The sequence below is a fragment of the Bufo gargarizans genome, unplaced genomic scaffold (genome assembly GCF_014858855.1).
Source record: "Bufo gargarizans isolate SCDJY-AF-19 unplaced genomic scaffold, ASM1485885v1 original_scaffold_823_pilon, whole genome shotgun sequence".
Classification (NCBI taxonomy): domain Eukaryota; kingdom Metazoa; phylum Chordata; class Amphibia; order Anura; family Bufonidae; genus Bufo; species Bufo gargarizans.
The window spans coordinates 1-144179 of NW_025334712.1; the positions used below are offsets into that span (position 1 = coordinate 1).

General features: G+C 46.5%; 2 protein-coding genes and 1 long non-coding RNA gene across 6 annotated transcripts; 1 reads left to right on the forward strand and 2 right to left on the reverse strand.

Annotated features, from left to right (window-relative positions):
• Positions 1-13196: 13196 nt before the first annotated feature.
• On the reverse strand, positions 13197-33316 carry USF2 (upstream transcription factor 2, c-fos interacting). 3 transcript variants are annotated; one of them, XM_044275054.1, is made up of 10 exons: positions 32848-33316; positions 24066-24112; positions 22649-22764; positions 22356-22475; positions 20864-21017; positions 20487-20574; positions 17604-17662; positions 17014-17108; positions 16114-16260; positions 13197-15354 (listed from the first exon to the last, which is right to left on the reverse strand). In XM_044275054.1, the coding sequence occupies exons 1-10, from the start codon at positions 32889-32891 to the stop codon at positions 15265-15267; spliced, it is 960 nt and encodes a 319-aa protein (XP_044130989.1). In that variant the 5' UTR covers positions 32892-33316; the 3' UTR covers positions 13197-15264. The 3 variants fall into 3 exon arrangements, with proteins under 3 accessions (XP_044130989.1, XP_044130990.1, XP_044130988.1); XM_044275055.1 differs by having other exon boundaries at positions 16114-16245; positions 32848-33314; XM_044275053.1 differs by having other exon boundaries at positions 16114-16245; positions 16999-17108; positions 32848-33308.
• A 12232-nt stretch (positions 33317-45548) lies between these two features.
• LOC122924124 lies at positions 45549-46387 on the forward strand. The gene is made up of 3 exons (XR_006387371.1): positions 45549-45992; positions 46133-46219; positions 46353-46387. It is a non-coding gene; the product is annotated as an uncharacterized LOC122924124 (long non-coding RNA).
• Positions 46388-48967: 2580 nt separating this feature from the next.
• LOC122924125 (free fatty acid receptor 2-like) lies at positions 48968-96236 on the reverse strand. Of its 2 annotated transcripts, none has more exons than XM_044275057.1 (2): positions 96189-96236; positions 48968-50418 (listed from the first exon to the last, which is right to left on the reverse strand). In XM_044275057.1, the coding sequence occupies exon 2, from the start codon at positions 50400-50402 to the stop codon at positions 49431-49433; it is 972 nt and encodes a 323-aa protein (XP_044130992.1). In that variant the 5' UTR covers positions 50403-50418; positions 96189-96236; the 3' UTR covers positions 48968-49430. The 2 variants fall into 2 exon arrangements, with proteins under 2 accessions (XP_044130992.1, XP_044130991.1); XM_044275056.1 differs by lacking the exon at positions 96189-96236 and adding an exon at positions 57539-57588.
• Between the last annotated feature and the right edge of the window lie 47943 nt (positions 96237-144179).

Consider the following 144179-nt stretch of genomic DNA (forward strand, 5'->3'; position numbering starts at 1 on the left):
GCTCCCCATTCCTAGTGTAGAGGTGACATCCATGTGCTGTCACAGCCTGCTCCCCATTCCTAGTGTAGAGGTGACATCCATGTGCTGTCACAGCCTGCTCCCCATTCCTAGTGTAGAGGTGACCATCCATGTGCTGTCACAGCCTGCTCCCCATTCCTAGTGTAGAGGTGACATCCATGTGCTGTCACAGCCTGCTCCCCATTCCTAGTGTAGAGGTGACATCCATGTGCTGTCACAGCCTGCTCCCCATTCCTAGTGTAGAGGTGACATCCATGTGCTGTCACAGCCTGCTCCCCATTCCTAGTTTAGAGGTGACATCCATGTGCTGTCACAGCCTGCTCCCCATTCCTAGTGTAGAGGTGACATCCATGTTCGGTCACAGCCTGCTCCCCATTCCTAGTGTAGAGGTGACATCCATGTGCTGTCACAGCCTGCTCCCCATTCCTAGTGTAGAGGTGGCATCCATGTGCTGTCACAGCCTGCTCCCCATTCCTAGTGTAGAGGTGACATCCATGTGCTGTCACAGCCTGCTCCCCATTCCTAGTGTACAGGGTGACATCCATGTGCTGTCACAGCCTGCTCCCCATTCCTAGTGTACAGGTGACATCCATGTGCTGTCACAGCCTGCTCCCCATTCCTAGTGTAGAGGTGACATCCATGTGCTGTCACAGCCTGCTCCCTATTCCTAGTGGTAGAGGTGACATCCATGTGCTGTCACAGCCTGCTCCCCATTCCTAGTGTAGAGGTGACATTCATGTGCTGTCACAGCCTGCTCCCCATTCCTAGTGTACAGGTGACATCCATGTGCTGTCACAGCCTGCTCCCCATTCCTAGTGTAGAGGTGACATCCATGTGCTGTCACAGCCTGCTCCCCATTCCTAGTATAGAGGTGACATCCATGTGCTGTCACAGCCTGCTCCCCATTCCTAGTATAGAGGTGACATCCATGTGCTGTCACAGCCTGCTCCCCATTCCTAGTGTAGAGGTGAACATCCATGTGCTGTCACAGCCTGCTCCCCAATTCCTAGTATAGAGTTGACATCCATGTGCTGTCACAGCCTGCTCCCCATTCCTAGTGTAGAGGTGACCATCCATGTGCTGTCACAGCCTGCTCCCCATTCCTAGTATAGAGGTGCCATCCATGTGCTGTCACAGCCTGCTCCCCATTCCTAGTGTACAGGTGACATCCATGTGCTGTCACAGCCTGCTCCCATTCCTAGTGTAGAAGTGACATCCATGTGCTGTCACAGCCTGCTCCCCATTCCTAGTGTAGAGGTGACATCCATGTGCTGTCACAGCCTGCTCCCCATTCCTAGTGTACAGGTGACCAATCCATGTGCTGTCACAGGCCTGCTCCCCATTCCTAGTGTAGAGGTGACATCCATGTGCTGTCACAGCCTGCTCCCCATTCCTAGTATAGAGGTGACATCCATGTGCTGTCAGAGCCTGCTCCCTATTCCTAGTGTAGAGGTGACATCCATGTGCTGTCACAGCCGCTCCCCATTCCTAGTGTAGAGTGACATCCATGTGCTGTCACAGCCTGCTCCCTATTCCTAGTGTAGAGGTGACATCCATGTGCTGTCAGCAGCCTGCTCCCCATTCCTAGTGTAGAGGTGACATCCATGTGCTGTCACAGCCTGCTCCCTATTCCTAGTGTAGAGGTGACATCCATGTGCTGTCACAGCCTGCTCCCCATTCCTAGTGTAGAGGTGACATCCATGTGCTGTCACAGCCTGCTCCCCATTCCTAGTATAGAGGTGACATCCATGTGCTGTCACAGCCTGCTCCCCATTCCTAGTGTAGAGGTGACATCCATGTGCTGTCACAGCCTGCTCCCCATTCCTAGTGTAGAGGTGACATCCATGTGCTGTCACAGCCTGCTCCCCATTCCTAGTGTAGAGGTGACATCCATGTGCTGTCACAGCCTGCTCCCCATTCCTAGTGTAGAGGTGACATCCATGTGCCTTCACAGCCTGCTCCCCATTCCTAGCATGTTCTGCCCTCGCCCCCACATGTTTAGCACATTAGGTCCAATGCTGATAGCACCAGGCAATAAGATGATCACTATACCCTGAGTATCAGGACCTGCTGAGGGTTGTAGTTTCACAACATCTGGAGACCCCTGGTTTGAGATAACTGGCGCGGGCACCGCGGTTGTGTCACATATTGAGGCCAGAAAGGTAAAGTTCACACATTGCAAATAGGATATCGGCGCCGAAGACGAGCAGGGCGTCAGCCAGGCGGGCGGCTGCAGACTGTTAACCATTTCTGCTCCTCACGAGTAACCGTCCTGTGTGCATCGCTAGGAACACGTGACATCCCGCCAGTGGGACATGAGCAGAAAAATTCCTCTAATCTGGCATTAAACGCGTCAGAGCCTCCCAGCTGCTGGTGGTAGAAACATAAAAAACTATGCTCTATCGCATTGTGCCAGGAAATCCACGGTCCGTACTGCTGGCTCTGTGCACCACTATTTGCACATGCTCTGCTTCCTGTCAGCAAACAGAAACCTACTTTACATGCAACAAATTTGTGATTTAGTCTCTAGGAAGGAGACAGGCACTAGAATCTAGGCGCAAAATATTGGTGCTAATGAAGCCAGCCAAGAAGCGATGCGCCAAATTTAATCAGCTAATGTGCGCCATAGGCATCCACTTATTTATGTGTCAATGTGTTGAGTTTGTACATTTGTTTAGTGACACGAGGAGGGGGTATGGAATCCAGCAATGGGATGAGGTGGTGGCGCGGCGGCCCTGACCCTGGGGCCACTGCCTCGCCACTTGTGTTATGAGCTGGTCAGTAATTTACATGGAGAAGTGCTCCCCCTGGTGGACACGGTGTGATCCTGCAGAGACTCTTCTCTACGTCCCACCAGAAGACAATGATCCTCATCGACATTTTGTCGCACAACAATTTTCATAATGATAGTCTATGGTTCGAGATGGATTTTTCTGCGATACCATAAACTATCATTATAAAAATTGTCACGCGACAAAATGTCGTTGTGTAGACCTAGCCTTAGGCTACTACTTTCACACTAGCGTTTTCATTTCCGCTTTGAGATCCATCAATGGGGACAAAACTGAACGAAACGACGTGTACCAGAATGTATTCCGTGCCGTTTGGTTGCGCCACGATCGCGGCCAGAATAATGCTGCAAGCAGGGTTTTTCTGTCCGAGATGCGGTGCGGAGCAAGACGGATCCGTCCTGACACACAACGTAAGTCAATGGGTACGGAACGCTTTTCTCTGACTCTATAGAAAACGGATCCGTCCCCCAATTGACTTTCAGTGGTTTTAGAGACGGATCCGTCATGGCTATAGAAGACATAATACAACCGGATCCGTTCATGATGGATGCAGGCGGTTGTATTATGGTAACGCAAGCGTTTTTGCAGATCCATGATGGTGCGAAAGTAGCCTAATCTGATTGTTCCTAGACCTCATCGTAAAATGTGCCAACATTTTTGGGAGGGCATCTAGTTTTAGACTAATCTTCTGTATTTCGCTCACCAAGGGGCGGGGCCTAAGATGCGCCATTTTTCAACAAAATTCAAATAGCAAATTTTTATTTTGAAGGAGGAATCCACGCCATTGTTAATACGTTGCACATTTCTCCGCACAGATTTTGTACAACCACATCAAGCAAAGCAAAACAATAATAAATGACGCGCTGCTTCCTGGAACAGTCCGTCCAGGAAGCATACCCAAGTACTTTTTTTTTTTTTTAAGTCCTATAGAAAAACCACTTTATTTATTGCAATATTTATTTATAATGTGGGGAGAGGAACTTTTGTGTTTTGTTTTGAGCATTTTTTTTTTAATTTTTTTCAAAAACATCAAGCTCAAGGCTTTTTTATTTTATTTTTTCAGACAGACATTTTCTGCAGATTTCACCCTACGGGTCAGGCTACTTTCACACCTGCGTTAGGTGCGGATCCGTCTGCATTATTCTTAAAAAAAAAAAGTCTAAGTCAAAACGGATCCGTCCTGACTTACATTGAAAGTCAATGGGGGACGGATCCGTTTTTTCAATTGCACCATATTGTGTCAGTGAAAAAGGATCCGTCCCCATTGACTTACATTGTGTGTCAGGACGGATCCGTTTGGCTTCGCATCGCCAGGGCCGCATCCAGAGCGGAACGGAGGCAAACTGATGCATTCTGAGCGGATCCTTATCCATTCAGATTGCAGTGGGGCTGAACCGATCCGTTTTGAACCATTTGCGAGAGCCCTGAAACGGATCCCACAAACGGAATTCAAAACGCCCGTGTGAAAGTAGCCTTAACATGCGGCTATCCTGCGTTTTGACAAAACACCGCGTAGCACAGCAACGTGCGTGAGAACGGACAACCCTCATGCAGACTTGACCCGTCGTGCGACTTTTAAATCTGCAGCCCGTCAGTTACCATATGTTTGCAGTTTTTACCCCAAGGACGAGATCTGCGGCAAAACCGCAATTACAAATTGCATTTTTTTTTCCTGGTGCCGTTTGGGTGCAGAAAGGCACAGAAAACCGTGCCGCTCTTTTACGTGTTCAACCACGTACGCATACCCAAGTACTTTGCAGACTACATACGTGTTTCACCGTGGATTTTTGTGCGCAAAAAACTGCCGTGTGACACAGTACCCGCCCGCTACTATATTGCAATGGTCGCGGTCCTGCACACAATACGCGCGGTGGACACGTGACCCAAGCAATGCAAAGGCGAAACCCCTTGGTTAGAGTCTGGTCCATTTTGAAGCTACTATAATAGGCGTCAGGTCTTCCACCCACAAATCCAGATGGAAAACCTGCAGCGGATGTGTGCACATATCTTTAAAGGGGTATTCCGGGAGGTAAAACTTATCCCCTATCCACAGGGCTGGGCAACCTGGGGCACTACAGCTGTTGTGAAACTACAACTCCCAGCATGCATACCTGCTCTGCTCTTCGAACTCTCATAGAAGTAAATAGAGCATGCTGGGTAGTGTAGTTTCACAACAGATGCAGTGCCGCAGGTTCGATCAGATCAATGAGGGTCCTATCACAAGAACCCTGTAACACCCCCCCCTGAAATAACCGGAGCGGCCAGTCGCAGATGCGCGCAGCCAATCTATTCAGAGAGATAGCAGAATTCAGTGCTAGGACGGGGACTCCCATAGAAATGGAGAGTGGCCGCTCTGGTCATTTCAGGGGGGGTACCCCTTTAAGGATCCTTTCACACATTTTTTAGGTTTCCTTCAATAGGGTGCACCCTTCTGGAGCGCTGCACATGCATTTATCCCCATGGACGACACCAGAAAACATCTCTTACACACGTCAGGCTGTATTGTGGCTCTCAGATTCACACAGTTGAAATTTCTAAAAAAAATAAAATAAAAATCTTAACAATCCGTGCGGACACGAGAGCCGTCTGCCCATAGAACACGATGACGTCACGCCGAGCAGAGCTAGCGCCTGACGTCTCCAAGAGCCCAATCTAACTAGAAATCCTCTTTTCTCCCAAGTCACCATAACGTAGCCCTATGGCCTCTTTCACACGAGCGTGTCCGGATAAGTTGCGGCAAACCCACGCAAGTAGGTACGCAATTGTAGTCAGTTTTGACTGCGATTGCGTTCAGTTGTTCAGTTTTTATCGCGCGGGTGCAATGTGTTTTGCACGTGCGTGATAAAAAACTGAATGTGGTACCCAGACCCGAACTTCTTCACAGAAGTTCAGGTTTGGGTTCAAGGTTGTGTAGATTGTATTAATTTTCCCTTATAACATGGTTCTAAGGGAAAACAATAGCATTCTGAATACAGAATGCAAAGTACAATAGCGCTGGAGGGGTTAAAAAAATAAATAAAAAATAATTGAACTCACCTTAATCCACTTGTTCGCGCAGCCGGCATCTCTTCTGTCTTGTTTCTTCAGGAACTGGGTAAAGGACCTGTGGTGACGTCACTGCGCGCATCACATGGTCCATCACCATGGTGATGGATCATGTGACGGACCATGTGATGAGCGTAGTGACATCATCAAAGGTCCTATTTCTCAAAGAAGAAGACAGAAGAGATGCCGGCTGCGCGAACAAGTGGATTAACCCCTTAGTGACCACCCATACGCCTTTTTACGGCGGTCACTAAAGAGCCTTAGGCTGGGCCTCCGAGTTTTTACGGCGGTCCAGTCTCCCACAGGAGTGCCGATCCGGGCCGTTTAACCCTTTACATGCCAGGGGCAAAGGCGCCCACTGCATGTAAAGTGGTGACCCCGAAAATCAGCAACCCGAAAATGCGATCGTGGGGTGCTGATGTGTTGGGAAGCTTACCTTGCTTCCGATCAGGGCACCGAGCCTGTCTGCAGTTATCTCCAGCAGGCTGTGCCTCTCTGGCGCAGGCTGCTGGTCAATGTTTGAATAGCATTGCTATTGAAATGTAATGCATTACATTTTAAAAGCAACCAAAATACTGTATATTATAGTCCCCTTGTGGGACTATTAAGTAGTTAAAAAAAAAAAAAAAAAACATTAAAAAAAATTCCATAAAATAAAAAAAGGGTTTTTTCCATTTAAAATAAGATTAAAATTGCAAAAAGAAAATATCCCCCATAGGTTTGGAATTGCCGCGTCCGTAACGACCCGGACTACATAAATATTACATAAATTATCCCCTATGAATGCCGTAAAAAAAATAAAAAATAAAAAAAATACAGAATTTCTAATTTATTCTTAGTTTCCACAGAAAAAAAACGTAATAACAAGCGATCAAAACCAAATTACATACCGGTAATTCCCTTTTCATGAATCCTCCATGACGGCATACCATGAGAGATGACCCGCCTCCAACCAGGTAGGGACAGGAAGTATAAGTTTGACTCTCCTCCGGCTCCTCCTCAGTGTCTTTCTGGATCGACAGCCTAGAGAGTGTTCTTTCGAATCTTTTTTTTTTTTTGCACACCATCACACACACCATCACCTATGTGTAGGCCTATCATAATCTTATGAACGTCTATATTTACATATATCCCTTTTTTTTTTTTTTTTTTTTTTTAGGGTGGGAAACCCCTATGCCGTCATGGAGGATTCATGAAAAGGGAATTACCGGTACGTAATTTGGTTTTTCCCTTTCATCCTCCATGACGGCATACCATGAGATATAACATATTAACAATTTTAGGGGGGGATTATAGCTTGAAGGACTTTCCTCCCAAAGGCTAGATCCTGACCTGCCTTAACATTGATTCTATAATGTTTAATAAAAGTATTAGGGCTAGACCAGGTGGCTGCCCTACAAATTTGCTCTAATGAAGCGTTTGCCCTCTCTGCCCAAGAGGCCGAAACCGATCTCGTAGAATGAGCTGTAAAGGCTTCAGGAGGTGATTTCCCTAGCGCTTTATACGAATCTGAGATCGCCGTCTTAATCCATCTTGAAATGGTATTTTTTGTCGCTCTCTGCCCTTTGTTTAAGCCAAGAAACTGAACAAACAAGGAATCCGTCTTTCTGAAAACCTTCGTGGCCTCTAAATATATAAGCACTGCTCTCCGCACGTCCAATTTATGAAACTTCTCCTCCCCTTCTGTTTTCGGGTCGTCGCAAAACGAGGGAACCAATATCTCTTCTTGCCTGTGAAAATTAGACACAACTTTGGGAAGGAAGGAGTTGTCTAACTTAAACGTAATTCTATCTGCAGAGATAACACAGAAAGGTTCATTAATTTTCAGGGCCTGGATTTCACTAACCCTGCGGGCTGATGTAATTGCTAGTAAGAACAGGGTTTTAAGTGTTATATATTTTATAGAGACAGATGATAAAGGTTCAAAGGGGCTTTCTGTTAAACCTGATAGAACTAAATTAAGATCCCATGGTGGAGTCATAGCTTTCAATGAAGGTCTCAGTCTATCTGCCCCTTTAAGGAATCTGACAACCCAAGAATGATTTGCAATTTTTTCATCAAAAACTGCACTAAGGGCTGATACGTGAACCCTCAAAGTATTGGGACGAAGACCTTTCTCCAGCCCAGACTGTAAGAAACCTAGAATTGAAAGGACCGAAAATTTTTCAGGGGATACTTTTCTTTTACACACCATGTATTAAAGGTTCTCCAAACCTTATTATAGATCTTAGAGGTTGTCTCCTTTCTACTGGCCGACATAGTATTGATGACGGGATCTGTCAAGCCTTTAGCTTTTAAGATCAACCTTTCAGGTTCCAAGCTGCCAAATGTAGCTTTTCCACCTCGGGATGGAGAAGGGGACCCTGCGACAACAAATCCTGATCCCAAGGAAGGATCCATGGACTTTGGATTGACATGACCTTCAAAAGAGGAAACCATGATTTTTTGGGCCATAAGGGAGCTATCAAAATAACATGGGCTTTGTCTTGCCTTATCTTCTTTATCACCCGAGACACTAGTTGTAGGGGGGGGAAGGCATAAGCTAGATGGAACCTCCATTTTATTGAAAAGGCATCTATGCCTTCGCTTTTGTCTCTTGGATTGAGGGAGAAGAAACGGTCTACTTTTGCGTTTGTGGCTGAAGCAAAGAGGTCTATTTGGGGAACTCCCCACTTTTGGGTTATTTGGAGAAAAACTTCTTCCTTCAGACTCCATTCTGTTTGATATATCTTGACCCTGCTTAGGAAGTCTGCTTTCACATTTAAGCTTCCTTTTAAATGGACCGCTGAAAGGGATCTTATATTTCCTTCTGCCCAGGAAAAAATCTTTTCTGTTATTTGACTCAGACATAGGCTTCTTGTTCCGCCTTGATGGTTTAAATACGCTACCACTGTGGTGTTGTCTGATCTTATTTGGACATCCTTTCCCTCTATGTCTTGACTCGCCACTTTTATGGCCTCCCAAACTGCCATCAATTCTTTTTGGTTTGAGGACCAAGTTTTCTGGTGGTTTACCCAGGCCCCCTGGAAATAGTGATGAGAGTAATGCGCTCCCCACCCCCAAGGACTTGCATCTGTAGTGATGAAAACCTGCTCCTCCGTATTCCACGGAATTCCCTGGCGTAGGTGGCTTACTTGCTTCCACCACTGAAGACTCTGATTCACCGAAACAGGAACCAGAACTGTCTGTTCCAGAGAGCTCTGGCTTCTGTCCCAGCAGGCCAGCGTCCACTGCTGTAGAATTCGAGAGTGGAACTGAGCCCACTTTACTGCAGGGATGCAAGAAGTCAGGGTCCCTTGTAGTCTCATGGCTTCTCGTATCGAACAGGATGGATGACTCTGAAACCGTGAGACCTTTTCTACCACTCCAGAGACTTTTTGTTCTGTAAGAGACGTTTTTTGACGAGTGGTGTCCAGGGAGAGACCCAGGAAAACTATTTCCTGGGACGGGATTGGCTTTGATTTTTCCCAATTTATTAGCCATCCCGCCAGATACAGCGTCTGGCAGGTCACAAAGAGATTGTTCTCTAGTGACTGTTTTGACTCGCCTACTATCAGTAGGTCGTCTAAATACGGAATAATCAAGATATTCCTCCTTCTCAGGTGGGCCACTAGTTCCAGCATCACCTTTGTGAAGACCCTGGGGGCCGATGTTATCCCAAAAGGTAATACCTGGAATTGAAAATGGAACAGAACTTTCCCCAAATAAACCGCTATCCGCAGGAACTTTTGGGACTGTTTGCATACCGGAATGTGGTAGTATGCGTCTCTTAAGTCTAGGGAGGCTAAAAAGTCCCCCTTTTTCAGCAGATTCACGGTTGATCTTATTGTCTCCATTTTGAATTTGTTGTACTGTATGAATCTGTTTAAGTTTTTTAGGTTTATTATTAACCGAAATTTCCCGTCTGGTTTTTTTACTAGAAAAACGGTTGAATAATATCCCTGACCTTTTTGAGAATAGGGAACCGGAATTATGGCCCTTTGAGCCAGAAGCTTCCGAATCCCTTCCTCCAGATTTGTTTGGAGAACAGTTGTCTTTTGAATAGGAGTTACCCTGAAAATATTTGAGGGAGGAGGAAGACGGAAAACTATTTTGTAGCCTTCCGAGATCGTATTTAAGACCCAAGGGTTTGTTGTAATTTTTTCCCAATAGTTTAAAAAACAACTTAGTCTCCCTCCTACCTGAGCACTGGCGTCATTGCTTTGACGGTTCCGTATTCTTTGAAGAAAACAGGTACCCTCTACTCTTCTGGTTTCTTCCCCTTGACCAGCCTGAGTCCCTGTTAGTTTTCTTTGCTTGAAAGGGGGTCCCTTTTTTAACTCTCCGAAAGGGAAATTTCCTCTTCCCGGAATCTCTGGGAAAAGTCTTTTTAGAATCGGAAGCCTTTTCTAGGATGGACTCTAAATCCTCCCCAAACAATAGATTACCATGAAAAGGTAAGGTACATAATTTTAACTTTGAACTGACCTCACCTGACCAGGATTTTAACCAGAGGGACCTTCTTGCCACGACCGCTAACCCAGATGCCTTAGCAGCTATCCTGACAGATTCCGCAGTGGCATCAGATAGGAAATCCACCGCTTTGATTAGGAGCGGAAAGGAATCTTTAAGATCACCGTATGTACTACCGCCTTTCAATAGGGATTCTAACTGTGTGAGCCATTTTTTTAATGATCTGGATACTGAGGTTGCCGCTAGGTTTGGTTTGAACAGGGCAGCACAAGCTTCCCATGTTTTTTTAAGAGTCTGATCTGTCTTTTTATCCATGGGGTCCCTTAATGACCCCATGTCTTCAAATGGTAAGGCGTTAGGACCCTTCACTAATTTAGACAGAGAAACATCTATCTTAGGGCAGGTAGTTAACAAGGCTTCGTCTTCGCTAGAAAAGGGGAGACGTCGCCTTATTGTCCTAGGAATGAATAGTTTCCTATCCGGGGACCTCCATTCTCTTTTAATCAGATCGTGCATGTTTTTATGCACCGGAAAACCTCGGTTAGATCTCTGTTCAAAACCACTGAACATCTCGTCATGGACTGATCTACAGATTTTTTTCATCAGAAAGATCCATAGTGGCTCTAACTGCCTTAATTAATTCTCTGGTATCTTCTGATGAAAAAAGATAGTTTTTAAATTCGGAATCTGAACCAGAATCTTCAGACCCGAGTTCACCTGACTCTGAGTCCTCCTCCAATTCTGAATCAGATGCTTTTGTCGCTGGTCCCTGCGCTTGCTTGGAGCAGGAAGGAATTAATGAGGTATCTGACATAGCAGCCCTGATTTCTTCCCTAATTGTGTTTTTAAGTTCTTCTTTTAGGGACGGAACTAAATCCTTAGAAATGTTGTCAGTGCATTTTTTACACACTTTCCTATCAGAAGAATCAGAAAGTTTAATAGAACAGAGACTGCACTTTTTTGCCCTCTGACTAGATTTTGCTTTCTGAGCACTCTCTTTCTCGCTCTGCACACATACAGAAAGAAAGAAAATACATAAGGGTTAATCTAACAGAATATACTGCCTTTTACCCTTGTCCTGGTAAATTACTCACTAGTACGGATCCCTGAGTGTTCTCCATAATTTCACCTGGGTCCAGCATCTTTTTTAGGGAATCAAAGGTCACTGTTCCCCCTCTTTAAATAGTTTTTACCTCCAGACCTCAGATCAGAGGACGACTTCCGCCATAATCCTGTGCGTTTTTTTGAATTTTTCCGCCGCCGCCGGCATGCGCTCCACCGCCCGGAAGTGCTCTCAGGCCCCAGTCCGGAAGTGAGCTGTGGAACGCATGACGCGTGTCCACTTCCGGTGACGACACTGTGAGCGCCGGCCATGCCGGATCGCAGTGTGGAGTATCGCACCGACCGGAGGGACTCCCTGAGTGTCCGGCCCCACATGGACCTGTCTGCCCGCACCAGCAGCAGGTAAGAGACAGGTCTTCCAGAGCCCGGCTTCCCCAATGGGGACCGGACCCTGCTGCCTCCTCACATGGCATCTTTCCTTCTTCTACTTCTTTCTTCATGGTCGGCGACCATAAGAGAAAACCCATCTCCTACCTGGAGGGACAGGAAGACACTGAGGAGGAGCCGGAGGAGAGTCAAACTTATACTTCCTGTCCCTACCTGGTTGGAGGCGGGTCATCTCTCATGGTATGCCGTCATGGAGGATGAAAGGGAAAAAGCGGCATTTACTCCAAAATGATACCAATAAAAAATACAAGTCGTCCCTCAAATATCAAGCCCTCACACAACTCCATAGGGGAAAAAAAAAAAAAAAAAGTTATGGGTCTTGTGAAGTGGCAATCCAAAATCATTTTTTGGGTTAATAAAAGTGGTTTTATTGCAAAAAAAAGTAGTAAAACGTCAAAAGAATTATAAGAATTTAGTATCACTGTAATCATACTGATCCAGAGAATAAAGATATTATGTTATTTGTACCAAAAAATGAACGCGTAAAATTTATAATGTAAAAACGCAGTGGCAGTATTGCTATTTTCCCCCATCTCCCTCCCAGAAACAGTTAATAAGAGTTAAATCAGAAAGTTATGTGTACCCCAAAATGGCGCCATTAAAAACTATAACAAAACAAGCCCTCATAAAGCTATATAGACGAAAAAAAATAAAAAAGTTATAGCTCTTGGAAAGACCATGAAAAAAGGAAGAAAAACGCTTGGTCATAAAGGGGTTAAGGCTAGTTAAATTATTATTTTTTTAACCCCTCCAGCGCTATTGTACTATGCACTCTGTATTCAGAATGCTATTATTTTCCCTGATAACCATGTTCTAAGGGAAAATAATAAAGATCGGGTCTCCATCCTGATCGTCTAATAGCAAGCGTGCGTGAAAATCGCTCCGCATCCGTACTTGCTTGCGATTTTCACGCAGCCCTCTTCACTTCTATGGGGCCTGCGTTGCGTGAAAAACGCACAAAATAGGACATGCTGCGATTTTCACGCAACGCACAAGTGATGCATGAAAATCACGGCTCGTATGCACAGCCCCATAGAAATGAATGGGTCAGTATTCAGTGCGGGTGCAATGCGCTTACCTCACACATTGCACCCGCACGGAAAACTCACCCGTCTGAAAGGGGCCTATCAGTTCCTGGAAAAGCTTGGTAGCTACTAGCTGCCATTATATCTTCCCCCAGGGAACCTGTGAAAGCAGCTGTTACCAACCCGCCGAGCGTCACCCAGCTTTCCCACAAGCCAGAACGGCCTCTTCGCACCCTAATGAGGTGTCACATCAGGTCAATCACCCCAACCCCCCCTTGGGAGCCATGATGGTGTCAATATTTGTTTCCACCCCGCTTTCCCAGAAACAGATAAACAGCGGAGGACGACTTGAGGATTTTACGTTTACGGATGATTTCTTTTATTAATATTTTAGAGGAGAGTTCATTTTAAGGAAGTCAAAAACATTAAGAGTTTAAAAAATAAAACAGCAAAAAGGTAAAAGTAACAATAACAGAAGGATTCTTATTTTTTTTTAAAGACATGGCGTTATCTGAGCGTCGAGGGTCACATGACTAAACGATAAAACAAAGGCGGTGAATGTGAACAGGTCCAGACGCCGGGAGCGATGCAGCAAGCAGATCTCTCCGTGAACCCAGGGGCGGACGAGACGCCACGAATCATGCTGGCCACGAAGAGGTAAAGTGCATAGGGTCAGCGCACACGTCATCTATTGCTTCAGAGTAAGTGGAAGTGACAGGCCGCACCGCGCCCACATCCAGAGCCCACAGCGGCCCCTGCCGAATCCGTCTGCTGGGCCGCACTGAAGGGGGTATAGGAGAGACGCCAAAGGGATATAAAGTTACTTTAGGATCACGGGGGACCGATCTCTGGGACAAAGGCGCAGCATCGTCCGTTTAGCACTGGACCTCCTTGCTGGTCGTTCCTAGCCCCCCAAACTGCAGCATGGCCCCTTTCTAGTGAATGGAGATGTACTGCAAGTCCCAACACTAAATTACAACTGCTACACCTTCATTCAGGAGTTACATACCATCACTTTATACAATGGGAGCACCCCTCTAAACATCTCCATCAATGAACTGTTAAAGGGGTACAAGTGATGGCACCTCGCCCCCCCCCCCCCCCCCCATCATTTTAGCAGGGCTGTAGTAGCGAGCTCCTGTGTAGCTGGTGCCATGTAGCTTCAGCGCCAACTCCTGTAGACAAAGCTACACAGACCAGCTGCCTATAGGCCATCACTTAAAGGGGTCGTCTAGGATTAGAAGAAAAAAAAAGAAAAAACGTACAAGGGTTGTGGCTGGTATTACAGCTCAGGCCGAGCTGCAATACCACACACAACCTGTGGTCAGGTGTGGTGCTGTTTGTGGAAGATAACAGCTATGTTTATCCAAGACTGGACAACCCCTTTAAACCATGGACAACCCTTATAAGTTTTCCCCATGGTCTTCCGCAGCTGTTCAATTGCCCACATCACCCCCCCCCCCCATATATCAGAGGGCCTCTTATCCTAAGGGACATGCATGGGCAGTATGTGTCAGCACAGAGCCGATTTCAAAGGCAGCTTTGGATGTGACTGGAGTACGAGACAAAATGTAACACAGCGCCCCCCCCCCCCAAGTATCATACTGATAGTGGAGTCATGCTTTACAGTACCGGCAAGACCTGCTTGTTACATAGCTCCCTGTCGCCATCTAGTGGCCGTCCCCTTCTAGCTGCAGCACTCAGTTCATGAAGGGCGTAAAGAAAGTAAAAACAGCAAAGTGTATTATGAAGCAAATCTTGTAACATCATAGACAAAGAATGGATGGACTGTACCCTGGGCACGAGGCGCCATTCTCCTGGAAGCCGTAGTATCTGGGGTGATGCTCCGCATACTCACACGCTGCAGGGGATTACCACAGGTGCGTAATAATAAAAAAAAAATAATAATAATATATTTAATGGTGGTTTGGGGGGGGGGGGACGAGGGGGTCATTTCTTCTAACGTCATTGCTAAAAGTCTAAGGTTCATATTTATATATTTATCATAAAAAAAAAACAAAAAAAAAAAAAAACGAGAGCAATGCAAACGTATTAAACCCTCTGCCGCGCGGGCAGCCCTTCCGTCAACCCCATGCAAGTCCCTGGCAGTGAAGAGGCCGGAGAAGTTTTCCAAGGTCGGCATGTTCCTGGTTGAAGGGGGGGGGCAAAGGGTTCTCCTGTCTGCAAGGAAGACCCGGGCCACCTCCCCTCCCCCGTGCTGTGAGACAATGTTCTTCACCAGGATGGAGAAAGATCTTTGACACGGTCACTGGAAAGGTAGTGGGAGGCCGGGCAGATGCGGGGGTTGGGTGGTAGGTGATCAGGGCATAAGGTATAGAGGGTAAAACGGGGGGGTGCTGATATACAAGTTCGTTTTTTTTTTCTTTTTCCGTGGCATCTCTTTGCCCAGCGCGGTACTGGATCTACTGCCTCGGAGCCTCTTCCACGATCTCGATGCCATGCTGCTGCAGCTGCGCCCGCAGGAGGGTGTTCTCGTTCTTCTGCTCTTCAACCTGGTAAAGGAACAGGAGACGACAAGGTCACACACGGCATCAGCTACGCTCAAGTTGAGGAGGAGAATATTCATCATCTAGGATAGGCCATCGTGGCACCCCCGCCATCAGCATCTTCCTACAGCGGTGAGGCCACGTGGCCTAGGTGCAGCTGAATAGACCTGAGCTGCAATACCAAGTCCAGCCACTGGATAATGTAGGGCGCTGTGCTTGATAAGCTGTGAGGAGGCCGCTCCACTCACCAGAGTTTAGTGGTCTCTTCAGACAGCTGACCGGTGGGGGAGGATCCCGAGGATGGGCCATCAATATCAAAACACGGGACAACCACTTTAATTGTTAAGGCAGTAAAATATTTTTGCAACGTTTTTCAGGACACACTGGGATTTTCTTCCCCCTCTACCGATACGTCTGTTTCAGCAACTACTTGCATTCCCCATGAAATAACTATTCTGGCGCCTATATAGTGCCATTCCCTCTATTATTCCCGCTAGAAGTTTACGAACAAATTATCAGCAGTTTGCTAATAAGCTTGTGTTGTTAATGGGAGGGGATGGTCGCTGCTAGACAGAAATCTCCAGCTAACACAACAGCATGAGGTCCTGAAATTCTACTAGACCAGTCCTTTCCTCCAGCATCATCTGTCAGAGCAGAGTCGGGAGACCCCCATATGCTGGAACTGCTGAAAATGGAGGGCTCTGCCGATTATCACACGTGAATGCACCCCCGTTAATATGGCGACATAACAGATATTGCACAGACCTGCTGACGCAGAATGTCGTTGTCCAGCTGCAGCCGCTCGGCTTCCTTGAAGGTCTCCTGCATGCGCTGATTGGTCTGGCGCAGCTCGCGGATGTAGTCGCAGGCCTTGGACAGGATTCCGCCTTTGCTCTGCTGTATATCGGAAACCAAAAGGGATTTCTTAAAACCCAGTAGCAAAACCAGATTCTCACATTTAGCCATTGATATCACAACATGTGTCTTCTGTCTCTTTCCTGCTTTCTGAATGTGCGTCTTAGTGAACACGACAGCGGCTCCGAAGTCCAAATACTTTCACTCAGAAGCTGGTATTATATTAGAGAAGGGATGCCCAACCTGCGGCCCTCCAGCTGTAGCAAAACTGCAACTACCAGCATGCCCTAATAGCTGTAGGCTGTCCAGGCATGCTGGGAGTTGTAGTTTTGCAACAGCTGGAGGGCCGCAGGTTGGGCATCCGTGTTTAGAGCAGCGGTTAAATACAAAGGGGACTCAGAATATGAGAAATTTATTGGAGGCCATATAGCACCAGAAAAGGTAGCATTTGCCATAGGTTCCTGTCCAAAAGAGATCACCTTGCAGTGGTGGATGGGCACAAATAATCTTGTACAAAATGTACTTGTCAAGAATCTCACATCTATATAATGCGCGTAGCATTAGCTCTAATATATATATATATTCTAAAGCGAGTATGGCAGTATTATTTTGGTTATATATTTAGGTTTTTGTGTTTGCATTGTGTTTGTTTTTGACGTGTTCCCCATATCTACACTAGCTCTACACTAGAAGGACCCCCAGGCAGCTCCTCATATCTCAGCCCCCCCCCGAGCCCCTGTGGGTGTAACACATGCATTTTCATATTGTGTGTAGATGACGAAGTATGAACAGGACCATGCTCAGCCTTACTGCTCCGGTCTTGCTGCTATCTGTATTACAGTCTGGAATGATTTTTGACAGCTGGACGATCCAATTGTTAATCTTGTCTCTTCTTCTCCTCTCCACTGCAGGAAGAAGGAGAAAAAAGAAAAAAAGAGAAAAAGAAAAATCAGACGTGCGATAGGGCAGAGCGGTTAATCAGATAAATTTGACCATTTCTGACTTTTAGAGCGCAGCGCTGTTATTTTTATTAAATCTAGTCGCATCAATTGCTTTTTCACGGTTTTCACTGGCTGCTGACTGAGCACCGGTCACATGGGACGTGTACTGAAGTACAGATGTCATTGCTCTCCTTCTCTGTAGGTGGCGCTAGACTTTGGAGAGCGCATCCTGCAGGGGGGACAAAAATGGGGTCTCCAGGAACTGATGTGTTAAGTGGGTGACCGCACCCTCATAAGGTTAGTGTATAGTTTGGTAAAGAAAGAAAAACACATTAATTGAGAAGATAATGGTCCTCAAATGGAAAATAATTGAGATTTTTTGTTGGCAGCATCGCCCAGCCCCAACGTGCAAATATAATAACTAATGGTAACAGCGAGTCCGCAGAGACGTCCCCTTACCTTCATTGTGTTGTGCCCGACGCCGCTCATCCCGCGGGGTTCTGTTTCCATCCATTTTGCTAGAAAGAGAAGCACAAGCTCCAATGAAAAACTAAAAAGGCTCATGGACTTGCATACATAGGGTTAAAGTGGACCCGTCCTCTTTCCTGGACTGTCTATTTTAGTAAATTATGGAGCGTTTATTTTTTTTATTAGAACGCTTGTTGTGCCGTCCCTCTGTTAGTACTCCTAGAAATTTCCTCAAAGGTGTTACCACTTGGGAAGGTATCCCTTCACCCCAATCAGTGCTGCTACTGCAGGGACACCCCCTGCCCCCGGAGTAACACCCTGTTGGCATTTTATTCTTATAGACTATGAGGGTCGGTGTTTAGACACCGGTCTTAACCCCTATATCTGGCGGTGGATCCGCCGAAGTTATGAAGAGGCGCCCGCCATACATAGCTTCTGCATATCCAACGCCAGCTGTCCTACATTTAGACCATTTTCTACTCCTAAAACGGGCGCAGAAAATGATGAATGAGACGCTCCGTTTAGGAGCTCTCAGGAGATCAGAGACAAGCGTCAGCTCAGCTGCCTGACAGGACACAGTGTAAACACAGAGGCTGGCACTAGAGAATCTCAAGGCTGTACAGAGAAAGGGTCTCAGCATTTTAACCCCTTAAGGAGCCCTATTTCACCTTAAGGACCAGGCCATATTTTTTCAAATCTGACCAGTGTCATTTTAAGTGCTGATAACTTTAAAACGCTTTGACTTATCCAGGACATTCTGAGATAGTTTTTTGTCACATATTGTACTTCATGACACTGGTAAAATAAAAAGTTTTAAAAAAAAATTGTAAAAAACAGTAAATTTTCAAATTTCAATTTCTCTACTTCTACAATACATAGTAATACCTCCAAAAAGTATTATTACTTTACATTCCCCATATGTCTACTTCATGTTTGGATCATTTTGGGAATGATATTTTATTTTTTGGGGAGGTTACAAGGCTTAGAAGTTTAGAAGCAAATCTTGAAATTTTTCAGAAATTTTCAAAAACCCAATTTTTAGGGACCAGTTCAGGTCTGAAGTCACTTTGCGAGGCTTACATAATAGAAACCACCCAAAGATGACCCCATTCTAGAAACTACACCCCTCAAGGTGTTCAAAAACTGATTTTACAGACGCCGTTAACCCTTTAGGTGTTCCACAAGAATTAATGGAAAATAGATACAATTTCAAAATTTCACTTTTTTGGAAGATTTTCCATTTTAATAATTTTATTCCAGTTACAAAACAAGGGTTAACAGCCAACAAACCAAACTCAATATTTATGGCCCCGATTCTGTAGTTTACAGAAACACCCCATATGTGGTCGTAAACTGCACACAACAGGGTGCAGAAGGAAAGGAATGCCATACGTTTTTTGGAAGACAGATTTTGCTGGACACCATGTCCCATTTGAAGCCCCCCTGGTGCACCCCTAGAGTAGAAACTCCATAAAAGTGACCCCATTTTAGAAACTACGGGATAGGGTGGCAGTATTGTTGGTACTAGCTTAGGGTACATATGATTTTTGGTTGCTCTATATTACACTTTTTGTGAGGCAAGATAACAAGAAATAGCTGTTTTGGCACAGTTTTTATTTTTTGTTATTTACAACATTCATCTGACAAGTTAGATCATGTGATATTTTTATAGACCAGGTTGTCACGGATGCGGCGATACCCAAAATGTATACTTTTATTTATGTAAGTTTTACACGATAATATAATTTTTGAAACAAAAAAATAAATAAATAAAAAAAAATCATGTTTTAGTGTTTCCATATTCTGAGCCATCGTTTTTTTATTTTTTTTTGGGCGATTGTCTCAGGTAGGGGCTAATTTTTTGCGGGATGAGGTGACGGTTAGATTGGTACTATTTTGGTGGGCAAACGCCTTTTTCATTGCTTGCTGTTGTACTTTTTGTAATGTAAGGTGACAAAAAATTGTTTATTTAGCAATTTTTTACGGTGTTCATCTGAGGGGTTAGGTCATGTGATATGTTTATAGAGCCGGTCGATACGGACGTGGCAATACCTAATATGTATACTTTTTTTTTTCCTCTCTATTTTCTACCATTTTGTTTTTACTTTATTTGGGGAAAATGAAGTTTTTGTTTATTTTTACTTGAAAGTTTTAAATATTTTTTGGGGAAAACTATTTTTTCACTTAATTTTTTGTCTCATTTTGGGACTTGAACTTTTGGGGGTATATTCCTTTACAATGCATTCCAATACTTCTGTACTGGAATGCATTGGCTGTATGAGTAATACTGTGTGTATTACTCATACAGCTTCCAGGGCCTGTGAGATCCAGGGGGGGAATGACGACTCCCCCGCGCATTTAGCAGAGGTGCCTGCTCAATGATTTGAGCAGGCACCTTGCTCCAATCACCGCCCGCCGGCGGTGATCGGAACAACACATGACGTACCGGTACGTCATGTTTCCATAAGGGGTTAATAAAGATAAAAAAAATAAATAGAAATTAGCTCAAAATGAGTACAATGCAATAATAAAGAAAAATGCCCACAAAGGTGTCCATACCCTTCGATTTTTAAGGAAGAATAACTGAGGAACTGTGAATTCATGGGGTATGCAGGTATTTAGTAAGACTCTGTTCACATCTGTGTTGTGGGTTTTAATTTATAACTGAAATCACAATGCAAAGTCTGGTCTGTCACACGACAAGTAGCCAAGGACCACAGTGACTTATAATGGCGGGGGCCCGCTGGGTTCTCCTGTACCGCCTGATGGAAATAAATGTGGCAAAATCTGCAACGCAGCCGCCAACACAAATGTGAACAGAACCTAAAACTGAATAATGGCTACAAACAAAATAAGCACAGCGCAGATACGTACGGAGAGTAGGGGTGAGTGCGCGGAGCAATCGTCCTCTGCGACCCGGCTGGAAGCACATCTTGAGGGGTCATCATGACATAGAACTGCCCTGTGGACGGGAAAGGAATACACAACGGTTAAAAAATTATGACAAGCCCCATGACACGCCGCAGGAGCTTTACCCTTACGTAACACAAATTCAAATCCTGCCCGTTTTTCGAGATCTGTGCTGGTTGCCACTGAACAGGAACCTGTGTGTTCAGGTCATGTGATGCTCACATGGTTAAGGGCTTGAAGATCCCCATGTGTACGCATCACATGACCCCGGAAGACGTTGGAAGAGTGCCATAGTGTACTCTCCGCATACATGCAGTGATGACTTGATGGGTGGCACTCACCTCCTGCTTGAGCCAGCCCGGGGTCAGTGGTCTGAACGGACACAGCTGTTGTTTCGCCCACAGTTGAAGCGGGGAAGTAGGCAAAGCGAGCCTCACCACTGACCGCATCTGTAGAAGGGCTTCCGCCATTACTGAAGGGGTTCTGGATAACGGCCTGCAACAAAACAACCAGTCAGAAAACTGCAAGATATAGCAAGTAACGCCGCCATGTGCTGAGCTGCCCCGCTATCACAGAGGACAGGCCCATCCATGAAGCCTTAACCTAAAAATACCAAGACGTGCCAAGGGTTTACAGCCCAACAGCGGCACCTCTGCCACCGATCCTCACTGAGGGACGAGCCATGAAGACACTTCGTTCACATCTTGCTTTTTGCACACATTTACCATCACAACATACTCTACTTCACAATCCCATGTAGAAGGCACAATATAAAAGCTCTACAGCACGGTACGGGAGCCGAGGAGCCGAGGAAATCCAGTGGCAGACATGGCTGGAGGCATCTGTCAGAGGCTGGGCAATACCGGGTGCACCCCTCATATGTAACCTCCGATCTGCATCCTCTAGTGACATTACTTCACTTTCAAGTGTCAGAGAAACATATCTTTATGTAAAAGCTTCCGCTACACAGCACCAGCAGAAACCCCGGCTGTTTACATCCTAAAACAGCCGAACATGACCAGCTGACTGTTTCCACTTCCTCTTTGCAGCCATATTCCGTCTGTTTCTAAATGCACAATGTGAGACATCCTGTATTATACTCCAGAGCTGCACTCACTATTCTGCTGGTGGAGTCACTGTGAACATACATTACTTATCCTGTACTGATCCTGAGTTACAGCCTGTATTATACTCCAGAGCTGCACTCACTATTCTGCTGGTGGAGTCACTGTGTACATACATTACTTATCCTGTACTGATCCTGAGTTACATCCTGTATTATACTCCAGAGCTGTACTCACTATTCTGCTGGTGCAGTCACTGTGTACATACATTACTTATCCTGTACTGATCCTGAGTTACATCCTGTATTATACTCCAGAGCTGCACTCACTATTCTGCTGGTGGAGTCACTGTGTACATACATTGCTTATCCTGTACTGATCCTGAGTTACATCCTGTATTATACTCCAGAGCTGCACTCACTATTCTGCTGGTGGAGTCACTGTGTACATACATTACTTATCCTGTACTGATCCTGAGTTACATCCTGTATTATACTCCAGAGCTGCACTCACTATTCTGCTGGTGCAGTCACTGTGTACATACATTACTTATCCTGTACTGATCCTGAGTTACATCCTGTATTATACTCCAGAGCTGCACTCACTATTCTGCTGGTGCAGTCACTGTGTACATACATTACTTATCCTGTACTGATCCTGAGTTACATCCTGTATTATACTCCAGAGCTGCACTCACTATTCTGCTGGAGGAGTTCTTTTTACTCTTGTTAAATTCCAGACAGATCACCTTTACGTCGCCATCTCTCACCTGTGCCACAGCTTGTTGGGCGCCAGCAAAGGCTGCCGTCGACACAACACTCACTGCTCCGGTTCCGTCCCCCTGTCCGTCCAGCTGACCGTCTGTCACCTGGACAACCCTGTACGTCACCTGAAAACAGATAGAAGACATGATGTATGAGGAGACTTGAAGGGTCAGGATTTACCTCTGACACCACCTCAGGGAGGGCTGCGCAGCGTGCGTCACCCATCACTCAGACGGCGCCGTCTACCTGAAGTGACACAAGGGTTCCCAATAGGACTCCGGGGAAACAGGCGACGTACCTGTCCTCCATTGTTCTCTGTGCGGAACTGGTACTGAATGTTGTGCTCTGAAAAGGCTGCTTGCTGGACGGCAGCAATGGCCACCGCGGTATGCTCGTCGGTGTTAGTCTCATCTCCTGGTAAGAGAAGAGGAAAACTGATGAGGTCTCTGCACACAGCAAAGGGCTGGAGGACTGCTGACCCGGTCCAGCTCACACAGCGCTCCACTCCTGGGGCTTCTTCACTTTCCTTGATATTTAGAGGGGATTTCCAGAACTTCTATATCGATGTCCTCAGGACAGGCCATCAACATCTGATCGGTGGAGGTCTGACTCACCGCCCCACCATGACCAGGCCCTCGCAGTGTAGCAGGCGCAGTGCCGCACATCGTATAGTGGCTGTGCTGGGTATTGCAGCCCAGACGCCTTCACATGAATGGGACAGCTGCACGTGGACCATGTGACTGATTAAAGTGACATCACCGGCCACTTCAAACAGCTGGGGGCGGGTGTTGGACCCCCACTCATCACTTATTGATGACACACACTGTCACACTTTTGGTGCGGATTTGCTGCGATCTCTGGATGGATCATTACAGCACTACCTACACGGTCACACTGTAACAAATCCTCAGCTGTGTGAGCAGGATCAGTGCAAGAAGGGTTTACAGCCTACTAAAGATTTCCAAACACAATTACTTACAAACTACTGGACAACCCCTTTAATGGGTATCCTGGTTGTAATATCCCCTTTAAGATTGGTGGTGGTCCCACGATCACAAGAACAGGGGCCCTGTACCCCCTGCAGACTCCCTAAAGTGATCGGTCTCCATTCATTTCTATAGGAGATCTGTGATGGGTGGGGGTCCCAGCAGTAGGACCCCCACTGGACTCCCCCTCTAAGGTCTGAGCCAATTCCAGCCATTATTAAACGTTATCCCCGTCCATCTGCTTGGTGTGGGTTTGACCATCAGGACTCCCAACGGTCCGGAAATCCGTGGCGACACCACCCCCTCTTAATAGAGCGAGCACACCCGACCCAATGCTAGGGACCCCCTGCTCTCTTCTTGGTGGTCTAGGTTCCACGTTAGGGCCTCGCTATGTTGCAGGACGAGCTGCAGAAATACAAGTCAAGGTTTCATTTCTATGGATTTTTTGAATGGCAGAATCCTCAGAAAATACATCCCTGCCGACATTGGGCAAAATAACTGTTCTATATCAGTCCGGTCAGCCCCAACGATCGCCCTGCTGGCGGCGAGATGACACGTGGCGCGTCCCGATGCAACCTGCACTGGTCAGAAATACAGGACAGGTCGATGGTCTGGGAGCAGACTGCTTTCTGATAGCGCTGGAGGCCGGGCGTACCCCATTGTGACCACGTGGGCACAGCTTCTGTACCCCGGGGGGGTAACTATCAGCGGGCACTAACAATGACTCACCGTCGTGAAGCTCGACCACTTCATCCGCTTCCTGTCCTTTGTTGTGGCTGCAAAAAAAGAGAGAGAGTGTAAGAAAGCAGATACAGTATCACCCGGGCCATCGTCAGCTGCGATCCAACCAATCCACACGGCCGGATCACATACCATAACTGTGGTACTAGATGTTTATACTGCCCCCTGTCTGACGGGATGAGCTGCTCCTCTGGATGCCCTGTGGTATTTTCCGGGTGAACTTTGAGCTATACAGGACCCTGGAGACCCCACATTTCTTCTCTCATATGTAAGGAGCTGCTTTACCCGTCTAGTTATCTGCTGACTTTTCTTAAAGTTGTTCTGCAGGAATGTAAACCCCCCCCCCCCCCCCGAGCCGGACCAGTAAAAGAAAGATGAACCGGCTTCCCGACTTCTCCTCCTCCCGGCGATGCTCCGCTGGGCACCACCGATGCCAACATCCATTTTGACATCACCGCAGCCGATCACTGGAGACAGGATCCGCTTGCGCCATGTGACCTTTTGTCCAGTGATTGCAGTGATTGGCTGCGGCGATATCAAACCAGATATTGACATCAATGTAGCTCGGAGAAGCACCACAGGAGGATCGGGGAACCAGCGCTGGGAAGGCAGGTCATCTTTCCTTTAACGATCACGCCCGTCTTGCGGCCCTCAGATAGCTTCAACGGGCCCGCAATCCGATACAGAGTGCTTCCATGGGATTTCGGTCTGGGTCTCCGAACATGTTTTTATTTTGGTATTGCAGCAAAGTCTCTTTACTTTAATAGGGCTCTTGCACACAAATGTATTTTCATTCTGCGCCCGGTCCGTTTTTTTTTGCGGACCGTATACGGAACCATTCAGTTTCCGTAGAAAAATAGAATATGTCCTATTATTACCCGCAGTACAGATAAGGATAGGACTGTTCCGTTACGGGCCAGCTGTTCTGTTCCGCAAAATACAGAATGCACACGGTCACCAGCCATATTTTTTCGGATCTTTTTTTTTTTTTTTGCTGCAACCCATAAAAAACAAAAACACACACACACAACCCAAAAAACTGTATATGAAGCCTCCCTAGGTGCTGATCACGGGCCCATGTGTACAGTGGTGGAGGGCGCCTTTAATGGGGGCACGTTTACCCTCCCCAGCAGTACTGGGCGCTGGCTGCCCGGCTGGGAAGGTTCTGAGGGGCTAGCCTTGTGACTTGTACATTGCCCCCGGCTCCTGCCCCATCTTACTGTGCGGAGGGCGTTGCTCAGAGATGTCTTCGCTCTATCTTGTTGTGAAACGTCTCATGACTCAGCTCCGGGGAGAGACCGCACATCTCTCTGCTAACCTAGCCGTAGAATAATACCGCCATACGCCCCGCGGCAGAGAGGGGTTTTCTGCAAAATAAAGTTTTATGCTGCGCAGCAAAAGGTCCTGCAAATACCTAAGACTTGCTGGCTTGACTCATCTCCATTTGTAAGATCTTTTCTTGCAGTCAGTAAATGAGAACAGTTTATATTCAGAGGCAGGAGACATATATGGCAGCCAGTTCTGCTCTTAGCTGAGGGTTTGCTACAATTGCATCCCCTGACATGTAAACGTCCAGACTCCGGACTGATACAATGAGAGATTTCCACAGAGCGTTGTCTAGACTGGATCCAGCTATGAACAGGCCGACACACTGACAGCGATCAGCAATCTTCGGCACTCCAGCTGCTGTGAAACTACAACTCCCAGCATGCAAACACGCTCAGCTGTTCGTCTAACTCCCACAGTAGTGAGTGAAGCATTCTGGGAGTTGTAGTTCCTGAACAGCTGACGTGCCGGAGGCTGCTGATCCCTGGCCTAGACTGACCCACTGTAACGAGCTGACCAGCTGTGTGAGTAGGAGGTGGCAAGACTTTCAGCCTCTGTATAAAGAATGTTCTCATTCAATGACTGTAAGCAGAGATATTAAAATGAGAAGGAATTGATCAGAAAGCTGTACAAAGAGTGAATAACGAGACCTTATCTGATGAGGATTATAGGGAATCCCTCCATTCACATGCAAGCTCAGCCGAGGATGCGTGTGTTCTCAAAATGGATAGTGGTGTACGTTTTCGTGGTCCGGCCCCTCTGGTGGGGGCTAACCTCCCAAGAAGAAAAGGATCGGACGTGTTCAAATCCAACTGCCTGATCCTCACCTGCCCCCCCCATACACATCACCCTCACACCTGCATGTGTACGACCAGCTTACAATCGGCTCCCGCCTCACACGCTACAGAACCCGTGACACGTATGACATAACCGTTATAATCATCTTAGCTGCAGAGGCTGTGCCCGCACGGCTCCTGCGGGTCCTGTATTACAGTGCAGTGCCCAGTGCTCCGGAGAGTGGCCATGACGCCACGCTGGTTTCTGTAATTGCCAAGCAATTCCCTCACGGGGCAGTAGGGAAATTCCTGATGGCACTGGCCCATTGTGTGCAGGACGACGTCAATGGCATACACCCACACGTGGTATACCATCTGACTGCCATCCCAAAACATGCAGGGCCGCCCCTGAACTACCAGCGACTACTCCCCGGGCTGGTGACTATAAGGGCCATTTCTCAGCAGCATCCAGTCATACGTTGTGCTGGAGTGACAGCCTGTAGTCTGCAGACATGGCACCGTCACCAGCTGTACCCTCAGCACTGTGCAGACATGGCACCGTCACCAGCTGTACCCCCGCAGCACTGTGCAGACATGGCACCGTCCCCAGCTGTACCCCCGCAGCACTGTGCAGACTGGCACCATCCCACGCTGTACCCCCTCAGCGCTGTGCAGACTGGCACCGTCCCACGCTGTACCCCCTCAGCACTGTGCAGACTGGCACCGTCCCACGCTGTACCCCCGCAGCACTGTGCAGACTGGCACCATCCCAAGCTGTACCCCCTCAGCACTGTGCAGACTGGCACCGTCCCCAGCTGTACCACTCAGCGATGTGCAGACATGGCACCATCACCAGCTGTACCCCCTCAGCGATGTGCAGACATGGCACCGTCACCAGCTGTACCCCCTCAGCGCTGTGCAGACATGGCACCGTCACCAGCTGTACCCCCTCAGCGCTGTGCAGACATGGCACCGTCACCAGCTGTACCCCCTCAGCGCTGTGCAGACATGGCACCGTCACCAGCTGTACCCCCTCAGCGCTGTGCAGACATGGCACCGTCACCAGCTGTACCCCCTCAGCGCTGTGCAGACATGGCACCGTCACCAGCTGTACCCCCTCAGCGCTGTGCAGACATGGCACCGTCACCAGCTGTACCCCCTCAGCGCTGTGCAGACATGAGGTACAGCTGGTGATGGTGCCAGTCTGCACCGTGCTGAGGGGGTACAGCTGGTGATGGTGCCCGCAGCACTATGCAGACATGGCACTCGGCCTGGTGACCGGAGGACGTCACAGCGAGAAGCGCAGGTGACGACATTCCCAAGGAGCCTTTGAAGTCATCTCACTTCTCAGCTTCGGCTTCTGACGGCTTCTTATTAATGAGCGGCGCCCTCCTTGCATTTTAATCGGATTGCTGGAGTAGATTAACACTTTCACGGCCGGTGAGAATTAGTGTAGCAGATATCCTTGAAGTCTGAACTGCGAGACTAAGAGGTCGGTTCCAGGGTGGAGCACCGCACTACATCAATGTAGCTGTGCCCAGTAAGCTCTGCTAAACCACTGGATAAGATAAGCACCTAGAACCCGTCCTATGCCAGAAATCCCAATGAGATCCGTACGGGGTGGGGAATGGGAGCGTTTGGGTAAGGGGGGGGGGGGGGGGGGTTACGGGGCAAAGCCATTCGATGGTAAAGAAAAAACATAAATGGCAGTTCCCCAACATTATCCCAATCCCTCCGCCACATGAGTCACTTCACGTTCTCCCAGCAGTTAAGGGTTAATGTTAAAGTCAGTACTGACCCAACAGCTCCAGCACCACGGCTCTGGTTCTTCTGCCACCATGTACCTGGCTGCAGCGGTGACAATCAATAGCCTCACCGGTGCACTGAAGAGATCAGGGATTGGCTGCAGTGGTCTCGTTGTCCATGTGATGTCACCGTTGAGGCGGCAGCGCTGGACCTGTCAGGTACTGCCTCAGGATAAACCCTTTACATACTGGATGTGGACACATCACGGCCCAGGTCCATCAGGTAACGCCAGCGTCCTTAGGCTAGGTTCAGACGAGCCTGTCCACGCCTTGTGCGGCAGTTATTTCCCGGCCTGAGCGGTGACAGGACCTAATGGCATTATAATGCTGTGTGTCCCTGCCAGACGTTGCACCGACAGGGACACACGGCATTACCACTGCTTCACTCAGACCCCCGTCCGATGACCACATGTGCAATCGCCGGGGCCCCGATGTGTACCCTGTGGATAGGACATAAGTGATTCCCCATAGGATAAACCCATTCAAGGGAAAGGACAGACGGCCAAGCTACGCCTGGCGGTGGGGGTGACCACTTACCTGAGGACAGTATACAGAGGAGGAGGAATTGGGGAGCTGGAGATAATGGGGACCTCCCGCACTGCAACTCCCAGCATGCACACTGGACAGTTTCTGGGGCAGTTGGCGGACCGTTACCTTGTGTGTATATGGCTAGAGCCTCGTGCACACCGCCGTACCCACGTCGTATAATTGGCAGGGCGGCCACGTGGCTGACATCCATGTGCCGAGTGCATTTTTGTTTTTTGCAGACCCACAGAAATTAAAGGGTCCATGTGCGATCTGTAAAAAAAAACGTGTATCGGACAGGGACTAAGGCCTCATGCACGTGGCTGCAGGCGCCCACGTCGTAGTCCAGCACTGCATGGTCGCAGAATACGCGGTCGCACCCGGATCGGTCACGCCATTACAAGACGCCATATGGCTACATCGGTGAGTACGGGATCAACCTTTCCGACCGTCCAGCAGCGGCGACGTCGCATACACTGGTCACGTGACCGGCGGTATAATTTAATGACTGGTCCGTTACTGTTGCAGGCTTCCTGTCTATGAGAGGGTTAAGTGACTTATGATGCGGCTCAGTGCCAGACAGCTTGCAGTGATGTCACCGCAGGCGAACATGTGATCCTGTCACATGACTTCTCCGCACATGTCCAGGGTTCTGCATGTCAACACGTTCACAACCCAAGCTGCGGCCGCGACATAAATAGAGACCATTGGTCGGCACCCAGCTTTGCCAGAAACAGATGAAACCAGAAATGCCAAGACTCCAAATCACCCGCCCGTACAGTCACCCAGCTTTCCAAGAAACAGAAAGACACAGCGTAAGGGGGACCGAGGACCTGCAGTTACTGGTGCTCATTACCCGCGTGTCCCCTAAAGCTTTACGGCTCTCTGCCCACCTATGAGTAACCCCGCTGTCACCCAGCTTTCCCAGAAGCAGACAAGCCCTTCCTGTCACGGCCATGTCCCTCATGAATTACTCCTGGCGCCGTTCAGCAGCTTGTACGTACAGGAGCTGAAATCCCGGCCGTCACCGCTTATCAGTCCGCCAGCACAAGTCATGGTGCGTGTAAACAGGCAGCGGCGAGCGCCACACTGAAACAAACCCTCTGACGTGCACAGGCTGCAGAGTCCATGGCTATGAGACTGGGCTGGATGAAACATAAGGGGGGGGGGGGACTACTAGTTCCAGCCATCCCACAGCAGCAAGCACGAGTGACTGATTATTGCCTATGCTGGTACGTTTCCATTAGGGAATAGTCGCTGTTGGGACGTGGCGTTCCATCAGTAAGGCAATGCCTTCTTGCTGACGGTCTCCAGAAAGACACAGCATGGGGGTGTTCAGCAGTCTTTATGCCGCGGCCACTATAAGGGAAATGTGACATCGGCTGTGGAGGACACGACCACGCAGAGCGCTGTGGCTTATAGAGGGGGGGGGTCATGGCCGCACAATAGATTTTTAAAGAGGAAAATCACTAAAACTTGAAACTGAACTCGGCTTCGGTTCTAAGGTGGTGGTCGGAGCAGAGCTACACATCAGTTACACAAAGTCACGCGTGACGTCAGCTCCTCGGAGCCCATACATTCTAATGCTGCACGGAGACGGATCTCCGGACAGTGTTATTACGAAGTTTAGAACGAAGCGACCGAAGCTCGAACTCTAACGAGGAGCTGCACCGTTGTGTGTCCACCATCCAAACACAGGTGGACGCTTCATTACACCCCCAGGTCTCTGGACCATTTGCAGGTGCTTAGCAGAAGGAAGCGTGACGTCACGGCGCCCAATACCAGTGCGGCTATCCTTGCTTTTGTAGTGGTGCCGTGAACAATAAACCTGGACTGAAGCCGGATCGTCTTTAGGTATGGGTCCAGGTTGTGTTTGTGATGGTCGGGCCCCGGAATGGAGGAGCGCTGGTGAGAACTTCAAGCCTGCCTCTGCTGTGACACTGCACCGACTCCTGGCGATGATCGGGGGAGCCATCGCCTCAGACAGGGGGATACGAGGACAGCCCAGCCATACATGCAGGACGTCCTGCCGCCACGTGTGCTCCTCTCACGGCAGGGCGTCCAGCTGGCGTTGTTCTGCAGGATATCGCTCCCCACACACACAGCCAGGGTCTCCCAGGAACGTCTTCAAATTATATTTCCTTGGCATTTATGGGTCCAGCCGAGACACCAGCTTCACCAACCTACGAGTGCGCAGGATCTACAGGCCCAGCTGTGGGCAAATGTGCCGCAGGATACCAGGACCTGTATGCCTCCATGTCCGGCCGCATCCCACCCAGCATCCAGGCCCAAGTGGGGGGGGGCCGCATCCCACCCAGCATCCAGGCCGGGGGGCCGCATCCCACCCAACCCAGCATCCAGGCCGGGGGGGGGGGGGGGGGCCGCATCCCACCCAGCATCCAGGCCGGGGGGGGGGGGGGGGCCGCATCCCACCCAGCATCCAGGCCGGGGGGGGGCCGCATCCCACCCAGCATCCAGGCCGGGGGGGGGGGGGGGGGGCGCATCCCACCCAGCATCCAGGCCGGGGGGGGGGGGGGCGCATCCCACCCAGCATCCAGGCCGGGGGGGGGGGGGGGCGCATCCCACCCAGCATCCAGGCCGGGGGGGGGGGGGGCGCATCCCACCCAGCATCCAGGCCAGGGGGGGGGCCGCATCCAGGCCAGGGGGGGCCGCATCCCACCCAGCATCCAGGGCAGGGGGGGGGGGGGGGGGGGCCGCATCCCACCCAGCATCCAGGCCAGGGGGGGGGGGGCCGCATCCCACCCAGCATCCAGGCCAGGGGGGGGGGGGCCGCATCCCACCCAGCATCCAGGCCAGGGGGGGGGGCCGCATCCCACCCAGCATCCAGGCCAGGGGGGGGGGGGCCGCATCCCACCCAGCATCCAGGCCAGGGGGGGGGGGGGGGGCCGCATCCCACCCAGCATCCAGGCCAGGGGGGGGGCCGCATCCCACCCAGCATCCAGGCCAGGGGGGGGGGCCGCATCCCACCCAGCATCCAGGCCAGGGGGGGGGGGGGCGCATCCCACCCAGCATCCAGGCCGAGGGGGGGGGGGGCCGCATCCCACCCAGCATCCAGGCCAGGGGGGGGGGGGGCCGCATCCCACCCAGCATCCAGGCCGGGGGCGCATCCCACCCAGCATCCAGGCCAGGGGGGGCCGCATCCCACCCAGCATCCAGGCCAGGGGGGGCCGCATCCCACCCAGCATCCAGGCCAGGGGGGGCCGCATCCCACCCAGCATCCAGGCCGAGGGCCACCTATCAGGGTCCCAGAGCCTCCTATGAATGGTCGTTCCCCCCGCTCCAGTCACACCGCATCCTCGGAGCAGGATATAATAAGTTGCAGGTAAGTCGCGTCGCTCCATGGTGATGAGGTGTAATATCGCACATCGCTCTGCGCGCAGCGCTATCACCGCACGTACCATGACAGGGGTCAGCAGTATATACTCTGAGGATGCGGAGTACCCACCGCCCTGGCTATATATTAGGGCTCATTCCCTTGGACCGTAGACGTTTTTGCGGTCCACAAACAGCAGATCGCAGAACATGGATACCGGCCGTGTGCGTTCTGCTGGTGGGAACGTCCGGCTGTCTACAGAAGGGTCCGAGCCTGGTCTGTAATACGGACATCAATGGGACGTGGTCTGTATTTCTAAAGAGGCCACAGAACGGACGCGGACAGTACACGGTGCGCTGTACGAATGTTCCGCAGTGAATGCATCCAACCCGCAAAAAAACGTGGATCGGACCAAAAACACGTTTGCGTGTGTGAGCCCTTCATATCACACTGGTATACGCCCAGTGCATGTATGTAACACCAGTGAGAGGCTTATATTATAGTACAGCCCTGATATACAGACAGCCCAGGTCATATAACACACACAGGGGGTATATAAACACCTTATAATAATACACCAAGGACATATTACAATATAACAGCGGGATACACTCTATAACACACCAGCGACATACAGACGACACCATCACATTGAGGGCAGGCTGTATGTTATATACCAGTGATAGATTATCCCCCCGGAGGCTGGCACTATCTGTGGGGCAGCTGTGATATATAGGATATATTATATAACACACCAGTGACACACATCGGGGGCAGGCTGTATATTATACACCAGTGATACATTATATAATGTATTATACACCAGTGATATCTGATACATTATATAACACTGCAGTGATACATTATATATTATACACCAGTGACCCATTATATAGCACCCGACACCCCGGAGCCTGGCCCTATACGCGGGGCCCGCAGGTGTCAGGCCCAGGCCTCCCTCAGCCTCCACGGTGCAGGCCGCAGCCTGGGGCTCGAGTTCTCACCTGGCGGCGGCGGAGGAGTCGAGGCTCTGATCCAGCATGTCCATGTGTCGGGGCTCGGGCAGGGAGAGGGCCCCCCCCGGGTCAGGCTGTGCGGGGCCGGGGCCCGGGGCTGCCCGGGGAGGAGGAGGAGGAGGCGGGAGGCCCGACGGATCTGATCACGGGGACAAACACACGGGTCATGTGAGAAGATCCCTTCCCTGCCTCTCCTGCACCGCCGCCGGGACACGTGAGGAGAAGGGAGGCGGGGAGAAGCCGCGAAGCACCTCACACCGGGCAGGCACCGAGCAGCGGCGGGCAGCAGCGTCAGACGGCGGGAGCGGGCGGGTCTGTCAGCAGCTGCAGCCGCACACACGAGAGCGGGAGGGCAGAAAGACGAGCGGGCGGGCCCCACACACAGGGAGCAGCGCTTAAACCACGAGCGGGCGGGCCCGACAAACACAAAGCGCACGCACTTCTGGTTAGTTCAGCGCTGCGGGAAATCTCGGGGCGGGCGGGGGCGACACACACACAGCAGCCGCAGAGTGCTAGGGAGTTTAGCGCGGTCTGTGGCGCATAGACAGAGGCGGGCGGGCGAGCCTTCGGTTCACGTTAATTTTATGTCATTTTCAGGAGTGGTCGGGCTTGTTTATTTAGATATTTTTTATATAATTTTTTTGGGGGGGGCGGGGGGGGGTTTGTTTTTACAGTTATTCTTTTTATTTTTCGTGTTTTTTCTACACGCGGACGGACGCCATTTCCTGGACTGCCAGTGACAGACGCAGAGCTGTTTATTGATAGACTGGGGCGGTCGGTTGCTAAACTAACATCATACGTAAGACGCGAGCTTATCCTTCACTCACATCATAAAAAAAAAAATAAACGCGTGAAAAAGCGCCAAAAAGACGCGGGATCGCGCATGAGTTTGAACAAAGACAGGTTGGCTCCGCCCACACAAGCTTAGGAGAGGGGCGGGGTTGTGAGCTCTGCGTCATGTGACATGCCATTACCACGTGATGGGTGAAGCGCTGTCGGGCTTGGGAGGAGGAGGCGCTGCTCTGTCCATGGTCCTAGTGCTAGTCGGCTATGTATATCTCCCCAATTATTTTAGCTTCCCATAGACTCCAACCAGAGTGCTGAGCTGTTCAGGAGTCTAGGAAAGCTGGGTGACAACTCACCTGACACCGTGGCCATTGAGGCTACAGCAATTTTTAAAATTATTATAATATTTTTTGTGGTTTGTTTTTGCGCCGTTACCATTATTTTGCAGGTCACCAATCCCGGTGATACCACGTTTACAGTTTGTGTTTTTTCACTTTTGCACAATAAAATTATTATGATTTTGTTTAAATCACTTGCCGCCAAAGATCTTTTTTCAGGGTTCGATTTTGCGGCCGAGTCATTTTGCTTTTGTTTGTTTTTTACGAGAAGCGGCGCCCTTGTCTTTATTTCAGTTTTGTTTTTACAGCGTTTACCCCGCGGGACAATTAACGCTTCACTTTTATAATCCAGGTCGTTACGGATGCGGCAATACCAGATGTTCGTACATTTTATTTCTTATTTAATAAAGTGTTCTATAAACAAATGTTTTTCCTTCATTGCTTAAAAACAAAACATTTTTTACAGTTTATTTTTTACTATTATCTTATTGTAATTTTATTTATTTTTTAACGCTGACATAATGCTCTGAAATATGTTTTAGGCGCCATCTGTAGGAGTGCTAAGATGGCCGGCCTGGGGGGGACGACGACCGCTGAGCACCTCGTCATTGCATCAGGAGGATCCGCGGGAGCTTCCTCCTCTCTGACCAGTGGGATGTCACGGGGCCTTTGAGCGCGGCATTTGATGGGTTAATATGACTTGAAATCCACCCACGTATACACATGGATGGTAAATGAACTTGAATGGTGGGGTGGTAACGAGGAGTTAATGAAGGATGGTATGTGATAACAAGGGGTTAATGATGGAACGGGGGGGTTTGATAATGAGGGATCAGGGTGGTAGCGAGGGGTTAATGAGGGATCAGGGTGGTAGCGAGGGGTTAATGAGGGATCAGAGGTGATAATGAGGGGTTAATAAGGGATCAAAGGTGATAACGAGGGGTTAATGATGGAATGGGGGTGTTAATGAGAGATCAGGGGTGGTAATGAGGGGTTAATGAAGGATCAGCACAGATAACGAGGGGTTAATGAGGGATCGGGGTATAAGCCTCTGGCCGTCAGTTGTTTTATGTCTCCACCCCTGACGTTGTGGCGCAGTAACGGTTACCGCCAGTCTTGGCCCCGCCCCTCCCTCATACTCACAGATGTCCAGGCTCCTGATTGGTCGAGCCACCAACATGGAGGGGGCCGGGCGCTCTATAGCATCTGAACCATCGGTTAGACGGCCCCCCAAAATACCAATTAGGGGGCCAGAAGAAAGGAACTCCGCCTCTTGACTCCATGGGAAACAGAAGACTCCTGTCAGCAGAGCCCATGGGGCGTCCGGACGTGGACTCAAGTGCCAGTTGGCTAGAAAGTAAGCCCTGCCCCCTTGTCTCCTCGGTAACAGGAAGAGTTTAGGTCATGTGACTTCCTAATATGCTGCTAATTGGCCAAGTAGATCCTTCAGGTTTGTGTGGAGTCAGGGGGCGGGACTTGACCCATACAGTGTCTCCTCATTAATATTCATATATTCAAGTCAAACTACCACTTAGGAGCCCTGTAGAAATTGACTCCATAGAAACAAGAAGACTCCTGTCAGGAGAGTCACCATGAACTGGGAAATAAGCCCTGCCCCTTGTCTCCTCGGTAACGGTCATGTGACCCCTTACTACGCTGTTAATTGGATACGTAGATCCCTCCGATTTCTGAGGCATCAATGGTGGCACTTGGTTAATAGGGTGCGGCTTCATTAATATTCATATATTTAAGCCAAACCAAAAGTGAGGAGCCCAGAAGAAATTAACTCCGCCCCCGACACCATGGAAGCTAGAAGAATCCTGTCAGGACAGCTGATGACATGCGGCAGACAATAAGCCCTGCCCCTTGTCTCCTTGGTAACGACAAGGGTTGTCAGTCAGCAGGGAAATGCGTCATGTGACCTCATACGCTTCTGAGACATCAGGAGGGGTCTGTCCCATTTCATAGGGCGCCACCTCTTTAATAATCATATATTCAACCATGGACCCACCTTTTGGCCACTCCCACGTGTAAAGGAGGATCCATTAATTGAAGTTCTGGGGCCAAATGTGATTGGCCCCATGTTGAATGTTATATGTCTCGATGTATTTACACCACTGATCAATCTGCTTCGCATCTCACAGTATATTATAAATCTGTCTGCCTGGAGCCACCACTAGGAGGAGCTCAGTGCATAGGAAGGTATACAGTTACCATTGAGTGCAATGGAAGCTGTAATAATAAATCTGTCTGTTTAGACTCCAGAGCCACCACTAGAGGGAGCTCAGTGCATAGGAAGGTATACAGTTACCATTAATTGAAATAGAAGCTGTAAACATCTCTTTGTACTTAGCTCCCCCTAGTGGTGGCTCTAGAGTGTAAACAGACAGATTTTTGCGGCTTCTTGAATCCAAAAATCCCGACCGTATCAAACACTGCTGCAAAAACAACCGCTATGTGTGAATATACAAAAGGGTAACCGTGTTTAGAGCTTCTGACTTTCAGGCTCCACATCTCACCGTCCACTACAGCTTCACCCGTGAGACTCCCATCATCTCGTACACATACTCTGGACAACTCATGAGCATATGATTAGTTCTGCAGATTCTTCTCATGCATCGTTACTGTCATTTTTCTTATTTTGTTAATACTTTGTGAATCCAGCTTCGGCTTTCAGCACGGCCTGAACCTTCTGGACATGCCCTCCATCAGATTCAAGAATGTCTTGACCGAAATCTGTTCCCAGGTCTCTTCTACACATTCCCAATGTTGGTCATATTGGTATATTCGCTTGGGTACGAAGATAGCTTTTTCTTCAACTCTACCCACAAGAGTTCGATGGAGTTGAGTTCTGGGGGCCGATCCAGCACCTCTACTTCATTGCCATTGAAGCATTTCTTTACCAATCTCTCTCCAGTTATGCTTCAGGTCGTTGTCCTGCTCGAACGCTATGTCGTCCTTTTCATACCCATAGTATTCGAGTGTAGGAAGTAACTCATCTTGTAGGATACTCACATATAGCTTAGCATTGAGTCCACCATCGATCTTGGTCAAGTATCCAACACCTTTGGCTCTGATACAACCTCATATCTTCAGGCTTCCTCCACCTATAAATTCCCCGATGTGTTGGCCCCCTTCTCCCTTGTTTCTTCCAGACCCATCAGAGCCCGGTCTATTGACTTTTGTCTCATCTCTCCATATCACCCGTTTCCAATCTTCTACTGTCCGTTCTTTTTTGCAAACTTCAGCTGTTGCTTTTTATGACGATAATAAAGTTGAGGCTTCTTCACCCTTTCTTGGGCCACCATTCCATGCGCGTCGCACGTTGCTTGCATGGATGTCTGTGATCTTACTACTATGAAGCATACGAGCCGCCTCCACTGCCTGGTTTGTCACCCCAAAACTGGTAGACCTTGTGATGAGCCAACTTGTTGACTCTGATATTTTTCCTGGACGTCCATCTCTTGGCTTTGGAATGGATGGACTTAATTTCGTATTCTTCCAGCTGTCATGGCACTTACATGATGCAGTTTAGCAGTTTTCTTAGCCGAGATACCATCATCGATGATGAACTGGATAAGGCTGTTTCTCCTTTCTCTGAAAACCTTCATGGCTGCTCCTGGATTCAAACTAGTGACCTTTCGCTTGGGAATCAACCTAATAACACACTGAGCTATTAGGGAATGTGAGGACAGGTTGTAATTTGTAGTCTACAAGAAGAAGAAGATTGTTCCACCACCAGGAGCAAAACAGTATGAATGCAGTTACATGAGAAGAATCTGCAAAACGAATCACATGCTAAATAGCTGCACGTCCAATGTATGTACAGTGCCTTGCAAAAGTATTCACCCCCTTGACTTTTTTCGTATTTTGTTACATTACAGCCTTAAGTTCAATGTTTTATTAATCTGAATTTTATGTAATGGATCAGAACACAATAGTCTAAGTCGGTGAAGTGAAATCAGAAAAATATATAAATAAAACTATTGTTTAGAAATAGAAAACAGAAAATTGACATGTGCGTATGTATTCACCCCCTTTGTTAGGAAACCCATAAAAAGCTCTGGTGCAACCAATTACCTTCAGAAGTCACATAATTAGTGAAACTATGTCACCTGTGAGCAATCTAAGTGTCACATGATCTGTCATTACATATGCACACCTTTCTTGAAAGGCCCGAGAGGCTGCAACACCTAAGCAAGAGGCGTCACTGACCAAACACTGCCGTGAAGACCGAGGAACTCTCCAAACAAGTAAGGGACAATGTTGTTGAGACGTACAAGTCAGGGTTAGGTTATAAAAAAAATATCCAAATCTTTGATGATCCCCAGGAGCACCATCAAATCTATCATGACCAAATGGAAAAAACATGGCACAACAGAAAACCTGCCAATAGATGGCCGCCCACCAAAACTCACGGACCGGGCAAGGAGGGCATTAATCAGAGAAGCAGCACAGAGACCTAAGGTAACCCTGGAGGAGCTGCAAAGTTCCACAGCAGAGACTGGAGTATCTGTACATAGGACGACAATAAGCCGTACGCTCCATAGGGTTGGGCTTTATGGCAGAGAGGCCAGAAGAAAGCCATTACTTTCAGCAAACAACAATAAGGCACGTTGTGAGTTTGCGAAAAGGCATGTGGGAGACTCCCAAAATGTATGGAGGAAGGTGCTCTGGTCTGAGGAGACTAAAATTGAACTTTTCGGCCATCAAAGAAAACACTATGTCTGGCGCAAACCCAACACATCACATCACCCGAAGAAGACCATCCCCAAATTGAGACATGTTGGTGGCAGCATCATGCTGGGGGGACTGGGAAACTGGTCAGAGTTGAGGGAAAGATGGATGGTGCTAAATACAGGGATATGCTTCAGCAGAACCTGCACCACTCTGTGCGTGATCTGAGGCTAGGACGGAGGTTCACCTCCCAGCAGGACAATGACCCCAAACACACGGCTAAAGCAACACTTGACTGGTTTAAGGGGAAACATGTAAATGTGTTGGAATGGCCGAGTCACAGCCCAGATCTCAATCCAATAGAAAATCTGTGGTCAGACTTAAAGATTGCTGTTCACAACCTGAAGGAGCTGGAGCAGTTCTGCAAGGAGGAATTGGCAAAAATCCCAGTGGTGAGATGTGGCAAGCTCATAGAGAGTCATCCAAAGAGACTTGGAGCTGCGATTGCCGCAAAAGGTGGCTCTACAACGTATTGACTTTAGGGGGGTGAATAGTTATGCACATTGACCTTTTCTGTTATTTTGTCTTATTTGTTGTCGGCATATTTTGTAAATTACTTGATGCAAATCCTCAAACAATCGATGTTAATTCGAGGTTGTGAGGCACCAAAACACGGAAAAAGTCAAGGGGGTGAATACATTTGCAAGACACTGTATGAGATAGCCAAGATGAATGTCTATAAAATGATGAGAGTCTCACGTTCCAAGCTGTAGTGGATGGTGAGATATAGAGCCTAAAAGTCAACAGTTCTAAACATTGTTACTCTTTTGCTCGTCAGTGTACCCTTGGTGTGCATTCACATGTCGCAGATCCTCTGCAGATTTGCAGGCAGAATGTCCACAGCACATTACAGATATCTATTAGTGTGATTAAAAGGTGCAGGCAACCACCTGCAAGATTAACAGTTGGCTGCTGCAGATTGGTTGAGGGGAGGAGCCTCAATAAAGGGGCAGGGTTAACATTTAAAGGGTTCGTCCAGGATTTTTTTTTATGCCTTTTTTTTTTTACAGAAACGATATCACCCCTACTTATGGTTTGCGCCTGATACTGAAAGTCAGCTCCATTGAAGTGAATGTAGCTGAACTGCAATATTGCACACAACCTGTGGACAGGGGTGGCACAGTTTTTTGGGTCTTGTTAGTAATTCCTGGACAACCCCTTTAAGCAATTCTCTACACAGACTGCAAAAATGCACAAGGCGTCAGTAATGGTTGTGTAAGAGCATGACATAAATCTTCAGCTCGCCTGCAAACTCCTGCGGTGTCCTGGAAATTGGGTCTTGGTCTGATGATGGCAGTGTCAGCAGAATTAAGGTTCATGTTGCTAACCACAGTAGAAGTCTTCAGCGATGGTAGCCCACCCCATTTCCAGCTCCCCCTCCCCTCAAGACGGGGGCTAAAATATGTCTGGTTGCTGGAGAAGTCAGAGAACATAGTGTACGACTTTGCATCATGGATCAGACGCCGGTCCTCATCAGGGTCCTGTTCTTGATACAGTTGCTTCCATCAGGTAAGTGGTGCAGGCTCTGGGTGGGGTTGAGGTAAGTGAATACAATTTAATATGAAGCGTTAAATTCCGACAATCTGGAATGCTCGGGTTTAAGGGCTGGCTGGATTATCAGAAATTCGAGATTATGGGAATGGTATGCTCTTAAACCGGTTGTTCTTCAATTTGAAGTGACCGGGTCTCAGGTGGCTGGATCTGGATAGATGTCCTCTTGTTAGATGAGATTGTTCTCACACTGTTCACCAGGTGCCAACATGCTGATGTGTCGAGGACCTGACATTGTTGTGCCAATAATCTGCCGGTTTCTGGTACCACAACCTGCCAGACAATAAGCTGGTAATGTGGTGCATAGTGTATGAAGTAGAGTGAGTAAAAGTGCTGGTGTTGAAGAAGATCCTGGAGAATGCCATTGAACTCAGGACACATTCGAGCCCTTGACCGAACCAAGGTCAACCAGAAGAACCAAGGGATGAATTATGAGAAAACCCAGCTCAAAGCAAAACATAAGCAAATAGAGAAAGAGAATAAGACCCCTGAAAGAGGTCACCATGATCTAGAAGACTGATCCAAATGTTTCTGCCTTACATTTGTGGGCACTTACCACGTATCTCCTTGACTATATATGTTTTGACTATGTATGCTCTTGACTGTATATTTTCTTAACTGTACATGTTCTCGATTATCTATGTTCTTGACTAAGTAGTTCCTTGATGATACATGTTCTTGACCATGTTATGTTCTGTACTATGTATGTTCTTTGTTATGCATGTTTTATACATGTTCTTGACTAAACATGTTCTTAACTACATATATTTTCTTGACTATATATGTTGACAATGTATTTTCTTGAGTATGTTCTTAACTATGTTATTGACTGTTTGTTCTTGACTATACGTGTTCTTAGCATTGTTTGATCTTGACTACATATGTTCTTGACTATGTTCTCATTTTGTCAAATTTCTTTTTACTGGAAGTTTTTGACACAAACAGTGGAAAACCTCTCCATTGTGGCAGAGTCAAGATTACAGGGGGCTCAGAAGGGCATATGTTGTATAAACCACCATGTTAACTGGAACAAAGGATAACATAGATATAGAACACGATGATTAAAGAAAAAAACATAAAGGGACAATATGTAGTTAAAGTTGGGCCAGACCGTGAATCAAGTTTCGCTAAGAAGAGGAAAACAACGTACAAGCCGAGGTGGAGGAGCTTGGTGAGGTCGGTCCTGAAGACGTCAGAACTTAAAACTGACTGTAAGTGATTCAATCACCCCAAATACTAAGGAACCTTTGTCTACCTTCAGATTCCCAACCATAAAACTCTTCAAATAGAGATATCTGGTGAATGGAGGCGGGTTCGGAGCAGCTTGGCTGCTGGTCTTTAAGCCGAGTGATCAAACCGGTTTAGGTTGGCTTGAATTCTAGGGAATGGATCCAAAATAGGACTGTGTCAAGACTAAATGAAGTGTCTATATGGCAGAGGTTCTTCATTTCTGAGCGATTTTTGAGCAATTTAGCCAAATTTTACCTAAAACGTTTCTGCAAATCTGGTGTAAATACGGGCAATGTCAGGGTGGTAAGTCCATCCTATCATCTACAGGTAGTAAGGATGAGTTTGTGCTTTTTATTGCCACCATTTGGGTCACATCTAATGTGTTGTAATATGGATTATAATTTTTTTTTAGGGGGGTGAATTTTTTTATGTAAATTTTTTGCAAATATTTTTAAATACGTTTCTCCAACTTTAAAGGCCCATAACATTAATTTTCCTGCTGATGGAGCTGTTTTTTTTTTATCGTATGGGTCGTTATGGACATGGTGATACTAATTATATATAGCTTTTTTTTCTTATATTTTTTTAATGTAAATGCAGTCATTTGTATGCAAAATAAAGGTGATTTTTGTTGACTGTGGCATCTAAAATGTTAAACAACTGGGATCAGAGTAGGGCTGAAACTATTACTCGAATTAATCGATTAACTCGACACAAAAAAGTCCTTGATGCAAATTTTATGCATCAATGATTCGTTTGTGCCATGTGACCACGGAGAGTGAATGAAGAGCTTGCTATTACTCGCTCTCCTTGGTCACCCGCCTGCCCGCACATCGCTGCACACATCGTCAGGACGTAGTGCACATAAGCGCGCACTATGACCTGATGCTGTGTGACGTTAGGTCCCAGTGCAGCGCGTGAAGAAGAGGATGGAAGATCTCTGGAGTGTCGGCATCACCTCTACAAGAAAGGTAAGTATTTTAGTTCACTGGCACTGCGGCTGGGCACTGATGGCTAGGTGGGGGAGCTGGTGGCACTGCTGGAGGAACTAATTGCATTGGAGGGGGAACTGGTGGGGGGAGCAACTGATAGCACTGGGGGGAGCTGATGGCACTGGGGCGGAGGAGACTGATGGCACTGGGGGGCTGATGAGTTTTTATAGAAAACATTTTAATTAGTTTTTTCTTATTAGTGTACTCAATCATTGGATTAATCGGTAGAATACTTGATTACTAAAATAATCGATACCTGCAGCCTAGCTCCTACACCCAGTACATCACTGTGTATTAACCACTTTTCCGAGGTAGTGTAGGAAGGGGTTAATATTTTCTAATAAAGGAGCAGTATTTAAGGAGATGGGGGTTTCCTGCTATATGGTAAAAAGAGAGTCTGAGAGCTGGAATAAGGACTGTTGTATGCAGAATTACATGAGTAGTATTGCAGGTAAGTGGTCTGGATCAGTATTTTAACTCAGCATCTCCATAGACATTTTTTTTATGACTAAGTTTTTGACTTTGCTCTTCACAATGTATGTTCTTGAATATGTAAGTTCTTTCCAGTATATGGTCTTGACTTTGTAAGCTCTTTTCCAAGTAAGTTCTTGTCTGTATAAGTTCTTGACTATGATCTTCGTAATGTATGCTTTTGACTTTGTAAGTTCTTCACAATGTATGTTCTAGACTATGTAAGTTCTTCACAATGTATGTTCTTGACTATGTAAGTTCTTCACAATGTATGTTCTAGACTATGTAAGTTCTTCTCAATGCATGTTCTTGACTATGTAAGTTCTTCACAATGTATGTTCTAGACTATGTAAGTTCTTGACTTTGTATCCTCTTCCAATGTAAGGTTTTGACTATACAACTCCTTTTCCAAGTATGTTCTTGACTATGTATGTTTTTGATCACATAAGCTCTTGACTATGTAAATTCTTAATAATATATGTTCTTGGCTAAGTTTTTGACTACGTTCTTTGAATGTACAGTATGATCTTGACTATGTATGTTATTGACTACTTAAGTTCTTGACTTCGTAAGTTCTTTTCACCACATCTATGTTTTTGGCCAGTGGGTCAAGATTACTAACCCACAGTTTTTCACCCCAGGGCTGTTTGATCTAAAAGTGTTCCAATCCCCTCCATCTCTGGTCGTCACTCAGGGGCAGCATGCCAAGCTGGGGTGCTTTTTCTCTGGTGAATCCAATAGTAAAGGTGCCGTGTCGTGGCACAAAACTCAACTAGATGGGAACATGAGCACCAGCCATGTCATTCCCCTGAGAAACCGCTTCTCTCTTGCCGATCCTAAGACTTTCCTGAGTGAAGGAGATGTATCATTGCTCATCAGTAACGTCACCCAGGAAGATGCTGGGATCTACTTCTGCAAGGTGCACATGTGGGAGGAGGCAGAGGAACAGGGGCCCGGCACCAGCCTAATTGTGTACGGTATGTGAACACCCTTCACTGAGTAATGAAGCATATCATTGGGATTGAGAAGTGCTGGGCATGTACTGATGCTCTTGCCGTTGTCCACCAATGGACACAATCTTATTTGTCTAGGTGCCACCAAGTCTACAGAATGAGTTATTAAAAAGTGCGTCCACAACCCAATATAAATCTTCCTGAAGAATAAAGTGTTTATAACATACAGTATTTGATTTATTCCAGCAGAATGTTCTACACCATAGAAATCTCTGCATATGAACTGGGCACCAGATATGACTGTACCTGGGCCGAGCTAGCTTTTCTGCGGCCTGCTATGATTGTGGCCAGATGTGATTCTACATATACACTGGGCCCTGGATATCATCCTACATATACACTGGGCACCGGATATCATTCTACATATACACTGGGCACCGGATATCATTCTACATATAAACTGGGCACCAGATATCATCCTACAGATACACTGGGCACCGGATATCATCCTGCAGATACACTGGGCACCGGATATCATCCTGCAGATACACCGGATATCATCCTGCATATACACTGGGCACCGGATATCATTCTACATATACACTAGGGCACCGGATATCATTCTACATATACACTGGGCACCAGATATCACTCTACATATACACTAGGCACCGGATATCATTCTACATATACACTGGGCACCGGATATCATCCTACAGATACACTGGGCACCAGATATCACTCTACATATACACTGGGCACCGGATATCATCCAACTGATACACTGGGTACCAGATATCATTCTACAGATACACTGGGCATCGGATATCACTCTACATATACACTGGGCACCGGATATCATCCTACATATACACTGGGCACCGGATATCATCCTATATATACACTGGGCATCGGATATCATCCTACATATACACTGGGCACCGGATATCATTCTACATATACACTGGGCACCGGATATCATTCTACATATACAATGGGCATCGGATATCATTCTACATATACACTGTGCATCGGATATCATCCTACATATACAATGGGCACCAGATATCATTCTACATATACAATGGGCACCAGATATCACTCTACATATACAATGGGCATTGGATATCATCCTACAGATACACTGGGCACCGGATATCACTCTACATATATAATGGGCACCAGATTTCACTCTACATATACAATGGGCATTGGATATCATTCTACAAATACAATGGGCATCGGATATCATTCTACATATATACTGGGCATCGGATATCATTCTACATATATACTGGGCATTGGATATCATTCTGTATATACATTTGGCACCAGATAAGACTGCACATTTGAAAGTGGGCACAAGATTGTATATCTATTGGGCATCAGCTGTGATTTAACCAAATTACTTGGCACCAGAGATGACCACATATTCACCGCATTATTGCTGGTTATACAAATAGTGAGTAAAAATAATTAAAGACGCACTGGGGGCTAGAATGATGAGATTCCACCTCTGCGGAGTAAATATGGGTACATAGGTACCCACCTAGGTGTACATGATATCATGGCATATATGCAGTTTGCATCAGATCCGGCTATGCTTTCATCTGTATTCCCGGAGCATCTGATCCTAATGCTGTATGTACGTAGGGCACCAGATAAGACTCTACATTTTCAGTGGGCATGGACTGTCCCATGCCTCATTCATACCTTTTAGGACTACAACTCCCATCATTGGGTTATTGTTTAACTTTGTCTTTCTCTGCCCTCAGCTCATCCATCACAACCAGAGATTTACCTGAAGGTATCCACCAAGTCACAGGAAGACGTGACCTTGACGTGTCGAACATCCGGCTACCACCCACCGGGCATTGCTGTAAGCTGGCACAGCAATGATATTATTGACTTTCCTGATCCTGGACCTTTAGAAATATGGGAGTCAGAACATGGCGACGTTCAAGCTACTCGTCACCTTGTCTTACCGGCAATAGTGAAAACCAACTTGCTGACGGTATCCTGCATCGTCCAGCATATATCCCTCACTACGCCCTTATATGCCAACTACTCTCACAGTGAGTCTGCCGGGCATCAGATGATGTTGGATGTAATTGCAGAGTTTTGCCTGTAGATGGCAGTACATCCTTTAGGTTACATGTATCTTCTTTGTATCTTTTTTATTTATTCTTTCTTTTGTATGCATTTATTTTTCTAGATATTTCCAGCTATCAACTTGTCGAATATCTGAACATTCTTAAAATCGCTCTCATACTTGGCCTAACGATCGGTATCCTTCTTACAAGTAAGATGTGTTTAGTGGTTTATGAATTATAAATGGTGACCACCCATTTCAGGGCTATCATCTAGATTGTTTCTATACTTATATATTTTTCTCTTGATAAAGTGTTATGTTTTCTACTGTTTTTTATGTCTAGTACAAAAGAGACGCAAAACCAAATGAGAAAAGTGCAAGATCCAAGATGTGAGTAAATTCACCCACGTAATCCGAAATACCAGGCCGTCTATAGAGAAGGCCATGGACGGTTTTGTAAAGTTAACTAGCCTCCAGCTGTTGTGAAACTACAACTCCCAGCATGCATACCTGTTCTGTTCTTCTCAGAACTCCCATAGAAATGAATAGAGCATGCTGGGAATTGTAGTTCCACAACAGCTGGAGTGTCAAAAGTTGCTGATCCCATAGTCAGCAAAAATTAAAAAAAATTGTATGAAAAGAAATTCCAATGTGACTTGGAAACCATCAGTAAGAAGGCTAGCTCCTTCTAAGACATCTTTGTATTCCTTTATTTTTATTCCAATTATGGTTGATATTGGAAATGTAGTCGTCTGACCCCCGGTGGGGGGGGGGGGGGGGGGGCGTCGACGACTAGGTTAGTGTCAAGGGGTTTCTCTATTTTAGTCCATGGTAGTTATGGAAACAGTCAACATGTAGATCGATATATATGCAAGATCTGAAAATGATATAATACATGGGTCGGATGTGTTTGGGGCCAAGATGTAGGATAGTATGTAGGGTGTGGGGGAGGGGAAAGGGGAGCGCATTAAAACAATTACCCAATTATTGGCTTTTGGCTGCCTCTTTATCGGGTGCCTTTCTTTTGCAGTCTTTTACATCTTCACCCAGGACCAGAACCGCGCAGCCCCCGGCACTAACATTATACGCAGCTCTGGTTGACGCCATGTGATCTCCGCCAATAATTCGCTTAGTCCGTTTTGTCTGTATAATAGTATCTCGGATATTGGAGCATGCAATTAAAAGTGTTTGAAACTGAAACTTTGGGTAGTTCTGTCGTCATAGCCAATACTGGTGAATTTAAAAAGAATCCACCTCTCACCCCCCCTTTAAATCTGTGAATCTCCACCTTGAACACAATGTCCTTCTCAGGCCCAAAATCCTGGTCCGATAATTTTGCTTTTCTGTCTTTATAGGTGTCAATATTTTGTTTAAATCATTGAGGTAAATAATAAAATCCTTCAGCCACCACTAGAGGGAGCTCCGGAGCATAATGCATACTGATTTACTATTGACTCCGCTGTATAAATGTATGCAGTAAGCCCTTATATTATTGCAAATAACATGGTTTCCTATAGTTTATTTTTTAATTTTTATGTGACAGCTAGGTAGATCAGGACTTTAGGAAAGCTGGGTGAATGTAGGAATAGTAATAGCAGTGATTTTAGTTTTTCCTCTGCTTCCCATTGATACCTGGCTGCACAGGACATTTATCCGGGTGGCAATAGCAGGAGACTCTAGGAAATGTGATAAATTGGAAGCATAATATTTTAGGTGGAAATGTTCCCTATTTTTGCGGTGAGCCTCGTGAATCCAGCAGCTGCTCCCTGGTAACTGAATTGTGATGGCAACTGCTAAATCTAATTTTCTATCTCTGTTCTTGGTGTTACAAATTGGGAGCCACGTCCGACACTGATGACAATTACCTCCATTACTTGCTGGGGTCACATTAAAAGACCATAAGAGACGGAAGAAGAAGCCAATGTTTCTGGATTAGGTCAGTAATCTAATAATGGTCTCCTTCACCTGCTGTACTGAAGAACAAAAGATCAAAAAGACATAAAAGTGTACAGAGGAGCGACTGTACCGCCTGGGGCACCATTCTGCTCCACGAGGCTCATCAATAAGGCAGAAGAGGGTTATATGTCTACGATACATAATTTCCTGGTCACTATCCAAAGTGGCTTGCTTTCTGTTTAGGGCACCTCACTTTTCAGCTGTGCTGTGCAACCTGAATGTTAGGGCAAGGTTATATTGACTGACTGCCAGGTCTACTGTGCTGCCGGAGACTAGATAGGCAGGATGACATCACTGACAGTACCAGAAGAAGTCTAGTGTACGGCCGGACATTAGATAGACAGGATGACACCATCGACAGTATCAGAAGAGGTCTACTTTACTGCTAGAGACTAGATAGGCAGGATAACACAACCAAGAGTACCAGAAGAGGTCTACTGTACTGCTGGTGACTACATAGGCAGGATGACGTCATCAACAGTACCAGAATAGGTCTACTGTACTGCTGGAGATGGATAGGTGGGATGACATGGCCGATTGTATTGCTGGAGACCTGATAGGCAGGATGGCATCACTGACAGTACCAGAAGAGGTCTACTGTACTGTTGGAGATAGATAGGTGGGATGACATCACTGACAGTACCAGAAGAGGTCAGGAAAGACCAGACCACCAACAATACCAGAAGAGAGATAACTTACTTACTTTTTATATATTATAGATGCATAACTCCAGACATTTGAACCCCCATTTACAGGACATTTTAACCCCTCAGTCATAAAGCCTCCCAGAAATGGGCACACTTGCATAAGCTCTGACCCTTATTAGACCAGTTTTGTGGCCAGTCCTGTGAAAGACAGGACAGTTGGGAGCCATCTTGAGGGAAACGGAAGTATACAGCTCCCTGCTTCTAGATTGAGGGTGGGGGAGGGCTGCAGGAGAAGGGAGAGGGGCTGTCCAACTAAAAACAATGCAACAAGTACAGAAACAAATAGCATCTTTATTACACATGGCATCATCTATTGGAGGTCAGACCTTTGGTCATAGGTTATGGTGGTCAGCCAATCATAGACATCATTGCATAACCTTGAGAATTTGGTCTAGTACAGAACACAATTTTTGCAAGTCTGAATTACTCCAATGAGTGAAAGAAGATGCCACCATCAATGAGGGTTGTGTCAAAATCCAAGGTCATGAGGCAGCGCATGTAGCTGCAATGGGATCCATCTCAGGTTGACCCCATCTCGGTTTCTCATCATAGTCACCATGATGTTAACTCATGGGGGACTGTGGTCTTTCTGCTTTCCACATCTGCAATGGATAGGTGCCAATAAGTGGAAGTGGTGGTATGAACAGCTGCCACTTCATGTATGGACACCCCTATTGAAACCCAATGTAAACATCATGCCCGTACTACAACATTACCTCCAACAGGTCTACAACACAAGAATAAATAAGATTCCAGGGTCAGTACTTCGAACTGTATATCTGGCTGTCCGACAGTTGTGGAGGACCCAGCTTGATGCTCTGCTTGTCTATTATTCTATGTAGAGCTGGACTGGGATGGCAAATCTTTAGCTTCACCAAGCAGCACTTGCACGAGTGTTGGACGGCGGTGGAGGAGAAGTAGAAGATGACAGGGTCCAGACTTGCATTGAACGTACTTAAGAGCAAAGCCTTTTCCCTCCATCTTAAGTTCTTCTTCTGTACAAATCCAACCAAGTGTGAGATGTTGTAGGGGGCAAAACATATGGCAAAAACACAGAGAGTGGTAAGGACCAGACCAATGGCTCTCTGCTTCTTGTCCTTATGGATGTGTGGAGAAGATATGAGGATCCTGATAAAGCTTCCATAGCAGAAACAGGTTATAATAAAAGGAAGGCAGAAGAAGAGAAGTCCCAGCTCTAGACGGAAAGGCAGCAGAACCTCCAGCTGCTTCTCAGTGAAGTTATCATAGCAAACAAGCTTATTACTGCTCACGTTGAAAGCTTGGTGGTATTCCGTGATGTAGACAATGCTACAATGGGCAAACGAGCAGACCCATAGGAAGACACTAATGGCCACCGCATAGCTTGGCTTGCGGTAGAGCTTGTACTTGAGGGGGAAGGCAACACCAAGGTACCGCTCCACACTGACCGTGGTGAGGAACAACGTGCTAGAGTAGATGGTGCTGAAGTAGAAGAGGCCACTGAGCGGGCAAAGGAAGGAGGGCATTGACCACTGGCCTTGCACAACCTCTGTAACTTTGAAAGGGAGAAAAGCCAAGAAGGATAAGTCGGATATGGTCAGGTTGAGGAGCAGGATGGCATTGGGGGTGGCTTTGATGCGTAGCTTCCGGATCAGTGCATGAAGGGCAAGGAGGTTGGCAGGAAAGCCCGTGACAATCGTTATAATGTATATGGCCAAGTGCATGTATTTGTCTTCCGCTGCTGGCGCCATAGTGACTTCATAATCTCTAGAAAGCAAAATAAGAGAAGTCAAATGAGCAATGTTTAAATGCAACAGAAATGCTCTACAAGGGAAGGTAAAAAAAAAATCAAATGAGTCCCCATGACGGGATGGTTTATTGCAAAGCTGGTCACACCTTACATTCGGCCAACAGCTATTCCTCAAGACCCTCCCGTACACATGCATTCTGCAGAGAAGAATCAGGAACCCTCATACCATTAGATGGTTGTACAATTCCACGTTAATTGGCAAGTTCAGCCAACAATTATCTGATGTGTATGAGGTCAACCCACAAACATTTATAGCCTATAAGTGTATGATCATGGGGGGGGGGTCTGACTGCTGGGACCTCAAACAATCATGAGAACGGGAGTCTACTTGGCCCATATGTGAATGGAGTGCCATGTTCTTCACCTCAATGGGATTGATGGAGATAGCCTAGAACTGAATTAAGTGGTGGTCACACATTTTCACTTCTTCTCCATTCACACAGAGGATGCCCCTGTTCTTTTGACTGATGGGCGTCCCGGTGACAGTGGTCATACATTTATCACCTATCCTGTAGATAAGTGATAAATGTTCATGGGCCGAACCCTTTAAGATGTAGAGGGAGGCTATAGTTGGTGGCATGGCATCATTTGGGGAATAGGTCATAAAGATCTTGGCCAAGGGTCAGGCCAACCTTATGTCCTACCAGGTGGTTGAACAAGGGGCGTACAATGTGTAATTGTTCATAGCACAAAATAGCTATGGTTTCCTTCCTTCGCCTAAACAGGATCCTGTTCACTGGGAAACGTCTCAAGTGGAGGAGGAAACTAAGAAGATGTAGTCAACCAGCGAGCCAATAACTGGGCTTTCGAGCCTTAAAAAGGACCTCTGCCCACTCCTGACGTGCCTATTTTAATAGCTACATCCCCTATGTAATAACAGTTCTGGAGCATCTGTTCCAATTACTCTATGTTGTGTCATCCCTTTATTATTTCTACTAGAAGTTATGAATGAATTGCTAGCAGTCTGCAGTAAGGGTACAGAGGGGCGGTAACCAGTTGGGGGTGTGTACCTGCACAGTATGAAAATGGCAGCACTGATTGGGTAGAGCGAGTCTGTGCAGGTACACACCCCCAACTTCAACGGATCCACCGCCAGTTCACGGGGTTATTAAGACCGGCATCTAAAACGCTGGTCTTAACAAATGACCCCCGTAGTTTTATGGGAAATTGTTCAGGCGAATTTATACTGTTCTATATGTCAGTGTCCAGTGGGCGGGGCTAATCAGTGATTGACAGCCTTCCTTCTATGACTATGTATAAAAACAGAGCTGTCAATAATTTAGAAAAGAAAAAGCAGATTGAGGGGCGCTCATTTCTACTCTCAGGTATAGGAATACTATAGCCATTACATTGTGAGCAGCAGGCAATCACCTGTTCGTCACCTAGGTTTGCTGGCACAGACTGATGCAACGAGTCATTGCCTGCTCACCCGGAGAGTGGAAACGAGCGCCCCTCCATCTGCTTTTTATTTTCTAAATGATTGCCATCTTGGAGCGGGATCCTCTGAACACCTGGAGCAGTAGAAGGGAGCTGCTGTATCCTTGCCATCAGAAAGAAAGTCAAGGAATTTCACTCAATATAGGCTCTACTGAACATCCTCACATAAAACTATATATATATTCTATCAATCTGCTCAGCTCCTCCTGCTCTATAACATGCTGCCTGCAGACAGGCGTCATGTTCCATATAACGGGTTCCCGTCAAGTGGTTGCGCTGACCGTATGACTACAAATCAATAGAGATGGCCTTGCGGGTCGTTTCGCGGTGAACATTGCTCGTTCTCTGTTCGCCAAACGGGCGAATGTAACATCCCCGAGTATGTCACTAAAACTCTGTCACCCTGCTACATTATGTTAAAGTGTAAATGTGTTATCACCCTGTGTAATCTGACATTACATTAGTATTATCTGGATTTTCTATGACTGTTATATGTAAATTGCTGTAATTATTTATGTACACCAGTAGGAGGCGGCAATATGCAGACAGTCTATAGGACAGTTTAGTATATCTAGGCTGGAATAGTCCATTCCAGGCTAGCTCCCCCCTTTCTGAGAAGGAGTTGAATCTTCCCACTTCCTACCTCATAGGGAGGAAGGAATAGTTAGTCAGTGTGAACCAGCCCCCCTTCTGGGGTAGGTTGTGTTAGTAGGAGCTCCCAGTTACAGGGATCCCAACCCTGGATCCAACCTCGGCTGAGGTTCAGGATCCATCTTCCCAGCCTGAGTCATCTACCTCAGCTGGACGACCAGAGAAGCAGCATCCACAGAACAATAGATCTCCAGGAAGAAGACACCATACCCTGCGAGCTGTCCTGTGAGTACAGATCCCAAGTCCAGGAGAAGATAAGTACCTCCTCAGCTAGTCAGGCCCAAACCAAGCAGCATACAGACAGAGCAGATACCTGCCAGATCTATAGGCGTATGTACCAGATGCAGAATATATATATAAATTCCTGCCACATATTGCCAAAACCTGCTGGGACCCAAGACTGAAGCTGTAACTTGTACGGATTTAAAGCTGCACTAAGTAAAGACGAGTTGGACGATATTTCCTGTCTGGATCTAAATTATTTCATCAGAACTCCTATTAACAGCACTCAATTTGTTGCATGTGAGCCGGGATCCAGGAGTCCAGCCGTACCAAGGTAGGATACACCGTGGACACTGCATAGAGACATTATCCCCTCTGGCATTCCTCACCTGGTATATGAGCTATACCATCTTAAAGGGCCCTGCTACAGTACCTGCGCAAGCTGCAACTGGCGTCACGAACTTATACACATATAAATATGACCCACTGCATAGCAACCCCACTGACCCAGTGTCCTGCTCATTGCACGAACATATGGAGATATTCGCGCCCGCCATATTCTTTTACATTGTGAAGAACTTTGACCCATGACACGTCCATCAGGTGGTACAGGACAGGACAGCCAGTTGAGACGTTTCAGCACATGGACGTACCCCCTACCTTATAAATAAACCTGATCTGGCCGCCATTTTACATTCAGTGTTTTGCCAGTGTAGGGAGAGGTTGCTGTGTGGAGCAGGGACACACTGTTAGGGATGCCAAACGCTATGAAATAGGGCCACAAAAGTCCTTTTAAGCACTAGTATAGGTGTGCTATCGCTAGGTGTGATATACTTATAATATACTTTCTAACATAGACGGTATATTATAGTGCATTTGTATTGTGCGGCAGTTGTGTGCGGTTTTGCTGCGATACTGCAGGTATATAGAGGGACAAACGACAATGGAACAAATAATTTCTACTGGTGTGATATACCTGTCACCCTCCAAAAAAACTGATTGAGACAGGGGTGTGCTATACCTTCTTCCACAAATACTGCTCTTCTCTAGGGACTTTGTCACAGGGTCATTTTAAAAATGACAGGCAGAGGAAGAGGCAGGCCATTCCGCAGGGGTGGTGGTAGGGGTCGGGCAGGAGCACCAGGCTGGAGCCTAAGTGAGAAGTTGCAGAAGGTGCGTGCGATTATGTCAAAGGAGTTGGTTGAGTGGCTCACTCACCCTTCCGCTTCTGCACCCTTCTCATCCTCTGTACCTGCACCCTCCTCACTCTCTGCTGTGTGCACCCCAAAGACACCACCACCACCATATACCCTCCACTCGGGTCAGAGGAATTATTTTCCTATCCATTACAAGACCTTCAACGGTATTAACGGCCGCCACCCAGCGGTCTGAGGACAGTACCCAGATCAGCCCAAGCAGGGTGGTCTGCTCTGTTGCTGCCTACTCCGAGATCTCTAATGTGAGTGGTGGTGAAGGTGACGATGATGACGTGTTGATGGACGTCACGTGGGTCACCACAAGAGGGGAAGAGGAGGGGAGTTCAGAGGGAGAGACGGAGCAGCAGAGAGGGAGGAGAAGCAGGCAGAACTTGCAGGACACAGGAGGCAAAAAGCAGACTGCAAATGTCTCTGGAGTGAGCCATCCACCATGCACGGTCACATCTGGTGCTCCCAGGGTGCCGGCACATGGCTCCGCAGTGTGGGCTTTTTTAAACGTGTCAGCTGCTGACAATAGTGTTGCCATCTGCAGCCTGTGCTGTCAATGCATAAGTCGCGGTAAGCCCAACACTCACTCCTCCCATTTGTCCTCCACTCCACCTTCCACCGTGCCGTCATCGCGTTCATCTGACAGAAGGCTTCCGTGGCCCAAATGTTCGAACGTAAAAAGTTGATGACGCCGGATAACCGTCTTGCCTAACGGCTGACTGCTGGCTTGTCGGAACTGCTAGCCCGCCAACTACTGCCATATAAACTGGTGGACTCAGAGGCCTTTAGAAAATTTGTCGCCATTGGCACACCGCAATGGAAGGTCCCCTGAAGGAAATATTTCTCCCAGAAGGGCATCCCAGAGCTATATGGCCACGTTCAGTGGAAAGTGAGTGTATCTCTGGCACACAGTGTCGGTGCCAAGATACATCTGACCATAGCAGGGGGGACTGACAACTCATGGGGCCCACAAGCAATAGGAGATTATGGGGCCCCTGTGTCCCCCCCACCCTCAAGCCACACCCACACACAGACCCACCCACATATTGCGCCGCCCACATCATCTACACTTGGTACAGAATTTCTCTTCACTATGTTCAAAATGAATGTTTACTATTTAAAAAAAATATATAACTCACGCCCTCCACCACAACACAAGCGTATCTAAGACTCAGTGTATGGCAGAGCTCCACAGCAAGACAACTCACAGTAATGTGCAAGTACATCACATATCACCTCAGCAACAAAATGCATAGAAAAGTGCAGTGTGTGACTATCGCAGGCTCTACAGCAATATACAAGTCCCAGGAATGTGCAGTGTGTGAGTGTATCATAGCCAACCCACTGCTTTCCCATAGGGAAGCATTGGGAGGCTATTGCGCATGCGCGGCTTCATAGAGATGCTTTGAATCAATGCATTTCTATGAGGATTGTTTAGCGTGAATGCCAGTGTTACACGTTGTGCAACGCTGGACTAGGAAGCGCCTCTAGTGGCCGTCTGATGAGTGGCCGTCTGATGAGTGGCCGTCTGATGAGTGGTCCTTGGCGGTAATGTAAATACTGTCTTTGTTTCTGAAAAGGCAGTATTTACATTAAAAAGCTTGCAGAGACATGCGGTAGACACCAGAACTACTACGTTTAGCTGTTGTGGTTCTGGTGACTATAGTGTGCCTTAATACAGAGAAGAGAAAAAAAATATTCAGCACAAAAGTATCAAATAAAATTTCTGTATTATTCTAAAAATAAAAAAAGCACAACTTCTGACACAAATATATAGTATTTTCCAGATTACTTTTTTTACAATGTGCAGATAGTACTGTACCCCTTCCTCCCCATTCTCCACCCCCCCTTCTCCAACCCCCCAGCACCCTTACTCACATAAAACAAGTAATACATACAGTACAGACCAAAAGTTTGGACACACCTTCTCATTCAAAGAGTTTTCTTTATTTTCATGACTATGAAAATTGTAGATTCACACTGAAGGCATCAAAACTATGGATTAACACATGTGGAATTATATACATAACAAAAAAGTGTGAAACAACTGAAAATATGTCATATTCTAGGTTCTTCAAAGTAGCCACCTTTTGCTTTGATTACTGCTTTGCACACTCTTGGCATTCTCTTGATGAGCTTCAAGAGGTAGTCACCTGAAATGGTTTTCACTTCACAGGTGTGCCCTGTCAGGTTTAATAAGTGGGATTTCTTGCCTTATAAATGGGGTTGGGACCATCAGTTGCCTTGTGGAGAAGTCAGGTGGATACACAGCTGATAGTCCTACTGAATAGACTGTTAGAATTTGTATTATGGCAAGAAAAAAGCAGCTAAGTAAAGAAAAACGAGTGTCCATCATTACTTTAAGAAATGAAAGTCAGTCAGTCCGAAAAATTGGGAAAACTTTGAAAGTGTCCCCAAGTGCAGTCACAAAAACCATCAAGCGCTACAAAGAAACTGTCTCACATGCGGACCGCCCCAGGAAAGGAAGACCAAGAGTCACCTCTGCTGCGGAGGATAAGTTCATCCGAGTCACCAGCCTCAGAAATCGCAGGTTAACAGCAGCTCAGATTAGAGACCAGGTCAATGCCACACAGAGTTCTAGCAGCAGACATCTCTAGAACAACTGTTAAGAGGAGACTGTGTGAATCAGGCCTTCATGGTAGAATATCTGCTAGGAAACCACTGCTAAGGACAGGCAACAAGCAGAAGAGACTTGTTTGGGCTAAAGAACACAAGGAATGGACATTAGACCAGTGGAAATCTGTGCTTTGGTCTGATGAGTCCAAATTTGAGATCTTTGGTTCCAACCACCGTGTCTTTGTGCGACGCAGAAAAGGTGAATGGATGGACTCTACATGGCTGGTTCCCACCGTGAAGCATGGAGGAGGAGGTGTGATGGTGTGGGGGGGCTTTGCTGGTGACACTGTTGGGGATTTATTCAAAATTGAAGGCATACTGAACCAGCATGGCTACCACAGCATCTTGCAGCGGCATGCTATTCCATCCGGTTTGCATTTAGTTGGACCATCATTTATTTTTCAACAGGACAATGACCCCAAACACACCTCCAGGCTGTGTAAGGGCTATTTCACCATGAAGGAGAGTGATGGGGTTCTGCGCCAGATGACCTGGCCTCCACAGTCACCGGACCTGAACCCAATAGAGATGGTTTGGGGTGAGCTGGATCGCAGAGAGAAGGCAAAAGGGCCAACAAGTGCTAAGCATCTCTGGGAACTCCTTCAAGACTGTTGGAAGACCATTTCAGGTGACTACCTCTTGAGGCTCATCAAGAGAATGCCAAGAGTGTGCAAAGCAGTAATCAAAGCAAAAGGTGGCTACTTTGAAGAACCTAGAATATGACATATTTTCAGTTGTTTCACACTTTTTTTGTTATGTATATAATTCCACATGTGTTAATTCATAGTTTTGATGCCTTCAGTGTGAATCTACAATTGTCATAGTCATGAAAATAAAGAAAACTCTTTGAATGAGAAGGTGTGTCCAAACTTTTGGTCTGTACTGTATATAATATAGCTTACAGTGAATTCCTGTAAATACTTACAGTGCTGAAGACTCCAGCGGCTCAGGATCAGTGCTCTGGGCAGCTGGGCTCAGGGCTGGAAGTGGGCACCGCTCTGCAGTTCAGGAAGGAGACCTATAAGATGCACCTAGGTTTTAGAGGGGGACAAAAAGAAAAACATATTTTTCATTATACCTCAGGTCAGACCACCAATCGGACCCCCAATGTTAATCAGACCTCAGCTGACAGCCCCAATCAGACCCCCAATGTTAATAAGACCCCAATAAGACCTAAGATCAGACCCTGCTGAATTGCAGGGTGGTCGTAACCATGGAAACAAGCAGTGTATAATGTGAGAGAAAACAAATCCAGCCAGCAAAGAAGACAAATATTGACAATCACAATACATTAGTAAGTGGCTTGTACTAACTCTCTCTACATGATCAGCGTAATTTGCTGTAGTGAGACAACCCCTTTAATATTAGGTCATGGGGCTCCAACTTTTAGCATCCCAGTCAATCAGCTGCTTGAGGGGGTTCAGAGTACTCGGTGGTGCTCTGCATTTATCGAACCACCGCTGGCATAAAAGGCAAGGACCAGTACTGGGTGGCAACGTACTTAGACCCCCGGTACAAACACAAAATGGCGGACATGTTACCAGCATCACAGAGGGCAGGCAGAATGCAGCATTTCCAGGCCTTGCCTCGAGAAATGCTGCATTCTGCTTTTGCGGGCGCTGGAAGAGGAATTTCCACTCACAGAGAAACAGTCACAGGTACCAGTCCTACCGCGCATGCAAGAGGGCGGTTTGAAGATGTGTTGGTCACTTCGATTATAAGAGATCATTCTTGCAGCCAACCCATCGACAGCCGCCCTCCGGATCCAGCCTCAGGGAACGCCTAGACTGAGAAGTGTCCGACTACATCAGGTTAACGGCCGATGTGGACGCTCTGAGAAGCGAGGAACCCCTGGACTACTGGGTGTGAAGGCTTAACCTGTGGCCAGAGTGGGCACAATTTTCCATGGAACTGTTGGCTTGCCCTTCGTCCAGTGTCCTGTCTGAAAGGATGTTGAGCGCAGCAGGGGGGATCGTGACCGATAAGCGCACTCGCCTAGCTCACGACAGTGTGGACTACCTCACATTTCTAAAAATGAATGAGGCATGGATCTCGGAGGAATTCAACACCTGTGACGACCATGTTTAATTGAATTTTCTCATGCCAGCCCACACATATCCTACAACACCAAGAACAAAGAATGGTCCCTGTCTTATGTAAATAATGAGGCATAAAAGGCCTTTTCTGTCCGTTGAATGCCTAGGGCCTCGGAGGAATTCAACACTTGTGACGACCACATGTTTCAACTATTATCATAAATTTTTTTTTCAAGAGGGAGGATTTCGTTAGCCATGTTTTTAATCCAATTTTATATTTTTAAACATATGTATTTGACCTGTATTTGTACTGGCCTTCAGTAAAATTGATATCCATTGACCGTCTAATATACCTCCAGCCACAGAATCACTTGATCTTTTCTGTACGGTGAATGCATAATGTTTGTGGCCTGTAGTCTAGTGACCTACAGTAAAATTTGTATCCATTGACCGCATAATGTACCTCGAGCCACATAATCAGAATTTCTTTTATGTCAGGTGAATGCCTAATTTTTAGGGCCCGTACTCCCGTGGCCTAAAATAAAATGTTTCTAGGCTCCAACAGGGGACATTTCAGAGAATTTCCCTTTAAGACGCATAAAAATGTCCCCTGATTAAGACACATATTTTTTGTTGGAATTTATGTCATTGATCCCCCTGTAGTATGTCACTGTCCATGTTGTGGGACTATTTGTGCACTTCTACAAAGTATTAGGTGGCTGCAAATATGATCTGAAGATTTTTCAGGTTTACCTGCCATTAAAGTGAATGGGGAATGCCGTGAACTTGCGGTTCGCAAACATTTGATCGCGTTCGTGCGAACTGCCCCGGCCAATGTTCGTCCATCACTACAAATCAACTCACTTTTCTTTATGGGAGCTCCCTCATTGCTATGGATTCCTGTGCCTGGTCCTGCAGCTTATTCCAGTCAATAGAATGTGACTGAAAGAAACAAGTACCTGCCATGTGTACAAAGGAGCTGCTCTGCCCACGTAAGAAATGACCCCCACTAATAAAACACCGATAGCCTATAGTATAGGCCAGGACTATTTAAAGGGGTTGTCCAAGGTAACTATAAATGTGCCACTAAATACCATAAAATAAAAAAATCATCGTATACTCGTATGTGTCTCCCTTGTCATTTTCCGCCTGCAGCTCCGGGCTCCCCCCCCCAGGACCTGTATATAAGGCTGCAGAGGTGAGGTAGAGGTAAACAGCGGGTCACCGCTGCAGCCAATCATTACCACTATGTACAAACACTGGGAGGAGGAGGAACATATCTGCGGCACTGAGAACGGAGAAGCAGGTCAGTATAGGATGATTTTATTTTTTATAGCATTTAGTGCCACAATTTTAGTTACTCAGACAAGTCCTTTAAGTCATGGAGAAGCCTTTTATCTATGGGCCGTCTCATTTAAAGGCCGACTCTGGGCTTCCTGCACAGTCCAAAGCTTTGTCTTCACTGAATTTCCTGTTTCAGGAAAGTCTCCACATTGTAGCAATTTGTAACTATTCAGGCTCCACCCCTTTAAAGTTACTATAGCAACTATTTATGAAGAGAATGCATAGAAAGGAGGCATTGTGGTATATATGGGGTGATATAAGATTGGTGCATAGGCAACAACTGTTGGTGAAATTATTAGAAAATGGAAGAAACACAAGATGACCGTCAATCTTCCATAGTCTGGGGCTTGATGTAAGATCTCGCCTCGTGGGGTAAGGATGATTCTGAGAAAGGTCAGGACTCAGCCCAGAACTACACGCGAGGACCTGGTCAATGACCTGAAGAGAGCCGGGACCACGGTCTCAAAGATTACCATTGATAACACACTATACCGCCATGGATTTAAATCCTGCAGGGCACGCAAGGTCCCCGTGCTCACACCAGAACATGTCCAGGACCATTTGAAGATCGCCAATGACTGGATGATCCAGAGGAGGCATGGGAGAAGGTCAAGTGGTCAGATGAGACCAAAATAGAACTTTTTGGAATTAACTCCACTCGCTGTGTTTGGAGGAAGAAGAAGGATGAATACAACCCCGAGAGCACCGTCCCAACTGTGAAGCATGGGTGGTGGAAACATCATACTATGGGGGTGCTTTTCAGCAAAGGGGAGCAGACGACTGCACCGTATTGAAGAGAGGATGGATGGGGCCATGTATCGTGAGATTTTGGCCAACAACCTCCTTCCCTCAGTAACAGCATTGAAGATGGGTCGTGGCTGGGTCTTCCAGCAAACACACAGCCAGGGCAACTAAGGAGTGGCTCCGTAAGAAGCATTTAAAGGTCCTGGAGTGGCCTAGCCAGTCTCCAGACCTGAACCCAATCGAAGATTTTTGGAGGGAGCTGAGACACAATGTAGCCCAACGAGAGCCCCGAAACGTGAAAGATCTGGAGAAGATCTGTATGGAGGATTGGGTCAAAAACCCTGCTGCCGTGTGTGCAAACCTGATCAAGAACTGCAGGAAGCGTCTGACCTCTGGAATTGCAAACAAAGATTTCCGTACCGAATATTAAGTTCTCTTTTTCTATTGTATCAAATGCTTATTTCATGCAATAAAATAAAATGCTAATTAATTATACAATGCGATTTTTTTTTAGATTCTGTTTCTCACAGTTGAAGTGTACCAACGATAAAAATGACAGACCTCTCCATTCTTTGTAGGTGGGAAAACTTGCAAAATCACCAGTGTATCAAATACTGTGTGTGGGTCTATATGGGGCTGATATAGCATCAGACACGGCGGTGACACCATAATAAACGGAGTGCACGGCTGTGATTGTCATGTAAGGAGCCGTCATACAAGACAAGTGATGGAAGGAATAGTTATTATGATAGTCACCAGAGTTATAAAGCATCGGCTAATGCAAACATTATATTTTATGTGAAATGAGCTCTTCATCCTGAGATTCAGATTATTTGATTTAAGTGCGGTAATTATTCTGCTGTCATGGCGCTAAAAGGAACATCACGGCGGGATAAGAGCTCCCGGAGGAGGCAGCGCTCCATCATCACCACAGGAGAGTGTGTCTGCTAACCTCCGCAGTATAGTATTATTACTTATTATAAAACACCATTAATTCCTGTACACACCACACGAGACAAAAATACAAGAGAGAGCACCCTGCCCTGTACTATACTAAACTACTGCCATCACTATACTACACAATATTACTATGCTGTATTACTACTACCACTATACAATGTACTATACTACTATACAACATAACAGAGATGAACAAATTAATTTGTAACAAACTTTTAAAACTTTTGTCCAGCATCCGAATCCAAAACTTTTCAGGTCTGTTTTGGACGAATCCAGTAAAACAGCAAACCGGACCATTTTACTGCACATGTCGGTGGGAAAAAGCACTAGGGAGGAAGAAGAAGGAGCTCACCTGACCCTGAAGGGAGGTGGGGGGAGGGCCTGCCCTGATTGGGTCCCAGTGTGACAGACAGATAGTGTCTTCTAGATGCAATTATGGCCTGATAACACAGCTTCAGCTGCTGCAGAAAACCTCAAAAGCAGCTAACTGCAAGGACATTTCTATTTTCCCCCATTTTTAACAGAAATACAATTTAGTGTGTGTGGTGGTGGGGGGGGAGAGAATAAGCCAAAAACTATACAACACGTGTTTTTTCCATTCAAAGGATAGATAACATTTGAAATCTCTGTAAAAACACCTGAAATACTGGTTCGAAATCTGTGCTAGGGCATCTCCATGCACTTTTTTTATTTTTGGTTTGGGAAAATCACAAACCAATACACTACGTGCAGAATTATTAGGCAAATGAGTATTTTGACCACATCATCCTCTTTATGCATGTTGTCTTACTCCAAGCTGTATAGGCTCGAAAGCCTACTACCAATTAAGCATATTAGGTGATGTGCATCTCTGTAATGAGAAGGGGTGTGGTCTAATGACATCAACACCCTATATCAGGTGTGCATAATTATTAGGCAACTTCCTTTCCTTTGGCAAAATGGGTCAAAAGAAGGACTTGACAGGCTCAGAAAAGTCAAAAATAGTGAGATATCTTGCAGAGGGATGCAGCACTCTTAAAATTGCAAAGCTTCTGAAGCGTGATCATCGAACAATCAAGCGTTTCATTCAAAATAGTCAACAGGGTCGCAAGAAGCGTGTGGAAAAACCAAGGCGCAAAATAACTGCCCATGAACTGAGAAAAGTCAAGCGTGCAGCTGCCAAGATGCCACTTGCCACCAGTTTGGCCATATTTCAGAGCTGCAACATCACTGGAGTGCCCAAAAGCACAAGGTGTGCAATACTCAGAGACATGGCCAAGGTAAGAAAGGCTGAAAGACGACCACCACTGAACAAGACACACAAGCTGAAACGTCAAGACTGGGCCAAGAAATATCTCAAGACTGATTTTTCTAAGGTTTTATGGACTGATGAAATGAGAGTGAGTCTTGATGGGCCAGATGGATGGGCCCGTGGCTGGATTGGTAAAGGGCAGAGAGCTCCAGTCCGACTCAGACGCCAGCAAGGTGGAGGTGGAGTACTGGTTTGGGCTGGTATCATCAAAGATGAGCTTGTGGGGCCTTTTCGGGTTGAGGATGGAGTCAAGCTCAACTCCCAGTCCTACTGCCAGTTTCTGGAAGACACCTTCTTCAAGCAGTGGTACAGGAAGAAGTCTGCATCCTTCAAGAAAAACATGATTTTCATGCAGGACAATGCTCCATCACACGCGTCCAAGTACTCCACAGCGTGGCTGGCAAGAAAGGGTATAAAAGAAGAAAATCTAATGACATGGCCTCCTTGTTCACCTGATCTGAACCCCATTGAGAACCTGTGGTCCATCATCAAATGTGAGATTTACAAGGAGGGAAAACAGTACACCTCTCTGAACAGTGTCTGGGAGGCTGTGGTTGCTGCTGCACGCAATGTTGATGGTGAACAGATCAAAACACTGACAGAATCCATGGATGGCAGGCTTTTGAGTGTCCTTGCAAAGAAAGGTGGCTATATTGGTCACTGATTTGTTTTTGTTTTGTTTTTGAATGTCAGAAATGTATATTTGTGAATGTTGAGATGTTATATTGGTTTCACTGGTAAAAATAAATAATTGAAATGGGTATATATTTGTTTTTTGTTAAGTTGCCTAATAATTATGCACAGTAATAGTCACCTGCACACACAGATATCCCCCTAAAATAGCTAAAACTAAAAACAAACTAAAAACTACTTCCAAAAATATTCAGCTTTGATATTAATGAGTTTTTTGGGTTCATTGAGAACATGGTTGTTGTTCAATAATAAAATTAATCCTCAAAAATACAACTTGCCTAATAATTCTGCACTCCCTGTACATTGTGTTGCTGTTTACATCACTGAGTGAAAACGTGAAATCTTAGGCCTCTTTCACACTTGCGTTGTCCGGATCCGGCGTGTACTCCACTTGCCGGAATTACACGCCGGATCCGGAAAAACGCAAGTGTACTGAAAGCATTTGAAGACGGATCCGTCTTCAAAATGCTTTCAGTGTTACTATGGCAGCCAGGACGCTATTAAAGTCCTGGTTGCCATAGTAGGAGCGGGGAGCGGGGGAGCGGTATACTTACAGTCTGTGCGGGTCCCGGGGTGCTCCAGAGTGACGTCAGAGCGCCCCATGCGCATGGATGACGTGCCATGCGATCATGTGATCCATGCGCTTGGGGCGCCCTGACGTCACTCTGGAGCGCCCCGGGAGCCGCACGGATGGTAAGTATGCTGCTCCCCCGCTCCCCACTACACTTTACCATGGCTGCCAGGACTTTAGCGTCCCGGCAGCCATGGTAACCATTCAGAAAAAGCTAAACGTCGGATCCGGCAATGCGCCGAAACAACGTTTAGCTTAAGGCCGGATCCGGATTAATGCCTTTCAATGGGCATTAATTCCGGATCCGGCCTTGCGGCAAGTCTTCAGGATTTTTAGCCGGAGCAAAAAGCGCAGCATGCTGCGGTATTTTCTCCGGCCAAAAAACGTTCCGGTCCGGAACTGAAGACATCCTGATGCATCCTGAACGGATTTCACTCCATTCAGAATGCATTAGGATAAAACTGATCAGGATTCTTCCGGCATAGAGCCCCGACGACGGAACTCTATGCCGGAAGACCATAACGCAGGTGTGAAAGAGCCCTAAGTCCTAAATCTGCGTCAGGACATCTCCAGACAATTCAAAGGTTTTTTGTTTTGCCAAACATAGCAATACAGGATACAAGTGTGCAATGTGTGTTTTATAATACAGAGGGCATCGTTTTAAATCTCTGAGTGAACTACTAGGCTGAAATCCGTGTCAGTACATCTCCAGCAGAACAAGCAAATATAGCTATACTAGTGTGCAACGTGTGCCTTACAATACAGTGGGTAGCGTTTGAAATCTCTGAATAAAAATGTGGACTACTAGACCCAAATCTATCTCAGGACATTTCTAGGCAGTCAAGTATTTTTTTTTTTGATTTTTGAAATATTGCAATACAAGTGTGTAACGTGTGTTTTACAATTTTACAATCCAGAGGGTAGCATTTTAAATATCTGAGTGTAAGCATGGGAAATACTAGTCCAAATTCTGTGTTAGGTCATCTCCAGACAGTTCAAGTGTTGGTGTGGGAGGGAAGGGGGAGAATAATCTGATAGTCGGTTGACAACCTGCGTTGTACACTAGAGAAACACTTTCTGTATTTGCATGTTTGATTGCACATAAGACATTAGGCCTAAATCTGTTGGCGCTGATACTGCATTTCCAAAGTCAATTATCAGCAGCAGTGCCTTCAGTGTGTTTGTGGAAAGGGGAAGACATTTTTATTGCACCTCCCTGTCTTTAAGTTACAGAAAACAGACTTGCAAACCGTTCCATACTTTGTGTGACTGTGTACATTAGGCCCAAAAATGTCCGGGCTACTGTTCGAAATGAGAGACCCAGGGCCAGAATGTGGCTAGTAGCAGCACCAGCAATCCAGTCAAAAGTAGTAAGTAGGAGTAGTAGTAGTAGCAAGAAGTAGTAGTAAGTAGTAGTAGTCAGTGGCGTAGCTATCGGGGAAGCAGGGGAAGCGACTGCTTCGGGGCCCGAGCTCGGTAGGGGACCGGGAGCAGTAGCAGGGGTGTGGCCAGCAGGGCCATATTTCTAATAATTATTTTTTTTTTCATTTATTTTTATACATTTCCCGTCTCTCCCTGCCTGGGGAAGGGGCGTCGTGACGCTGCGCGATGAAGCAAGAGGAGAGGGGAGGGGAGAGAGGCATTCTCCTACCTCTGCGCTGCTGCACCGTGTTATCCGATTGCTGGAGCAGTAGTGAGCGGTAACTGCTGCTCCACCATCGTTTCAAGTACTTCAGTCACAAGCAGGGCCGCTCCCAGACTCCTAGAAGCTCCATGTGGACCCTGGATGTGACCGTCGGTGCGCCTGGCAGGCTGTATTTCTTACCTGCCCACTTGTAGTGCCTGCTGACCTCCTGCTCAGCCAGCCAATGCTGCCAACCTTCAGACTCGCTGTGCCCCCTGCCCTGTCCTATGCCCCCATGTTGTATTCTGCCTCCTGCCCTGTTCTATATCCCCTATGCTGTATTCTGCAGCCTATGCTGCACTGTGCCCCCTATGCTGCAATATGTGTGCCCCCCTGCCCTGTACTATACCCCCTATGCTGTACATTGTGCCCCCCTGTCCTGTACTATACCCCCTATGCTGTATTGTGCCCCCTGCTCTGTACTGTACCCCCTATGCTGTACATTGTGCCCCCCTGTCCTATACTGCCTATGCTGTACTGTGCCCCCATGCTGTACTGTGCTGCCTGGCCTGTACTGTGCCCCCATGCTGTACTGTGCTGCCTGGCCTGTACTGTGCCCCCATGCTGTACTGTGCCACATGCTCTGTACTGTGCCTCTTATACTGTACTGTGCCGCATGCCCTGTACTGTGCCCTATAACCTGCTCTATGCCCCATTATACCCTGTAGGAGGCACATTACAGGAGCATAAGGGGATACCCCTGTACTATGCCTCCTAACCTCTACTATGCCCTTTTATACCCTATACTGTGCCTACTAACATGTTTTATGCCCTTATACCCTGCATTGTGCCCCCTTACCATAGCCTGTACAGTGCCCCTAATCACACCATGTACTGAGCCCTCTTATACTCTATACTGTGCCCCTGGTCACATACTGTACTGTGTCCCATTATACCCTGTTATCCAGTCACTGTACAGCGGGGTTATCCAGTCACTGTATGGCGGTGTTATCCAGTCACTGTATGGCGGTGTTATCCAGTCACTGTATGGCGGTGTTATCCAGTCACTGTACGGCGGTGTTATCCAGTCACTGTACAGCGGTGTTATCCAGTCACTGTACGGCGGTGTTATCCAGTCACTGTACGGCAGTGTTATCCAGTCACTGTATGGCGGTGTTATCCAGTCACTGTATGGCGGTGTCATCCAGTCACTGTACGGCATGTTATCCAGTCATTGTATGGTTTTATCCAGTCACTGTATGGCGGTGTTATTCAGGTCATTGTATGGTGATGTTATCCAGTCATTGTAGCGGTGTTATCCAGTCACTGTACGGCGGTGTTATCCAGTCACTGTACGGCAGTGTTATCCAGTCACTGTATGGCGGTGTTATCCAGTCACTGTATGGCGGTGTCATCCAGTCACTGTACGGCATGTTATCCAGTCATTGTATGGTTTTATCCAGTCACTGTATGGCGGTGTTATTCAGGTCATTGTATGGTGATGTTATCCAGTCATTGTAGCGGTGTTATCCAGTCACTGTATGGCGGTGTTATTCAGTCATTGTAGCGGTGTTATCCAGTCACTGTATGGCGTTTATCAAGTCACTGTATGACGGTTATTCAGTCGCTGTATGGTGGTGTTATCCAGTCATGATATGGAGCTACAACGTTAGTGTTTTGTTATCCAGTCATAGTATGAGCTATTATCCAATATGGCGGTATTATTTAGTCTCTATATGTTGGTGATTATATAGTCACTAAATCTATTATTATTCGGGGGTAGGGCTGATATCTTTACAGTATTTACTGTAGATTCCAGTACATGATACTGTGGAGTGAGCCTTGTAGGACACAGTCCACCCCACTGATCACCAGGACCAGGCCGTGAGCTCTGCCAGCCTTCTGTACCACAGCATCCAGTGCACTGCAGCCTCCCTTCTCTGTCTCTAGCACTTGGCACTATCATGGCACACTAAGGCCGCTTTCACATCACGTTTTGCCATTCGTCTAATGTATACATAAAATGCATATGTTAACAAATGCCTCAGACTGACACCATAGAGTCCCATTGTAAAAAATAATAATAATAATAGTAATTATACGTTAACGTATATGTTTTTTTAGCAGACTTTGCAGGATACAAAAGCAAAGTGTGCTGCGCTTTTGTGTCACTTTTTTCCAACGTATACATCGAACGGAAGGTAAAAATGTGATGCAAAGCCTCCCTTACATATGCACACATACGATGACAGGATAGTCATGGAGGGGGGGGGGGGGGGGCATGAAAAATTTTGCTGTGGGGCCCAGTCAGTTCTAGCTACGCCCCTGGTAGTAGTAGTAGTAGTAGTAGTAATAGTAGTAGGCCGCAGTTATCTCTGCCTTCAGAAAGGCGCAACATTATCATTGAGGAGAAAAAGGATGAGAATGTGGGTTGGATGGCTCACTCTTCCTCTCAGCTGCAGCAGGGTGATGTGGAGGTGACTTCCGAGTCCGACACTGTGCCGTGGAGGTGACTTCCGAGTCCGACACTGTGCCATGGAGTCACAACATTCCTCCTGCTCCTCCTTCTTGCAGCCCCAGAGAAGGCTTTCAGGGGAGTCCTGTCAATCTTCACTGCCCCTTCGTAGTGGGGTGCCTTGTTTTTCCTAAGAAAATTATAACAAAACCCCACCACGTCCTACGGCAGATAGTCAAGAACGTCTCCATGTTGATGAATTGTGTGAGGGCAGTCTGCATTTGGACTGCCCTGAGGAGGTGGTGCGGTAGCAGGCTGGGCACCCCAGGCCTACCTGTATTAATAGTGGTAATAGTGGTGTCCCCAGCCACAGTAATGGCGATGGGCACAGAGACAGTGGCCGTCGGGGCAGTACTGTGTCACAGGAGGGGGGCCAAGATGCCCACCATGATATCTCACAGTCTGATAAAAGTGACAGGGAGGGTGAGGACTCCGATGATGACTGTGTGCTGGCTAGGACCTGGGAACCGGATCAGGGTACTGAGAAGGGGGCAATATCAGAGAAGGAGGATGGTGGCAGTGGCAGCAATAAATAGCAGAGGTGACGTCCCTCCCAAAGAACTGCCAGAGCCATATCTGCTTAGGGATCTGGTGATGCCACCGACACTGTGGGTGTGTTAGCCCCAAAACGTGCCAGAGCTAAGCCAAACTTAGCTGCCTCTAGGTCTGCGCAAGTATCTCCCATCTGGCAGTTTTTCTCCACTCTGCTGGAAGACAGAAGCATTGCCCTGTGCAAGAACAAAATAAGACGTGAGCAGCCAAGCACAAATGTAGACACCACAGCTCTAATGAAGCACATGAAGCGGCATCACCCCTTCCCGTGGTCAAACAGAGGGGGCAGCCAGCTACCAGAACAAGAGTTTCCGCCTCCTCCTGGCCTCCCTTGTGGCAGCCAGGCCACATACACGGGCAGTACAGAGTCTTCCACTTCGTCATCATCCCTTTCCGCTTCTCCTGCTCAGACTCCTCCTCCTCTCCATGGTCAGCCATCGATAATGGAATGCGTGGCCAGGAAACAGCTCTACACACCCAGCAATCCGCTAGTGCGCAAGTTTAATTCCCACCTGGCAAAGTTGCTGGCGTGCAGCTGCTACCGACACAACTAGTAAACTCTACTGCCTTTAGTAAGCTAATGGCGTGCGCTCAGCCTCGCTGGAAGATTCTTAGCCGGCAATATTTCTCCAAAAAGCTATTCCTGCCTGTCACGGACGTACCGAGACATAAGAACGTTCCTGCGACAGCTGGCAGGAGATCTGTGAGACTGGCAGCACGTGGTTTGATCTGACATGTTTTTCTTTTGGATCAAATGACGTCTGTGTTGTTTCTGGTGCTTACCTCACCTTCTATCCCCAGGTGTTTATATTGTGGTCATTTATCCTTCTCTATTTATTGTTGTTTCTCCCACTATGCTATGCGGTTTATAGCTTCTGTTGGACTTGTGTTTGGTTTTTGGCTGAGTTCCTGGTGCTACCAAAGCTTCATTGACGATAACTGTTTCCGTTCCCTTTTGTATTTTGTTTTTATATATGTGTGTGTTGCCTTTCCCTGTTGTTTGTCATTAGGCCTGAGGGAGACTGCTGTTCGTCCTTCACTTTGGAAGAACAGGTAGACTCAGTCCTGACATTAGTTCCAGGGTCCTATAAGATGAGATAGGATTCTAGGTATCCGGTGTATGAACTTGCCTAAGTTTGGGGCCTGTTCATACTGGTAGTCTGTCAGGACTAGAGTTAGGGTTTTCTCTAGGAGGTGTCCATCTTCCTTCCCTAGTTTCCAGGCCTTATTCCGGTATCCCCTTTCGCCTCCTATGCTCGGTGTGGTGTTTTCCTCCTACTACACGAGCGTGACACTGCCTTGTACTCTAATGTGGCGGACAACATGGGCCGCTCCTTGCAATTCTCACTGTGCGGCAAGTTTCATGCCACCATGGACACCTCGAGCAGCTCTTCTGGGTAGGGACAGTAGATGTCTTCCAAGACCCACTGGGTCAATGTTTTTTGCGGCAGCGGCGAAGCAGCACCCCAGCAACAAGGACAGGTCCTTTTGAACGCTCCCACACCAGGCACTTATATGCCTCCTCCACCTTCTCTTCTATGGACACTCACCGTTCCCAACAGGAGCAAGGCAAAGTGTGGCTGTCCCCTCCACCTTCTTCCTATCACATGTGTCAGGTCAAGCATTGCCATGCCATGCTGGGCGAGAGTAGCCACAATAGTAAACAGTTGCTAAGGAACATCTGGCAGAAAACATCCCCCTGGCTGTGCCCCCCCACGACTCCAACTGGGCAAGGAGGTCAGCGACAATGGGCGCAACATCCTGGCCGCCCTAAAAGAACACATACTCCTTGCATGGTGCACGAAATTAACCTAGTCATGCAATGTTTTTTTTATAAAAGTCCACTGGCTTGCTCAAGGTGCTGGCAATGTCGAGGAGACTGTCCTCACATTTCAGACATGTGGCAAGGAATGCTTTCCTGGACTTGCAACAATAGAAAGGCCTGCCACTACACCACTTAATCCGCAACATTCTAACTCGCTGGAATTCAACATTGCACAAGCTCAAGCATCTGTACGATCAGCAGAAAGCTGTGAATGATTTTATCATGGCAGGGAGCATGTGTTGCTTCGAGGGCAGGAAGTGGCAGCTCATCCAAGAGGCCTACCAAGTGCTGAAGCCCTTCGAAGAGGCCAAGATCTTTTGAGCTGGGACAACACCGGCATAAACAATGTTTTCCCCCTCATATAGATCTTAAAACAGACGCAGCAGGAAATTACAGCAGAAGAAGAACAGATGACACATCTTTCCTGTCTGCCCAATATATGTTGGGAACACACAAGGAGAAACTGCCATGGAGGAGGATGAGGAGCTGCCACTGCAAGAGGAGGAGGAGTTGGAGGAGGAAGAAGATGATGGCCATGAGACCCATGTGGCAGACACAGCACTATGAAGTGCCTTTTGCGCTGTGGCATTAGAAGAATTCTGATATCTTTGACTTTTTAGTCTAACCAGACTGTCTGTTACTCTGTAATTCCTCTACCGCCGTTCTATGGAAACAATAGGTTTAAAGAGCACACCAAATGCTTCAAATAACTTCTTTATTAACTTCAACTTTTCTTTATATATAACACTGCCGCCTCCGCAGCAGATAGTCCATGTACAAAACACGTGTTGAAAAGATATCACAAAATGGCGGTATGCATAAGATGGTGGTACAACTGTTCAATCTTGTCATTCAACATAACATGGATATATTTCTCTCTTCAGTGTCTGTACTCTCTCTTTAAGTTATTTAAGTACTTTATGATCTCTCTGAGAGGTATATCTGAGGTCTAACTAATAGTTCTACTTGCTGAATTTGGTCTCAATTTGCAGTAAGCATTTAGCAGTAACTATTTTTAGATTGGTTGAGTATGATCTGGTATGGTTGTATGCCATTTGGATTGCAATATGGAATTTGAATTTGAATTGTTAACTTTGTAATAGTTTGCAATTGGTGGAACTGTAAGTAAACACACATATAACTGGTTCAGTATACAGTTCTTATCATTATATTAACAGTAGGAACATTATATAACTGTTTTAAATACCTCCTGCTAGGGGAATTTCCCACACAGGCTGTGTGTGAGGCTGGCTGTGATTGGTCAAAACTCCTGCTGTGTGTGAGGCTGGCTGTGATTGGTCATAACTCCTGCCCAGCAACAACAGTTTAACTCTATGCTTTCTGTTGTTTCTGCTGTATCATTGAGCTTACCTTACATTATATAATGAATCTTAAAGGCATATTATCTTTTCTGCTTCTGTGAACACAATATATAACGGTTTTATGACATCCAAACATGAAGTCACTGTAATGTATTTGTCTTTAAACACACAAACATAGGAACTGTATTAAGGTTATTAGCAGGTTTAGCTATACAAACACACAAGCTATATTAGCAACCTAGGACGGGTCTTAGCTGGCCAGCTACACTTCCAATAAAAATTATGTATAATTCTATGTTCTAAGTGGTAGGACTTGAACATGAATTTGAGGAATTTTTCATCAGGTTCTCAACTTCCAAGTGTCTTTTATCACTTTCAAGTAGAACAACTAACTTCTGTATAGGACGTTCCAACTTGAGTGGAGTAGTGAGACGTTTTCCCTCTTTGTCAAGTTTTAAGTCTCCTATTTGTAACAACACTAGTCTATCTTCACCCTTTTGAACTTCTAGAACTTCAACTTGGACATTTCTTCTGGGTGTTTGCCATGTACTTCTTAGCATAAGATTGGCTAAGTACTCTTTCCTCCATCTATTCCAAAACTGATCTGATAGATATTGAACTCTTCGCCTTCTCCTTTTAGCATATAAATCTTCTTTGGTGAACTTGCCAGGCAGTGGCTGTATGTAATCAGACTTAAGATGAAGTAGATGGTTGGGAGTTAAAGGCCCCAAACTTGTTGGATCGTTGATATTATCATCTGTAAGTGGACGACTGTTAACAATAGACATTACTTCATAGAATAGGGTCCTAAGTGAAGCATCATCTATTCTTCCTGCGTTCTTTTTCAACACTGAACTTAACACATTTCTTACAGTTCTGATTTGTCTTTCCCAAACTCCTCCTCTATGGCTTGCATGTGGAGCATTCATATGAAAATCACACTGTTTCTCTAACAAATACTCTCACTATTTCTTTATCGATCTTATTTAGAGCTTTCTTCAATTCATTCTTTGCTCAGACAAAATTAGATCCTTGGTCAGATCTAAGCTCTCCGACTGTACCTCTAATGGCTATGAAACATCTCAAAGCCTTGATAAATGCGTCAGTTGACATATCTTCTAACATTTCCAGGTGAATTGCTCTGGAGCTCAGACATGTAAATATTAGTCCATATCTCTTGTACTCCTTGCGGTTCTGTTTGGTGATGAATGGGCCAAAACAATCCATTCCGCTATAAAGAAATGGTGGTGATGGGTTTACATGATCTGCCAGTAAATCTGCCATTCTTTGTTCTTCGGTAGGTCTACATGCCTTTCTGCAGACTATACATTTACTTATATACTTTGCTATAACTTTGCTTCCTTTCACTATCCAGTAACCACCTTCTCTCAAACATCTTTGGGTAAAGCTTCTTCCTTGATGCAAGGATTTGTTGTGAAGGTAGAGTTTTTGGGTAGAATTGCTGGATGCTCCACGCTGCTAGGTAATGATGCATTTTCCAGTCTCCCTCCCACCTTCAGTATACCATCCTGCAGAACAAGATCAAGCTTGTACAATGGGAGGTTGTTTAGAAGCCTTTTAGGTTCTTGACTAAGTCTCTTCAACTCTTCACTGTAGAATCTCTGTTCAATGAGTCTTATGACTGTTTCTTCAGCTTTCATTCTTTCTTCTACATTCAACAATTCCTTCTTTCTGATTCCCTTTGCCAAACGTTGAATTCAAGCTACTACATTTATGACTTTCAAGTATGTCATCTTGACACTTGGCAGCAGTGCGCAATGTTTGTACAACTTTTACTTCTGGATCACCCATAGACGATTCTGTGAAAGCTTTACTGGGTGTAATTTCCTTTTCCCAAAGGCCTCTTGAAGCATGATCTGCTGGGTTATGCTTTGTGTCAATATGATGCCAATGTTCTGGATTTGTTATTTCCCAAATTTTCTCAACTCTGTTGGCAACAAAGATATGGAATCTTCACACTTCGTTTTTTCATGTATTCTAGGACAACTTGTGAGTCTGTCCAAAAATATTCTTCATCTATTTTCAATTCCAATTCTTCTCTCAGAAACTTGCTTACTGATGCTGAAACAACAGCTGCTGTCAGTTGGTATTGTCTGAATACTGGTAGGTGCAACTCTGGCCTTTCCCATAACCAAGGCACAGTGTATCTTTTCTTCTCCTATCACTCTGATGTAGGAGTACTGACCATAACCATAACTACTGGCATCTGAAAAGTGATGAAGTTCTATTTTCTTGTACTTTCCGAAATCATGAGGTACAAAAATTCTGGGTATCCGAACCTCTCTCAAGTTTTTCAGGTCTCTTATCCAACTCTCCTACCTTGGCCTCAAATTTTTAGGTATGGGCTCATCCCATCCCAACTTCTGTCTGCATAATTCTTTTAGTATTTCTTTTGCTCTGAGGATTACTGGGGCCAAGAATCCCAATAGATTAAATATAGAAGCCACTGCGGAAATAATGGTACGTATAGTTGCAATTTTCTCTTCAATAGATACTTCACAGAAGAACTTGTCATTCTCTACATTCCATCCCAATCCGAGTACGTTCTGGACTGGAAGATGTCTGTGAAGGTTCTCATTTATCCAGGTCATAGTATATCTGTAAAGAATAAATCAAGGCAACTGGATTGACTGTAGATTTCGTCAAAACGTTTCACTCGTTCTTCCAACGAGTTTTCTCAATTCTGAGTGACTGTACAAGAATTCTCTGGGAATAAATATGTAACTGAATCAACATCTGGTAATTATACCCAGCTTGGACTGGAAGATGATCATAATTGAGATCTACATTCTTCATTGTTGCTGCACGTTCAGAGTCACTGATGGATTCCAGTACCTCTCTGTTGTTTGAGATGAATTTATGAAAGCGCAGGTTTCCTCTTGCACAGAACTCTTGGCTTCCTTTCACTAGTTTGATTGCAGATTCTGTGGACTCTAGACTTATGAGACCATCATCTACATAAAAGTTTTTCTTCAGAAAATGTGCTGCTGATGGGCAATCCTTTTCATTCTGATTGGCCAGGTACTTCATACCATAATTGGCGCAACCTGAAGACGATGCTGCTCCAAACAAGTGTACTTTCATTCTGTATTCTCCATCTTCCCACCATAGAAACCTCAGGAAGTCTCTATCTTCATTATTCACATGAAACTGGTGGAACATCTTTTCAACATAACACATGACCGCTACGGGATACTTTCTTAATCTACAGAGTACTCCAGGCAGAGTGTTTGTAAGATCTGGTCCTTTTAGTAGATGATCATTCAATGCAACACCATCATACTTTGCTGAGCAATCAAATACCACGCTAATCTTATCTGGTTTCTTTGAGTGGTAAACACCTTGATGTGGGATGTACCACACTTCTTCTTTAGGTTGGTTATTAACTTTCTCTGCATGTCCTTCGAGGATGCCGTCCATGAATTTCAAATAATCATTCTTGAGTTTGGGATCTCTTCCCATCATGTTCTTCAAACATTTCAATCTTGCTAGGGCAAGATCTGTTATTTGGAAGACGAGGTCATTCTCTAAAAAGTTATGGGCCTTTCAAGATGATCTTGTTGATTCTGCTGAATATTTTCTTCTAGAGTGTGTACGAACTTTATGTCTTCTTGGGATACACTCTTTTCTTTAGAACTTATGTCTGCAAAGTCGGATTCAAGGATCTTGATTACTTTTTATGGACTTACAGTTGGTAACTCTTGGACAGATATTCGATGACACAATCCTGTCACTTGTCTTGAGTTTGCGATCTGCTATTTTCCCCCAACAACACCCCATCCTAGATCAGTTTGAACAGTGTAGGGTTCACCCTTTCCTCCCGTGATTACCTTTTGTGGTACCAAGGCTTCGGGACAATCGCACCCTATCAACAGTCCAACACCAAACTCCTTCAGCAGGGACATTTCATGAAATATGACAGATAGGTGCTTCCATTGATTGGCTGTTTCACAGGTAGGTATGCGATCTTGATCTAGAGGTATATCGTCTTTTATATAAGCTGGAGGCAGATCTAATGTGAAGTTTGAATAAAGTCTTCTAACTCTCAGTCCTTTGACCCTTTGACTGTTAAATAATGTGTCTCTTCCTGTCATTGTGGTGAGTTTGAGCTTCACTGGTTCTTTAGTCACTTGTCATTTCTTGCAGATTTCTTGATCAATGAAGGTGACATCACTCTGGGCATCCAGTAGCGCATAGGCGTACACCCTCTTGTTCCTCCTTTTAGGATTTGAAATGCAAACTGGTACAACCATTGATGTGCTGTTTCTTTCTCCTTCCCTCACTCTGCAAGAGAATACCGATACTTTCTTTCCTTCCTCAGTATCTTTAGGTATTGAGGATTTATCTTTCTTTGGACGTTCTTCATGTAGTGGTGTAGGATGGCGTCCTTTGCAAATGCTGCATGTGGCCTTTTTCTTACACTCCTTAGTAACATGGCCTTTTCTTAAACAACCGAAACACAGTTGGTTCTCAAATACAAACCTTTTCTTTTCATCTGGGGACTTCTCCTTCAATTGTTGGCAATTGTTTATGGAGTGGTTCTCTCCACAGAACATACACTTGAAGGTAGTCTAAAGATTTGTCAGTTCTGTCTCTCTACTGATCCCAGTAGTGACTTTGAACTTTCTCTTTTAGGTATCTGAACCTTTAGCTGCTGCCTTGGTTGCAAAGCTAGTTGCTCTTGCATGTTTTATATCTCTTGCAGGCCTTTCTTCTAAGGATTTTAAGACATAAGATGATGTTACTGGATTACATGCTATCCGTGCTTCCTTATTGAGAACTCTTTAAAACTTGGGAAGTGATGGCCTAGACTATTCAGTCACATAGCGATTCCATCTAGAATCCACTTCTTCAGATAGTTTAGTTAGCATCCTGTGGTTTTCTAGATAGTCGTGCAGTACTTCTAGACCTTGAACATGTGGGATGGCATTGCTGCATGCTTGGACCTATTTTAGGCCAGTTATTAAATTTCTCTCTAAAAAGCTATTTGTACTAAGAAAGGAGTACCATATCTTGCATATAATTTTTCCCAAGCTTGCTTGTAGGCTTCTTCATCTTTTTTATAGAAGTTACCTTCAAGAACTTTCTTTGCTTCCCCACCAACATATCTCTGAAGGTAGAATAACTTGTCGACTGGACTGAAGCAATGATGCTCAATGATCATTTCAAAACTTGCCTTCCACCCTATGAACTTCAGTACATCTCCTGAAAATACAGTGGGTTCCGGAATGGGAAGTCTAGCTAGGACTGTTCTCTGAGGTTTAGCGGGGACAATGGTTGTAACATTGCCATGGCATCTAAGAATAGAATCACCCGGTTCTATTTTCTCACTTAGTTCTGAATTAGGCGAGTCCCTTGCTTCTTCTACTCCGGTAGAGATAAAGGGTAAATCCACACACACCTTTTTCCTAACACTGGACTAGGCCTCTCTTTGTCTTTTTGAGCAGGGATTAAAGGATAATGACTTATTTCCTCACTAAGTGCTGGAGATTTCCTTCCATTCTCCTGGGAGTATGTAGTAAAGTAGGAGTCTGCTTCAGATTTGAACCTATGACTACTCTGATTCATATCCTCTTCGTGTACTCTGAGTCTGGCTCCTATGATCTTAACTTCTTTTTGTCTTTCCAGACTTTTCAATTCAGCTTCCATTTCATGGAGCTGTGCTTCCATTACAGCTTTCATTTTATGGCGCTGTGCTTCCATTTGACAGCGCTGTTCCTCAATGGCAAGTTCCATTTCAATTTCTGCTCTCTTGACAGCCAGTTGTTCAGCTAATTCCTTTCTTTTGGCTGAAGTATTTGAGGACTCTGATATATTGGTGGCACTTCTGCTAGCGAAGGAAGTCACACTTGTGATTGTGGTTCCCCCTAAGGACCTAGCATAGTCTCTCATTAAAAGCTCATTCATTCTCTTTCTTGCTTTAACTTCATCATAGTTTGCTGCAGATGAAAGTTCTCTCATGAGCTTTACTAAATCTTTAGTGACTGCAGTACATTTGTCAATGTTCCTTACAATATCCTGGGAAGGTGTCGTAAACGACCGCAGGTTGACATATGCTGCTATAAGCTCTGATTCAGATTCTTCTACCGTCTCTACCATATCACTCAAGTTCCCTTTTATACTTTCTTGCTTTAGCTTTTTACGAATGTTTTTAATGTATAATTTACACTTATCATACATTCTGGCAAAATTTTTCTCTTTTAATGCTGCTTCTTGCTCCAAATTTTCCAGCATCATTGAGGTTGGTTGTCTGGCACATGATAAACGTCTTAGTTCATCTGCTTGGGCTATATTTGTTTGAGGCAAGACTAATGCTGCTTTAGAATCTTCTACCTCAGAGAGGTTGCCTTGCTCTTCAACTTCTACTCTATCTATCTTTGCATCCTATAAGAGTGGCATGGCAATACTAGGCTCAGACATTTTACTTTAAATGCGATCACAATCAATACGAATAATAAGATGCCTTTCACTTTAAATGCAATATTGACAAATGCAGAAATAATTGACTTTCACTTTAAATACTTTGGAGTCCATATACTACAAACTTTATGCCAAAGCCTATATGCAACAATAAGTAATAAAAGAAAAGGTCTGACCTTATTCTGAAGAGCAGGAACAAATGTCAATCTTAAAAGAGATGTGTCTTTTCTTGATATGATGCGATGCTCTGCGCTGACTTGCGATGCTCTGCGCAGACTTGCGATGCTCTGCGCAGACTTGCGAAGCTCTGCGCAGACTTGCGATGCTCTGCGCAGACTTGCGATGCTCTGCGCAGACTTGCGATGCTCTGCGCAGACTTGCGATGCTCTGCGCAGACTTGCGATGCTCTGCGCAGACTTGCGATGCTCTGCGCAGACTTGCGATGCTCTGCGCAGACTTGCGATGCTTGCGATGCGCTGGCTTGGATATGCTGCTGCAGTATGTGGTCTCTCCGTGGTTAGCGGTGCGGGCACTCTAGCTCTGGACTTTGGCCTCCCACCATGCGTCTCTCTCTCTCTCTAGGGATTGCAGAAGGGTTGGCGCTCTTTCTCTGACTATTTTGCCTTTGCTGTTCTGCCACTTTAGGAGTCGGCTGCAGTTTGACTAATGCACACAATCTATGGCCTCTATGTAGGTCCGCTGAGGTGTCTTTGCTTGCTCACTCAGGGAACAGTTGCTGCGCGGCGGTATATGCTGGCGCTCCACTGCTCTAATGCGCTCTTTACTGTGCAAGTTGAGGAGCGCTATCGCTTCGCCCTCTGAGGGTAATAGTTCCACTGTGGCAGGCGCAGCACTATGAAGTGCCTTTTGCGCGGTGGCATTAGAAGAATTCTGATATTTCTGACTTGTAGTCTAAACAGACTGTCTGTTACTCTGTAATTCCTCTAGAGCTGTTCTATGGAAACAGTAGGTTTAAAGAGCACACCAAATGCTTGAAATAACTTCTTTATTAACTTCTACTTTTCTTCATATATAACACTGCCGCCTCCGCAGCAGATCGTCCATGTACAAAACACGTGTTGAAAAGATATCACAATATGGCGGTATGCATAAGATGGTGGTTCAACTGTTCAATCTTGTCATTCAACATAAAATGGTGGATATATTTCTCTCTTGAGTATCTGTATTCTCACTTTAAGTTATTTAAGCACTTTATGATCTCCCTGAGAGGTATATCTGAGGTCTAACTAATAGTTCTTCTTTCTGAATTTGGTCGCAATTTGCAGTATGCAGTTAGCAGTAACTACTTGCAGATTGGATGATTATGATCTGGTATGGTTGTATGCAATTTGGATTGCAATATGGAATTTGAATTTGGATTGTGAACTTTGTAGTTTGCAATTGTATAGTATTTGCAATTGGTGGAACTGTAAGTAAACACACATATAACTGGTTCAGTATACAGTTCTAATCACTATATTAACAGTAGGAACATTATATAACTGTTTTAAATACCTCCTGCTAGGGGAATTTCCCACACAAGCTGTGTGTGAGGCTGGCTGTGATTGGTCTAAACTCCTGCCCAGCAGCAACAGTTTAACTCTATGTTTTCTGTTGTTACTGCTGTGTCATTGAGCTTACCTTACATTATATAATGAATCTTAAAGGCATATTATATTTTCTGCTTCTGTAAACACAATATATAACAGTTTTATGACATCCAAACATGAAGTCACTGCAAATAACTCTGCTTTTGTCTTTAACACACAAAACATAGGAACTGTATTAAGGTTATTAGCAGTTCTAGCTGTACAAACATATAAGCTATATTAGCAACCTAGGACAGGTCTTAGCTGGCCAGTAGAGTTGAGCGGACACCTGGATGTTCGGGTTCAATGGGTTCGGCCGAACTTCACAAAAAAGTTCGGGCCCCGAACTTGACCCCAAGCAGGAATCCTATTAAAGTCAATGGGGAACCGAACTTTTGAGCACTAAAATGGCTGTAAAAATGTCATGGAAAGGGCTAGAGGGCTGCAAATGGCATCAAATGTGGTTAAGAGCATGGCAAGTGTTCTGCAAACAAATGTGGATAGGGAAATGACTTTAAATAACATAAAATACGTAAAAATAAAAAATAATGATCTTGATCTAGGAGGACGAGGTCCATATGGAGTAGGAGGTTGAGAAGGTGGTGGATGTGGCGGTGTAGGTGGAAGCGACGGTGGAGGAGGAGGAGGTAGCCTACACTGGTTTTTGGTTTTAAATTTATTTATATTTTTTTAAATTAGGGTACACCCCAAAACATTGGGAAATATACCCTGTGATAACCCCCTCCAGTCGTGCTAAACACACGTTCAGACAATACACTGGCTGCAGGACAGGCCAGCACCTCCAAGGGGTAAAGGGCAAGCTCAGGCCATGTGCCCAATTTGGAGACCCAGAAGTTGCAGGGGCTGACCCCTGTCAGTCAGTTCATGTAGGCATGTGCACACTTACTGCCCCACCATGTCGCACGTCCTTGTGATGTTCACGATCCAATATGATATCTGCTCTATCAACTTTCGATGTTCTTTTCTGCGCCTACCATGTATATCACGGTTATCGGCGAATCAGGGTTCCAGGCCGGAGAGGGAGTGTGAGAGAGAGAGACCACATCCAAGGGAGGTCAATGGATGAAATTTTATTGTGATCGAGTGGAAATGTGGGACAAATTATTAAAGCAGAAGAATTGAAGTTAAGGAGGGGGCGCGCGGCAATTACCCACTCCCGACTCGAGGAGGTTGTGACGATAAATAACAATGCAGGGCTCTTAAGATGCCCTGTTATTGGAATGATTAATAAAAAAATTATAGGGAATTTCACTGGGGTATTTTGGATTTGGAAACGTTACACAGGAGAGGCCCTGCTGCCGCTTTGTTGACTCTAGATAACTTCTGCCTGATCGCACGTCCCCGATCCATTTGGATATCTTCTCTATCAACTTTCAATGTTCTTTTCTGAGCCTACCATGTTGATCACGGTTATCGGCGAATCAGGGTTCCACGCCGGAGAGGGAGCTTGAGAAAGAGAGACCACATCCAAGGGAGGTTAATGGCTGCAATGGGATGGAGCGGAAATGTGGGACAAGTTATTAAAGCAGAAGGATCGACGGAAAGGGCCAATTAAAGACGATTTTTTGAAATTTAAGTCCCTGTCACCTATGCAGAGTAGGGGTTTTTCATCGCCAGAAATTGGTTAATGTCACCTGACAATGTAACAGATTATAAAAAAAAAAATTCGGTCCCTGTCACCTATGCAGTTTATTCACAGCAAAAATTGTAAAATTTCACACAAGAATTTAACAGAAAAATTTGTGAAATTACATAAAATAAAATACGTACAAATAAAAAAATTTGATTTATGAGGTGGAGTTCCATATGGAGTAGGAGTTTGAGGAGGCGGTGGACGTAGCAGGGTAGGTGGAAGCGGCAGTGGAGGAGGATGAGATAGCCAACACTGGTTTTTGGTTTTAATTTTTATTTTTTAATTAAGGTACACTCCAAAAGAGTGTGAAATATCCAAAATACAAGACTGAGCAATTGCGCTGCAGTATAACAATGGCTGGTTAGTGCCGGTATACATGTCTATTCTGCACAAGGTAAGGACAAGTCCTGAGGGATCCATGCATGGTTCATTTTAATGAACGTGAGCTTGTCCATGTTGGCTGTGGACAGGCGGCTGTGCTTGTCTGTGATGACGCCTCCTGCCGTGCTGAATACACGTTCAGACAATACACTGGCTGCAGGGCAGGCCAGCACCTCCAAGGTGTAAAGGGCAAGCTCAGGCCATGTGCCCAATTTGGAGACCCAGAAGTTGAAGGGGGCAGACCCGTCATTCAGTACGTGTAGGCGTGTGCACACATACTGCTCCACCATGTTGGTGAAATGCTGCCTCCTGCTAAGACGTTCCATATCAGCTGGTGGTGCTGGTTGTTGTGGCGTGCTGACAAAGCTTTTCCACATTTCGGCCATGCTAACCCTGCCTTCTGAGGTGCTGGCAGTGCCCCAGCTGCGTTGGCGACCTCCTCCTCTGCCTTCGCCTTGTGCTTCCACTGTGCCCCCGCTGTCAGGTGGGAATGCCACCAGCAGCGCGTCTACCAGCGTGCACTTGTACTCGCGCATCTTACGATCACGCTCCAGTGAGGGAATTAAGGACGGTACGTTGCCCTTGTAACGGGGATCCAGCAGCGTGGCCACCCAGTAATCAGCATAGTTAGAATGTGGGCAACTCGGCGGTCGTTGTGGAGACACTGCAGCATGTAATCGCTCATGTGTGCCAGGCTGCCCAGAGGCAACGAAAAGCTGTCCTCTGTGGGAGGTGTATCGTCTGTGTCCTCTGTATCCCCCCAGCCACGCACAAGTGATGGCCATGAGCTGGTCTGGGTGCCACCCTGCTGTGAACATGGTTCCTCCTCCTCCATCTCCTCCTCCTCATCCTCCACCTCGTCATCCTCCACCTCCTTATCCTCCAGAACTGTGCCCTGGCTGAACAATTGTGTACCTTGGGTTTGTGGGTGCAGGAACCCACCCTCAGAGCCACTTGGAAATGACTGGCTGGAAACCCTACGAAATGATCCCTCTTCCTCCTCCTCCTCCTGTGCCACATCCTCTTCCATCATCGCTAGGAGCGTTTTTTCAAGAAGGCATAGTGGGATAGTAACGCTGATAACGGCGTTATCGGCACATGTTGGTGGAGTACTCAAAACAGCGCAACAGGGCACACAGGTCTCGCATGGAGGCCCAGTCATTGGTGGTGAAGTGGTCCTGTTCTGTAGTGCTACTGACCCGTGCGTGCTGCAGCTGAAACTCCACTATGGCCTGCTGCTGCTCGCACAGTCTGTCCAGCATGTGCAAGGTGGAGTTCCACCTGGTGGGCACGTCGCATATGAGGCGGTGAGCGGGAAGGCCGAAGTTACGCTGTAGCGCAGACAGGCGAGCAGCAGCAGGATGTGAACGCCGGAAGCACGAACAGACGGCCCGCACTTTATGCAGCAGCTCTGACATGTCGGGGTAGTTGTGAATGAACTTCTGCACCACCAAATTCAGCACATGCGCCAAGCAAGGGATGTGCGTCAAACCGGCTAGTCATCCGAGACGTGCTGCGATGGTCCTCCCATGTCCTCATCTTGAAAGATAAGTGTTTGGGCATCTCTTCCACTTCTAGGGCAGGGCTATGTGGAGGGCCCTGGGAAACCCTGCTAACAGAGTCATCAAAAAGCAGAAGAGACTGCTGCATGACTTGGGGTTTAGACTGCTTGTCTGATTTGCAAGGGGGTGAGGTGAAGGACTGATGGACATCGGCTGCAGGTGCCAACTCTGATCTTTCAGCAGGAGACTGGGTGCGAGACAATGTGAATGAACTGGATCCACTGTCAGCAGCCCAATCTACTATCGCCTGTACTTGTTCTGGCCTCACCATTGGTAGAGCCGCATTAGGCCCGACCAAATACCGCTGCAGGTTCTGTCGCCTACTCGCACCCGAGGAAGGGGTTTCACTTTTGCGTGTAGCTGGCACAGATCGACCATGTCCTCTCCCTGCAACAGGAGCTCCACCAGCAGCACCACAACCAGGGCCACATCCCTTATTTGACGCTCTCCTCATATTTCTCAAATTTAGGATCTTGCCCAAAATTGGTATTTTTTTTATACCAGAATAGAACATCAGTATCTAAAGAATGTGTATCTCACACGTACAGATGCAGACAAGGCTGCAAAATTAAGTATTACATAAAATGGCCGCCGCCGCCCACCTAACTAACAGACGGATAAAAGTTATTTTTTTCGGTCACTGGGCTCAGGGCAGGGTAAAAAGATTGTGCCCTGCACCCACACAACAAAATCTATGTACCGTATTTTCCGGCATATAAGACGAGATTCTAACACTAGAAATTCTTTTCAAAATTAGGGGGTCATCTTTTACAGCGGGTATACTCAGATCAGATGGTATATTCTCAGGGCTTTTTTCCTGGCGGAACGCCCCGGAAAGGTGTTCTGCCACCTATTTTCTCCGACTCGCCCCGCTCCGCTTTAGTTACTGGGCCCAGCTGGCCCGCTGCTTACTTAGACAGTTTACAATCATGATTGCTCGCCTCTCAGTCCCTGGCCCTGCAGCCTCCGGCACCTCCGGCTCTCCAGCTCCCGCCGACCACTGACAGCGGCGGAGAGAGTGAGAGAGCAGGAGACGCCGATTCTACAGTGGCCCCAAACCCCGCCCCCAGGCCGACTCCATTGCAGCCTGTCTGCGGCCCCAGACCCGGGACCTCCGGCTCCACTGACAGGCCCACCCAGCAGGCAGGGTGGCTGCTGGAGGCGCGGGCGGCAGTTTAGTGTCGTGGGGTGTTGGCACGAGCAGGAGGCAGAGCGGCACCAGGCAGGAAAAGGAAAAAGGTAATTTTTCATTTATTTCATTTTTAAATTAAAAAAGATTGAATTGGCCAATTAGGGGAACAGGAACAGGGAAGGAAGGGGCCAGGCCAGGCGGCGGCGGCTGCGGGCACTGGCAGCCTGGCTGTCACGACCGTCACTGGCAATGGCATGGTGGCACTAGGCAAGGCAGGCGGGCCCCTTGGGGCGGCGGGCCCCCCTTGTGCCACTACCTGCCTTGCCTGTCCACACATGGCCGGCGCAGCCGGGCCCCATCCTTCCCCCAAGTAGTGTGCCACTGCCTGCCAGTGCCCTAGTCCACACATGGCCGGCGCAGCCGGGCCCCATCCTAAGTTCCCCCAAGTTAGGGGAACTTAGGATGGGGCCCGGCTGTTCCGGCCATGTGTGGCAACTGGCAACTAGTGTCACTGGCAGGCAAGGCAGGCACACTACTTGAGGGAAGGATGGGGCCCGGCTGCGCCGGTGTTGTAAAATTTTAACCGAACTATAAAATTCTCCTACCCCCACCACGTGACTTCCAGTTCGCACGCCCCTACGCGCAGGGACACAGCGCGTGCACCCAACCGTGCATGCGCCCTCAGGGGTATGTAGATTTCACAGTCTTTCTACTTGTGAAATCTCCATCCTGCCCTGTGCAGGGAGGATAATACGATTTTAAGTTATTATCCTCTCTGCACATGGCGAGATGGAGATTTTACTTGCATCCCTGTTCTCTAAAGAGGTGGTTTTAGGGGGCGGTCCTAGGGGTGGGTAGGGGCGTGGCCAGGGGAGGGGGGAGGTGAGTTCCACCACCTTTTCTCTGAGAAAAAAAGTCCTGTATATTCTAACCCCCAGGCGTTCCCATGGTGACGGGGACGCTTGCCTGGGGTTTGGATACATTTAGTAACTGTAATCCGTAACTTTAACTTTAAATCAGCCTCCTCTCTTTACTAGGGTACCTTACTCTCAGCTCCGGTAACAGGCAGCGCAGGCGCGTGACGTCAGTGAGTGAGCGCCACCCAAACTGCCTGTTACCGGAGCTGAGAGTAAGGTACCCTAGTAAAGAGAGGAGGCTGATTTAAAGTTATGGATTACAGTTAATAAATGTATACTCCTCTGAGCGTCAGGGACCCGGATCTGTGGATGGCACTGTCATGGGGGGGGGGATCTGTGGATGGCACTGTTATAGGGGGGGATCTGTGGATGGCACTGTCATGGGGGGGATCTGTGGATGGCACTGTCATGGGGGGGGGATCTGTGGATGGCACTGTCATGGGGGGATCTGTGGATGGCACTGTCATGGGGGGGATCTGTGGATGGCACTGTCATGGGGGGGATTTGTGGATGGCACTGTTATTGGGAGGGGGGGTCTGTGGATGGCACTGTTATGGGGGGATCTGTGGATGGCACTGTCATGGGGGGGGATCCGTGGATGGCACTGTCATGGGGGATCTGTGGATGGCATTGTTATGGGAGGGGGATCTGTGGATGGCACTGTCATGGGGGGATCTGTGGATGGCACTGTCATGGGGGGGGATCCGTGGATGGCACTGTCATGGGGGGGGATCTGTGGATGGCACTGTCATGGGGGGGATCTGTGGATGGCACTGTCATGGGGGGGATCTGTGGATGGCACTGTCATGGGGGGGGATCCGTGGATGGCACTGTCATGGGGGGGATCTGTGGATGGCACTGTCATGGGGGGGATCTGTGGATGGCACTGTCATGGGGGGGATCTGTGGATGGCACTGTCATGGGGGGGATCTGTGGATGGCACTGTCATGGGGGGGATCTGTGGATGGCATTGTATGGGGGGATCTGTGGATGGCACTGTCATGGGGGATCTGTGGATGGCACTGTCATGGGGGGGATCTGTGGATGGCACTGTCATGGGGGATCTGTGGATGGCACTGTCATGGGGGGGATCTGTGGATGGCACTGTTATGGGGGGGATCTGTGGATGGCACTGTCATGGGGGGGATCTGTGGATGGCACTGTTATAGGGAGGGAAATCTGTGGATGGCACTGTTATTGGGAGGGGGATCTGTGGATGGCACTGTTATTGGGAGGGGGGTCTGTGGATGGCACTGTTATGGGGGGATCTGTGGATGGCACTGTTATGGGGGGGATCTGTGGATGGCACTGTCATGGGGGGATCCGTGGATGGCACTGTCATGGGGGGGATCTGTGGATGGCATTGTTATGGGAGGGGGATCTGTGGATGGCACTGTCATGGGGGGATCTGTGGATGGCACTGTCATGGGGGGGGATCCGTGGATGGCACTGTCATGGGGGGGGATCCGTGGATGGCACTGTCATGGGGGGGATCTGTGGATGGCACTGTCATGGGGGGGGATCCGTGGATGGCACTGTTATGGGGGGGGGGATCCGTGGATGGCACTGTCATGGGGGGGATCTGTGGATGGCACTATTTAGGGGAGGGGGATCTGTGGATGGCACTGTTATTGGGAGGGGGATCTGTGGATGGCACTGTTATTGGGAGGGGGATCTGTGGATGGCACTGTTATTGGGAGGGGGATCTGTGGATGGCACTGTTATTGGGAGGGGGATCTGTGGATGGCACTGTTATTGGGAGGGGGATCTGTGGATGGCACTGTTATTGGGAGGGGGATCTGTGGATGGCACTGTTATTGGGAGGGGGATCTGTGGATGGCACTATTTAGGGGAGGGGGATCTATGGATAGCACTGTTATTGGGAGGGGGATCTGTGGATGGCACTATTTAGGGGAGGGGGATCTGTGGATGGCACTATTTAGGGGAGGGGGATCTGTGGATGGCACTATTTAGGGGAGGGGGATCTGTGGATGGCACTGTTATTGGGAGGGGGATCTGTGGATGGCACTGTTATTGGGAGGGGGATCTGTGGATGGCACTGTTATTGGGAGGGGGATCTGTGGATGGCACTGTTATTGGGAGGGGGGTCTGGGCACCAGACGATAGCACTGCCGACGTTCACATGCTCCTGGCTCTTCCCTGTCACTTCTGAGCTTACTGGAACTGCACAATTGATGTGTGTGAAGATGATGGCGTCCCAGGAGAGTCATTGGGAGGACTACTCTCAGCGGACACATCTTTTCCGCTCTTTGTACTCAGGCCCCTTGTCTGAATGATGGGGGTGTAATATGTCGGCGTCTGCAGTATCTCAACTGCCAAGCATTGCAGCCCTGTATAACATCCAGGGCCAGACTCAGCCTTCTGCTTCAAGGGGGTTTCAATTTTTGTACAAAGAAAGCTTAATCATTGTACAATAAAAGTTCTGCAACTAATATACTATGCAAAAGTCCATCATCATTTTCAAGATCTCTGCTTGCTGTCAAGCAATGCCCCTGTACAGACTGATACATTGGCCCATATTACTAATGCCATGACATCTACCCTCTTTGTATAAACACTAGACTGGATACATTGTATCAGACCCTCAGCTGTGCGAAGTATTAGGCTTTGTCAGGGTTGCCTTCATATTTTCCATTTGTGTGATCAATTGCATTGCAGTTTCAAGGTGAGCAGCAGCGCAATGGGCAGTTCAGCTCTGCTACATCTGCATACTACGCAACATGGGGGATCTGCTTTACATGATGGGATCCTGAAGGAGATAAATGACACAGAAGAAACACAGGATCTAAAACTGACAAATGTTTTCTGTAAATCCCATCAGAAAAAGGAAATGAGGCCGTTGAGCTTCCACCGCGATGACAGATGATGATGAGTCGGACATATTTCTGGGGGCACTTGAGATCTGTACATTCCCTCCCCAGGTCCTGAGCTAAAGCCCTTAAAGGGGTTGCCTCATCATGGACAATGGGGGCATATCGCTAGGATATCCCCCACCGCTGGGACCCGCACCTATATCGAAAACGGAGCCCTGCAAGGTGGTGGCCACCACCAAGCCTGCTCCCCATAGAAGTGAATAGGAGCGTACTGCGCATGCGCGGCCCCCGCTCCCATAAATTTTTATGGAGCCAACGGAAATAGCTGATCCAGCGCTCGGCTATTTTCGCCGGCCCCATAGAAAATGAATAGAGTGCGGCTGCGCATGCGCAGTGCACCCTCCTTCACTTGCGGAGCGCCATTCTACATATAGGTGCCCACGCCTGTAAGACAATGGGGGCATATCCTAGTGATATGCCCCCATTGTCCATGATGAGACAACCCCTTTAATGATTTATATATAGACGAGTGTCCAACCCATCAAGTCTTCCCAGCCATAACCGATAGTACATGGCCAAAAGTATGTGACCCCCCGATCCCACAGGGGACATCCTTTACAGTATACTACTGCAATCTTCATAGGCGGCAGTAGAATGGATCATACCAATGGTCGGCCTGGTTAGCTGCTTCATCTTTCATTTAACTACAATCCCCAACATTGTCTATGGTTCAGCATACAAAACCTTGTATCTAGTGATAAGTGAAGCATTAAAAAACTTCAATTCGGCTGCTTCGCCGAATTTTACTAAAAATAATTGCTTTGTGATGAATTACTTGACGACGAAGCGAATTTCTTTGTAAGTAGCGAATGCAATGACAGGGAGCGGCGATTGCACTGCCCCTCATCATTGTACCGCGTTTGTAGCCGATTGCGGTATCTGACAGTAATAATACAATGTACAATACCCTCATACATTTGATCGCGAACAGCCAGTCGCCATCTTGATTGAAGATTTAGAGCGAAATTTACACATCTGGTCACGGACGTTAAACAATGTATCTAAAAATGCATCAATGTATCAAACTAGACGCATAAAGATGCAATCATGTCTCTTCGTGAGTGGGAAGGAGAAAATCTGCCAGGAAGAACTGACAGAGGGAAGAGGGGGCTCTTCGGGTGACCAAAGGATAGAAAATTGAGCCCCATGAGAGCTTTGTATTGGTCATGAGGACCCGTGAAAATTTTTGCTAATTGTCTAGTGCAGATAACTAGCACTAATAATGGTTGAACTATATCAAGCAGCATTCAGATTGCACTTTGGAATTTAGAAATGTTTCTTAAAGGAACACTCCAGGCAAACCTAATTAAATGGCATGAGGGGGTGGAGCATGACACAGATTACACAAAAGAAACAGAACATTTGTGTCAGGCTCCACCCCCCCTAGTGTCACGCTTCGGTGTGGGAGGGAAACACCACACCGAGCATAGGAGGGAAGGGACAGGGAATCAGGCCTGAGAACTAGGGATGGAAAATGGACACCTCCTAGTGAAAATCCTAACCAAAATCCTGACTGACTACCAGTATGAACAGACTCCAAAAGGTAGGCGAGTTCATACACAGGAATACCTAGAGTCCTATTAAGCCCTATAGGACCCTGGTACTAATGTCAGGGACGAGACTATCTATTCCTCCAAAAGGAAGGACGAACAGGAGTCTCCCTCAGACCTAATACAAACAATAGGGAAATGGAACAAACAGAACTCAAACTAAATACAAAAGGGAAAGGAAATACTTAACCTCAAAGGAGCAATGGAAGCACGAGGAACTCAGCCGAGATCCAACCACAATCTATTCAAAGGTCCAAACAGAAGCTATAAACCGCGCAGCATTGTGAGAGAAGCAACTATAAATAGAGAAGGTTATATGACCCTAATAGCCACACCTGGGGAAAGAAGGTGCAGCAAGCACCAGAAACAACACAGACGTCATTTGAGCCAAACGGAGAACATGTCAGACCAAACCACGTGTTGCCAGTCTCACCGATCTCCTGCCACCTGTCGTGGGAACGCCCGTGACACCTACGTCCTGCACTAGGCATAATGATGCATCTGTTTTACATGGAATGTCCCTTTATTACATTTCCCAGGGCGGCACATTATAATTACTGGACGCTTATCATGTTTTGCAGAATTTTGTTTGCATTTCCCATAATCATTCAAATATTTCATCCAATATTAGGTCTTCGAGTATATGTTCACTTTCGTAGCATATTTTGTCAGAGACAAATGGTTTAATATTAGAGATGCATTGAATACATCTTATCTCTATAACCCTGGATTTTAATGGGCCTGAGAACTTAAACATGAAGAGAAATTACAAAGCCAGTTTGTAGAAATGAGGACGCTTGCCAGCATTCCAAGTATTCACAGTCCTCTAAAACTCATATCAATTTAAAGAGGCACTGCTATGTCAATGTGAGGATGATAGAAAACAAAGGCTTAAAAAATAGAAATCTACTCCTAGCGTGCGCACCTGAAATGTGACCAATTACAGTATTATTGCAGAAGAAATATTAACTTGCGAAACATGGAAGAATGGCCAACTGCTGTAAGGAAAACGGATATCAATTTCTGTATGTACAAAAATATAACTACTATAATACTGCCCCTATATACAAGAATATAACTACTATATTACTGCCTCCTATATATAAGAATATAACTACTATAATACTGCCCCTATATACAAGAATATAACTACTATAATACTGCTCCTATATACAAGAATATAACTACTATAATACTGCTCCTATGTACAAGAATATAACTACTATAATACTCCCTCCTATGTACAAGAATATAACTACTATAATACTGTTCCTATGTACAAGAATATAACTACTATAATACTGCTCCTATGTACAAGAATATAACTACTATAATACTGCTCCTATGTACAAGAATATAACTACTGTAATACTGCCTCCTATGTACAAGAATATAACTACTATAATACTGTTCCTATGTACAAGAATATAACTACTATAATACTGCTCCTATGTACAAGAATATAACTACTATAATACTGCTCCTATGTACAAGAATATAACTACTATAATACTGCTCCTATGTACAAAAATATAACTACTATAATACTGCTCCTATGTACAAGAATATAGCTACTATAATACTGCCTCCCATGTACAAGAATATAACTACTATAATACTGCCTCCTATGTACAAGAATATAACTACTATAATACTGCCTCCTATGTACAAGAATATAACTACTATAATACTGCCCCTATATACAAGAATATAACTACTATAATACTGCTCCTATGTACAAAAATATAACCACTATAATACTGCTCCTATGTACAAGAATATAACTACCATAATACTGCCTCCTATGTACAAGAATATAACTATTATAATACTGCCTCCTGTGTACAAGAATATAACTACTATAATACTGCTCCTATGTACAAGAATATAACTACTATACTACTGCTTCTATGTACAAGAATATAACTACTATAATACTGCTCCTATGTACAAGAATATAACTACTATAATACTGCCTCCTATGTATAAGAATATAACTACTATAATACTGCCTCCTATGTACAAGAATATAACTACTATAATACTGCTCCTATGTACAAGGATATAACTACTATAATACTGCTCCTATGTACAAGACTATAACTACTATAATACTGCTCCTATGTACAAGAATATAACTACTATAATACTGCCTCCTATGTACAAGAATATAACTACTATAATACTGCCTCCTATGTACAAGAATATAACTACTATAATACTGCCTCCTATGTACAAGATATAACTACTATAATACTGCTCCTATGTACAGGAATATAACTACTATAATACTGCTGCTATGTACAAGAATATAACTACTATAATACTGCCTCCTATATACAAGAATATAACTACTATAATACTGCTCCTATGTACAAAAATATAACTACTATAATACTGCTCCTATGTACAAGAATATAACTACTATAATACTGCTCCTATATACAAGAATATATCTACTATAATACTGCCCCTATATACAAGAATATAACTACTATAATACTGCTCCTATGTACAGGAATATAACTACTATGATACTGCTCCTATGTACAAGAATATAACTACTATAATACTGCTCCTATGTACAAAAATATTACCACTATAATACTGCTCCTATGTACAAGAACTATAACTACTATAATACTGCCTCCTATGTACAAGAATATAACTACTATAATACTGCCTCCTATGTACAAGAATATAACTACTATAATACTGCCTCCTATGTACAAGAATATAACTACTATAATACTGCTCCTATGTACAAGAATATAACTACTATAATACTGCTCCTATGTACAAGAATATAACTACTATAATACTGCTCCTATGTACAAGAATATAACTACTATAATACTGCTCCTATGTACAAGAATATAACTACTATAATACTGCTCCTATGTACAAGAATATAACTACTATAATACTGCCTCCTATGTACAAGAATATAACTACTATAATACTGCTCCTATGTACAGAATATAACTACTATAATACTGCTCCTATGTACAAGATATAACTACTATAATACTGCTCCTATGTACAGGAATATAACTACTATAATACTGCTCCTATGTACAAGAATATAACTACTATAATACTGCTCCTATGTACAAGAATATAACTACTATAATACTGCCTCCTATGTACAAGAATATAACTACTATAATACTGCCTCCTATGTACAAGAATATAACTACTATAATACTGCCTCCTATGTACAAGAATATAACTACTATAATACTGCTCCTATGTACAAGAATATAACTACTATATACTGCCTCCTATGTACAATAATATAACTACTATAATACTGCCTCCTATGTACAAGAATATAACTACTATAATACTGCCTCCTATGTACAAGAATATAACTACTATAATACTGCTCCTATGTACAAGGAATATAACTACTATAATACTGCTCCTATGTACAAGAATATAACTACTATAATACTGCTCCTATGTACAAGAATATAACTACTATAATACTGCCTCCTATGTACAAGAATATAGCTACTATAATACTGCTCCTAGGTACAGGAATATAACTACTATAATACTGCCTCCTATGTACAAGAATATAACTACTATAATACTGCTCCTATGTACAAGAATATAACTACTATAATTACTGCCTCTATGTACAAGAATATAACTACTATAATACTGCCTCCTATGTACAGAATATAACTACTATAATTACTGCTTCCTATGTACAAGAATATAACTACTATAATACTGCTCCTATGTACAAGAATATAACTACTATAATACTTGCCTCCCTATGTACAGAATATAACTACTATAATACTGCCTCCTATGTACAAGAATATAGCTACTATAATACTGCTCCTATGTACAAGAATATAACTACTATATACTGCTCCTATGTACAAGAATATTAACTACTATAATACTGCTCCTATGTACAAGAATATAACTACTATAATACTGCCTCCTATGTACAAGAATATAACTACTATAATACTGCTCCTATGTACAAGAATATAGCTACTATAATACTGCCTCCTATGTACTAAGAATATAAACTACTATAATACTGCCTCCTATGTACAAGGAATATACTTACTATAATACTGCTCCTATGTACAAGGAATATAACTCCTATAATACTGCTCCTATGTACAAGGGACTATAAACTACTATATACTGCCTCCTATGTACAAGGAATATCTACTATAATACGGACTCCGATGGTACAAGAATATAACTACTATAATACTGCCTCCTATGTACAAGAATATAACTACTATAATACTGCTCCTAGTATAAGAATATAGCTACTATAATTACTGCCTCCTATGTAAAAGAATATAACTACTATAATACTGCCTCCTATGTACAAGTAATATAACTACTAGAATGACTGGCCTCCTAGTTACAAGAATAGAACTACTATAATACTGCCTCCTATCTACAAGGATTATAACTAGCTATAATACTGCCCTCCTATGTATCAAGAATATATCTACTATCAATACTGCAGTCCTATATACAAGAATATAACTACTATAATACTGCTCCTTGTACAAGAATATAACTACTATAATACTGCTCCTATGTACAAGAATATAACTACTATAATACTGCTCCTATGTACAAGAATATAACTACTATAATACTGCTCCTATGTACAAGAATATAACTACTATAATACTGCTCCTATGTACAAGAATATAACTACTTAATACTGCTCCTATGTACAAGAATATAACTACTATAATACTGCTCCTATGTACAAGAATATAACTACTATAATACTGCCCTATGTACAAGATATAACTACTATAATACTGCTCCTATGTACAAGAATATAACTACTATAATACTGCTCCTATGTACAAGAATATAACTACTATAATACTGCTCCTATGTACAAGAATATAACTACTATAATACTGCTCCTATGTACAAGAATATAACTACTATAATACTGCTCCTATGTACAAGAATATAACTACTATAATACTGCTCCTATGTACAAGAATATAGCTACTATAATACTGCTCCTATGTACAAGAATATAACTACTATAATACTAGCTCCTGTGTACAAGAATATAACTACTATAATACTGCTCCTATGTACAAGAATATAACTACTATAATACTGCCTACTATGTACAAGCATATAATTACTATAATACTGCTCCTATGTACAAGAATATAACTACTATAATACTGCTCCTATGTACAAGAATATAATGGTCCATTCTAATCATTGAATGTGGATTGACACCATTATACCCCGAACAGTGATTTACACCCACCTCACGGAGGCCTCATTATAACATGGGTCCCCGTCCGTTCTGTTTTTGTTCTATCTTCTATTCAAATATCTAGATTCACTTCCCCCCTGATGATCCCACACCGTGGGGGAAACGCGTTGGGGTGTGCCTTATAATTTTGTTTGTGATATCAAATATACTATCATAATAGGGTGTCTTTTAGTTGTTTGTCAAGTGCACCGTGTACCTCTAGTTGTTAACACATCATCAGGGCTGTATACATAGGGCACTTTTATGTTAGTCTTGTCTGTTTTTGTAGGAGTCCACGTTTAGGCTCAAATCCAGCAGCTGACACAAATCTAGGGTATAACAGGAGCTAGTAGACAAGGCTCGAGGACAGGGAGTCCCCACCATTAGGGGCCGTCCCTGGGCAGAGGGTATAGCTTTAGGGTGCAATTGTAGGGAGAGACTCCCCACCCAATACTAGCTTTCCCAGCCTTCGTGTGGTTCTACCTACAATAGGTTAATCTTGTATGTCACCTCTACAGTTATGCCCCTAGTGCTCATTACACTCTCTTTTGATTGACAGGACTGATATCTCTGTCTCCTTGTGTCCCCATGGCATTGTTGGTCCAGCCTCAAAATTTTATATGGCGTCAGTGGTGTCAATATCTTCTTCCAGGAATGCAGAGGTTGGTGAGCTGTGCCGGGAGGAGAGAGTACTTACCTTTACATCCTGGCAGCAGCTGTGCTCCTCCACTGTATGTGAAGCCACCGGCACCTCCATTTCTGAAGAGAGACACAAGCAGGTCCTGTCAATCAATGGGGAGCAGGGAGTAACATAGTAACATAGTATATAAGGCCGAAAAAAGACATCTGTCCGTCCATTTCGCTTTTTATCCTGCAAGTTGATCCAGAGGAAGGCGAAAAGAAACAACACCTGTGAGGTAGAAGCCAATTTTCCCCACTTATGGGGAAAGAAATTCCTTCCCGACTCCAATCAGGCATCAGAATATCTCCCTGGATCAGCGACCCCTCTCTAGTAGCTATAGCCTGTAATATTATTACGCTCCAGAAATACATCCAGGCCCCTCCTGAACTCCTTTATTGTACTCACCATCACCACCTCCTCAGGCAGAAAGCTCCATAGTCTCACTGCTCTTACCGTAAAGAATCCTCTTCTATGTTTGTGTACAAACCTTCTTCCCTCCAGACGCAGAGGATGTCCCCTCGTCACAGTCACAGTCCTGGGGATAAATAGATGATGGGAGTGATCTCTGTACTGACCCCTGATATATTTATACATAGTAATTAGATCTCCCCTCAGTCGTCTTTTTTCTAAAGTGAATTACCCTAATGCTGATAATCTTTCAGGGTACTGTAGTTGCCCCATTCCAGTCATTACTTTAGTTGCCCTCCTCTGGACCTTCTCCAGCTCTGCTATGTCTGCCTTGTTCACAGGAGCCCAGAACTGTACACAGTACTTCATGTGTGGTCTGACTAGTGATGTGTAAAGTGGTAGGACCATGTTCTCATCACGGGCATCTATGCCCCTTTTGATGCAACCCATTATCTTATTGGCCTTGGCAGCAGCTGCCTGACACTGGTTTTTACTGCCTAGTCTTCTGTTCACTAAAATTCCTAGATCCTTTTCCATGTCAGTGTTACCGAGTGTTTTACATTTTAGTATGTACGGGTGACTTGCATTATTCCTTCCCATGTGCATAACCTTACATTTGTCAGTGTTAAACCTCATCTGCCACTTCTCTGCCCAAGCCTCCAATCTATCCAGATCCCTCTGTAGCAGTATACGGTCCTCTGTAGTATACAGTTGCAAGAAAAAGTATGTGAACCCTTTGGAATTATATGAATTTCTGCACAAATTGGTCATAAAATGTGATCTGATATTTATCTAAGTCACAACAATAGACAATCACAGTCTGCTTAACTAATAACACACAAATAATTAAATGTTACCTTTTTTTATTGAACACACCATGTAAACATTTACAGTGCAGGTGGAAAAAGTATGTGAACCCCTAGACTTATGACATCTCCAAGAGCTAATTGGAGTGAGGTGTCAGCCAACTGGAGTCCAATCAATGAGATGAGTTTGGAGGTGTTGGTTACAGCTGAGCTGCCCTATAAAAAACACACACCAGTTCTGGGTTTGCTTTTCACAAGAAGCATTGCCTGATGTGAATGATGCCTCGCACAAAAGAGCTCTCAGAAGACCTATGATTGAGAATTGTTGACTTGCATAAAGCTGGAAAGTGTTATAAAAGTATATCCAAAAGCCTTGCTGTTCATCAGTCCACGGTCAGACAAATTGTCTATAAATGGAGAAAGTTCAGCACTGCTGCTACTCTCCCTAGGAGTGGCCGTCCTGTAAAGATGACTGTAAGAGCACAGCATAGACTGCTCAATGAGGTGAAGAAGAATCCTAGAGTGTCAGCTAAAGACTTACAAAAGTCTCTGGCATATGCTAACATCCCTGTTAGCGAATCTATGATACGTAAGACACTAAACAAGAATGGATTTCATGGGAGGACACCACAGAGGAAGCCACTGCTGTCCAAAAAAACATTGCTGCGCGTTTACAGTTTGCACAAGAGCACCTGGATGTTCCACAGCAGTACTGGCAAAATATTCTGTGGACAGATGAAACCAAAGTTGAGTTGTTTGGAAGAAACACACAACACTATGTGTGGAGAAAAAGAGGCACAGCACACCAACATCAAAACCTCATCCCAACTGTGAAGTATGGTGGTGGGGGCATCATGGTTTGGGGCTGCTTTGCTGCGTCAGGGCCTGGACGGATTGCTATCATCGAAGGAAAAATGAATTACCAAGTTTATCAAGACATTTTGCAAGAGAACTTAAGGCCATCTGTCCACCAGCTGAAGCTCAACAGAAGATGGGTGTTGCAACAGGACAACAACCCAAAGCATATAAGTAAATCAACAACAGAATGGCTTAAACAGAAGAAAATCCGCCTTCTGGAGTGGCCCAGTCAGAGTCCTGACCTCAACCCGATTGAGATGCTGTGGCATGACCTCAAGAAAGCGATTCACACCAGACATCCCGAGAATATTGCTGAACTGAAACAGTTCTGTAAAGAGGAATGGTCAAGAATTACTCCTGACCGTTGTGCACGTCTGATCTGCAACTACAGGAAACATTTGGTTGAAGTTATTGCTGCCAAAGGAGGTTCAACCAGTTATTAAACCCAAGGGTTCACATACTTTCTCCACCTGCACTGTGAATGTTTACATGGTGTGTGCAATAAAAACATGGTAGCATTTAATTTTTTGTGTGTTATTAGTTTAAGCAGACTGTGATTGTCTATTGTTGTGACTTAGATGCAGATCAGATCACATTTTATGACCAATTTGTGCAGAAATGCATATAATTCCAAAGGGTTCACATACTTTTTCTTGCAACTGTATATACAGTACAGACCAAAAGTTTGGACACAGCTTCTCATTCATAGAGTTTTCTTTATTTTCACGACTATGAAAATTGTAGATTCACACTGAAGGCATCAAAACTATGAATTAACACATGTGGAATTATATACATAACAAAAAAGTGTGAAACAACTGAATATATGTCATATTCTAGGTTCTTCAAAGTAGCCACCTTTTGCTTTGTTTACTGCTTTGCACACTCTTGGCATTCTCTTGATGAGCTTCAAGAGGTAGTCACCTGAAATGGTCTTCCAACAGTCTTGAAGGAGTTCCCAGAGATGCTTAGCACTTGTTGGCCCTTTTGCCTTCACTCTGCGGTCCAGCTCACCCCAAACCATCTTGATTGGGTTCAGGTCCGGTGACTGAAGGCCAGGTCATCCGGCGCAGCACCCATCATTCTCCTTCATGGTCAAATAGCCCTTACACAGCCTGGAGGTGTGTTTGGGGCAATTGTCCTGTTGAAAAATTAATGATGGTCCAACTAAACGCAAACCGGATGGAATAGCATGCCGCTGCAAGATGCTGTGGTAGCCATGCTGGTTCAGTATGCCTTCAATTTTGAATACATCCCCAACAGTGTCACCAGCAAAGCACCCCCACACCATCACACCTCCTCCTCCATGCTTCACGGTGGGAACCAGGCACGTAGAGCCATCCGTTCACCTTTACTGCGTCGCACAAAGACACGGTGGTTGGAACCAAAGATCTCAAATTCGGACTCATCAGACCAAAGCACAGATTTCCACTGGTCTAATGTCCATTCCTTGTGTTCTTTAGCCCAAACAAGTCTCTTCTGCTTGTTGCCTGTCCTTAGCAGTGGTTTCCTAGCAGATATTCTACCATGAAGACCTGATTCACACAGTCTCCTCTTAACAGTTGTTCTAGAGATGTGTCTTCTGCTAGAACTCTGTGTGGCATTGACCTGGTCTCTAATCTGAGCTGCTGTTAACCTGCGATTTCTGAGGCTGGTGACTCGGATGAACTTATCCTCCGCAGCAGAGGTGACTCTTGGTCTTCCTTTCCTGGGGCGGTCTGCATGTGAGCCAGTTTCTTTGTAGCGCTTGATGGTTTTTGTGACTGCACTTGGGGACACTTTCAAAGTTTTCCCAATTTTTCGGACTGACTGACCTTCATTTCTTAAAGTAATGATGGCCACTCGTTTTTCTTTACTTAGCTGCTTTTTTCTTGCCATAATACAAATTCTAACAGTCTATTCAGTAGGACTATCAGCTGTGTATCCACCTGACTTCTCCACAACGCAACTGATGGTCCCAACTCCATTTATAAGGCAAGAAATCCCACTTATTAAGGCTACTTTCACACTAGCGTTCGTCGGTCCGCTCGTGAGCTCCGTTTGAAGGAGCTCACGAGCGGACCCGAACGCCTCCGTCCAGCCCTGATGCAGTCTGAATGGAGCGGATCCGCTCAGACTGCATCAGTCTGGCGGCGCTCAGCCTCCGCTCTGCTCGCCTCCGCACGGCCAGGCGGACAGCTGAACGCTGCTTGCAGCGTTCAGCTGTCCGTCTGGCTGTGCGGAGGCGTGCGGATCCGTCCAGACTTACAATGTAAGTCAATGGGGACGGATCCGCTTGAAGATGACACCATATGGCTCAATCTTCAAGCGGATCCGTCCCCCATTGACTTTACATTGAAAGTCTGAACGGATCCGCTCAGGCTACTTTCACACTTAGAAATTTTTCTAAGTTATTAATGCAGACGGATCCGTACTGAACGGAGCCTCCGTCTGCATTAATATGATCGGATCCGTTCAGAACGGATCCGATCAAGCGCAAGTGTGAAAGTAGCCTAAACCTGACAGGGCACACCTGTAAAGTGAAGACCATTTCAGGTGACTACCTCTTGAAGCTCATCAAGAGAATGCCAAGAGTGTGCAAAGCAGTAATTAATGCAAAAGGTGGCTACTTAGAAGAACCTAGAATATGACATATTTTCAGTTGTTTCACACTTTTTTGTTATGTATATAATTCCACATGTGTTAATTCATAGTTTTGATGCCTTCAGTGTGAATCTACAATTTTCATAGTCATAAAAATAAAGAAAACTCTTTGAATGAGAAGGTGTGTCCAAACTTTTGGTCTGTACTGTATATACACACAGTATGCTGTCCTCTGTAGTATATATACACTACGTGCAGAATTATTAGGCAAATGAGTATTTTGACCACATCATCCTCTTTATGCATGTTGTCTTACTCCAAGCTGTATAGGCTCGAAAGCCTACTACCAATTAAGCATATTAGGTGATGTGCATCTCTGTAATGAGAAGGGGTGTGGTCTAATGACAGCAACACCCTATATCAGGTGTGCATAATTATTAGGCAACTTCCTTTCCTTTGGCAAAATGGGTCAAAAGAAGGACTTGACAGGCTCAGAAAAGTCAAAAATAGTGAGATATCTTGCAGAGGGATGCAGCACTCTTAAAATTGCAAAGCTTCTGAAGCGTGATCATCGAACAATCAAGCGTTTCATTCAAAATAGTCAACAGGGTCGCAAGAAGCGTGTGGAAAAACCAAGGCGCAAAATAACTGCCCATGAACTGAGAAAAGTCAAGCGTGCAGCTGCCAAGATGCCACTTGCCACCAGTTTGGCCATATTTCAGAGCTGCAACATCACTGGAGTGGCCAAAAGCACAAGGTGTGCAATACTCAGAGACATGGCCAAGGTAAGAAAGGCTGAAAGACGACCACCACTGAACAAGACACACAAGCTGAAACGTCAAGACTGGGCCAAGAAATATCTCAAGACTGATTTTTCTAAGGTTTTATGGACTGATGAAATGTGAGTCTTGATGGGCCCGTGGCTGGATTGGTAAAGGCCAGAGAGCTCCAGTCCGACTCAGACGCCAGCAAGGTGGAGGTGGAGTACTGGTTTGGGCTGGAATCATCAAAGATGAGCTTGTGGGGCATTTTTGGGTTGAGGATGGAGTCAAGCTCAACTCCCAGTCCTACTGCCAGTTTCTGGAAGACACCTTCTTCAAGCAGTGGTACAGGAAGAAGTCTGCAAGGTAAGAAAAACATGATTTTCATGCAGGACAATGCTCCATCACACGCGTCCAAGTACTCCACAACGTGGCTGGCAAGAAAGGGTATAAAAGAAGAAAATCTAATGACATGGCCTCCTTGTTCACCTGATCTGAACCCCATTGAGAACCTATGGTCCATCATCAAATGTGAGATTTACAAGGAGGGAAAACAGTCCACCTCTCTGAACAGTGTCTGGGAGGCTGTGGTTGCTGCTGCACGCAATGTTGATGGTGAACAGATCAAAACACTGACAGAATCCATGGATGGCAGGCTTTTGAGTGTCCTTGCAAAGAAAGGTGGCTATATTGGTCACTGATTTGTTTTTGTTTTGTTTTTGAATGTTAGAAATGTATATTTGTGAATGTTGAGATGTTATATTGGTTTCACTGGTAAAAATAAATAATTGAAATGGGTATATATTAGTTTTTTGTTAAGTTGCCTAATAATTATGCACAGTAATAGTCACCTGCACACACAGATATCCCCCTAAAATAGCTAAAACTAAAAACAAACTAAAAACTACTTCCAAAAATATTCAGCTTTGATATTAATGAGTTTTTTGGGTTCATTGAGAACATGGTTGTTGTTCAATAATAAAATTAATCCTCAAAAATACAACTTGCCTAATAATTCTGCACTCCCTGTATATGCAGTATACTCTCCTATGTAGTGTATATATACCGTATACTGTCCTCTGTAGTGTGTATATACAGTATACTATCCACTTCTGTGTTAATTACTTTACACAGTTTAGTGTCATCTGCAGAAATTGATACTTTACTATGCAAGCCTTCTACAAGATCATTAATAAATATATTGAAGAGAATAGGGCCTAATACTGACCCCTGAGGTTCCCCACTAGTGACAGTGACCCAATCTGAGTATGTACCGATAATAACCACCCTATGTTTTCTATCACTCAGCCAGTTACTTACCCACATACAGACATTTTCTCCCAGTCCGAGCATTCTCATTTTATATACTAACCTTTTATGTGGTACAGTGTCAAATGCTTTGGAGAAGTCCAGATACACGACAGCCATTGATTCGCCGCTGTCAAGTCTAGAACTTACCTCCTCATAGAAACTGATTAAATTAGTTTGACATGACCGATCCCTCATGAAGCCATGCTGATATGATGTTATTTGCTTATTTTTATTGAGGTACCTCAAGATAGCATCTCTTAGAAAACCTTCAAACAGTTTACCCACAACAGACCTATAGTTTCCAGCAGGGGTGTTGCTAGAGTCTGAAGAGATCTGTGGCATGAGCCCACGTGAAGCCACGCCCCCACCTATGAAGCTACGCCCTCTTTACCACCAAAGGGGGGGGGCCTTCACAGTAGGTATTAACCCCTTTCAGCAGTGACAGTCCCCCCTTCAATGAAAGGGGGACTGCTGAATGGGGTTAATAACTACAGTGAAGGGCCTAGCCGTCTGTGCAACCCCACAGATCATCCATAACAGAGCCATCCACAGATCCCCATAAGTATCATCCACAGATCCCCATCAGTGTCATCCACAGATCCCCATCAGTGTCATCCACAGATCCCCATCAGTGTCATCCACAGATCCCCATCAGTGTCATCCACAGATCCCCATCAGTGTCATCCACAGATCCCCATCAGTGTCATCCACAGATCCCCATCAGTGTCATCCACAGATCCCCATCAGTGTCATCCACAGATCCCATCAGTGTCATCCACCACAGATCCCCATAAATGTCATCTACAGATCCCCCTAAGTGTCATCCACAGATCCCCCATAAATGTCATCCACAGATCCCTCATAATTGTCATCCACAGATCCCTCATAATTGTCATCTACAGATCCCCATCAGTGTCATCCTCCACAGATCCCCATAAATGTCATCTACAGATCCCCCTAAGTGTCATCCACAGATCCCCCTAAGTGTCATCCACAGATCCCCCATAAATGTCATCCACAGATCCCTCATAATTGTCATCCACAGATCCCCATCAGTGTCATCCTCCACAGATCCCCATAAATGTCATCTACAGATCCCCCTAAGTGTCATTCACAGATCCCCTCCCTGCCCAGCGCCGCCTCCTAGCTAATGTATTCACTTCACTTGCCTCTGTGTAATCTCGCACAAGCGCACTGGCAGAGGCATCGTCGAACAAGGTGCGCTGGAAGATGGCGCATGCGCACTTTGCTCGACGATGCATCTGCCAGTGCGCCTGTGCGAGATTACACAGAGGCAAGTGAAGTGAATAAATTAGCTAGGAGGCGGCGCTGCGGGCCCCCTTACCGGCCCTGCATTCAGGGCACTGGACAAAACATCCGGGGCTCCAGCCCCGAATGTTTTGACCTAACGACGCCCCTGGTTTCCGGGCTCTGTTTTTGGACCCTTTTTGAATATTGGCACCATATTTGCTATGCGCCAATCCTGTGGAACACTCCCTGTCAGTATAGGGTCCTTAAATATCAGAAATAAGGGTCTGGCTATGACATTAATTATTTCCCCTAGGATACGGGGGTGTATGCCATCTGGTCCTGGCGATTTGTCTATTTTAATCTTTTTAAGACGTCGCTGTACTTCTTCCTGGGTCAGACAGGACACTTTTAATGGGGAATTTACTTTTACATTCTGCATGTCATCTGACAGTTTATTTTCCTCAGTGAATACAGTGGAGAAAAAAATATTTATTAGCTTTGCTTTCTCCTCGTCGCTCTCTGCGACTTCCCCCTTATCACTCTGTAAAGGGCAGACACCTTCAGATTTATACTTTTCACCATTTATATAATTGAAGAACATTTTAGGGTTAGTTTTGCTCTCATCAGCAATTAATCTCTCGGTCTCTAGTTTGGCTGCTTTTATTAGTTTTTTACATGTTCTATTTTTTTCCTTATAGTTTTTCAGTGCTTCCGTGCGACCCTCCTGTTTTAGTGATTGAAATGCTTTCTTTTTGTCATTTATTGCTTTCTTTACAGTTCTATTTATCCACATTGGTTTTTTCTTGTTCCTTAACCTTTTATTCCCATACGGTATGTACCTCTCACAATTAGAGTTTAGGATGCTTTTAAAAATATCCCATTTTGTGGCTGTATTTTTATTGTTTTCCCAGTTAGTTAGGCCTATGGCCTCGATTAGTTGGCTACATTTTGCTTTTTTGAAGTTTGGTATTTTTGTTCCTCCCTGTAGAAACGCTCTTTTGAATGATAATTGGAAGGTTATTACTTTGTGGTCACTATTTCCCAGGTGTCCCCCGACCTGCACGTCTGTTGTTCTGTCAGGCCTATTGGTTAATAGGTTAATACTAAGTCCAGTATGGCCGTCCCTCTAGTCGGGTCCTGAACCAGTTGGGAGAGGTAATTGTCTTTGGTTATTGCCAAGAACCTGTTTCCTTTATGAGATATACAAGTTTCAGTTTCCCAGTCTATATCTGCGGAGTTGAAGTCCCCCCATAATAACCACCTCATTATGATTTGCCGCCTCGTCTGTCTCGTTTAGTAGTAGATTTTCTGTGGACTCTGGTATATTAGGTGGTTTATAGTAAACTCCTATTAGTAATTTATTATTGTTTTTAGCTCCATGTATCTCTACCCACAGTGACTCCACATGTCCATGTCCCTCACTTATATCTTCCCGGAGTGTGGTCTTTAGACAAGACTTTACATAAAGGCAAACCCCCCCCCCCCCCCCCCCTCCGGTTTTGACGATCCTTTCTAAACAGACTGTAACCCTGTACATTAACTGCCCAGTCATAGCTATCATCCAGCCATGTCTCAGTTATTCCCACTATGTCATAGCTATCATCCAGCCATGTCAGTTATTCCCACTGTCATAGCTATCATCCAGCCATGTCAGTTATTCCCACTGTCATAGCTATCATCCAGCCATGTCTCAGTTATTCCCACTGTCATAGCTATCATCCAGCCATGTCTCAGTTATTCCCACTGTCATAGCTATCATCCAGCCGTGTCTCAGTTATTCCCACTGTCATAGCCATCATCCAGCCATGTCTCAGTTATTCCCACTGTCATAGCTATCATCCAGCCGTGTCTCAGTTATTCCCACTGTCATAGCTATCATCCAGCCGTGTCTCAGTTATTCCCACTGTCATAGCTATCATCCAGCCGTGTCTCAGTTATTCCCACTGTCATAGCTATCATCCAGCCATGTCTCAGTTATTCCCACTGTCATAGCTATCATCCAGCCATGTCTCAGTTATTCCTATTGTCATAGCTATCATCCAGCCATGTCTCAGTTATTCCCACAGTCATAGCTATCCTCCAGCCATGTCTCAGTTATTCCCACTGTCATAGCTATCATCCAGCCATGTCTCAGTTATTCCTATTGTCATAGCTATCATCCAGCCATGTCTCAGTTATTCCTATTGTCATAGCTATCATCCAGCCATGTCTCAGTTATTCACACTGTCATAGCTATCATCCAGCCATGTCTCAGTTATTCACACTGTCATAGCTATCATCCAGCCATGTCTCAGTTATTCCCACAGTCATAGCTATCATCCAGCCATGTCTCAGTTATTCCCACAGTCATAACTATCATCCAGCCATGTCTCAGTTATTCCCACAGTCATAGCTATCATCCAGCCGTGTCTCAGTTATTCCCACAGTCATAGCTATCATCCAGCCATGTCTCAGTTATTCACACTGTCATAGCTATCATCCAGCCGTGTCTCAGTTATTCCCACTGTCATAGCTATCATCCAGCCATGTCTCAGTTATTCCTATTGTCATAGCTATCATCCAGCCATGTCTCAGTTATTCCTATTGTCATAGCTATCATCCAGCCATGTCTCAGTTATTCCCACAGTCATAGCTATCATCCAGCCGTGTCTCAGTTATTCCCACTGTCATAGCTATCATCCAGCCATGTCTCAGTTATTCCTATTGTCATAGCTATCATCCAGCCATGTCTCAGTTATTCCTATTGTCATAGCTATCATCCAGCCGTGTCTCAGTTATTCCTATTGTCATAGCTATCATCCAGCCGTGTCTCAGTTATTCCCACTATGTCATAGTTCTCCTCACACATCACTAATTCCAGTTCCCCAGTTTTATTACTCAGGCTCCTGGCATTAGTATACATACATTTGAGAGGTTTATGTATATGTTTTACTCTACACCTTTCCTTCTGAACTGTTCTAGTCCCTCCTTCCATTCCTCCCCCAGTCCCACTACCTGCCCCCGGTCTCTATCTGCAATACGCTCGTGTGCATGAGCCCTTAATGGGGATTACTCAAGAAAAGAGAAGAAATACAATACAGTGCAGTGATAGGACTGTAACTTACTGTAGTCCCCTCCTAAAGTCCCTGAATCTCAAGTCACGTAATCTAAAGCCACACACTGAATACAAACACACACTGAATATCAAACACGCGAACGCTCACAAACTCGCGTTGTTTGTCTGCTTGTATAAGTGCCGCTCTCAAACCAGACAGATTTTTTTCCCCTCTGGATTCAAAGACTGAGCTGCCCACAAGACTGGCTATTTAACTTCTCCTAATTAGATAGCCACACCCTAATTACTCACCTGTGCAACACCCTGGAGAAGGAAATGAAAAAACATTAATCCCAGTATACTCTCAGCTGGTGTGCAATAAACCTGGCAGGAAAAGCAAGTCACAGTGTATAAACTAGACTACACTGCCCTGACTTGGTATAGAGGACAATAAAGTCAGGCCCAGCCGCTCAGCAATGCACCCAAATAATTTAGCTCTCACAGATAATCCCTCGCGTAATCTAAAGTCACACACTTAATACAAACACACACTTGAAATAAAACACCCGAACGCTCACAAACTCGCGTTGTTTGTCTGCTTGTATAAGTGCCGCTCTCAAACCAGACAGATTTTTTTCCCCTCTGAATTCAAAGGCTAGTGTAATGAGCGCTAGGTAGGTGCAAAGCTAGAAAGGTGCTCCAAGAGCTGCGCCTGCCCCCCGGGAAAACGGCAACCTGCAAAAATAATTTAAAGTATCGTTTTAATCAGCATGATCAACCCTACCAGGCAATGTGCCTGGTGTAATAGGGATGATTATGCTTGAAGGAGCACTTCAGTGTTTTATTGCGCACTTTTCCCGCCATATGCGGCCTCCACACAGAATTTTATGGTTACAATTTGTTGGTTCATTTTCACATTCTCCTCGTAAAATACGTAGATGTGTTATGTTTGGGTGTGAGAGCTGCGGAGACTTCCCGTCCGTCCTCCGACACCCATCATCTGCTCCATCCAGTGATAGATCTCATATATACAGTGCAAGAAGCTTCGTCAATATCTAATATAACAGTCTATTATCTATCTGTCTGTCTCTCTTTATGTCTCTCTATCTGTCTGTCTCTGTCTGTCTGTTTTGTACACGTCTAGACTGTCTCGCCCCCTCCCCACCACATGCCCCGCTGTCAGGTGAAGACACATCACAGACCTGTAAAGTCAATCCAGGTGTAAATCTCTGACTACCTGAAGCGGAGGCACATGGCCCGGTGGGAGTGGCCTCTCGATAAACAGCCAATCAGATTGCTCGTATCACCTGTGTGACGCTCTGGCTGCCTCAGACCTGACTTTCAAGCGATTGGTCATTGGGAAGGAAACGGTTAATGGGGGATGGATTTCGGGGCGGTAATTGGTTAGAGACAGTGTTTTCCACCTTCTGCCATTAGCGAAACCAGTTTAGTGCGATTATTTGATGGGAAAAGTAGATAGGAGAGCAGGAAGGTGGTGAGAGCAGGGAAGGGGGCGAGAATGGGGAGCGGGTGAGAGCAAGGAGGTGGTGAGAGCGGGGAAGGGGGCGAGAATGAGGAGGGGGCGGGAGCGGGTGAGAGAGCGGGGAAGGGGGCGAGAGCGGGGAAGGGGGCGAGAGCGGGGAAGGGGGCGAGAGCGGGGAAGGGGGCGAGAGCGGGGAAGGGGGCGAGAGCAGGAAGGGGGCGAGAGCGGGGGAGCAGGTCAGAGCAGGAAGGTGGTGAGAGCGGGAAGGGGGCGAGAGTGGGGAGGGGGCGGGAGCGGGTGAGAGCGGGGAAGGGGGCGAGAGTGGGGAGGGGGCGGAAGCGAGTGAGAGCGGGGAAGGGGGCGAGAGTGGGGAGGGGGCGGGAGCGGGTGAGAGCGGGACACATTACCTATTAATAGATAGCAGGAAGATCAGGCCGTGGATGTATCGGTAATGATTAACTAGCGATAATTACACTGAGCTTTACCGCTGTAGGACTGTCTCACCTTTATATCCGAGACACCAAGATAAGCGCCGAGAGTGGGAAGGGGGCGAGAGCGGGTGAGAGCAGGAAGGTGGCGAGAGCGGGGAAGGTGGCGAGAGCGGGGAAGGGGGCGAGAGCGGGGAAGGGGGCGAGAGCGGGGAAGGGGGCGAGAGCAGGAAGGGGGCGAGAGCAGGAAGGGGGCGAGAGCGGGGGAGCAGGTCAGAGCAGGAAGGTGGTGAAAGCGGGAAGGGGGCGAGAGTGGGGAGGGGGCGGGAGCGGGTGAGAGCGGGGAAGGGGGCGAGAGTGGGGAGGGGGCGGGAGCGGGTGAGAGCGGGGAAGGGGGCGAGAGTGGGGAGGGGGCGGAAGCGAGTGAGAGCGGGGAAGGGGGCGGGTGAGAGTGGGGAGGGGGCGGGAGCGGGTGAGAGCGGGACACATTACCTATTAATAGAAAGCAGGAAGATCAGGCCGTGGATGTAACGGTAATGATTAACGAGCGATAATTACACTGAGCTTTACCGCTGTAGGACGGTCTCACCTTTATATCCGAGACACCAAGATAAGCGCCGTCACCAACGTCTGATAAACACTCGTTTCCTACTGTGATGAAAAATCACTGCCTGAAGCTGCCACTAGTGGGAGCTAAGGAGCTTATATTGAACTGACTAGTAAATCAGGCTTCCATTAAAGGGGTTGTCCATTAAAAATATTCTGTATTTTTTAAGCACCTGGATCTGAATATTTTTGTAATTGCATGTAATTAAAAATGTTATTCATTGAAATCTATCTGTACAGCGCCACGAGCCACAAGGAGTTTTGGGTGTTCCCCCACAAGTGTTCCCCCTGGAGTTTTGGGTGTTCCCCCACGGGTGTTCCACATGGAGTTTTGGGTGTTCCCCATGAAGTTTTGGGTGTTTCCCCACGGGTGTTCCCCATGAAGTTTTGGGTGTTCCCCATGAAGTTTTGGGTGTTCCCCATGAAGTTTTGGGTGTTCCCCATGAAGTTTTGGGTGTTTCCCCACGGGTGTTCCACATGGAGTTTTGGGTGTTCCCCATGAAGTTTTGGGTGTTCCCCATGAAGTTTTGGGTGTTCCCCATGAAGTTTTGGGTGTTTCCCCACGGGTGTTCCACATGGAGTTTTGGGTGTTCCCCATGAAGTTTTGGGTGTTCCCCATGAAGTTTTGGGTGTTCCCCATGAAGTTTTGGGTGTCCCCCCACTCTCCATAGGTCTCGGGAGCCATGTTGTGCCCCATATAGTGTCTTTCTCCTAAGCACTCTCTTAGGCATGTCCTAGTTGTGTCAGGCCCCGCTCCCATGAAGCCACAGGGTTCTATATTTATGCATTAAAGCAGGGATCAGACCCTTCAAATTTATGAAATGGGGGATGTCGATGCAAATGATTTTGTGGGAGTGAATGAGAGGCACATCCAACCCTCGGGGAGAGCAGATCCGGAGTGTCCCTTTAAATACATGATGAGTGTGAAGACGTCACCATCACTCGTTATTGGATCAGAGGGCGTGGACACTTGAAGGTGATCTCTATGGACACTCGACGTGTGGTGGTTCGTTAGGATTAAAAATCAATGATTAGTGTTTCCATAGCAACAGTTCTCCTAATTAATGGTGACCTGGATCATTAGTGAGGATGACTTGTGAATATTATCGTAATCCATCATGAGGACTGTGAACGAGGTCCGTAACCTTGATGACAGTGTCACTGAGATTCAATGGTGAGGGTGTTTAGACTTTTGCAACCATCTTTGTCTACGGATTAGAGCAGTCTAGTTAAGAATTCGCTTTATTCTCTCCCATTCAGATACATTGTAGCAATAAAATAACTGACTGCAAAAGTCTACACACCCCTCAATTCTATAGCATCCCTCTCCACATCTACCATTAACTCCCAGTAGCCACAAACGTCTTGTGTTACAGGCAGACATGGAAGCGTCCATACGACGGCCCTCGCGCACGCTGCCGTCTGGAAACCATTGATCTTCTATTCATTTCCATAGAAGGCACAGAAAATGGCCGGGACGACACTTTGTAACATAAATGGGAGGGCCCTTTAAGAATATTTCATCTTCACTCTCGATGATTCATATTAGGTTGATTGAATCGCTGATCCTGCTTTGTGGCGTTCGATGTGACAGGATCTGCGTGTGACCTGATGCACAACAGTTCGTAGGGACCGGAAATGGAAGGAGCCGCTGATAATTGTGCGGCACCTTAATTATTGACATCACTGCCGAGAGGTAATTGTTATAATCAGATCAGTGCCCATCGGACGTCGCTGAGCAGATGATGCCCTGCAGCAAAGGCTCACAGGGCAGGATATGAGGAAAGATGAGGCGCTCCGAGGCAGGTAACCGCCAAGAGGGACAATGATCACATCTGTATTACAATCACAATTTCTGTCATATATAATATTATCAAATGACGGATGATGGTTATTATAGATGAGGCCAGAAGAGACGACTTCACATCAACTCAGATATAAATCTACATACATGACATTACTTATCCTGTACTGATCCTGAGTTCCATGCTGCATTATACTCCAGAGCTGCGCTCACTATTCTGCTGGTGAAGTCACTGTGTACATACATTACTGATCCTGAGTTACATCCTGTATTATACTCAAGAGCTGCACTCACTATTCTGCTGGTGTAGTCACTGGGTACATACATTACTTATCCTGTACTGATCCTGAGTTACATTCTGAATTATACTCCAGAGCTGCACTCACTATTCTGCTGGTGGAGTCACTGTGTACATACATTACTTATCCTGAGTTACATCCTGTATTATTCTCCAGAGCTGCACTCACTATTCTGCTGGTGCAGTCACTGTGTACATACATTACTTATCCTGTACTGATCCTGAGTTACATCCTGAATTATACTCCAGAGCTGCACTCACTATTCTGCTGGTGTAGTCACTGGGTACATACATTACTTATCCTGTACTGATCCTGAGTTACATTCTGAATTATACTCCAGAGCTGCACTCACTATTCTGCTGGTGGAGTCACTGTGTACATACATTACTTATCCTGAGTTACATCCTGTATTATTCTCCAGAGCTGCACTCACTATTCTGCTGGTGCAGTCACTGTGTACATACATTACTTATCCTGTACTGATCCTGAGTTACATCCTGAATTATACTCCAGAGCTGCACTCACTATTCTGCCGGTGGAGTCACTGTGTACATACATTACTTATCCTGAGTTACATCCTGTATTATTCTCCAGAGCTGCACTCACTATTCTGCTGGTGGAGTCCCTGTGTACATACATTACTTATCCTGTACTGATCCTGAGTTTTACATCAAGACACGGAGGCTCATATTGCTTTCTCCTTCTTTACTGAACCACCAATAGCAGCAAAGAGAAAAAATTAACATACAGGGAACCATAGCAACCAATGTCCCTCCCCTCTGGCCCCTATAATAGGCCGCTCCTCCTATGGCTCTTCCTCTTTCTTTGCTGCTGCCAAGCTAAGTACACCTTGTCTCTTGCTTTTGTCTCTGCTTTAGGTGTTATCTGTAATTTTGCGCTGGCTACCGCAGGGTGACTAACCCTGTTCGCTTGCAGCGCTCGCTTTGCATTTGCCTCTCTCCCTCCTGGGGCAGGTGAGGGATTTTGCATCTCTGCGCTTATTTTCTGCGCTTTTGCGTTCTTTCATGCGGCTCCGTTAGGGCTTCCCCCCCCCCCGTTTCTGTGCTGGCCTCTATGCTTTGCGCTGACCTCCCCTCCCCTCCACCCTTACTTGTTACCGTTCCCCGGCGTCCGCGCCGACTGGGGTTGAGGGGAGGACCTCCGCCGCTGTCAGGGGCTCCATTCCCGGCGCGTCTGCGATCCGGCAGGCCGCGAGATCTCGCGAGATCTCGGCGGCCATTTTGGTTCACCCTCTGTGCTCGGGAGGCCGCGAGATCTCGCGAGATCTCGGCGGCCATCTTAGTTTGGACGGCCGCTTTCGCGGGCTTCTGGGGGCGGGATTACGGCGCGTCCTGTCTTCCGGCCGTTCACTCGCCTCCAGTTTTCCTGCACGGTCGGCGGCTCCTGCTTTGGCCTCTCAGGTGACCTCGGCCTTAGTTGTTCAGGGGGTGTTTTCGGCTCATAGCTGGGTTCCCTTCAGACATCTGTGTCCACTATGTCCACTCCTACTCCCCCTCCTGCTGCCAGTCGGCCCCCCTCCCCCCCTGAAGGGTTTAACCCCGCCGAGGCAGAGTCACAGGCGCTTGCTCTACAACGCTCAGTGTCAGACGCGATTATGGCAGCCATGGGCTCCATGTCGTCGGTTCTGTCACAGACTATCACCCAGGCCCTGTCTGCGCTCCCCACTGGTGCTCCCTTACAGCTGCCCCCTGCAGCACCGCAGCCTACCTCCATTGATCCCCCTGTTGCACAGGGGACTGTGACTGGTGCGCATCTTGCCACCCCAGAGACCGTGCTTAGCTCACGGAAGAGGGCCCTTTCCCGCCGGGCAGAACGGGCGCGGACATGGAAATGCGCTAGAGCGCAATCACCGGATCTGTCTGTCTCTGATGGAGCTTCAGACGAGGAGGCGTTGGCTGATTTTGATTATGGGGTTGAGGAGGATCTCGCCCTCCCCGTTCCGGGCCCCTCGACTTCCGCTGCTGCGGCCTCCTCTGCCATGGATTTGGCAGCGACCTCCACTGCTACCCGCGCTGAGGGTGTGCTGGATGAGGCGGGTGAACCTATGTTCGACCCGGAGTCGCTACACCACCCGCGTTCGGCAGAATGGCTCCCCTCTCCTCATGTAGGAGCGTATTTGGAGCACTGGGTGCGCCACTCGCTTAGCCGCGAATCGCGCAATAAGCTTAGGGCAGAGTGTCCCCGTCCGGTGGTCCCCAATAAGGTTTGTGAGACCCCTTTGGTGGACCCCAAGATATCGCAGTTCTTGGCCAAAACTGGCTGGAACGCTAAGAAGGGCCTGGATTCAGCATTACGCAGCTGCCAGGACAAGCTGTTGGATGTCTTTGGTCCTTTGACCAGGATTTTGGAGATGGCCGAGGCGGCCAGAATTGAGGGTTCCCCTGTTGACCCGGTGGAATTGAGGGGCTGGGCCCAGAGGGCCATATGCCTTGCCGGCAATGCCAATACTGCCGTAGCAATTGAGAGACGCAAGGCTATATTGTTTAAAATCGACCCCAAATTGGCCAATTTGGCGCTCACGGAGGCAGGGAAGGATGCCCAGGGCCTCCTCTTCGGCGAGTCCTTCATCAAGGACATGGGCCGGTTCGTGGGCACGTTTACCGCGCTGGACAAGGCCCAGGCTTCTATGCGCCGGGTCTTCCAGGGGCGGGTCTCTCATAGGGCCGGCAGTGGTAGGGGCCGCCTGTCCGGCCGTGCAAATTTCCAGGCCCGTGGAGCGAACAGAGGCTCCAGTGGACATCGTCCTCAGTTCCAGGACCAGCGTACCGCATCCCCATTCTTCTCCACAAGAGGAAATCAGTGGCGTTCACGTTCCTTCCGGGGCAACCCGAATCATCGTAGACCCTTGGGTAAGTGCTCCCCAGATTGGGGATTCTACGGTACCTTGTGTAGGGGGCAGGCTCCGGCTTTTTTCCCACGCTTGGAGCCTCATTACCGCGGACCCATGGGTTCTGGCCACGGTCAGGGGATTCCACATAGAGCTCACGGGATCCCCCTATCTGATTCCTTCCCCTCCGCTCTTTCCCCTATCGCGCTCGGACTGCGCGTTGGTGGACGCAGAATTACTCGCCCTCAGGCTAAAGTTGGCGATAGAGCCGGCTCCCCCGTCATCGGCGGGGGTGATCAGCAATATCTTCCTGGTTCGGAAGAAGGATGGGCAGATGAGACCAGTCATCAATCTTCGCTCCTTGAATGCGGTAGTACGTTACCGGCATTTCAAAATGGAAGGGATCCATCTCCTTCGGGATTTGTTGATCCCGGGGGACTGGATGGTGAAACTAGACTTGAAGGATGCCTACCTGACGGTTCCGGTGTCCTCTCGTTCCAGGGACCTGCTTCAGTTCAGGTGGCAAGGAGAGGTCTGGAGGTTCACCTGTCTGCCGTTCGGGCTGTCTTCAGCTCCCTGGTGTTTCACCAAGTTGCTGCGTCCGGTCGTGTCGTGGTTGAGGACTCGGGGTGTGCGCCTCATAGTCTATCTGGACGACATCCTGTTGATGCACGAGTCCCGAGCGGGATTGCTGGAACATCTACGCTGGACGGCGGATCTGCTTTCGGGTCTCGGGTTCCTCCTCAACCGGGAGAAATCCTGCCTTACTCCGGCCCAGAGGATGGAGTTCCTAGGATTCACGGTGGATTCGCTCTCGGAGTCCCTCAGCCTGCCGGCGGCGAAGTTGCGGGCGATCCGCAAAGAGTTGAGACATGCTCTCCTCGCTCCCCATCTCTCGTTACGTCACCTGGCTCGCATTATCGGCCTGTTGGCCTCTTCCATTCAGGCGGTGTTCCCAGCCCCGCTGCATTACCGGGCGCTCCAGCGACTAAAGATCGCCCATCTTCGGACCGGTGCCTCCTTTGCGGACGCGGTGGTTCTGGACTCGGAAGCCCGGGAGGAACTGAGTTGGTGGATAGCCAACCTGGAAGCGTGGAACGGGAGAGCGATCTTTGGATTCCTGCCGGAGTTGACGATCGAATCGGACGCGAGCCTCCAGGGTTGGGGGGCCCATTGCAACGGGATCTCCACCGGGGGTCCCTGGTCGGCGGAGGAATCCCTCCTGCACATCAATGCGTTGGAGCTCTTGGCGGGTTCCTTCGCTGTGAGGAGTTTCTCCAACGGGGTCGCCAACGCGTGTATCTGGCTTCGGATGGACAACGTGTCGGCGGTCCGGTATGTCAACCGTCTAGGGGGCACTCGCTCGGCCACTTTGGCACGTTTGGCCAAAGATTTTTGGTCGTTCTGCCTGTCCAGGGATATCATGGTGCAGGCGGAGTATCTGCCAGGGTTGAGCAACATTCAGGCGGATTGGAACTCTCGCTACCTGTCGGACGGCAGCGATTGGCAGTTGGATCCGCTGGTGTTCGCGGCGATTTCGGATTTCTGGGGTCCAATGTCCATCGACCTCTTCGCCTCTCGGCTCAACAGGCAGCTGACCCGGTTCTTCAGCTGGCGTCCGGACCCGGAAGCGGTGGCGGTGGATGCTTTCCTCCAGGACTGGTCGGTGTCTCGCCTGTACGCGTTTCCTCCGTTCTCAATGATCCCGAGGACTCTCCTGCAGGTTCTCCGCCATCGGGCAGATCTGATTCTGGTGGTCCCGTTCTGGGGATCTCAGGTTTGGTTCCCTCATTGTTGAAGATTCTGGTGGAGACTCCTGTTCTTCTCCCGAGCCGGCTGGATCTTCTCCGCAACCCTCATGGGTCTACATCATCCCCTTCCTCCTCGACGGATCCCTGCGGCTGCTGGCGTGCCGGATCTCCGGACACCTGGATCTTTCGAGGGAATTTCGGCTGCAACTCGGACGACTATTGGACAACGCGTGGGCTCCCGGCACCCGAAAGTCTTACCGGGCAGCCTGGAGAACTTGGGCTAATTGGTGCGTGGAACGGGACTTGGATCCCGTTTCGGCACCTGTAGCTGACCTGCTGTTTTTCCTCACCTCTCTCTTTGAGGCAGGGAAGGCGTATCGGACCATTAACCTTTTCAGGTCCGCTATTTCTTCTACTCACGAGGGCTACGCGGGTGTTGCGGCTGGTCAACATCCTTCTGTGTCTCGCCTCCTTCGGGGGGCTCGGTTGTCTCGTCCCCCTCGGCCTCGTTTTTCCACTACTTGGGATGTCTCCCTGGTTTTGGGTTTTTTGGCCTCTTGGCCCGAGAATTCTGCTCTTTCCATTAGGCAATTGTCCGCTAAATTGTTGGCATTGTTTTGCCTCATTTCATGTAAAAGAGTGTCGGATGTGAGGACCCTTGATTACGACGCGCGTTCGTTTACCCCGGAGGGGGTTACCTTTAACATCTCGCGTCGCACCAAGACTAGCATCCGGTTCGTGTCCTACCCTAGTTTTCCTACGTCTCCGATCTTATGCCCCGTGGCGTGCCTTCGGGAGTACGAGTCCAGGACTCTGGCACACAGGTCTCCGACCAGGCCACAGTTGTTTGTTTCTATTCGGCATCCGTTTGGCCCGGTGGCTAGCCCTACGTTAGCGCGTTGGCTTAAGTGGGTTATGTCGTTGGCTGGTGTTGACACTTCGGTCTTCACAGCCCATTCCGCACGGGGGGCCTCGGCCACCGCTCTGGCGGTTTCGGGGGCCAGATTGGAGGACGTGATGCGCCTGGCCGACTGGTCTAATGTTACCACGTTCAGGGAGTTCTATTTCCGTCCTCCAGTGAATTTGTTTGCTTCAATTATTGACAGGCTTTGAACTTGCAATATGAGCCTCCGTGTCTTGATGTAAAACTAAATGATTTTCCTATTTCATGACGTAAAGTCATAGTTTTATTAAAGACACGGAGGCGAGTATTGCCCACCCTGGATTCCCTCCCTTGGGTCTTTTGGTGGGTTGTTTTCTTTCAGGGCTCGCTTATGTTTATGTCTTTGCGGTGTTTATTGTCCTGTTATTTATTAATGACATTGTATTTATTACTCTGTTGGTTATTTCATTGCCATTGTAGTGTTTGTTTAATGCACTTTATTGCCGTTGGTCATTCAACCCCTATCGGGTCTGTTGGAGCAGTTGGTGTCCGATGCTCTTGTCCTGACATGCCGGTTTCACCTGGGCCCATGGTCTGTTTTCTCTTTCAGGTTGAAGCTTCTTCAGGAGTGGTATACCATGTTCCAGTTTAAAGTTCTTCGGTGGTTGACCAGGTTGGCGACTGCTGGTTCCTGCTTCGTACAGAGTGGAGTTCTTCGTTGCGGTTGAAGTTCAGAATTCGTTGGATTGTTCGGGATGTGGCACCAGGATCCCAAAGAAAGAGGAAGAGCCATAGGAGGAGCGGCCTATTATAGGGGCCAGAGGGGAGGGACATTGGTTGCTATGGTTCCCTGTATGTTAATTTCTCTTTGCTGCTATTGGTGGTTCAGTAAAGAAGGAGAAAGCAATACTCGCCTCCGTGTCTTTAATAAAACTATGACTTTACGTCATGAAATAGGAAAATCATTTAGTTACATCCTGAATTATACTCCAGAGCTGCACTCACTATTCTGCTGGTGCAGTCACTGTGCACATACATTACTTATCCTGAGTTACATTCTGTATTATACTCCAGAGCTGCACTCACTATTCTGCTGGTGCAGTCACTGTGTACATACATTACTGATCCTGAGTTACATCCTGTATTATTCTCCAGAGCTGCACTCACTATTCTGCTGGTGGAGTCACTGTGTACATACATTACATTACTTATCCTGTACTGATCCTGAGTTACATCCTGTATTATACTCCAGAGCTGCACTCACTATTCTGCTGGTGCAGTCACTGTGTACATACATTACTTATCCTGTACTGATCCTGAGTTACATCCTGTATTATTCTCCAGAGCTGCACTCACTATTCTGCTGGTGCAGTCACTGTGTACATACATTGCATGACTTATCCTGTACTGATCCTGAGTTACATCCTGTATTATACTCCAGAGCTGCACTCACTATTCTGCTGGTGCAGTCACTGTGTACATACATTACTTATCCTGTACTGATCCTGAGTTACATCCTGTTTTATTCTCCAGAGCTGCACTCACTATTCTGCTGGTGCAGTCACTGTGTACATACATTACTTATCCTGTACTGATCCTGAGTTACATCCTGTATTATTCTCCAGAGCTGCACTCACTATTCTGCTGGTGCAGTCACTGTATATATACATTACATTACTTATCCTGCACTGATCCTGAGTTATATCCTGTATTATACTCCACAGCTGCACTCACTTCTCTGCTGGTGCAGTCACTGTGTACATACATTACATTACTAATCCTGGGTTATATCCTGTATTATACTCAAGAGCTGCACTCACTATTCTGCTGGTGCAGTAACTGTGTACATACATTACTTCTCCTGTACTGATCCTGAGTTACATCCAGTATTATCCTCCAGAGCTGCACTCACTATTCTGCTGGTGGAATCGCTATGTACATGTTTTACTTCTTTGAACACTTTAGGGGTGATTAATACTATTGGGGCACGGAAGAGGTTTTTTTTTTTTTGTTGCTCTACCAACATTACTTTGGGGTTCTTTTTCTACTAGAGGCAAGCAATAATACTGGCACCACTATGGAGGTGCACTGGGGGCACTAAGGGGGCTTCATTGTTGGCACACAGCTGAGGGCACCCTAGAGAAAATTGTTACTATCGGTGGGACATTGAGGAGTATTTTTACTTTGGGAAGCCCCATGGTACGGTAACTTCTGGGGGCGCTATGACTGCTAGTTTTAAACATTTTGGGGGTACTGGGTAGGCAGTACTACTTTTGGGGGTGCACTTCTTCACACAGTTATTCTTGGATGCACTGGGGCGGTATTACTGTCAGGAGCACTATTTGTACGGCACAGTCATTATAAGGGCACTGTGCGGCAGTAACTACTAAGGGGGGCACTATCGTGTGGTGCAGGTATTTTCGGAAAGGGAGGGCAGGCTTACTTGCAGTGTGTTGGCCCCCGGATCTTTAAAGATCCTAAAAATGCTCCTTGATTGGGCGATCTCATCCTCATCAGAAAACAAGTGGATACACTGATGACAACACAGCAACTGGAGCAGGCGGGGGCTTCATATGTCACCCGGACCCCAAGTGTCAGTGTCATTATCCTGTACCCCAAGTGTCAGTGTCATTATCCTGTACCCCGAGTGTCAGTGTCATTATCCTGTACCCCAAGTGTCAGTGTCATTATCCTGTACCCCAAGTGTCAGTGTCATTATCCTGTACCCCGAGTGTCAGTGTCATTATCCTGTCCCCCAAGTGTCAGTGTCATTATCCTGTACCCCAAGTGTCAGCGTCATTATCCTGTACCCCAAGTGTCACTGTCATTATCCTGTACCCCAAGTGTCAGTGTCATTATCCTGTACCCCAAGTGTCAGTGTCATTATCCTGTACCCCGAGTGTCAGTGTCATTATCCTGTACCCCAAGTGTCACTGTCATTATCCTGTACCCCGAGTGTCAGTGTCATTATCCTGTACCCCGAGTGTCAGTGTCATTATCCTGTACCCCGAGTGTCAGTGTCATTATCCTGTACCCCGAGTGTCACTGTCATTATCCTGTACCCCGAGTGTCAGTGTCATTATCCTGTACCCCGAGTGTCACTGTCATTATCCTGTACCCCGAGTGTCAGTGTCATTATCCTGTACCCCGAGTGTCAGTGTCATTATCCTGTACCCCGAGTGTCAGTGTCATTATCCTGTACCCCAAGTGTCAGTGTCATTATCCTGTACCCCGAGTGTCAGTGTCATTATCCTGTACCCCGAGTGTCAGTGTCATTATCCTGCACCCCAAGTGTCAGCGTGTCATTATCCTGTACCCCGAGTGTCAGTGTCATTATCCTGTACCCCGAGTGTCAGTGTCATTATCCTGTACCCCGAGTGTCAGTGTCATCGTCCTGTACCCCAAGTGTCAGTGTCACTATCCTGTACCCCAAGTGTCAGTGTCATTATCCTGTACCCCGAGTGTCAGTGTCATCGTCCTGTACCCCAAGTGTCAGTGTCACTATCCTGTACCCCGAGTGTCAGTGTCATTATCCTGTACCCCAAGTGTCAGCGTCATTATCCTGTACCCCAAGTGTCACTGTCATTATCCTGTACCCCGAGTGTCAGTGTCATTATCCTGTACCCCAAGTGTCAGTGTCATTATCCTGTACCCCGAGTGTCAGTGTCATTATCCTGTACCCCGAGTGTCAGCGTGTCATTATCCTGTACCCCGAGTGTCAGTGTCATTATCCTGTACCCCGAGTGTCAGTGTCATTATCCTGCACCCCAAGTGTCAGCGTGTCATTATCCTGTACCCCGAGTGTCAGTGTCATTATCCTGTACCCCGAGTGTCAGTGTCATTATCCTGTACCCCGAGTGTCAGTGTCATCGTCCTGTACCCCAAGTGTCAGTGTCACTATCCTGTACCCCAAGTGTCAGTGTCATTATCCTGTACCCCGAGTGTCAGTGTCATCGTCCTGTACCCCAAGTGTCAGTGTCACTATCCTGTACCCCGAGTGTCAGTGTCATTATCCTGTACCCCGAGTGTCAGTGTCATTATCCTGTACCCCAAGTGTCAGTGTCATTATCCTGTACCCCGAGTGTCAGTGTCATTATCCTGTACCCCAAGTGTCACTGTCATTATCCTGTACCCCGAGTGTCAGCGTCATTATCCTGTACCCCGAGTGTCAGCGTCATTATCCTGTACCCCGAGTGTCAGTGTCATTATCCTGTACCCCGAGTGTCAGCGTCATTATCCTGTACCCCGAGTGTCAGTGTCACTATCCTGTACCCCGAGTGTCAGTGTCATTATCCTGTACCCCGAGTGTCAGTGTCATTATCCTGTACCCCGAGTGTCAGTGTCACTATCCTGTACCCCGAGTGTCAGTGTCACTATCCTGTACCCCGAGTGTCAGTGTCACTATCCTGTACCCCGAGTGTCAGTGTCACTATCCTGTACCCCGAGTGTCAGCGTCATTATCCCGTACCCCGAGTGTCAGTGTCATTATCCTGCACCCCGAGTGTCAGTGTCATTATCCTGTACCCCGAGTGTCAGTGTCATTATCCTGTACCCCGAGTGTCAGCGTCATTATCCTGTACCCCGAGTGTCAGTGTCATTATCCTGTACCCCGAGTGTCATTATCCTGATTGCCAAGAAAGAAGTTGTCGACCGGATTTCTTAGACTCCTGACTGGTGAATCCTTTTGTTCCCAGCTTTCCCAGGATCAGATAGAGAACTGTTATCTCCGGGCCTCGGAGGACATGATTACTGGATTCTGATCTCTACAAGTTATAGGAGCCGGCGACTCCACTGAGGCATAAGGCACCAATGCCTCTTACACTGGTCTGGCACAGCCTCAGCTCTGCTCACTCATCTGGCAGGCGGAGGACCCAGTGTTTCCGGTGACCTGTTTTTGGCACCATTTGCACACAAACTTCTCAGGGAGAAGCAATTAACGGCCCAGTGTAAATCTTCCCCTTGGCATCGATGTCGCCATCTGTGTAGAAAGAACAGAGAGAAGCGTCCTGTACACAGAGCACTTCCTGTCATCAGGCGATCCATGTGGACTTAAAGGGTAACTCCACCCTAGATGTGATGCCCCCCCACCCCCATTACTTTGTTATCCCCTGTCTGGGTTATCTGTGCAGTTTTATATATCGTCCATTCTGCGACAGAAACTTCACTTCTTAAAGGGGTTGTCTGGGATTTATAATATGGACGACCTTTTCTATAGAGGACAGCATCCATATCAGATTGGTGGGGTCTGGCTCCAGCCACAGCGCCATGCGTTCTGTAGTGGCTGACCTTGGTACTGCACCTTGCTGTATCCCATCGTACCACGCACAGCCACTATGGAATAGCTGATGGGTGGGGTGCCGAGACTGGGACCCCACCAATCCTGACAACACTCCTCACCCTCATCATCCAGACACCTGCATAAGACTAGCGAGACCAGAGGGGAGGAAGGGTCCAGACTGTGCGCATGCGCTGGATATTGTCAGTGCGCAGGCGAGGGATTTCCAACCAGCCATGTCATTCTTGAGCCTAGGATGTGGGTAGCGGGTGGAGAGACCCTCCTGATGACATACCCAAATAAAAAGTAAGATAGAGAGGAATTTAAGGGGTTAAGTTCACACTTTTGGGGGCGAACTGAAAAGTTGCAGGTAAAATAAAAATAAAAAACGTAAAATCGCGTCCGATCCAGCGCCACTGCTTCGTCCTCTCTGCCAGGCTGCAGTCATGACACACAGTTTGTCCATGTCCAAATTTTTGCCCCCCCAAAATTTGAGTAGCTAGGTCTGAACAGTGACTGCTGTTTGAAGGGTTAAATGTTGATGACAGGTCTCTTTAAGATCTCTGCCTGCTGTCAGTGAATGAGAACCTTCTTGTGCATACACAGCCTAATGCCTCCTCTCTCCTTCCCTTAATTCACATCCTCATCCATCCCTTGGTTGGTGGGCATGGGGTGTGACCCCCATATTGTGGCGGGCTGCAAGCCGCTCCCACCTCCATCCACCAATGGCCGCACAAGTTAGCCAGACGCTCAATGGGGGGGTCACACCGCTATATCTTTATTTAACCCTTCCAACTATGTTACTATGTAACGTCTCCCAGATGAGATTTTATACAATGTATCAGTTTAGACAATCCTGTGTGAGTTGCATACATCAGCTGCACAATCCTTATAGTTTGCTACAATGTATCAGTGCAGGTACACAGATGGCATTTGTGTAGCAGAATGATGATACAATTCTGTCTGCCTGCAGCCACCACTAGGGGGAGCCCTGTGTAACAGACTGATGATACAATACTGACTGCCTGCAGCCACCACTAGGGGGAGCCCTGTATAGCAGACTGATGATACAATACTGACTGCCTGCAGCCACCACTAGGGGGAGCCCTGTGTAACAGACTGATGATACAATACTGACTGCCTGCAGCCACCACTAGGGGGAGCCCTGTGTAACAGACTGATGATACAATACTGACTGCCTGCAGCCACCATTAGGGGGAGCCCTGTGTAACAGACTGATCTTATAATTATGTCTGCCTGCAGCCACCATTAGGGGGAGCCCTGTGTAACAGACTGATGATACAATACTGACTGCCTGCAGCCACCATTAGGGGGAGCCCTGTGTAACAGACTGATCTTATAATTCTGTCTGCCTGCAGCCACCATTAGGGGGAGCTCTGTGTAACAGACTGATCTTATAATTCTGTCTGCCTGCAGCCACCACTAGGGGGAGCCCTGTATAGCAGACTGATCTTATAATTCTGTCTGCCTGCAGCCACCACTAGGGGGAGCCCTGTATAGCAGAATGATGATACAATACTGACTGCCTGCAGCCACCACTAGGGGGAGCCCTGTATAGCAGAATGATGATACAATACTGACTGCCTGCAGCCACCACTAGAGGGAGCCCCGTGTAACAGACTGATGATACAATACTGACTGCCTGCAGCCACCACTAGGGGGAACCCTGTGTAACAGACTGATGATACAATACTGACTGCCTGCAGCCACCACTAGGGGGAGCCCTGTGTAACCGACTGATCTTATAATTCTGTCTGCCTGCAGCCACCACTAGGGGGAGCCCTGTGTAACCGACTGATCTTATAATTCTGTCTGCCTGCAGCCAGCACTAGGGGGAGCCCTGTATAGCAGACTGATGTTATAATTCTGTCTGCCGGCAGCCACCACTAGGGGGAGCCCTGTATAGCAGACTGATGTTATAATTCTGTCTGCCGGCAGCCACCACTAGGGGGAGCCCTGTATAGCAGACTGATGTTATAATTCTGTCTGCCGGCAGCCACCACTAGGGGGAGCCCTGTATAGCAGAGCTTGCTAGATATGGATTTTTACAACTAGTGCTGAATTCAGTCATAGATTGCAGGGTAAGTAGTTCAGTGTCAGGCTCCCTCCTGCCATGGGCACTGGTTCTGTGGTAGGTATGCCAATGCACATAGGAAAATCTTCACTAGATGGGGCTAATTATTAATACTGGTGCACTGTGTGAGCGGCGCCCCTGTGCCCCCCTCCCCCAGGCACAATGTGCCAAATTTATCAATAGGGTGCCAGGCTGTGCTGAAAAGAAACTGGGGAGAGGAGAAGTTACAGGGGGATCGAGGCGGAAGGGAAGACATAATGAGAAATACATAGCAGAGCCAAGTCAGTGACCTCACTGCTGGCCTGAATATTAGTTTAAATAAAGAAGTAGTAACTGTGATATCCCAGAACACTGAGCCAAATGTCAAACCCGGCTCTGCTAGATTTATTCGTATACATATACTGGTGATATAGCACAAACAAGTTTGTCATTTGTCATTGCTGTCCCAGTGCTTTGATTTCAGATTTACCGGCAGTCCTGTGTAAAAGCACTAATAGCACATTGTGACGCCATGACACTTTGAGGCAAGTGTCTAACTTAGTTCTGTAAGCAATAATAAATTGGTAGATGTAGTGGAGCTGAGTTTGTTTACCAGTTTAATTGGGTCTGTGTAGTTTGTGCATTTTGATAATGCAAGAGGATTACCTGCAGTCCTATGTAAAACCACAACATAATATCACCATGAGCAGTGGTAAATGTCTCAGCCCTGCTACGTCTGAAAGACTCAGCACTGCTAGAGCTGACAAATTCATCTCTACTGCACATTGGAGACTGAGGACTGCTACATCTTATAGCTTCAACTGTAGTACCCCAGACTCAGCTCTGCTACATGTAATAAACTGAGCACCACTACACCTGGCAGATTCAGTCATGTACACCTGGCAGAATCTACTGGGCTACATCCGATAGACTCAGCATTGCTAGACTTGACAAATTCATCTCTACTGCACATTGGAGACTGAGCTCTGCTACGTCTAATAGACTGAGCTACACCTGGCAGGTTCAGCCCTATACACCTGGCAAGAATAAGTAGGCTACATCTGATAGACTCAGCACTGCTACACCTGAACAATTTATCCCTGCCAACCTTGACAAACTCAGCACCGCCACATCTGATATCTTCATCCCTTGTACCCTGGACTCAGCTCTGCTACATCTAATAGACTGACCACTGCTACACCTGACAGGTTCAGTCCTATACACCTGGCAGACACAAGTGGGTTACATCTAATTCACTCAGCACTGCTACATCCAAACGATATATCCCTGCCAACCGTGACAGGCTCAGCTCTGCTACATCTGTATAACAGTAACTTACTTGCAGGAGCTGTGCGACCCTCTGTTCCCTCCTATGTCTGGGCAGATGCTGGCTCTTCTCTGCTGGATACAGTGTGACAGTGCAGCAAGTGGTGTGCTGGGGAGAGGGAGCTACCCTCATCATCCTCATCATCCTGGAGCGGAGTCTCTGGCACTCTGAGATGGGGGCAGGGCCTCTGGGGTCTAGAGACCAATGCAAAATAGATTCTGACTTTAGGAACCAATCCCTGGAGAGCTCCCTCCTCCGACGCTGCTGAACTACAACTCCCATCTTCCTCTGCTATTCCCTCCTACCTGCTTCATATGGCTGCAAAACTAGATCTACACTTAAGGAAGAGCTGTCATGGAGGACACACCCAGCTTTCCCAGACACAGATCAGACTATGGCCGCTAAGTCACTGTTAGTCATATCATGAACTAATTTGTCCTCTTTCATGACAAGACTCCTCAGTTGGTTCAGCAGCTAGAACACCGTTCATCCTGATCCTCCTGGTTCATGAATAGGAATGCTAAATTAGCAGTGAAGACTGACACAAACCCAACAGTAGAGGAGCGAGAACAAGGAAGGGAGGTGGGTGGCTATAGGGTGACAACCGTCCTTGTCAATGTAGTGGCAGGAATCAGTGGTTGTCAGCCAAGGTAACAGTAAACAAATTGGATAAGACTTAGGCTACATGCACGCGAACGTTGTTTGTTTCCGTGTCAGTTCCGTTTTTTTTTTTTTTCTGGATAGGATGCGGCCCCATTCATTTCACCGTGTGCTGCCCGCATCCATATGTCCGTTCAGTAGCCCCACAAAAAAAAAAATAGAACATGTCCTATTCTTGTCCGTTTTAGGCATTGTTACAATGGATCCGCAAAAAAAAACAAAAAACATGGCATACGGATGTAATCCATCTTTTTTTGCGGATCCGCAATTTGCAGACCGCAAACCACATACAGTCGTGTGCATGTAGAATTAATAAGCTATTTGCTCAGTTTGGATTTAAAGGGGAAGGTCATCTCAAATTATTAAAGGGGAAATGGCAGCCTGATGCTTGTGCACTTCTGTGTCGGGGCTTCCTGATCGGTGAAGACCTGAATTCAGGTCATGTCTTATCTCGCCTGATAGCGCCGGGCGACTGGACCGCCGCCAATGTCCTCCCTTCAATCTCATCTATCAAACAAATAAAATCCCAAGTCATTTAGTGAAATTACAGATGATAATCCCGGCGGTAATCACACAGGAGGCGTCCGGAGTGTCGGGGTCACACTCTGGAGTCAACCACAAAAATCATCACGTAGGGTCCCTGTTACATCGAATAAGAGGAGACCCACCAGGCACATGATGGGAGTCAGAGCTCCCCTTATAATCAGTGTCAGTCAGAGCTCCCCTTATAATCAGTGCCAGACAGAGCTCCCCTTATATTCAGTGTCAGTCAGAGCTCCCCTTATAATCAGTGTCAGTCAGAGCTCCCCTTATATTCAGTGTCAGTCACAGCTCCCCTTATAATCAGTGTCAGTCAGAGCTCCCCTTATAATCAGTGTAAGTCACACCACCCCTTATAATCAGTGCCAGTCAGAGCTCCCCTTATAATCAGTGCCAGTCAGAGCTCCCCTTATATTCAGTGTCAGTCAGAGCTCCCCTTATATTCAGTGTCAGTCAGAGCTCCCCTTATATTCAGTGCCAGTCAGAGCTCCCCTTATATTCAGTGTAAGTCACAGCTCCCCTTATAATCAGTAACAGACAGAGCTCCCCTTATATTCAGTGTCAGTCAGAGCTCCCCTTATAATCAGTGCCAGACAGAGCTCCCCTTATAATCAGTGTAAGTCACAGCTCCCCTTATAATCAGTAACAGACAGAGCTCCCCTTATAATCAGTGTAAGTCACAGCTCCCCTTATAATCAGTAACAGACAGAGCTCCCCTTATATTCAGTGTCAGTCAGAGCTCCCCTTATAATCAGTGCCAGTCAGAGCTCCCCTTATATTCAGTGTAAGTCACAGCTCCCCTTATAATCAGTGTCAGTCAGAGCTCCCCTTATAATCAGTGCCAGACAGAGCTCCCCTTATATTCAGTGTCAGTCAGAGCTCCCCTTATAATCAGTGCCAGTCAGAGCTCCCCTTATAATCAGTGTCAGTCAGAGCTCCCCTTATATTCAGTGTAAGTCACAGCTCCCCTTATAATCAGTGTCAGTCAGAGCCCCCCTTATAATCAGTGCCAGACAGAGCTCCCCTTATATTCAGTGTCAGTCAGAGCTCCCCTTATAATCAGTGCCAGTCAGAGCTCCCCTTATAATCAGTGTCAGTCAGAGCTCCCCTTATAATCAGTGTTAGTCAGAGCTCCCCTTATATTCAGTGTCAGTCAGAGCTCCCCTTATATTCAGTGTCAGTCAGAGCTCCCCTTATATTCAGTGTCAGTCAGAGCTCCCCTTATAATCAGTGCCAGTCAGAGCTCCCCTTATAATCAGTGTCAGTCAGAGCTCCCCTTATAATCAGTGTCAGTCGGAGCTCCCCTTATAATCAGTAACAGACAGAGCTCCCCTTATTATCAGTGCCAGACAGAGCTCCCCTTATAATCAGTGCCAGTCAGAGCTCCCCTTATAATCAGTGTCAGTCAGAGCTCCCCTTATAATCAGTGTCAGTCAGAGCTCCCCTTATAATCAGTAACAGACAGAGCTCCCCTTATTATCAGTGCCAGACAGAGCTCCCCTTATAATCAGTGCCAGACAGAGCTCCCCTTATAATCAGTAACAGACAGAGCTCCCCTTATAATCAGTGCCAGTCAGAGCTCCCCTTATATTCAGTGTCAGTCAGAGCTCCCCTTATAATCAGTGTAAGTCACAGCTCCCCTTATAATCAGTAACAGACAGAGCTCCCCTTATAATCAGTTCTAGTCAGAGCTCCCCTTATAATCAGTAACAGACAGAGCTCCCCTTATAATCGGTGTCAGCCAGAGCTCCCCTTATAATCAGTGCCAGTCAGAGCTCACCTTATAATCAGTGCCAGTCAGAGCTCCCCTTATAATCAGTAATAGACAGAGCTCACCTTATAATCAGTGGCAGACAGAGCTCCCCTTATAATCAGTAACAGACAGAGCTCCCCTTATAATCAGTGGCAGTCAGAGCTCCCCTTATAATCAGTGCCAGTCAGAGCTCCCCTTATAATCAGTGTCAGTCAGAGCTCCCCTTATAATCAGTAACAGACAGAGCTCCCCTTATAATCAGTGTCAGTCAGAGCTCCCCTTATAATCAGTGCCAGTCAGAGCTCCCCTTATAATCAGTGTCAGTCAGAGCTCACCTTATAATCAGTGCCAGTCAGAGCTCCCCTTATAATCAGTAACAGACAGAGCTCCCCTTATAATCAGTGTCAGTCAGAGCTCCCCTTATAATCAGTGCCAGTCAGAGCACCCCTTATAATCAGTGCCAGTCAGAGCTCCCCTTATAATCAGTAACAGACAGAGCTCACCTTATAATCAGTGTCAGTCAGAGCTCCCCTTATAATCAGTGACAGTCAGAGCTCCCCTTATAATCAGTGCCAGTCAGAGCTCCCCTTATAATCAGTAACAGACAGAGCTCCCCTTATAATCAGTGCCAGTCAGAGCTCCCCTTATAATCAGTGTCAGTCAGAGCTCCCCTTATAATCAGTGACAGTCAGAGCTCCCCTTATAATCAGTGCCAGTCAGAGCTCCCCTTATAATCAGTAACAGACAGAGCTCCCCTTATAATCAGTGCCAGTCAGAGCTCCCCTTATAATCAGTGCCAGTCAGAGCTCCCCTTATAATCAGTGCCAGTCAGAGCTCCCGTTATGAAGAAAATATAGAAAAGGATTGCGTTGCAGGAGAGAAATCTTCTCTGGGTAATAAGGTTCTTTTTATATAATCTTCAGCTAATGGGACCACATGCAAACTTCACAATCCAACACTGGTAGGAAACCTGTAATGTGATGAGAAAGCGCACTATGGTGTAGTAAGCCCCAAACACCTAGCGCACCATGTGAATGGGCTATACTCACAAGACTCCGCTAGTGAAGGCGTGTAGATATCTGAATAGTGTCTTTCTTCGAAATCTGTTACAAAGAAGAACACTATAGTGTAGTATGTAGCAACACTTTGCACTCCTGCAGACAGATTGTACTCACAGGACTTCGCTGATAACGTGCGTAGATGATAATATTCCGGAGCAACCTAAGCTTGGTAGATGGAACAGGCGTGGATCCCAGCACGTCGGTATGTTGAGCTAGTTCAGCAGGTTGATTGCCGTAACACCTGAATGACACCAGACCCCAGCTTCCAAGGATCTCGTAGGAAGGAAGTCGCAGGTATGGTGAAGTACGCACCAGTGGGTCAGATAAAATAATTTAATATACTCACAAGAATACAACTTAAAACGTGTTTTAAAATTCTCTATACTGCCCGACCCGGTTTCGCCGTGATGCTTCGTCTGGGGCGTCCTTATAATCAGTGTCAGAGAGATCTCCTTATAATCAGTGTCAGACAGAGCTCCCCTTATAATCAGTGCCAGAAAGAGCTCCCCTTATAATCAGTGCCAGTCAGTTCCGTGTTTTTTTTTTTTTTCTGGATAGGATGCGGCCCCATTCATTTCACCGTGTGCTGTCCGCATCACTATGTCCGTTCCGTAGCCCCACAAAAAAAAAAATAGAACATGTCCTATTCTTGTCCGTTTTAGGCATTGTTACAATGGATCCGCAAAAAAACAAAAAAAACATGGCATACGGATGTAATCCATCTTTTTTTGCGGATCCGCAATTTGCAGACCACAAACCACATACAGTCGTGTGCATGCAGCCTTAATAAGCTATTTGCTCAGTTTGGATTTAAAGGGGAAGGTCATCTCAAATTATTAAAGGGGAAATGGCAGCCTGATACTTGTGCACTTCTGTGTCGGGGCTTTCTGTTCGGTGAAGACCTGAATTCAGGTCATGTCTTATCTCGCCTGATAGCGCCGGGCGACTGGACCGCCGCCAATGTCCTCCATTCAATCTCATCTATCAAACAAATAAAATCCCAAGTCATTTAGTGAAATTAGAGATGATAATCCCGGCGGTAATCACACAGGAGGCGTCCGGAGTGTCAGGGTCACACTCTGGAGTCAACCACAAAAATCATCACGTAGGGTCCCTGTTACATCGAATAAGAGGAGACCCACCAGGGACATGATGGGAGTCAGAGCTCCCCTTATAATCAGTGCCAGCCAGAGCTCCCCTTATAATCAGTGCCAGACAGACCTCCCCTTATAATCAGTGCCAGTCAGACCTCCCCTTATAATCAGTGCCAGTCAGAGCTCCCCTTATATTCAGTGTCAGTCAGAGCTCCCCTTATGATCAGTGTCAAACAGAGCTCCCCTTATAATCAGTGCAAGTCACAGCTCCCCTTATATTCAGTGTCAGTCAGAGCTCCCCTTATGATCAGTGTCAAACAGAGCTCCCCTTATAATCAGTGCCAGGAAGAGCTCCCCTTATAATCAGTGCCAGTCAGAGCTCCCTTTATAATCAGTGCAAGCCACAGCTCCCCTTATAATCAGTGCCAGGGAGAGCTCCCCTTATAATCAGTACCAGGGAGAGCTCCCCTTATAATCGGTGTCAGTCAGAGCTCCCCTTATAATCAGTGTAAGTCACAGCTCCCCTTATAATCAGTACCAGTCAGAGCTCCCCTTATAATCGGTGTCAGTCAGAGCTCCCCTTATAATCAGTGTAAGTCACAGCTCCTCTTATAATCAGTGTCAATCAGAGCTCCCCTTATAATAAGTGCCAGTCGGAGCTCCCCTTAACCCCTTAAGGACCGAGGACGTACCGGTACGCCCTATTTCCCGAGTCCTTAAGGACCGAGGACGTACCGGTACGTCCTGACTTAAAATCTGAATTCCGGCGCCGCGGGGGTTAATCGAAACGGGATTTCGGCTGAAATCATTCAGCCGGCATCCCGTAACAACGCAGGGGGGGGTCATTGGACCCCCCCGTATCGGCGATCGCAGAAAACCGCAGGTCAATTCAGACCTGCGGTTTTCTGCGTTTCCGGTCCATTCGGGTGTCCTGTGACCCGATGAACCGGAAAAAGACTGCGATCGGTGGCGTAATTTTACACCACCAATCGCAGTCCGAGGATTTGCAGAGGCGGAGCTGGCCCTGGTGCTGAACGCCGCTGTCCAGGGTGCTGATTGGTGCAGGGGAGAGAGGCGCGAGATTCAAACTTCCTGCGCTCCTCTCTCCCCTCCTCTTCCTGTCCAGCACCCTGACCGTGCAGCATCGTCCAGCACCAGCTCCTGTGTCCCCCTAATCGGCATCCATCACCCTCCTGCACCCATCGCCACCCAGGTAGGTTAGGGTCAGTGAGGGAGAGGCACCTTTAGGCAGGGATAGAAGGGAAAAGTTAGAAAAAAAAAAAAAAAAAAAAAGCACATTTATTCCAAACTTTTTTTTTTCAACTTTCAGACCCCAGACCCCCCCTGCCACTTGCCCCCCCCCACCGGAGCCCCCTGCCGATGAACTTAGCTGGTGTCCCCCAGTGGACTTTGAGCCTGAGATTCCGGATTTCGCTGGCAATCCTGGAATCCAGATTCCCACAGTGGGGTTTACTGAAATAGACTTTTTTAGTTTTTTTTTCAGTAACCCACTGGTGAATTTGATGGTGGAGCAGACGAATCTGTACGCCCAACAGTTCGTCGCTCAAAACCCAGGCTCAGTTTTGGCTAGACCCGGTGGCTGGACGCCGGTCAGTGCAGCCGAAATGAGGACATTTTGGGGCCTCGTGCTGCATATGGGTCTAGTCCAAAAACCCAGTGTCAGGCAATACTGGAGTGGGGACGTCCTGTACCAGACCCCACTGTACAGTATGGTCATGATACGTCACCGGTTTGAGGCCTTCCGGAAATGTCTGCATTATTCCGATAATGCAGCATGTCCACCCCGAGGTGATCCTGCCTATGACCGGCTGTACAAGATACGGCCGGTCATCGATCACTTTGGGGCCACATTTCAGCAGGCCTACGTACCTGGAAGGGAGGTCGCGGTTGATGAGTCTCTCGTTGCGTTCAAGGGGAGACTCAGTTTCCGCCAATACATTCCCACAAAGCGGGCGAGGTATGGCGTGAAGCTATACAAAATTTGTGAGAGTACCTCAGGGTACACTTACAAATTTCGTGTGTACGAGGGGCGAGATTCCTGGATTCAACCACCAGAATGTCCCCCCACTCTGGGTGTTACCGGGAAACTCGTGTGGGACCTTATGTACCCACTGCTGGATAAGGGTTACCACTTGTACGTGGACAACTTTTATACCAGCATTCCCTTGTTCAGGTCCCTTGCCGCCAGATCCACGTTCGCTTGTGGGACCGTGCGGAAAAATCAACGCGGCCTCCCTGCCTACCCCCTCCAGGTACCTATCCCCAGGGGTGAGACCCGTGCACTTACCAGTGGAAACCTGTTGCTGGTCAGGTATAAGGACAAGAGGGATGTCCTTATGCTGTCCACAATCCACGGTAACAGCACCACCCCAGTCCCTGTGCGAGGTACCGCGGCAACGGTCCTCAAGCCCGATTGTATCGTCGACTACAATCGGTATATGGGAGGAGTTGATCTCTCTGATCAAGTCCTCACGCCATATAACGCCATGCGCAAAACCCGGGCATGGTACAAAAAAGTTGCGGTCTACATGGTGCAGGTTGCCATGTACAACTCTTTTGTACTATCCCGAAGCGCTGGCAGCTCAGGGACATTCCTCCAGTTCTATGAGGCAGTCCTCAAAGACCTGATCTTTTCGGACCGGGAAAGAGCAGGCCGGAGTACCTCGGGAACTGGAGGCGCCCGGATCGTCCCTGGCCAACACTTTCCAGGTGTGGTCCCCCATACTGGAAAGAAGGGACGAACCCAAAAAAAGTGCAGAGTGTGTCACAAGAGGGGGATACGGAAGGACACCACCACTCAGTGCGACACGTGCCCCGATCATCCGGGCCTCTGCGTTATCGATTGCTTCAGGGAGTATCACACTTCCATGGAGTACTAAATTTTTATAATCCCCAACAGTTCACTAGAGAACATAAAACACTATGGCTCTCAGACTTTGGAGACACGAAAACAATTTTTCTTTCCCCAAAAAATATTAGTTTTAGTGCAGGCATCCTCAAACTGCGGCCCTCCAGATGTTGTAAAACTATAACTCCCAGCATGCCCAGACAACCTACAGCCATCATCAGGGCATGGTGGGAATTGTAGTTTTACAACATCTGGAGGGCCGCAGTTTTAGGATGCCTGCTTAGTGTCTCCAAAGTCTGAGAGCCATACATATTGGGCATCGTCGCGTGCGTAAAAGTCGTCGCTATAAAAATAACTTTTTACCAAACGCCTCGGATGAACGGTGTTAAAAATATAAAATAAAAACGGTGCCAAAACACCTATTTTTGGGCAAAATTTAAATTTAAATCCATTTTGCCGGTAATAAAGCAAGGGTTAACAGCCAAACAAAACTAAACATTTATTGCCCCAATTCTGTAGTTTGCAGAAACACCCCATATGTGGTCGTAAATGGCTATATAGCCGCACGGCAGGGCATAGAACGAAGGGAACTCCATACGGTTTCTGGAAGGCAGATTTTGATGGACAGTTTTTTTTTTTTACACCATGTCCCATTAGAAGCCCCCCCTGATGTAGCCTAGACTAGAAACTCCAAAAAAGTGACCCCATCTAAGAAACTACACCCCTCAAGGTATTCAAAAGTTACTTTACAAACTATGTTAACCCTTTAGGTGTTCCACAAAACTAAATAGCGAATGTAGAAACAATTTTAGAATTAAATTTTTTTGTTACATTGCCTCAAAAAAGAGTAATATAGAGCAACCAAAAATCAAATTTACCCCAAAAATTGTCCCAAAACAACAACCACCTTATCCCGTAGTTTCCTAGATGGGGTCACTTTTATGGAGTTTCTACTCTAGGGGTGCATCAGGGGGCTTGAAAGGGTACATGGTGTAAATAAACCAGTCCTGCAAAATCTGCCTTCTAAAACCGTATGGCGTTCCCCTTCTTCTATGTCCTGCCGTTTAGCCAAACAGTAGTTTACGACCACATTTGGGGTGTTTCTGCAAACTACAGAATCAGGGCAACCCATTTTGAGTTTTGTTTGGCAGTTAACCCTTGTTTTACTCCTGGAAAAAACTGATTATATTGGAAAATTTTCCAAAAAATAGAAATTTCTAAATTGTTTCTCCATCTGCCATTAACTCTTGTGGAACACCTAAAGGGTTAACAAAGTTTGTAAACCCAGTTTTGAATACCTTGAGGGGTGTACTTTCTTAGATGGAGTCACTTTTTTGAAATTTCTATTCTAGGGGTGCAACAGGGGGCTTCAAATGGGACATGGTATAAACAAAACCAGTCCTGCAAAATCTGCCTTCCAAAACCCATATGGTGTTCCCCTCCTTCTATGTGCTACCGTTCGGCCAAACAGTAGTTTACGACCACATATGGGGTGTTTTTGCAAACTACAGAATCAGGGCAACCCATTTTGAGTTTTGTTTGGCAGTTAACCCTTGTTTTACTCCTGGAAAAAATTGATTATATTGGAAAATTTTCCAAAAAATAGAAATTTCAAAATTGTTTCTCCATCTGCCATTAACTCTTGTGGAACACCTAAAGGGTTAACAAAGTTTGTAAACCCAGTTTTGAATACCTTCAGGGGTGTACTTTCTTAGATGGAGTCACTTTTTTGAAATTTCTATTCTAGGGGTGCAACAGGGGGCTTCAAATGGGACATGGTATAAACAAAACCAGTCCTGCAAAATCTGCCTTCCAAAACCCATATGGTGTTCCCCTCCTTCTATGTGCTACCGTTCGGCCAAACAGTAGTTTACGACCACATATGGGGTGTTTTTGCAAACTACAGAATCAGGGCAACCCATTTTGAGTGTTGTTTGGCAGTTAACCCTTGTTTTACTCCTGGAAAAAATTGATTATATTGGAAAATATTCCAAAAAATAGAAATTTCAAAAATGTTTCTCCATCTGCCATTAACTCTTGTGGAACACCTAAAGGGTTAACAAAGTTTGTAAACCCAGTTTTGAATACCTTGAGGGGTGTACTTTCTTAGATGGAGTCACTTTTTTGAAATTTCTATTCTAGGGGTGCAACAGGGGGCTTCAAATGGGACATGGTATAAACAAAACCAGTCCAGCAAAATCTGCCTTCCAAAACCCATATGGTGTTCCCCTCCTTCTATGTGCTCCCGTTCGGCCAAATAGTAGTTTACGACCACATATGGGGTGTTTCTGTAAACTACAGAATCAGGGCAACCCATTTTGAGTGTTGTTTGGCAGTTAACCCTTGTTTTACTCCTGGAAAAAATTGATTATATTGGAAAATTTTCCAAAAAATAGAAATTTCAAAAATGTTTCTCCATCTGCCATTAACTCTTGTGGAACACCTAAAGGGTTAACAAAGTTTGTAAACCCAGTTTTGAATACCTTGAGGGGTGTACTTTCTTAGATGGAGTCACTTTTTTGAAATTTCTATTCTAGGGGTGCAACAGGGGGCTTCAAATGGGACATGGTATAAACAAAACCAGTCCTGCAAAATCTGCCTTCCAAAACCCATATGGTGTTCCCCTCCTTCTATGTGCTACCGTTCGGCCAAACAGTAGTTTACGACCACATATGGGGTGTTTCTGCAAACTACAGAATCAGGGCAACCCATTTTGAGTGTTGTTTGGCAGTTAACCCTTGTTTTACTCCTGGAAAAAATTTATTATATTGGAAAATTTTCCAAAAAATAGAAATTTCAAAATTGTTTCTCCATCTGCCATCAACTCTTGTGGAAGACCTAAAGGGTTAATAAAGTTTGAAAAAACAGTTTTAAATACCTTGAGGGGTGTAGTTTCTAGAATGGGGTCATTTTTGGGAGGTTTCTATTATCTAAGCCTCACAATATGACTGCAAACCTGAACTGGTCCATAAAAAGTGGGATTTTGAAGATTTCTCAAAAATTTCAAAATTTGCTTCTAAACTTCTAAGCCTTGTAACATCCCCAAAAAATAAAATATCATTCCCAAAATGCTACAAACATGAAGTAGACATATGGGGAATGTAAAGTCATCACAATTTTTGGGGGTATTACTATGTATTACAGAAGTAGAGAAACTGAAACTTTGAAATTTGCTAATTTTTCAAAATTTTTGGTAAAAAATGTATTTTTTTATGCAAAAAAATTAACTTTTTTGACCCAATTTTAGCAGTGTCATGAAGTACAATATGTGACGAAAAAACTATCTCAGAACGGCCTGGGTAAGTCGAAGCGTTTTAAAGTTATGAGCACTTAAAGTGACACTGGTCAGATTTGCAAAAAATGGCCTGGTCCTTAAGGTGAAAATGAGCCTGGTCCTTAAGGGGTTAAAATCAGTGCCAGGGAGAGCTCCCCTTATAATCAGTCCAGTCAGAGCTCCCCTTATAATCAGTGTCAGACAGAGCTCTTCTTATAATCAATGGTAGTCAGAGCTCCCCTTATAATCAGTGTCAGTCAGTGTTCCCCTTATAATCAGTGTCAGTCAGAGCTCCCCTTATAATCAGTGTAAGTCACAGCTCCCCTTATAATCAGTCTCAGTCAGAGCTCCCCTTATAATCAGTGTCAGTCAGAGCTCTTTTTATAATCAATGTCAGTCAGAGCTCCCCTTATAATCAGTCTCAGTCAGAGCTCCCCTTATAATCAGTGCAAGTCACAGCTCCCCTTATAATCAGTGCAAGTCACAGCTCCCCTTATGATCAGTGCCAGACAGAGCTCTCCTTATAATCAGTGCCAGACAGAGCTCCCCTTATAATCAGTGTCAAACAGAGCTCCCCTTATAATCAGTGCCAGTCAGAGCTCCCCTTATAATCAGTGCCATGGAGAGCTCCCCTTATAATCAGTGTCAGACAGAGCTTCCCTTATAGTCAGTGTCAGTTAGAGCTCCCCTTATAATCAGTGCAAGTCACAGCTCACCTTATAATCAGTGTCAGACAGAGCTCCCCTTATAATCAGTCTCAGTCACAGCTCCTCTTATAATCAGTGTCAGTCAGAGCTCCCCTTATAATCAGTGTCAGTCAGAGCTCCCCTTATAATCAGTGTCAGTCAGAGCTCCCCTTATAATTAGTGCCAGTCAGAGCTCCCCTTATAATTAGTGCCAGTCAGAGCTCCCCTTAAAATAAGTGGCAGTCAGTGCTCCCCTTATAATCAGTGCCAGTCAGAGCTCGCCTTATAATCAGTGCCAGTCAGAGCTCCCCTTATAATCAGTGCAAGTCACAGCTCCCCTTATAATCAGTGTAAGTCACAGCTTCCCTTATAGTCAGTGCCAGTCAGAGCTCCCCTTATAATCAGTGTCAGTCATAGCTCCCCTTATAATCAGTGCAAGTCACAGCTCCCCTTATAATCAGTGCCAGTTAGAGCTCCCCTTATAATCAGTGCAAGTCACAGCCCCCCTTATAATCAGTGCCAGTCAGAGCTCCCCTTATAATCAGTGCAAGTCACAGCTCCCCTTATAATCAGTGCCAGTCAGAGCTCCCCTTATAATCAGTGCAAGTCACAGCCCCCCTTATAATCAGTGCCAGTCAGAGCTCCCCTTATAATCAGTGCAAGTCACAGCTCCCCTTATAATCAGTGTCAGTCACAGCTCCCCTTATAATCAGTGCAAGTCACAGCTCCCCTTATAATCAGTGCCAGTCAGAGCTCCTCTTATAATCAGTGCCAGTCAGAGCTCCCCTTATAATCAGTGCCAGTCAGAGCTCCCCTTATAATCAGTGCCAGTCAGAGCTCCCCTTATAATCAGTGTCAGTCACAGCTCCCCTTATAATCAGTGCCAGGGAGAGCTCCCCTTATAATCAGTGTAAGTCACAGCTCCCCTTATAATCAGTGCAAGTCACAGCTCCCCTTATAATCAGTGTCATTGAGAGCTCTTTTTATAATCAATGTCAGTCAGAGCTCCCCTTATAATCAGTCTCAGTCAGAGCTCCCCTTATAATCAGTGTCATTGAGAGCTCTTTTTATAATCAGTAACAGACAGAGCTCCCCTTATAATCAGTCTCAGTCAGAGCTCCCCTTATAATCAGTGTCATTGAGAGCTCTTTTTATAATCAATGTCAGTCAGAGCTCCCCTTATAATCAGTCTCAGTCAGAGCTCCCCTTATAATCAGTGCAAGTCACAGCTCCCCTTATAATCAGTGCAAGTCACAGCTCCCCTTATGATCAGTGTCAGACAGAGCTTCCCTTATAATCAGTGCCAGTCAGAGCTACCTTTATAATCAGTGCCAGGGAGAGCTCCCCTTATGATCAGTGTCAGACAGAGCTTCCCTTATAATCAGTTCCAGTCAGAGCTCCCCTTATAATCAGTGCCAGTCAGAGCTCCCCTTATAATCAGTGCAAGTCACAGCTCCCCTTATAATCAGTTCCAGTCAGAGCTCCCCTTATAATCAGTGCCAGTCAGAGCTCCCCTTATAATCAGTGCCAGTCAGAGCTCCCCTTATAATCAGTGTCAGTCACAGCTCCCCTTATAATCAGTGCCAGGGAGAGCTCCCCTTATAATCAGTGTCAGTCACAGCTCCCCTTATAATCAGTGCCAGTCAGAGCTCCCCTTATAATCAGTGTAAGCCACAGCTCCTCTTATAATCAGTGTTAGGCCCCCTGCACACGAACGTTTGCACCCCGTGGTCATGCTGCGGCCCGCATTTTGCCCCCGTGGGGCAGCCGCAGCGGATCGCGGACCCATTCGCTTGAATGGGTCCGCAATCTCGCCATTCCGCAAAAAGATAGGGCATGTTCTATCTTTTTGCGGAATGGAAGTACAGGACGAAACCCCACGGAAGCACTCCGTAGTGCTTCCGTAGGGTTCCGTTTCGTGCTTCTGTTCCGCACCATTCCGCATCTCCGGATTTGCGGGCCCATTCAAGTGAATGGGTCCGCCTCCGTGATGCGGAATGCCCACAGAACGACACCCGTGTATTGCAGATCCGCAAATGCGGTCCACAATACGGCAACGGGAGGCACACATTCGTGTGCAGGGGGCCTTAGTCAGAGCTCCCGTTATAATCAGTGCAAGTCAGAGCTCCCGTTATAATCAGTGCAAGTCAGAGCTCCCGTTATAATCAGTGCCAGTCAGAGCTCACCTTATAATAAGTGCCAGTCAGAGCTCACCTTATAATCAGTGCCAGTCAGACCTCCCCTTATTATCAGTGCCAGTCAGTGCTGCCCTTATGAACATTACCAACCAGAGTGCCCCCATATATTATGCCAGTCAGTGCTGCCCTTATGAACATTACCAACCACAGTGCCCCATATATTATGCCAGTCAGTGCTGCCCTTATGAACATTACCAACTAGAGTGCCCCCATATATTATGCCAGTCAGTGCTGCCCTTATGAACATTACCAACCAGAGTGCCCCCATATATTATGCCAGTCAGTGCTGCCCCTATGAACATTACCAACTAGAGTGCCCCCATATATTATGCCAGTCAGTGCTGCCCTTATGAACATTACTAACCAGAGTGCCCCCATATATTATGCCAGTCAGAGCTGCCCTAGTGAACATTACCAACCAGAGTGCCCCCATATATTATGCCAGTCAGAGCTGCCCTAGTGAACATTACCAACCAGAGTGCCCCCATATATTATGCCAGTCAGAGCTGCCCTAGTGAACATTACCAACCAGAGTGCCCCCATATATTATGCCAGTCAGAGCTGCCCCATTGAACAGTGCCAACCAGAACTCTTTAAGCAGTGCCAGTTCAACGTTTCTCTACAGACAGTGCCAACAATAGTTCAGTCATTAACCATGTCAGATCTCCTACTACAGTGCCAGCCTGAGTGCCCCTCACAACCAGTGCCAGAATTCATGTCTCACGGCAAAAAAACAAAAACAAAAAACAAAATCCCCCCTGTCCTCTGCCAGTGATATGCCAGCTGCTGACAAACCGAGTTGTGAACCCAATGGGAGCACTGACCCCTGGCAGGAGGGCGAGGAGGATGGCAGGGAACACAGTGTAGTGATGGAAGCACAATGCGCCCAGACCTGAGGTGATCAGATGCAGCAGAGCCGAGTTTGCCATTCGGACCAACTCATGATGTCTTCACAATTAAAATTTATCACAGGACTTTTAAAAGTGTAATAAATTCAGCTCTGCTACATCTGCATAGATTGAGGAAATAGTCAGCTATCTGATCATGTGCAGAGCACTCCAGTGTCAGAGATGTCGGCTCCTCTCATCTGTCTCTGTGATAATGGGAGAGAACGTAGAACCTGTAGAGGTGGGAGTACAACCCTCATTATCCTCCACCTTCTGTGCATTAGAAAATCTTGTAAGAGGGTTGGAGACATCCTGGCCCATCTTATAGAAGAAAACGTATCCTTACTGGTAGCGATGAGCGAAGAGGTTGGGAAAATTCGATTTGGCTGCTTCCCCGAAGTTTACCCAAAAATTCTCTTTATGATAAATTACTTCATCACGAAGTATCGGGGAACGGCGATTGTACCCCTCGGATACAGCGTTCCTCACTGATCGCGGCCTCTGACGGTAATAGTGTGAAAAATAAATAAATAATCATACTTACCTCATCTGTGTCAGCATCTTAATGGAAGATTCAGCACATATCTCATGCGGCCCGGTGATGACGTCACCACATCGGCCGGCACGTCACCGCGCACGAGATTTTGCGCATAGGATGTTCAATCGAAATGGCGGCGGCCGGCTCTTCCTGCTCAAACGGATGAGGTGAGTATGATTTTTTTTTTTATCGCCATTTCAGGGAAATTGATTTGTTACCACGAATCACGAGGAAATTCGGCTTCGCAGCGAATCTTTAATTTTCCCTGAAATTTCTGTTGCTATTGGTTACCGCTGACCATGTACAGTAGTGTTTAAAAAAAACTAATCACAGAATCATTACAATAACTTTTATTTCCATAAACCGCGCCGGAGATACGACACATTCTGTTCCAGAGACGCGATGACACAATGTGTCCGGTTTGTGTTAATCCTTCACAGAAAGTAAAGAAAAAGGAATAACCGGCCGCTCACATCCAGGAATCGCCGCGCCAGCGTTTGTCTAATGTATACATTGTAAACATGTTTGAGACTTCACTTTACTGTACATTATTGAATGAATATTTAGTGGCATAACTGCTGGACGTCTGTGTCACATGGAGTCGGCCCCCTGAGCAGGTATTCCAGTCCGGGATGATTGGGCTACATTCCCCAGTTCGGGGGATCCATATTTTTCCCCACCATGCTTTACTGTCTTCTCAGTGGACCGGGGGCCTCTGACTGTTTGCGGCCACCAGACCCCAAAAGAACCATTTTGTTTTCATCAGTCCACGGAGTTTTGCACAAGTCTTCTTTTCTACACCAGGAGCTCCTTGCTGGTAACTTGGCTTCACTTCATCTTCTTCTGATTGTAGCAGGACTCACTGGTAGTTTCAGATCTTTCATCTTTCGGGAGGTGACCATTGGCTGAGCCTTTGACATTTTGGCTATTCTCTGATCCATTTGAACCGTAGTTCCAATGGAGGCAGCCCATGCAGCTGTTATTGGGGCCCGTGAAGGAAGGGGACCCACTGTGCAGGAAAGCCCCCCCCCCCTAATTACACTTACATGACTAGCTGTGGGAAGAACAATGTGGGAAAGGTGATGATGTCATCGTGTGATCAGGGCAGGACTACAGAGCTTAGCAGGTGAAGAACCTGTGATGATGTCATCATGTGATCATGGCAGGACTACAGAGCTTAGCAGGTGAAAGATCTGTGATGATGTCATCATGTGATCAGGGCAGGACTACAGAGCTTAGCAGGTGAAAGATCTGTGATGATGTCATCATCATGTGATCAGGGCATGACTACAGAGCTTAGCAGGTGAAGGACCTGTGATGATGTCATCATGTGATCAGGGCAGAACTACAGAGCTTAGCAGGTGAAGGACCTGTGATGATGTCATCATGTGATCAGGGCAGGACTACAGCGCTTAGCAGGTGAAGGATCTGTGATGATGTCATCATCACATGATCAGGGCAGGACTACAGAGCTTAGCAGGTGAAGGATCTGTGATGATGTCATCATGTGATCAGGGCAGGACTACAGAGCTTAGCAGGTGAAGGACCTGTGATGATGTCATCATGTGATCAGGGCAGAACTACAGAGCTTAGCAGGTGAACGATCTGTGATGATGTCATCATCATGTGATCAGGGCAGGACTACAGAGCTTAGCAGGTGAAGGATCTGTGATGATGTCATCATGTGATCAGGCAAGGACTACAGAGCTTAGCAGGTGAAGGATCTGTGATGATGTCATCATCATGTGATCAGGGCAGGACTACAGAGCTTAGCAGGTGAAGGACCTGTGATGATGTCATCATGTGATCAGGGCAGGACTACAGAGCTTAGCAGGTGAAGGATCTGTGATGATGTCATCATGTTATTAGGGCAGGACTACAGAGCTTAGCAGGTGAAGGACCTGTGATGATGTCATCATGTGATCACGGCAGAACTACAGAGCTTAGCAGGTGAAGGATCTGTGATGATGTCATCATCATGTGATCAGGGCAGGACTACAGAGCTTAGCAGGTGAAGGATCTGTAATGATGTCATCATGTGATCAGGCAAGGACTACAGAGCTTAGCAGGTGAAGGATCTGTGATGATGTCATCATGTGATCAGGCAAGGACTACAGAGCTTAGCAGGTGAAGGATCTGTGATGATGTCATCATCATGTGATCAGGGCAGGACTACAGAGCTTAGCAGGTGAAGGATCTGTGATGATGTCATCATGTGATCAGGGCAGGACTACAGCGCTTAGCAGGTGAAGGACCTGTGATGATGTCATCATGTGATCAGGGCAGGACTACAGAGCTTAGAAGGTGAAGGATCTGTGATGATGTCATCATGTGATCAGGGAAGGACTACAGAGCTTAGCAGGTGAAGGATCTGTGATGATGTCATCATCATGTGATCAGGGCAGGACTACAGAGCTTAGCAGGTGAAGGATCTGTGATGATGTCATCATCATGTGATCAGGGCAGGATTACAGAGCTTAGTAGGTGATTGATCTGTGATGATGTCATCATCATGTGATCATGGCAGGAACACGGAGCTCAGCTAAGGCCTCTTTCACACTTGCATTGTCCGGATCCGGCGTGTACTCCATTTGCCGGAATTACACGCCGGATCCGGAAAAACGCAAGTGAACTGAAAGCATTTGAAGACGGATCC

What these genes read in the sequence shown, in the direction of transcription:
- USF2 (XM_044275054.1), bottom strand. Translation starts at nt 32,891, where the DNA reads ATGGACATGCTGGATCAGAGCCTCGACTCCTCCGCCGCCGCCAG. An exon ending in GACTCCTCCGCCGCCGCCAG is followed by an intron (nt 24,113 to 32,847) that starts GTGAGAACTCGA and finishes CTTTTTTTGCAG; the next exon opens with CCACAACAAAGGACAGGAAG. An exon ending in TCGGGCACAACACAATGAAG is followed by an intron (nt 17,109 to 17,603) that starts GTAAGGGGACGT and finishes TTCTTCCTGCAG; the next exon opens with TGGAGAGGAGAAGAAGAGAC.
- LOC122924125 (XM_044275057.1), bottom strand. Translation starts at nt 50,402, where the DNA reads ATGGCGCCAGCAGCGGAAGACAAATACATGCACTTGGCCATATACATT.